General features: G+C 42.5%; 5 protein-coding genes across 5 annotated transcripts; 4 read left to right on the forward strand and 1 right to left on the reverse strand.

The window, feature by feature from the left end:
• The first annotated feature begins 7,907 nt into the window (after positions 1–7,907).
• On the forward strand, positions 7,908–28,480 carry LOC311148796 (transmembrane protein 184B-like). Its single transcript, XM_084185764.1, has 9 exons — positions 7,908–8,343; positions 13,194–13,421; positions 16,562–16,727; positions 19,532–19,622; positions 19,925–20,000; positions 21,005–21,096; positions 21,368–21,537; positions 21,692–21,898; positions 27,952–28,480. Exons 2-9 carry the CDS (start codon positions 13,194–13,196, stop codon positions 28,188–28,190), a joined length of 1,269 nt encoding a protein of 422 aa, XP_084041890.1. The 5' UTR covers positions 7,908–8,343; the 3' UTR covers positions 28,191–28,480.
• A 9,198-nt stretch (positions 28,481–37,678) lies between these two features.
• On the reverse strand, positions 37,679–64,772 carry LOC311103273 (transcription factor MafK-like). Its single transcript, XM_084144805.1, has 3 exons — positions 64,609–64,772; positions 42,231–42,308; positions 37,679–42,140 (listed from the first exon to the last, which is right to left on the reverse strand). The coding sequence occupies exons 2-3, from the start codon at positions 42,273–42,275 to the stop codon at positions 41,703–41,705; spliced, it is 483 nt and encodes a 160-aa protein (XP_084000931.1). The 5' UTR covers positions 42,276–42,308; positions 64,609–64,772; the 3' UTR covers positions 37,679–41,702.
• A 4,168-nt stretch (positions 64,773–68,940) lies between these two features.
• LOC311104566 (integrator complex subunit 1-like) lies at positions 68,941–88,760 on the forward strand. The gene is made up of 48 exons (XM_084146441.1): positions 68,941–69,045; positions 69,383–69,464; positions 69,562–69,846; positions 69,976–70,172; positions 70,262–70,399; positions 70,498–70,663; positions 70,945–71,050; positions 71,176–71,362; positions 71,566–71,711; positions 72,036–72,177; positions 73,594–73,770; positions 73,935–74,043; positions 74,116–74,236; positions 74,371–74,448; positions 74,544–74,725; positions 74,845–74,941; positions 75,064–75,155; positions 75,256–75,316; positions 75,421–75,618; positions 75,813–75,942; positions 76,043–76,222; positions 76,397–76,546; positions 76,644–76,823; positions 76,965–77,069; positions 77,293–77,460; positions 77,631–77,742; positions 77,848–78,006; positions 78,110–78,256; positions 78,441–78,539; positions 78,716–78,837; positions 79,127–79,384; positions 81,953–82,112; positions 82,326–82,457; positions 83,062–83,242; positions 83,519–83,648; positions 83,773–83,888; positions 84,018–84,105; positions 84,263–84,534; positions 85,666–85,795; positions 85,906–86,039; positions 86,216–86,408; positions 86,706–86,833; positions 86,973–87,079; positions 87,281–87,394; positions 87,491–87,561; positions 87,684–87,775; positions 88,004–88,113; positions 88,285–88,760. The coding sequence occupies exons 2-48, from the start codon at positions 69,407–69,409 to the stop codon at positions 88,398–88,400; spliced, it is 6,624 nt and encodes a 2,207-aa protein (XP_084002567.1). The 5' UTR covers positions 68,941–69,045; positions 69,383–69,406; the 3' UTR covers positions 88,401–88,760.
• Positions 88,761–94,954: 6,194 nt separating this feature from the next.
• On the forward strand, positions 94,955–96,364 carry LOC311139064 (visual system homeobox 2-like; the record flags this gene model as incomplete). Its single annotated transcript, XM_084173920.1, has 3 exons — positions 94,955–95,189; positions 95,495–95,652; positions 95,924–96,364. The coding sequence occupies 3 exons, from the start codon at positions 94,955–94,957 to the stop codon at positions 96,362–96,364; spliced, it is 834 nt and encodes a 277-aa protein (XP_084030046.1).
• A 5,548-nt stretch (positions 96,365–101,912) lies between these two features.
• Positions 101,913–114,168, forward strand: LOC311150406 (MICAL-like protein 2). Its single transcript, XM_084187873.1, has 18 exons — positions 101,913–102,154; positions 103,225–103,273; positions 105,321–105,462; positions 105,843–106,021; positions 107,185–107,318; positions 107,965–108,486; positions 108,631–108,800; positions 109,108–109,201; positions 109,668–109,867; positions 109,990–110,100; positions 110,200–110,262; positions 110,445–110,509; positions 110,676–110,799; positions 111,945–112,047; positions 112,136–112,209; positions 112,341–112,455; positions 112,629–112,675; positions 112,771–114,168. The coding sequence occupies exons 1-18, from the start codon at positions 102,012–102,014 to the stop codon at positions 112,872–112,874; spliced, it is 2,439 nt and encodes an 812-aa protein (XP_084043999.1). The 5' UTR covers positions 101,913–102,011; the 3' UTR covers positions 112,875–114,168.
• The last annotated feature ends 30,011 nt before the right edge of the window (positions 114,169–144,179 follow it).

The raw sequence follows: 144,179 nt of genomic DNA on the forward strand, positions 1-144,179 counted from the left end.
ACATTTTGACACTGCAAACTTTAATCTGCATATGAGAGAGAGAGAGAGAGAGAGAGAGAGAGAGAGAGAGAGAGAGAGAGAGAGAGAGAGAGAGAGAGAGAGAGAGAGAGAGAGAGAGAGAGAGAGAGAGAGAGAGAGAGAGAGAGAGAGAGAGAGAGAGAGAGAGAGAGAGAGAGAGAGAGAGAGAGAGAGAGAGAGAGAGAGAGAGAGAGAGAGAGAGAGAGAGAGAGAGAGAGAGAGAGAGAGATTAGTGCCGGCTAGGGCACTAGCCAAATGATGAGGTGACAACCAGGTTTTGGCAATAGGGTGCTTTTCATGTCCTCTATTAATATAATAGTGACCCTCAAAATATTAATATTATTAATGGCAACAAACAACTTCCAGTAAAAGTGAATGTTTGATATGTGTTGTTTACCATCAATATTCAGTACTTCATTAAATTGACCGGGAGGAGAGAATGGACCTCATGATATACTTAGATTGCACCTATTGACCAACAAAAATGTCTGCCGGAATAACTAAATTCTTTACTTCAATGCTGGCTGACGGGTGAATAAATACTAGCGAAAAGTAACATGCATCAGTGAGGAATCCATGTTATGCAGTAGGCCTATCAAAACATGTCAACTAATAAAAGTAGAACTCTGTTAAATATTTCATGACTTTTTATGAGTGCAGTAAAATGAATAGCCTACTCCTCTCTTCAATTAAATGATTCCTGACTCTGTCAGTAGGCCTAGTACAGTACATTATTGAATGTGAATAGCTGTTAAAAATGTCCAGCTATAGCAATTAAGAAAGACAATCACACTTTAATTACCCTGGTCTTAAATATCCTCGCTATTAAATTGAGTCATTCAATGGATTTAATATGTCAATCATGGCTATATAATCCCTGTCTCATTAGAAACCAGCTTTAAAATAAAATGAATATGAGCAAATGCAGTTGAGAAGGGGAACAAAAGAGGGCTAGGTATGTGCTGAAATTTAGGAGTTAAGACTGGGGATGAAATGTACTTTTAATTAAATCCTGCCAGAGTCAGACAATCATGCTTATCTCCCCTATGTGGGGGTGCATAAAGAGACAAAGCTCCATACACAGTTTTACAAGAGCATAAAACAGATATTAAAATGATAGTGCTTTACCTCCAGAGGTATTCATGAACAATGAATGAGCTTGGTCTTTCTTTTTAATTTGCATGATCGGCCACTCCCATGCTTTTCTCACACTGTCTTCCTGGCACACAACTAAAATCTATAATGTCCTAATTGGAAATGTTATGTACAGTATCTGTGCAGTGTGCAATTATGAATCCTTTTTTCAGCATGTCTACTGCATGAGTGCATGAATACAAATGGCTTTGCATTTTGTTAGAAGAAACATTTGGACTTAAAGGTAGACTCAGCGATATGACATAGATGCAGAAAGTAAACAGCATAGTGGTTTAATTTCCGCAATAACTAAGAATGTTGAAATGCGAGGCTCAACTTCTCCGCTGTTCTGGTCCCGTGGCTACCACACTGTAACAGTGTGAAGCAAACCCGTGCACATGCAGATACTGTGTGTGACTGTGTGAGAGCGAAGTCTTACATCTCATCTCAACATCTGCGGTGCTGCTCGTGGCAACCCCATTTCGACTCTACCTTTAAAAATAATGTAATGTCAGTTTCACTGCATCTGTTTCATTTGCCATTCAGTACCATTCATTCAGTGATACATGTAAATCAGCCTGGACTCATAGGAACATAGTAAATGTAGATCTGGACCCTCAAATTAGTAGGATATGTTACGTTTGGTATGGTTACATAAAGTTTACTTAAGGCAAAAACAAAAGGAGGTTGGTTGGTTGGTCGGATTTACATACAGAATAATACGAAATGCTGTGAGACGGGGTTGTGTGAATCTACACCACACCTTGGAATGGAGATTGGAGATCCAAATACAGCAGGGCTAGACTCATTCTGTACTTGAAAACCAGACCAAACGTTGTAGTTGTAGGCTATAAAGTAGGCAAACATCTTAATTGTTGAGGGGATTTAAACAAATGGCACTGTCATGTAGCAACAACTAATCATTAATATGCATCAACAGTAAGCTGATCTACTACGCCCCCAATATTTGCCACATCCATATGGTCTACAGTGATGACAGCTGCTCCTTCAGTCAGGAAGAGATGAGTGAAGAGAGGGGCCTGCCTTGTGCCTATGCTAGTCAAATGAAGGGAACGCAGCCCTGGTGACAAAAATGCAAGCTTTGCTACTTTTTTCAGGTGGATGCGATGCAGCGAGACTCCCCTGAAGTCTGCCAGTGCAGCACCAGGATGATGCACAAAGAGTCATCTCTATGAACATGACACAAAATGTCAAATAGACCAGGCTCAGCGGAATTGTTGTGCACTCTCCTGAGGGGCGCTCAGACTGAGGAAGAAGATAACATGAAAGCACCCCTCAGCCGGGTGTCCTTGAGTCCCGCTACCTGGGGTTTCACTTTCAGATAGCAGGCCTAGCAGAAAAAACTACCTTGATCTTTGAAAGGGAAAGGGTTCGACTCTGATGTAAATAAATTAAAACATAGGGTACGAAGGTGTATGGTGTGAGATTATCAGCATGGCTACCAAAATCTCCAAGTAGAAGTATTTTATCAAAGTTCACAAAGAATAAGAAATCAGAAAGGTCACACACAGACAGGGTTGGTTGTTAGCCTACAATTTCCATTTCAGGGGTATCTTTCTTTTTGTATGTTTAAGACAATCTTAGAAAGTTAGCTGGATAACTTTATATGCTATGTTGTCATATATTTGATGACAGACTTTGACAAGAGGGATGGTTCCCTCCCTTGTGTTCTGTAGCCTACACAACTGCACGAACGCGCACAAGACCTAGATTATACATTTGGAAAGTATCAAGACCCCTTCCCCTTTTCCAAATTTTGTTACGTTACAGCCTTATTCTAAAATGTATTAAATTATATATTTTCTAATCAATCTGCACACAAAACCCCATAATGACAAAGAGAAAACAGGTTTTTGGAAATGTTTGCAAAAAAAAAAAAAAACGTATTTACATAAGTATTCAGCCCCTTTGCTATGAGACTCGAAATTGAGCTCAGTTGCATCCTGTTTCCATTGATCATCCTTGAGATGTTTCTACAACTTGATTGGAGTCCACCTGTGGTAAATTAAATTGATTGGACATGATTTGGAAAGGCACACACCTGTCTATATAAGTTCCAAAGTTGACAGTGCATGTCAGAGCAAAAACCAAGTCATAAGGTCGAATAAATTGTCCGTAGAGCTCTGAGACAGGATTGTGTCGAGGCACAGATCTGGGTACCAAAAACAAAACATTTCTGCAGCATTGAAGGTCCCCAAGAACATAGTGGCCTCAATCATTCTTAAATGGAAGAAGTTTGGAACCACCAAGACTCTTCCTAGAGCTGGTTGCCCAGTCAAACTGAGCAATTGGGGGAGAAGGGCCTTGGTCAGGGAGGTGACCAAGAACCAGATGGTCACTTTGATATAGCTCCAGAGTTCCTCTGTGGAGATGGGAGAACCTTCCAGAAAGACAACCATCTCTGCAGCACTCCACCAATCAGGCCTTTATGGTAGAGTGGCCAGACGGAAGTCACTCCTCAGTAAAAAGCACATAACAGCCCGCTTGGAGTTTGCCAAAAGGCACCTAAAGGACTCTCAGACCATGAGAAACAAGATTCTCTGGTCTGATGAAACCAAGATTGAACTCTTTGGCCTGAATGCCAAGCGTCACGTCTGGAGGAAACCTGGCACCATCCCTACGGTGAAGCACGGTGGTGGCAGCATCAGGATTGAGTCAGGATCGAGGGAAAGATGAACGGAGCAAAGTACAGAGAGATCCTTGATGAAAATCTTCTCCAGAGCGCTCAGGACCTCAGACTGGGGCGAAGGATCGCCTTCCAACAGGACAACGACCCTAAAAACACAGCCAAGACAACGCAGGAGTGGCTTCGGGACAAGTCTCTGAATGTCCTTGAGTGGCCCAGCCAGAGCCCGGACTTGAACCCGATCGAACATCTCTGGAGAGACCTGAAAATAGCTGTGCAGTGATGCTCCCCATCCAACCTGACAGAGCTTGAGAGGATCTGCAGCGAGGAATGGGAGAAACTCCCCAAATACAGATGTGCTAAGGTTGTAGCGTCATACCCAAGAAGACTCAAGGCTGTAATCGCTGCCAAAGGCGCTGCAACAAAGAACTGAGTAAATGGTTTGAATACTTATGTAAATGTAATATATATATATATTTTTTTTTAATACATTTGCAAAAACTTCTAAAAACCAGTTTTTGCTTTGTCATTATGGTATATTGTGTGTAGATTGATTTTATTTATTTTTATAATCAATTTTACAGTAAGGTCAAGGGGTCTGAATACTTTCAGAATGCGCTGTATACAAAAGTATGTGGACACCCCTTCAAATTAGTGGATTCGGCTATTTCAGCCACACCCGTTGCTGACAGGTGTATAAAATCAAACACACAGCCATGCAATCTCCATAGACAAACATTGGCAGTAGAATGGCCTTAATGAAGAGCTCAGTGACTTTCAACGTGGCACCGTCATATGATGCGACCTTTCCAACAAGTGAATTCATCAAATTTCTGCCCTGCTAGAGCTGCCCTGGTCAAGAAGTGGTAGGCCACACAAGCTCACAGAACGGGAGTGGGACTACCGAGTTCCAAACTGCCTCTGGATGCAACGTCAGCACAAGAGCTGAGCTGTTCATGAGATGGGTTTCCATGACCGAGCAGCCGCACACAAGCCTAAGATCACCATGCGCAATGCCAAGCGTTGCCGTTGGACTCTGGAGCAGTGGAAACGCGTTCTCTGGAGTGATGCATCACGATTCACCATCTGGCAGTCCGACAGACGAATCTTGGTTTGGTGGATGGCAGGAGAACGCTACCTGCCCCAATGTATAGTGCCAACTGTAAAGTTTGGTGGAGGAGGAATAATGGTCAGGGGCTATTTTTCATGGTTGGGGCTGTGCTGCTGGATACTCCTGATATCCATCCAAATCCGATGCATTCTGAAAACTGAGCGCAAGTAGGCCTATGTCTGTCTTATTTTATGAAACATTTATGACAATGGCCACATCCCAACAGTACAACTAATTTAGCTATCAACTCAATGGATCAAATCAAAGACTCACCAAAAATTAAAAACTCTTGTTTTAGTTCCTTCCCCTCCTTTATTTTGCAGGGAGGTTGACCTAGGCTACTTTTCCTTTCCCGCCACAAGAAGAGCGTTCGAGATTACCTTCTAAACATTGTGGCTGAGTGTGTAGCCTAAAACCGAAAATAATATGCTATGTTGGTTTATTATAAATATGCCTACTTTAACACAAAAAATGTGTAAACCCACAGTTGCACCTGCGTCTCTATAGCATTTCCCGAATACAGGTCATTATCACCGTACCTTCTGTTTTCACTCCTTGTACTCCGTGTCATACGCCAGAGAGACTGCCCTTTCGGTAATTTCAATGTTCAATATTTAGCTTGACAAGGAGTGGAAACAGACTGGTACCCGGACTATAATTCATACTCCGAAGATGGAATATGCCATTGCCATACCTTTAGTTTAGACACATCCAAAATCAGTTTTATAATAATTATGATTGTGTTTACAAATGTAAAAACCAATGCACACGTGCTCAATATGGCTCATCTCAGATCTGCGCTTAGAAGCGACAGGTCCTGCTGCGTCGTTTCATTCTTCAGTGGCAGTGCGCATGTGCGAAATTTTTAGAGGGACGCTTGAGAAACTGTAACTTCAGGTGATATCCATGCTTAATTTACAGCCTTCAATAAAGGTTAGTATTAAAGTTAACGGCAAACGGATGCCAACACAAGCACACGGTGAGGAATATTTCACCACTATTTACAAAATCTATCGGTATCTGATTATTTTTACGAACTAGCGTAGCTATAGCAGCATGCTATCGATGTGTCAGTGTAGCCTCGGCATACCCTAGTTCTGCTAGCCGATAGGAAATGCAACAGCAGCGGGGCGAGACTTTGGCTCTTCAGCCTGCGTTAGCCTAGTAGAAGGTTATCGAACCTAAAACATGTCTGAGATTCTGGTTGTTGTAATAAAGAGCTTATCAAACTGTAGGCTTTGCCTTCCGAATTATAGCTTGGTCAAAATGTTCTTGTACTTTCATTATGCAATATTTTGACTTCATGCAAGCGATATGTTTGAGAATAATCTTTGAAAATGTTTATTTTGCAATAGAATAATAATGTGCCGTAATGTTTACTTTTATCATTGTGTTGCTTACATGTCTTTTTGTTTCAGGACAGAAAGAAAACCATGTCAACTCAGCCTCTCATCAGATCGAAGCAGACAGAGAAATCAATCAATGGAATATCCACACAGGTTGTTTGCACAGAATTCAGCAACTACATATTTATAGTTCTCACACAGTATGGAAAGATTGGCACTTTAGTATCAGTCACACCTGACTCCAGATCAGGTGATATCAGCACTCCCATGTTCACCACCAAAGTATTGCTGGGAAAAGAAGAGGTAAGCAGCTAGACACCACTAGAATTGTTCATAATATTAGTAACATTGTATTGCTGTAGGTGGCTGGCTACACTCTTCCTCACACACTGTCTTGTTTTATTTCTCTCTGCAGGCATTGACACACGTCTGTGCCAAAAACTTGGCAACATTTGTGTCACAAGAGGCAGGCAACAGGCCTGTTCTACTGGGGTTGGCACTCAAGGACAGTTCCATAGAAGCAATAAAGGCCATGAAAGATGTCATCAAAAGTTGTCAAGTCTGGTAACTACTGGTTCAGGGATGGAGAAACAGAATGGCCTACCTGGAAAGACAATTTCAAAAAAAAAAGAGGCTTAATGCACTTAACAACTATGTTTTGCTCTGAATGTTTTTCCATCCTTTTAAAACTGTTATTTTGTTATCTGTTGTTACATTGTAGCATGAACTGTAAATGTGGGAATAAATATGTCATATAAATGTGAAGTTTATGCATTATAAATGCCCATGGAATTTTGGGGATTGAGTGAAAGCCAGTAGCCACAAACTGATTCGGTTTGAGACAACCATCTTTATTTTAAAGCCACACTGAATACCATCAGAGTGCATAACTAACACAAATGTAAAGAAAGGAGCAAATACATCCCATTCCCATAAATTTTCACATGCAATATAGCATTTAATTTATTGCTATGATATAGGGCCAATGAGATACAGTGGGGGTCTGTAATAAAGCCCCTTGTGGAGAAAAACTCATTCTGATTGGCTGGGCCTGACTCCCCAGTGGGTGGGCCTATGCCCTCCAAGGCCCACCCATGGCTGCACCCCTGTCCAGTCATGTGAAATCCATAAATTAGAGCCTACTACATTTATTTAAATGGACTGATTTACATTCCTTATATGAACTGTAACTCAGTAAAGTCTTTGAAATTGTTGCATATTGCGTTTATATTTTTGTTCAGTATATATAAAATGTTTATTTGGCCATATAATTTATACTTACACAATTTATTTGACTTGGTTGACTTATTTCAATGTTTGTACTAGGCCTCACTTATTACACACACACAACTAGATTGACATGCAAAAGGTGTATAGGCTACTAGGCCTATAGTTATGTCACATGACGATGACTACATCTAGGATCACATTTCGACGTGCTTCTACAGTCCATGCTCCACCTGAGTGTTTACCTGGGGTGTATTCATTACGTCTGCCAACGGAAACCGTTTACCGTTTAATAATTTAACAGAAGCAAACAGAGCGAACGGAACGAAACGGGGAGGGAGCTACCTGAATTTGTCCAACTGAAACTCGTTTTCGTTGAAAAACGTTTTCCTTTGGCTTAAACGGTTTCTGTTGCGACGAAACATTTTGCAACAGAATCAGCGCAATTAATAAATCCCTGAAGTTGCAGTTTAGTGAGAAGGAGCAATAGTCCATAGAGGATATATTCGGTATTATCTGTGTCGCTTTTATTAAAACATAGGCCTACATCCTCGTTTATTCCAATAACCTACACTGTCAGTTCACCCTTCACCGGCTGTGTGGACTTCGACCTCGCATTACACCTGTCTTCACAACAAGGAAGTATAGAATCCTCCGTTCGTACCTTTTGAAAGGAAGCCATTTCTGATAGCAAGCTCACTGGTAATGGTATTCGATAACATAAGCTAAATCGTCTTTATTTCTATTAATTGTTACAGTCCAAATGTATTTTTGAGAAAGGTCACGTTTGATTTGTAGTCAATGTGGATATACCAGTAACGTTAGGTCAAGGCCATCGAGTCTACAGACAGCTAAGCAAGGTAAGTTTCAGTATTTTACCTATGTAGCCTACATAAAACGAAGTAATTACAAATATTTGTTTGGACAAAATGTGTGTAGGCTATGACTTGCCCATACAGCAGGTTGCTCAGACAGATTATAAAGGCTGTGGATGTTTTGTTCTTGATCATTCACACAGGCCTACCACAGGGATCATCAACTACTGTAGATTCAGCCGCGGGACGATTTTTTCTTGAGCGGATGGTCAGGGGCCGGAACATAATTACAAATAATTTGTAGATAACAAATTGACCACAAGACGCCTAAAATATAATCATTTCAACTCTTGCCCACATTTGTATACGATCAAATATATATCTTTATTATGCGTGGGAATACTTTGCTTAATAGAAGGAATTTTAAGTGATGTATACATTTACTTTTGATACTTAAGTATAGTTTAGCAATTACATGTATTTTAAAAACCAAATACTTTTAGACTTTTACTCAAGTAGTATTTTACTGGGTGACTTCCACTTTTACTTGAGTCATTTTCTTTTAAGGTATCTTTACTTTTACTCAAGTATGATAATTGCGTACTTTTTCCACCACTGAGCAGCCGCTGGCCAAATTATTTTATTTTCTGAGATCTGCCTTCGGAAAGTATTCAGACCACTTGACCTTTTCCACATTTTGTTACTTTACAGCCTTATTCTAAAATTGATTATAATTTTTTTTATTCCCTCATCAATCTACACATGATACCCCATAATGACAAAGCAAAAACAGGTTTTTAGAAATGTTAGTACATTTATAAAAAATTAAGTATACATAACTATTCAGACCCTTTACGCAGTACTTTACCATTACACAGTACTTTGTTGAAGCACCTTTGGCAGCGATTACAGCCTAGAGTCTTCTTGGGTATGACGCTACAAGCTTGGCACACCTGTATTTGGGGAGTTTCTCCCATTCTTCTCTGCAGATCCTCTCAAGCTCTGTCAGGTTGGATGGGGAGTGTTGCTGCACAGCTATTTTCAGGTCTCTCCAGAGATGTTTGATCGGGTTCAAGTCCGGGCTCCGGCTGGGCCGCTCAAGGACATTCAGAGACTTGTCCCGAAGCCACTCCTGCGTTGTCTTGGCTGTGTTTTTAGGGTCGTTGTCCTGTGGGGAAGGTGAACCTTCGCCCCAGTCTGAGGTCCTGAGTGCTCTGGAGCAGGTTTTCATCAAGTATCTCTCTGTACTTTGCTCCGTTCATCTTTCCCTTGATCCTAACTAGTCTCCCAGTCCCTGCCACTGAAAAACATCCCCACAGCATGATGCTGCCACCACCGTGCTTCACCGTAGGGATGGTGCCAGGTTTCCTCCAGACTTGGCGCTTGGTGTTCAGGCCAAAGAGTTCAATCTTGGTTTCATCAGACCAGAGAATCTTGTTTCTTATGGTCTGAGAGTCTTTTGGTGCCTTTTGGGAAACTCCAAGCGGGCTGTCATGTGCCACTCTACCATAAAGGCCTGATTGGTGCAGTGCTGCAGAGATGGTTGTCTTTCTGGAAGGTTCTCCCATCTCCACAGAGGAACTCTGGAGCTCTATCAGAGTGACCATCGGGTTCTTTGTCACCTCCCTGACCAAGGCCCTTCTCCCCCAATTGCGCAGTTTGGCCGGGTGGCCTGCTCTAGGAAGAGTCTTGGTGGTTCCAAACTTCTTCCATTTAAGAATGATGGAGGCCACTGTGTTCTTGGGGACCTTCAATGCTGCAGACATTTTTTGGTACCCTTCCCCAGATCTGTGCCTCAACACAATCCTGTCTCGGAGCTCTACGGACAATTCCTTTTGACCTCATGGCTTGGTTTTTGCACTGACATGCACTGTCAACTGTGGGACCTCACATAGACCGGTGTGTGCCTTTCCAAATCATGTCAAATCAATTGAATTTACCACAGGTGGACTCCAATCAAGTTGTAGAAACATCTCAAGGATGAAGAATGGAAACAGGATGCACCTGGGCTCAATTCCGAGTCTCATAGCAAAGGGTCTGAATACTTATGTAAATAAGGTATTTCTGTTTTTGTATGTTTTATAAATGTGCAAAAATTTATATAAATCTGTTTTGGCTTTGTCATTATGGGGTATTGTGTGTGGATTGATGAGGATTTTTATTTTATTTAATACATTTTAGAATAAGCCTGTAATGTAAAAAAATGTGGAAAAAGTGAAGGGGTCTGAATATTTTCCGAAGGCATTCTGTCTACACTGAACAAAAATATAAACGCAACATGCAACAATTTCAGTTTATAAAAGGAAATCAGTCAGTTGAAATAAATTCATTAGGCCCTAATCTATTGATTTCACATGACTGTGAGTACAGATGCGCATCTGTTGGTCACAGATACAGTGGGGAGGACATGTATTTGATACACTGCCGATTTTGCAGGTTTTCCTACTTACAAAGCATGTAGAGGTCTGTCATTTTTATCATAGGTACACTTAAACTGTGAGAGACGGAATCTAAAACAAAAATCTAGAAAATCACATTGTATGATTTTAAAGTAATTAATTTGCATTTTATTGCATGACATAAGTATTTGATACATCAGAAAAGCAGAACTTAATATTTGGTACAGAAACCTTTGTTTGCAATTACAGAGATCATACGTTTCCTGTAGGTCTTGACCAGGTTTGCACACACTGCAGCAGGGATTTTGGCCCACTCCTCCATACAGACCTTCTCCAGATCCTTCTGGTTTCGGGGCTGTCGCTGGGCAATACAGACTTTCAGCTCCCTCCAAAGATTTTCTATTGGGTTCAGGTCTGGAGACTGCCTAGGCCACTCCAGGACCTTGAGATGCTTCTTACGGAGCCACTCCTTAGTTGCCCTGGCTGTGTGTTTCGGGTCGTTGTCATGCTGGAAGACCCAGCCACGACCCATCTTCAATGCTCTTACTGAGGGAAGGAGGTTTTTGGCCAAGATCTCGCGATACATGGCCCCATCCATCCTCCCCTCAATATGGTGCAGTCGTCCTGTCCTCTTTGCAGAAAAGCATCCCCAAAGAATGATGTTTCCACCTCCATGCTTCACGGTTGGGATGGTGTTCTTGGGGTTGTACTCATCCTTCTTCTTCCTCCAAACACGGCGAGTGGAGTTTAGACCAAAAAGCTCTATTTTTGTCTCATCAGACCACATGACCTTCTCCCATTCCTCCTCTGGATCATCCAGATGGTCATTGGCAAACTTCAGACGGGCCTGGACATGCGCTGGCTTGAGCAGCGGGATCTTGCGTGCGCTGCAGGATTTTAATCCATGACGGCGTAGTGTGTTACTAATGGTTTTCTTTGAGACTGTGGTCCCAGCTCTCTTCAGGTCATTGACCAGGTCCTGCCGTGTAGTTCTGGGCTGATCCCTCACCTTCCTCATGATCATTGATGCCCCACGAGGTGAGATCTTGCATGGAGCCCCAGACCGAGGGTGATTGACCGTCATCTTGAACTTCTTCCATTTTCTAATAATTGCGCCAACAGTTGTTGCCTTCTCACCAAGCTGCTTGCCTATTGTCCTGTAGCCCATCCCAGCCTTGTGCAGGTCTACAATTTTATCCCTGATGTCCTTACACAGCTCTCTGGTCTTGGCCATTGTGTAGAGGTTGGAGTCTGTTTGATTGAGTGTGTGGACAGGTGTCTTTTATACAGGTAACGAGTTCAAACAGGTGCAGTTAATACAGGTAATGAGTTGAGAACAGGAGGGCTTCTTAAAGAAAAACTAACAGGTCTGTGAGAGCCGGAATTCTTACTGGTTGGTAGGTGATCAAATACTAATGTCATGCAATAAAATGCAAATTAATTACTTACAAATCATACAATGTGATTTTCTGGATTTTTGTTTTAGATTCCGTCTCTCACAGTTGAAGTGTACCTATGATAAAAATTACAGACCTCTACATGCTTTGTAAGTAGGAAAACCTGCAAAATCAGCAGTGTATCAAATACTTGTTCTCCCCACTGTACCTTCAACTCTGTGAAGCATTTATTTGGGCTGCAATCTGAGGTGCAGTTAACTCTAATTAATTTATCATCTGCAGCAGCGGTAACTCTGGGTCTTCCTTTCCTGTGGGGTCCTCATGAGAGCCAGTTTCGTCATAGCACTTGATGGTATTTGCGACTGCACTTGAAGAAACGTTCAAAGTTCTTGAAATTTTCCGTATTGACTGACCTTCATGTCTTAAAGTAATGATGGAATAGTCATTTCTCTTTGCTTATTTGAGCTGTTCTTGCCATAATATGGACTTGGTCTTTTACCAAATAGGGCTATCTTCTGTTTTACCACCCCTACCATGTTACAACACAACTGATTGGCTCTAATGCGTTAAGAAGGAAAGAAATTCCACAAATGAACTTTGTTATTTCATAGTTTTGATGTCTTCACTATTATTCTAAAATGTAGAAAATAGTGGAAATAAAGAAAAACCATTGAATGAGTAGGTGTGTCCCAACTTTTGACTGGTGTGTGTGTATATATATATATATATATATATATATATAGTGTTGTGTATATTATAATTATAATTTTTGGGGACATAAGACTGTAAAAACACTGAGCAAATCAGCTCCAAGTGATTAACATTTTGGAAATCTGTTCCAAAGTATTCCCACACATAATAGAGAGATATATGTGATCGTATACAAATGTAAGTAAGGTTTGAAATCATTTATGTGTTAGTCAGAAATTATATCTGTTTGGGCTTCTTGCGGTCAATTTGCAGTCTACAAATTATTTGTAATTATGTTCCGGCCCCCTGACCATCCGCTCAAGAAAAAATAGGCCCGCGGCTGAATCTAGTTGATCCCTGGCCTAGAGCTTCCTCATTTACCTGAACAACACTTTTTTGTTTGTTTCAGATGAACAGCTCGGCAGAGGAAATGGCGATGGACTCGGAAGGCGCCCAAAATGAGTCTCTCATACGTTTCGCATCTCCAATTCTAAACAAGTCAGACATATCCAACATGACAATAATTCAAACAGGGAATGGGACTATTGTGGCACACGATATCTTCTTGAATACAACCGCTGCTCAAGCTCTGTCAGGGATCTTTGTCTGGTCAGCACTGCTCCTCACTTGCCATCAGGTAGGTTACATTATGTCAGTTTTCTGCCTCTGTACTCATTTTGATGTGAATCTAGAAAACAAAATCAGTGCAGAGTAAAAAAGCATGGCTCCAGGCGTTGTCAGTATCACTCAGCTTCTAGGCAAACAAATGCAAATATGTAATGGGAGCTAGGAAGGTGTTGTGGGTTGTCTACCCCCTTGACAGAGGGCAAAGACTCTCACTCTCCAGTCAGACAATACATTTTGTTTTGTGTTTTTCACTTCTACATTTGATCCATTATCAGGTGTTGACCAGACCTACTTTCTCCTCACTGTCTCCATCATTGAGAGGCAAGACTGAGTGTGAAAGTTAATTGGCTCCTATCTGTAAAGTGACAGTCTGTACATAGTGTGTTATTGTTTCTTCCTTGTTACTACGTGATCCATTAGTGTTGCTGTTTGCGGGCACTTCCCTTGACCGTGACTACCACTGAAAACAACACAATGCAAACAGAGCCGACATCGATCGAAAGGCTGGTCAGAGCAGTATAATAAGGCCTAAGTACCATGAATATATTCACATTCAGTATAGGCCTACTGAAGGGTGTTTTTTTCTTCAGTTATTGCTATTTACCCTGTATCTTGCTGTAATCCTTCAGTAGAGACAATGGTGAAACTTATCATCAGACTGCCGTTTCATCAACTCCAGAGAGGGTGTACATTTGAATGGCATGCGTTATCAGCAGGGATGTGCAGGTGTTGTCGAGGTCACATTTACAGCGTCGTAATAAAAGGAGAGGATAACTTTTTGCCAGGGGCTATCAGCGGAGGACCCATGTGTTGTGTGTTTTATGCTGCTCAGCAGTGGGGAGCGAGGCGTCTCTTCTCCTATTGTGCTGATGAACCGATAAACCTGACTGCTGCTGAGAATGGGTCCATCCAACCTTTAGCAGCTGTATAGACAGGAAGCCCCCAGGGAGTCCCACTGTGTTGGCTCTGGTAGGAGATTTAGATGATTATGATATTTCTAGATAGGAATATGATGGTATTATTGTCACCTGGGTTCATGTGCTGACCTTTTCTATACGCAGGTTGCAACATTTCTGATACATTTCACATTATCATCAGCTCACACTCTATTGCTGAAAATACATCAAGCAGATGTAGGCATACCTCTGGTATAGCAAGCATACCCTTTTTTACTAGATTTAAAATGTCTTATAAAATGGAACATTTTCCTAAAGGGAGTTATACAATTTTTTTATTTGTTTTTTGTTTTTTTTCCACAACATGCAAAATTGTCCAATTGGCATTCCATGTAGTCTCCCGTTCTGTCCATCTGTTTAATTCTGAAGTTGTTTTTTTCCCCATCCACTGCCCATCGAAGCAGGCCAGACATTAACATATGTGGCCCGTGAGATAGTTGCATGAGGCAAGCATGCAGGGACATTAAAAACAGCCTTCCCGACAGGATTGGTTTTATTTAGTATACTGGTGTATCATCAGATTTTCCTCCAGAAGACTGCCTCTGGAGAGTTCTCCTCCTCTCCCATTCTGCATACTAACACTGTATGCTGGTCAATGCTGACCTTAGATGACCCAGTCTGCTTACTGTGTTGCAAGGCACCAGGTGCTACAGTACTGTGGAGTGTTACTGGTGTTCTCTGACACACTACACTGTTCAGACCTCCACTTCCCGGGGCAGCTTGTCATGGAGAGAGGAGGGTCATAATATCACACTATAGTCAGAGTGATGAGTGGTCCTCTCATTCTGTCTGGGTGTTCTGTATAGAACTGTCATGATCAGTGCACACCCCTCTCACTTTCTCACGGACACTGCTTGGTATAAACGCGATACACTCTACTCCATACTCTTTCTCATTCCAACATGGACGTTTGGTGTGTCACAGCTGTCAGGGCCAGGGGCGGGCGGTGAAGTGTTATGAGGTAGAGTTATACGCCCTTCACAGACCAACTGAAATTAGCTGGGGGATGGACTTGGGCTACTGCTCAGCTAAGGCGGGGGGGGTATTAAGTCTGAGTCAGGCTAGAGCAGAGTCATTACCCAGGGCACAGCTCTGTCTGTCTGCCTGTCAGCTCAGCATTATGGAGCCTGGAGGACCGCAGTCTTTCTACCAGCTATTCAGGAGGAATGAAGGACATCAGTCTGCAGCCTGCTTCACTTCACTTCTCAGGAGAGCCACATGCATCACGCCCTGGCACTGGCCAGCCTCTAATGTGCCACCTCTAATGGCCATTTAATCATGTTGCATGAGTCTGTGTGAGTGGAGCTGAAGTCAAGAAATGCCAGGGTGCACCACTTGAAATGGATCAAACTGTAATACTCAACTCTGACCATTGCTCGTGTACTGTATATGATGGATGGCTAGATTATGAGCTTTTAGTTTCCATTGGCATTTGCCCCTGAAAATATGTAGTTGATTATGTGCTTCACAAACTTAACTATTTCATGGATGCTCTGAACTTTCCTTCACCCCAAGGCCTTGACTCCAATTCTGAAAAATGTTGGTTCCTAGAATAGGGAATCATGCCACACCATTTAGCATTCACATACTGCATTATGTTTTAAAATAATTCAGTGAAATTGAAGAGTTTAATCAAATTCAACCGTCTGCGACACGAGTTTTGAAGCAGTGCACCCCTCAACTTCTTTCTGTTCTCTCTCCCAAGTGTAAAAACGTCCCAGTAACAGATCTGCAGCAGAGTAGATCCTATAACACAGACATTCACTTTTCAGTCAAGCTTTTGCCTTGATCAGCGGAAATTCATTCCGCTCACCTTGTTACCCCAATTATGCAGTGTTATCATTCTGGGTTTTCATTTTGACCCTCCTATATCCTTTTTCTTACCTCTCGACCCCCAATCTACAGACACTGCCCTTTTTTATATATTTTAGTCAATGCTGTAATGCTGTCCTTCTAAAGCCTGTTGGGCCCTGTGTGATAGCCAAATCGTGCCCTGAGAGGGTTCCAAAGAAGTACCCTTTATTCATAAGAACCCATCTCTTTGAAGCACTGGCCCCTAATACTGCCTGTCAGGTTTAGCTCAGTTATTCATAATTGTTGGTCTGGGGGCTGAAACTGGGATTTGAATACCTCAATGCATTTTTGCCAAGTCAGTGCTCTTGTTTGTTTATAAATTGTTTATTTCCTTTTCCAGATCTACATACACCTGAGGTCCTACACGGTCCCTAACGAGCAGCGCTACATCATTCGCATTCTTTTCATCGTGCCAATCTATGCCTTTGACTCCTGGCTCAGCCTGCTCTTCATCAGCAACGACCAGTACTATGTCTACTTTGACTCCATCCGAGACTGTTATGAAGGTACGGTAAACAAACCACCCCACCCTTCTCCTCCCCCTCACTGTTGCCTCATTTCTCAGCCAGCGCCCTGACAGCGGTTTCCTCTATAAGCACCTGTACAGGCAGCAGCAGTCAGACTCCGGGCGGGTTCTGTCTGGCCAGTAATGACAGTTAGACTGGCGGTAGACCTATTATGAGTTCTGAAAAAACATTTGATGGCTATAAGGAGTGAGGCTAAAACGGACTGACCCAACCTGTTTTTCTCACCTGTCTGTGCTTCCCTATGAGTAGAGAGGCCCATTTTGTTTATGGTGTTCTGTTTCCAGGGTGTCTCTTTTCCTCTTAGGCTTAGTGGTTTTTGTATTCTATTCTTTGCAAATGGTGGAAAAGGGATGTACTTTAGTTGAGATCATTATAAATCCAAACTAAGCTAGTTAAGAGTTGTTTTTAATTCAAGCTTAATGGAAATGTTCATCTTCCTCATAGCTATTCTTCACATTGAATTATTAATGTCTCATGAATTGTACTCTGAAACACCTTTCTTTAAAAGTCATGATGTACCGAAGCAAAAAGAAAAGACTGTAGTACTTTACCAATGGCAGAGGTGAATCACATGCAGAATGGATTAAGTGTAATTTCATATATGGAGACATTTTAAACTATTAGTATTTCCCATGCATTATTGACAAGATTCATTTAGATTGTTTGAGACAAGTTTGTGATTGGTGGTGGATATTGCTCTTTAAGAACAGGTTAACCGTTTTATTGCATTGAGTCAGCATGGCCAGGGTTAAAGCACTGTGTGAAACTCTGTGCCCCTGATACTTGAGTGTACACCACCTGCATTAGCTTTTTTTAAACCCCTCCTGAAATAGCAACCAAGGCTTAGGAAGGATTTTGAGGACAGAGAACCATCCCAAGCCTCTTAGTGGTGGGGAGAAAACATTGATTGGTGAAAAATATGATTCTTGTAAAGTGAAATTCTCTCACAAAAGTATCATTTCAGTTTCCACAGCTTCTAAATTAGGACCTAAGATCTCTACAGTGCTATCATCACAATATGGCCCACAATATTACCTGCGGCACAGAGTGCTCACAGATTTACAAATTATCTTTTAAAATCCATGTTTATCAGGAATTATTTATATGGACAGAACATTCATTTTTACTGAGATTAAATAGTTGGCTCAAGTCACCTCTTAAAGCTGGAATCGGTAGCCCTTTACACTCGTACCCGTAAACGGGTTAAAAAATTGCAGATTTGGGCACTGATAAATGCCTAGATTGGAAGGCATTGACTGTACAGTAAATGCGATACATGACGTCAGAGATATGGCTCTGCACTTCACAGTGATGTATGGGTTTTGACTGACAGCTGTGCTGAACTTGAGCACCTCACACGACAAGATGTCACTCCCATCCCTCCTGCTAATTGTGGTCTGAGTGAGGGAAATGCTATAAATTAAGAGGACTCTATGTATTTTGAAAGATGAGAAGTTGAGGATGATAATAAATACCGCTGTGATGTCATACAAGCAAGCACAACACCTGTGAGTCCAAATGTGCACTTCACATTTCCATATCATAAAACTCATGTCATATACAGTATCAACGTTTATGATCACTATGTTTAATGTACAGTTACAAGATGACATGGCGTCATACCCTGGGTTGTTCTGAACAGAATGAGCTTATGTTTGTCTATTGTGAAGAAAATTCACCGTGGCACACACACCTGAATGCACTCATGACTCCTTTCTATGTGCACCAAAATTATGATCTGTTTCTCTGAATTGCATTGTGAAAGCCTAACACTGTAATATCATATTTTAGAACTTAGCTAGTCATGTTGGCAATAGAACAGGCTTTCAAATTATGTCCACCTGACCCAGATAGCGATTTATAATAGACCATTTTTGGATTGTGTAAACAACAACAGTAATTATGTGATGGCAGGGAGGCAAGGTTGTGTTCCAAACAAACCAACTACAAGTATGCTTGCTGTAGTTCCTTAACGGAACAGCTAGGAGAGCTCAAAAAAGTACCTTATAGTTGAAGACTCTTCTTTGAGTCATAAAGTGCATTGAAATGACTTAGGAACTGTGCACACTTTGGATAGTTGTGTGGCCAGTTGGAGACACCAGTTATTCCTCTCACTCAATCCCTTGTATTTTTTTGTCTTTTGTTGCACCTACCCCACATTTTCCAGGAATAGTCTTATCATGTTACTGAATGTATCCAGAGTATTTTCAGATTTCGTTATCAACAAATGCAGTGAAAAGTACAGTAAATGTAAAATGCACAAAAAATCAATAGTGTAATGTTTGGATTCAGTCTTGTCAGGTGACCTGTTGTGTCCTCACCTTTTGGTGTAATAATTTCTCCATAATCTCCAAACTGTTCCCTTTCAATTGCTACAATGGTTATGCATATGCATTTCATATTTCTTCTGAAAGAAATGTTGCCCTATCCATATAGGCCAATTCCCATGAGTGTAAAGGGTTAATGGTGGAACAACCACGCCTGTTTGTGATATTACAACATCATTGCATCGCACGATAGAACAAAATATGTACTGCACATTTTTTTTACCATGCTGCACGACACTCCTCAGCTCGGCAACATTAACCAATGGTGGTGGGGCGGCCAGTGGTGCTGTTTCCCCCTACTGTGGATTCCATCATTAAACGGACTGACCCGTGACGTTGAATTGTTGTTTTTGAAAATGACCCCACTTGCAAAACTAGTATCAGTGTTGTAAACAACATTCCATCATAATGTACAGGAATGTATGTGAGTAACTTTGTCCTTTCTCTCCATGACAGCATTTGTGATTTACAACTTCCTGAGCCTGTCCTTTGAGTACCTCGGGGGAGAGAGTGCCATCATGTCCGAGATCCGAGGGAAGTCCATTGAGTGAGTGCTCCCAGTCCCATCACCCATACCATGGTCTCATACTACATGCTATGCAAGTAGCTTTCAAAAAACCCACCCAGAATGTTTGGGATTATCAGTTTTGTATTGCAAGTCTTGCAGTCACCCAGGGTCAGGCTGTAATTTCCTTGAATTAACGTCTTGATCTTGTTTTAAGGTAGTCTGACTTCAATAATAATGCTGTCTTGTATTTTGAACACTAGAATGTCTTCGTTTTAAAAACTTTAAATCTGGTACACATTCAAAGGATACATTTGTGACCACACGTTTTCTATCATTCCCAGGTCGAGCTGTATGTATGGTACCTGCTGCTTAGGTGGAATAAGCTACTCTATTGGCTTTTTAAGATTCTGTAAACAGGTGAGTTTCCATCTCCCTCCTTCTTGCTTGGTTGATGAAAGCATTCTGAAAATATGGAAATAGGAAATTGTGATTTGTCATTTTAATGTCACCTCATTTAACTTTTTTTTATCAAGATCGCTCCTCTATTGCGAAATGACAGCCATTATAATTGGCTGTCCACTTTTTGGAGGATAAGGTTGACTGGTTAAAAAGGAAAATAAAAGCAATCTGAGAACAGGTGAAAGCAGCTTTGTAATAAACACAGAGCAATAATATGAGCTGTCAGCTTGAGACTGTCCCCATAGTGTCTTGGGGATGCAGTCTGTGCTCTGAGTCTTACACTGATGGCAATTGGATCTGAAAGGTATGTCCTCAAAACAGTGAATAGACTATGAAATGGAAAAAGATGTCCAGAAAAGGGAGCTGATAAACATTTGGCATGTTCTGGCTGGACTCCTACGTGGGGTGGTTTCAAAGCACAACCTTGCTGTTCTCTTCCTTCTGGTAGAAGAGTTGAAAGGGATAGAAATATATCTACTCTTGCTCTGTGAGACGACAAGTTGGAGGGAATGGGATCAATAACTGCATTTAGAGATTACCCTGAGTTTCAAGAGGAGAACCTCTAATCCAAAAGCACAGGCCTGTCCTGAAGTTGCTATATCATTTCACATTTAAAGGTCTGCAGGTAGCCAAAGTAAGGAAAATGACTAACCCTTAAAACTCAATAAGAGTGCACCTTAGTGTACTTTAACATTAATTAAGACAATACATTGTTTTGGCATTATGTCAATACATGCATATTTTGAAGATTTTTAACATAATATGTCATACATTGCAAATTGATAGACACACAATCTATTTCCACAAAATGTTCGTTCATTTCATAGATTACTCAGTGTTTGAAGACATACAGTTGGCTACCTTTCAAACCCAATAACCAGCATGAAGTAGTTGTCATCTGCATTGTTCCTTGTTTTGTGTCTGTGTTAATGCATGTCCCATCCTGTATTTATATCATGCAGGCCACTCTTCAGTTCTGTGTCGTCAAACCCATCATGGCCGTCGTCACCATCCTCTTGCAGGCCTTTGGCAAATATCATGATGGAGACTTTAAGTGAGCACAACCTTTCATTCCATTCCATTTCACCCATTCAACTTCCCTTCGCATGCTCGCACTACTCATTGTGTGTTTTTACATTTCACATGAAAGTAAAATACAGGGATCTATAGTATAAGATGTCAGCACATTTCTCAGTATTAGACATTGATGTTTACGATATGAGTATTGAGTAATACATGTCAATCTTGATGGAAATTGAGAAAGTGAATGTACATACTGTAGATCCCCACTAATATGACTGTATTGATCCTGTTCCCCTCTGCAGTGTGAATGGAGGATACCTCTACATCACCATCATCTACAACATCTCTGTCAGCCTGGCCCTGTACGCTCTCTTCCTCTTCTTCTTCGCTACCAGTGACCTGCTGAGGCCTTATGAACCCGTGCTCAAATTCCTCACCATCAAATCGGTCATCTTCCTGTCCTTCTGGCAGGGTACGTTGGTCCCTTTACTTACCTTGACTTAATATCAACAGTTTCAAACCCTGATGGGAGGGGGGGGGGGGGAGTCTACAAAATACATTGTAATTGTTACATTAGACTAGAGTAGCACATGAAGGTTCTGTTGTTGTCGTCTGTTGTTGTTTAGGTATGGTGCTGGCCATCCTGGAGCGCTGCGGGGTCATCCCTAATGCCCTGTTTATCGACGGCCAGGAGGTGGGGGCTGGCACCGTGGCAGCAGGCTGGCAGAATTTCATCACCTGCATCGAGATGTTCTTCGCTGCTATCGCCCTGCGCTACGCCTTCACCTGCACCGTGTACCAGGAGAAGAAGAACGAACTACCAGGAGCACACGGTAACTGCTCTTCTACACATCCATAGAGAAGGGAGGTATCTGTTGGAGCTGATGAAAGGGTCATTAGGAGGGCTGGGAATTGCCAGATACGATATTATCACCATACTTGGGTGCCGATACGATATGTATTACGATTCTATAAGTATTGCGATTCGATACTGTGATTTTTTTGCGATTCGATGTTCCAAACGTATTGCTCACTATATGTCTGCTGCAGAGGGACAAGAGAGAGGCATGAGAAAATAAGTTTTGATCAGTCATGGAAATAAAAGTGCTGAAAACAAATGGGCCCCATTTAAAAAAGAAGATGGAGAACAGGGTATGAAGGACAAATACTGGAGTTTTGGTGCAGGTACAGCAAACTAGCGCAAAAATAATATTGCGATATTGTCAAAACGATACAATATATCGTCAAAAATTATATCCCGATATGTAACTAACTATCAATATTTTTTTTTTTTCATCATTAGATGTATTGATTTATTGGTTGTTTTATTCCACAGCTAATTGTCTTCCACTCCTCTAAAGAGTAGATTAGTATTGGCATTAGGCATATACCTGCAGCTGGTAACAACACTAACATTGCTGCTCAATTTAAAGCCATGCATTATGATCATAAATGTACTTACAGTATTAGGTCATAAAAGTGTGTCACTGGCAGCTACAGGTAACTGTTGAAATAAAGGAAACACCAACATAAAGTGTCTTAATATGGTGTTAGGCCGCCAGAACTGCTTTAATGCACCTTGCCGTAGATTCTACAAGTGTCTGGAACTCTATTAGAGGGATGTCACGCCATTCTTCCATGAGAAATTCCATAATTTGGTGTTTTGCCGCTGCAGAATATCCATTAAGTGTTCAATTGGGTTGCGATCTGGTGACCACACACACACACTTTAAACCCTTTATGCTCCTTTGAGACCCCTTTTTCAAAGTCAGAGATCTCTTCTTCTAGCCATGGTAGACAAAATAATGGGATGTTAATTAATAAATTATCTCAGGAACCACACCTGTGTGGATGCACCTGCTTTCAATATACATTGTATCCCTCATTTACTCAAGTGTTTCCTTTATTTTGGAAGTTACCTGTAGGTGACAATGCAGTTTTCAGTCCCATTCCCTGGCTGTAAACAGGGAATGGGAAACACGTCAGAGAGAAATGGCCAGATTGAACAGAGCGTGTGCCAGGCAGGCCTGAGGTCTGCAGAGGAACGGTACCTCAGTCTTCAGGGTGTTCACCATTACTCATGGCTCACAGGAAAGTTGCTAGCACAGCACACTATAGGAACCACATTTCATAGCCTCTATACACTTAATCGCAGGAACTGGCGGTAGCACTCTGACGTCAATACCGTTTACATGAGCAGAAGACAAATGGAGACCGAGGGAAAAGCATTCTGCAGAGATATCAATCATCTCAGCTCATTCTCTCCTGCAACAGCAATCCTGCTGAGGCCTTGGGCTATAGTAGACAAACATGCAGAAAGAAACTGAATCGCTAAATGCTGATTTAAGTGTGAAATGTTTCCATCTCCATTTCATTTGACCGGTAAAAGTGTTCTCTTCATCTTGCCGAGTGATCAAAAGAACCTTGTGACAAAACAAATCTGTGATTTCTCCGATGTTCGGCCTTCTTCATGCTCCTGTACAAATGTATTATTCATTCACTAGAGTTGCTATTCAATTAAAACTAATGATACAGTTAGAAAGTTAAGCAGCAAATTCGATTTTTATTGTGGTCTGAACTTGTAGATGAAATGCAGCTGAAAGCCAGACTCTTCTCTGAGGAGTTTCCAAAAGTATGGTTTTGAATGTTAATTTTCCCTCTGAAAGGGATACAGTGGCTTGCGAAAGTATTCACCCCCCTTGTCATTTTTCCTATTTTGTTGCCTTACAACCTGGAATTTAAATGGTTTTTTGGGGGTTTGTATCATTTGATTTACACAACATGCCTACCACTTTGAAGATGCAAAATACTTTTTTTTGTGAAACAAACAAGAAATAAGACGACAAAACAGAACTTGAGCGTGCATAACTATTCACCCCCCCAAAGTCAATACTTTGTAGAGCCACCTTTTGCAGAAATTACAGCTGCAAGTCTCTTGGGGTATGTCTCTAAAAGCTTGGCACATCTAGCCACTGGGATTTTTGCCCATTCTTCAAGGCAAAACTGCTCCAGCTCCTTCAAGTTGGATGGATTCCGCTGGTGTACAGCAATCTTTAAGTCATACCACAGATTCTCAATTGGATTGAGGTCTGGGCTTTGACTAGACCATTCCAAGATATTTAAATGTTTCCCCTTAAACCACTCGAGTGTTGCTTTAGCAGTATGCTTAGGGTCATTGTCCTGCTTGAAGGTGAACCTCCGTCCCAGTCTCAAATCTTTGGAAGACTAAAACAGGTTTCCCTCAAGAATTTTCCTTTATTATGCGCCATCCGTCATTCCTTCAATTCTGACCAGTTTCCCAGTCCCTGCCGATGGAAAAACATCCCCCACAGCATGATGCTGCCACCACCATACTTCACTGTTGGGATGGTGTTCTCGGGGTGATGAGAGGTGTTGGGTTTGCACCAGACATAGCGTTTTCCGTGATGGCCAAAAAGCTCAATTTTAATCTCATCTGACCAGAGCACCTTCTTCCATATGTTTGGGGAGTCTCCCACATGCCTTTTGGCAAACACCAAACGTGTTTGCTTATTTTTTTCTTTAAGCAATGGCATTTTTTTGGCCACTCTTCCGTAAAGCCCAGCTCTGTGGAGTGTCTGGCTTAAAGTGGTCCTATGGACAGATACTCCAATCTCCGCTGTGGAGCTTTGCAGCTCCTTCAGGGTTATCTTTGGTGTCTTTGTTGTCTCTCTGATTAATGCTCTCCTTGCCTGGTCCGTGAGTTTTGGTGGGCGGCCCTCTCTTGGCAGGTTTGTTGTGGTGCCATATTCTTTCAATTTTTTTATAATGGATTTAATGGTGCTCCGTGGGATGTTCAAAGTTTTGTATATTTGTTTATAACCCAACCCTGATCTGTAGTTCTCCACAACTTTGTCCCCGACCTGTTTGGAGAGCTCCTTGGTCTTCATGGTGCTGCTTGCTTGGTGGTGCCCCATGCTTAGTGGTGTTGCAGACTATGGGGCCTTTCAGAACAGGTTGAAGTCGGAAGTTTACATACACTTATGTTGGAGTCATTAAAACTTGTTTTTCAACCACTCCACAAATTTCTTGTTAACAAACTAGTTTTGGCAAATCGGTTAGGACATCTATTTTGTGCATGACACAAGTAATTTCTCCAACAATTATTTAGAGACAGATTATTTCACTTATAATTCACTGTATCACAATTCCAGTGGGTCAGAAGTTTACATACACTAAGTTGACTGTGCCTTTTAAACAGCTTGGAAAATTCCAGAAAATGATGTCATGGCTGTAGAAGCTTCTGATAGGCTAATTGACATCATTTGAGTCAATTGGGGGTGTACCTGTGGATGTATTTCAAGGCCTACCTTCAAACTCAGTGCCTCTTTGCTTGATATCATGGGAAAATCAAAAGAAATCAGCCAAGACCTCAGAAAAAATAATTGTATACCTCCACAAGTCTGGTTCATCCTTGGGAGCAATTTCCAAACGCCTGAACGTACCACGTTCATCTGTACAAACAATAGTACGCAAGTATAAACACCATGGGACAACGCAGCCGTCATACCGCTCAGGAAGGAGACGCGTTCTGTCTCCTAGAGATGAACGTACTTTGGTGCGAAAAGTGCAAATCAATCCCAGAACAACAGCAAAGGACCTTGTGAAGATGCTGGAGGAGCAGGTACAAAAGTATCTATATCCACAGTAAAACGAGTCCTATATCGACATAACCTGAAAGGCCGCTCAGCAAGGAAGATGCCACTGCTCCAAAACCGCCATAAAAAAGCCAGACTACGGTTTGCAACTGCACATGGGGACAAAGATCGTACTTTTTGGAGAAATGTCCTCTGGTCTGATGAAACAAAAATATAACTGTTTGGCCATAATGACCATCGTTATGTTTGGAGGAAAAAGGGGAACGCTTGCAAGCCGAAGAACACCATCCCAACCGTGAAGCACGGGGGTGGCCGCATCATGCTGTGGGGGTGCATTGCTGCAGGAGGGACTGGTGCACTTCACAAAATCGATGGCATCATGAAGAAGGAAAATTATGTGGATATATTGAAGCAACATCTCAAGACATCAGTCAGGAAGTTAAAGCTTGGTCGCAAATGGGTCTTCCAAATGGACAATGACCCCAAGCATACTTCCAAAGTTGTGTCAAAATGGCTTAAGGACAACAAATTCAAGGTATTGGAGTGGCCATCACAAAGCCCTGACCTCAATCCTATAGAAAATGTGTGGGCAGAACTGAAAAATCGTGTGCGAGCAAGGAGGCCTACAAACCTGACTCAGTTACACCAGCTCGGTCAGGAGGAATGGGCCAAAATTCACCCAATTTATTGTGGGAAGCTTGTGGAAGGCTACCGAAAACATTTGACCCAAGTTAAACAATTTAAAGGCAACACACTAGTATTAGTATTTAGTAGCATGTAAACTTCTGACCCACTGGGAATGTGATGAAAGAAATAAAAGCCGAAATAAATCACTATTATTCAGACATTTCACATTCTTAAAATAAAGTGGTGATCCTAACTGACCTAAGACAGGGAATTTTTACTAAGATTAAATGTCAGGAATTGTGAAAAACTGAGTTTAAATGTATTTGGCTAAGGTGTATGTAAACTCCTAACTTCAACTGTATATACTGAGATCATGTGACACTTAGATTGCACACAGGTGGAATTTATTTAACTCATTATGTGACTTCTGAAGGTAATTAGTTGCACCAGATCTTATTTAGGGGCTTCATAGCAAAGGGGGTGAATACATATGCACGCACCATTTTTCCGTTATTTATTTAGTATAATTTTTTGAAACAAGTTATTTTTTTCATTTCACTTCACCATTTCATTACATGAAATCCAAATAAAAATCAATTTAAATTACAGGTTGTAATGCAACAAAATAGGAAAAGCGCCAAGGGGGATGAATACTTTTGCAAGGCACTGTATATGGTGTTGGGGCTACATTTCTTAAATGCCCCAAAGGTCATAATTCAGTGCTACAGTATGTGACTGGACTGCATAAACATCACCTGAACCGGAAGGATTCCCATTAAGACTAGTCTAGCCTTTTGATATAGCTGCTGAGAGTTGTAGAGTCACAGCCCCATCCACCCCCTCCCTGGGCTGGGAAGTGTCAGAAGGTCAGCCATGTGTGAAGGTGTTTTCAGTGCCTGTGGAGGTTTGGGAGGCTTATATACTACCAGGCTGTCCTCCTCCAACCCTGACCGAGCCCCAGCCCTAGTTGCAAAACAGGCCAGCTGTGAGGAGAAGCTCAGGAGAGCATGCCTAACCACGTCTCTGACCCTGAAGCACAGCGGAATCCTCCGCCGTGCCGCCTTCCCTCCAGAGACCTGGCCTAGTCTGCACTGGCGCTGACCCTGAAACAGAAGGTTGCTTTGGTCCTGTCTGCACCGGGGCGCTCCCGGGACGTTGGATGAGACACCCTGGTATTATAGGGTCAAGTATCAGTCTAGCCCACAGCTGGAGGAGCTCAGCCAGGGAAATGACTGGGAAGGTAGGCAGAGGAGAGGAATCATCTTCCTCACTCCCACTGAATTGCTGTAGACTCCCTGTCATTTCTCTCTATGCTCTCATCCATCAACACTGAGAATAGAGGAACACTAACAAGAGGTCATCATGTGTTGGAACACTGGGCACAAGGACTGAGCACAGGCTTAAAACCAATGAATTTGCAATAGTGAGATTCGTATCAACTGGGATTCTGGACTAGGGAGTTTTTCCTAATGAGTCTGTCAGCACCTTGTTTTCAAAAATGGATTAATTTAGTTTTCATAAGCGTAACTACTCTTGTATTTCTTATATTGTATTTTATATGGTTTGATATTCAGATCAAAGTTATGTCCTATAAACAAGTTAAATGACCATGTAAAAATGTGTCTGTTGTTATGTTCTTCTAGACAACATTGCCCCCATGCAGAGCATCTCCAGTGGTCTGAAGGAGACGATGAACCCTGGGGACATGGTCCAGGATGCCATCCACAACTTCTCCCCAGCCTACCAGCAGTACACCCAGCAGTCCACCCAGGAGGTGTTGCAGCCCAGCCAGAACAACTGCAAAGCAGGCACAGGCGGCAGCGGCAAGGGCTCCAAGAAGTCTGACAAAATCCTGCTGATTATCTCTGATGACGAATTCTAAGGAGTCGCCCACCACCACGAGTATCCATTCCTCACCACGCCCAGGGAAACACTGGCACAGCATATCCCACATTCAGAACTGGCATCTGTCTGTGTGGTTAATTTTCATCTTCTTTCATTTCATTTTTTAAGATGAACTCTTTACTTCAGTCCTGGTTTTAAAGTAACTGTCCAGTGTTTCCAGATTTCTATTAAATATGATCTATATATACAGTGGGGAGAACAAGTATTTGATACACTGCCGATTTTGCAGGTTTTCCTACTTACAAAGCATGTAGAGGTCTGTAATTTTTATCATAGGTACACTTCAACTGTGAGAGACGGAATCTAAAACAAAAATCCAGAAAATCACATTGTATGATTTTTAAGTAATTAATTTGCACTTTATTGCATGACATAAGTATTTGATCACCTACCAACCAGTAAGACTTCCGGCTCTCACAGACCTGTTCGTTTTTCTTTAAGAAGCGCTCCTGTTCTCTACTCATTACCTGTATTAACTGCACCTGTTTGAACTCGTTACCTATATAAAAGACACCTGTCCACACACTCAATCAAACAGACTCCAACCTCTCCACAATGTCCAAGACCAGAGAGCTGTGTAAGGACATCAGGGATAAAATTGTAGACCTGCACAAGGCTGGGATGGGCTACAGGACAATAGGCAAGCAGCTTGGTGAGAAGGCAACAACTGTTGGCGCAATTATTAGACAATGGAAGAAGTTCAAGATGACGGTCAATCACCCTCGGTCTGGGGCTCCATGCAAGATCTCACCTCGTGGGACATCAATTATCATGAGGAAGGTGAGGGATCAGCCCAGAACTACACGGCAGGACCTGGTCAATGACCTGAAGAGAGCTGGGACCACAGTCTCAAAGAAAACCATTAGTAACACACTACGCCGTCATGGATTAAAATCCTGCAGCGCACGCAAGGTCCCCCTGCTCAAGCCAGTGCATGTCCAGGCCCGTCTGAAGTTTGCCAATGACCATCTGGATGATCCAGAGGAGGAATGGGAGAAGGTAATGTGGTCTGATGAGACAAAATAGAGCTTTTTGGTCTAAACTCCACTCGCCTTGTTTGGAGGAAGAAGAAGGATGAGTACAACCCCAAGAACACCGTCCGAACCGTGAAGCATGGAGGTGGAAACATCATTCTTTGGGGATGCTTTTCTGCAAAGGGGACAGGACGACTGCACCGTATTGAGGGGAGGATGGATGGGGCCATGTATCGCGAGATCTTGGCCAACAACCTCCTTCCCTCAGTAAGAGCATTGAAGATTGGTCGTGGCTGGGTCTTCCAGCATGACAACGACCCGAAACACACAGCCAGGGCAACTAAGGAGTGGCTCCGTAAGAAGCATCTCAAGGTCCTGGAGTGGCCTAGCCAGTAGCCAGTCTCCAGACCTGAACCCAATAGAAAATCTTTGGAGGGAGCTGGAAGTCCGTATTGCCCAGCGACAGCCCCGAAACCTGAAGGATCTGGAGAAGGTCTGTATGGAGGAGTGGGCCAAAATCCCTGCTGCAGTGTGTGCAAACCTGGTCAAGACCTACAGGAAACGTATGATCTCTGTAATTGCAAACAAAGATTTCTGTACCAAATATTAAGTTCTGCTTTTCTGATGTATCAAATACTTATGTCATGCAATAACATGCAAATTAATTACTTAAAAATCATACAATGTGATTTTCTGGATTTTTGTTTTAGATTCCGTCTCTCACAGTTTAAGTGTACCTATCATAAAAATGACAGACCTCTACATGCTTTGTAAGTAGGAAAACCTGCAAAATTGGCAGTGTATCAAATACTTGTTCTCCCCACTGTAATTAATTACAAAATTATTGAAATAGTTTTCCTTCCAAAAAATTTTAGGTATGCAGTTTTTCTGTGTTGGAATGGTGTCGGCATACCCCAACAATAGAATGATGAGGTAAAAATATGAATGCGAGTAGATGGCTGATTGGCCAGCTCATCCTCCTCAGGAGGATGACATCATCCTCTATGAGGAAATGGCAAGCATGTTTTAAATGGTCTGTTTGACATACAAGTTTGAAGTGTTTTTCTCCAATTTGATGCTTTCGCCACAACATTATTTGGGTACGAGTTAAGAGTATGAACTTTTAAAAGTGAGATTTTCACTGGACAGTTACTTTAATGAATAATTCCTGCAGGTAAGATCAAGAAGTGGACAGAATTAAGATTTTAATAATCCTATGTGATGAGATGATTTTTGTTTCTGCCTCGCTGGTCATGATGCTATGGGAAAATAGCGTGTCTGCTGAACCGTTTCAGACAAGGCAGGAAGTGATGCAATTTTTTTTTGTCATTTCCCTGATCATAGCAGTGACTGAGCTCTTCTCTGGCCGCTGAAGTATGTACTCCGCTCTCTCTGATTCATGTGAGTTTCAAATAGGAGCTGATTAATGTACGACTTCAGGAGGGAACCCAGGAATCGGGCCCGTCATGGCTGGCTCTGACACTTCAAGGACCATCTCTTGCATTTGCGTGTTTGAAGTATTTGCTCAGCAGTCCTCTGTTGGGACTCCCAACGAACTGAATTATTTTTTCAAAGACACAACTGACTATGGAGCAGGAACTTCAAACTCTAGACTTTGGCGCTTTGAAATCCTTTGTATCTAACATGCCACATAAAATTGGAGGATAAGGCCAGCTCCCACCACCGTGGAGGGTTGTGGTATTCTCATTAATTTTCTCAGCATGGATTTGAGTGTATAATTCAGCAGAGCTCTACAATGTTAACCTTAAAAAAAAAACAGCTGCAATATTGTAAATAGTTTGAGTAGAACCTTTTTATAGTTTCTGATGTTTCTATTATTGTTCAATTCACTGAAGATAACAATAGTTTGATTGGTTTAAATGTTAAATTATGTAGTGTAATTTGGTCTCAAGGTTCTCATTTTTAAGACATGTCTGCTGTTATGTTTAGCTTAATGACAAAGTTTAAATTGCTATATTGTAAATAAGATATGTAGTATTAACAATGTGTTTTCAGTGATTTCTGCAGATCAGTTTGATATTTCATGATATTAAAGTTGGTTTTTTGTCATTTGAAAAGATTATATATCTTTTGTTTCTGTTTGTGGCAAATTGTGATAGTGGGACACCCATCTACCCTATAATTTTGAACTGCGTTTTAAATTAGGGAAATTAAGTGCAGTGTAATCACTTTTTCCATACCTTCATGTGCCAATTATTGCTGCCTTACTGGGAAAGCAGAAACTAATGTAGAGTTGTGTATAAAGTGATCACTGAGATGTAGTGTAACTATAGTGTCTATTACTGAATCCTGGTTTATTTGGTTGCTTGTCACATTTTGCACTAGTGTAAAATAAACTATTAAAGAGATGTTCCGGAACTTTGACGTAGTGTAAGTATTTTTTAAACCTCCCACTTTGGGCTGGATGTGTAGGTCATATATGCAAGAAAAAAGGAATGTCCGCAACTCCGGTCAATCTGACGAAGATCCCACTCTGATTGAAACTTTGTCTTTATTGTGCATCAGATTAAATCACCATGGAAGCATACCAGAGTTGTGGACATTCCTTTTGTCTTTGATATGTTCTTCTGTCCTGCACCTGATAAGTTGGATGTGCATATTTATTTTATTTTTTTCTATAGTTCATATGCATAATGAACAAAAATATAAACGCAACAATTTCAAAGATTTTAGGCCCACCCACTTGGCATCCAGGCCCATCCACTGGGGAGCCAGGCCCAGCCAATCAGAATGAGTTTTTACCCACAAAAGGGCTTCATAACAGACAGAAATACTCCTCAGCACCCCCACCCCCACTCAGACGATCCCACAGGTTAAGAAGCCGGATGTGGAGGTCCTGGGCTGGCGTGTTTACACGTGGTCTGCGGTTGTGAGGCCGGTTGGGAGCACTGCCAAATTCTCTAAAACGACACTGGAGGCAGCTTATGGTAGAGACATGAACATTCAATTCTCTGGCAACAGCTCTGGTGGACATTCCTGCAGTCAGCATGCCATTTGCACGCTCTCTCAAAACTTGAGTCATCTGTGGCATTGTGATGTGTGACAAAACTGCACGTTTTAAAGTGGCCTTTTATTGTCCCCAGCACAAGGTGCACCTGTGTAATGATATGCTGTTTAATCAGCTTGATATGCCACACCTGTCAGGTTAATGGATTATCTGGGCAAAGGAGAAATGCTCACTAACAGGGATGTAAACTAATTTGTGCACCAAATTTGAGAGAAATAAGCTTTTTGTGCATGTGGAAAATTTCTGGGATTATTTATTTCAGCTCATGAAACATGGGACCAACACTTTACATGTTGTTTTCATACAGTGCATTTGGAAAGTATTCAGACCCCTTGACTTTTTCCACATTTTGTTACGTTACAGCCTTATTTTAAAATGGATTAAATCATTTTATTTCTCATCAATCTACACACGCAATACCCCATAATGACAAAGCTAAATGTATATTTTTTTTCTCAAATTTATACAAAATACAAAACTGATATCACATTTACATAAGTATTCAGGCCCTTTATCCAGTACTTTGTTGAACCAACTTTGGAAGCGATTACAGCCTCGAATCTTCTTGGGTATGACGCTACAAGCTTGGCACACCTGTATTTGGGGAGTTTCTCCCATTCTTCTCTGCAGATCCCCTCAAGCTCTGTCAGGTTGGATGGGGAGCGTTGCTGCACAGCTATTTTCAGGTCTGTCCAGAGATGTTTGATCGGGTTCAAGTCCGGGCTCTGGCTGGGCCGCTCAAGGACATTCAGAGACTTGTCCCGAAGCCACTCCTGCGTTGTCTTGGCTGTGTGCTTAGGGTCATTGTCCTGTTGGAAGGCAAACCTTCACCCCAGTCTGAGGTCCTGAGCGCTCTGGAGCAGGTTTTCATCAAGGATCTCTCTGTACTTTGCTCCGTTCATCTTTCCCTCGATCCTGACTAGTCTCCCAGTCCCTGCCGCTGAAAAACATCCCCACAGCATGATGCTGCCACCGCCATGCTTCACCGTAGGGATGGTGCCTTGTTTCCTCCAGACGTGACGCTTGGCATTCATGCCAAAGAGTTCAATCTTAGTTTCATCAGACCAGAGAATCTTGATTCTCGTGGTCTGAGAGTCCTTTAGGTGCCTTTTGGCAAACTCCAAGCGGGCTGTCATGTGCCTTTTACTGAGGAGTGGCTTCCGTCTGGCCACTACCATAAAGGATTAATTGGTGGTGCTGCAGATATGGTTGTCTTTCTGGAAGGTTCTCCCATCTCCACAGAGGAACTCTGAAGGTCAACTCCCTGACCAAGGCCCTCGATTGCTCAGTTTGGCCGGGTGGCCAGCTCTAGGAAGAGTCTTGGTGGTTCCAAACTTCTTCCATTTAAGAATGATGGAGGCCACTGTGTTCTTGGGGACCTTCAACGCTGCAGAAATGTTTTGGTACCCTTCCCCAGATCTGTGCCTCAAAACAATCCTGTCTCGGAGCTCTACGGACAATTCCTTTGACCTCATGGCTTGGTTTTTGCTCTGACATGCACTGTCAACCTTGTATAGACAGGTGTGTGCCTTTCCAAATCATGTCCAGTCAGTTGAATTTACCACAGGTGGACTCCAATCAAGTTGTAGAAACATCTCTAGGATGATCAATGGAAACAGGATGCACCTGAGCTCAATTTCGAGGGTTAGGGTTAGACCTGTTTTCTTAAACCTGTTTTCAATTTGTCATTATGGGGTATTGTGTGTAGATTGAGGATTGTTTTACATTTCATCCATTTTAGAATAAAGCTGTAATGTAACAAAATGTGGAAAAGGGGAAGAAGTCTGAATACTTTCCGAATGCACTGTATTTTTGTTCAGTGTATGAGCAGAATTACGTCTTACCTTAATTAGAACTACTGGCTAAAAAGTATGCAAATCTATTTATTTTTTTGTGATAGGGCAACATTTTTATTTCTGCTTAAATAGACATACTCAAACATAATTATTTTTTAGACACCCGTATAGCAGATGTTTTGGCGGTGTCAGAGGTGGAACTGCATTGGCGGCGTCAAATCGGTGAGAATTTGCCCTTGCAATCATTGTCATGAAGCCACACCCGCCCCACTCACATTAGAAGTTCAGAATGAGAAAATGTAGGCTATATAGAAATAATTACACTCAAATTGAAAAATCATTAAATAATGAGGATTTCTATGAAGGTGCAGATTCCATCTCATATTCCAGAGTTCAAACATGTAATCAAGGCCCCATGGGATTTCTGTTAATGTAGCCAATGGCAATTTCTGCTTTAGGTATAATGCCGGGAGCCACTTGTGGATTTGAAAGCTCTAACACAGTTCCGCCTCCGACACCGCCAAAACAACCGCTCTGCAGATGTTGGCTAAAGCAGATCTGATTGAATCGATTTCTTTGACTGGATAGGCCAGAAAATGTGACGAGTCACTCCCTATGCAAATGTCTTGTCTGAAAAGAGAGTGGAAGCAGAGAGCAGACAGATGGGGCTTTCTGGCACTATCAGGTACGGGACCCTACAGCATTCATAGAGCGCTTTGTACATCAAAATGGCAGTCGGAACCGGTCCAGATCCGCTCAAAGTCCCCCATATAGGAGACTTTGAGTAGTGTGCCTTTTTTAAAATTCTGCAACATGATGTCCCACCATACCTCACTGTATACTAAAGGGTGATTTCTCATTTAACCAGTACAAAAAAATACCATAATTTCAGGAAATCTAATCTATAGAATGGTCCTTTGGGGGATGGATTATTGACATTTATATCTAAAGGCGTAATTGACATACAGTTGAAGTCAGAAGATTACATACACCTTAGCCAAATACATTTAAACTCAGTTTTTCACAATTCCTGACATTTAATCCTAGTAAAAATTCCCTGTTTTAGGTCAGTTAGGATGACCACTTTATTTTAAGAATGTGAAATGTCAGAATAATAGTAGAGAGAATGATTTATTTCAGCTTTTATTTCTTTCATCGCATTCCCAGTGGGTCAGAAGTTCACATACACTCAATTAGTATTTGGTATGATTGCCTTTAAATTGTTTAACTTGGGTCAAACGTTTTGGGTAGCCTTCCTGGTGTAACTGAGTCAAGTTTGTAGGCCTCCTTGATCGCACACGCTTTTTCAGTTCTGCCCACACATTTTCTATAGGATTGAGGTCAGGGCTTTGTGATGGCCACTCCAATACCTTGAATTTGTTGTCCTTAAGCCATTTTGACACAACTTTGGAAGTATGCTTGGGGTCATTGTCCATTTGGAAGACCCATTTGCGACCAAGCTTTAACTTCCTGACTGATGTCTTGAGATGTTGCTTCAATATATCCACATAATTTTCCTTCCTCTTGAAGCCATGTATTTTGTGAAGTGCACCAGTCCCTCCTGCAGCAAAGCACCCCCACAGCATGATGCTGCCACTCCCGTGCTTCACGGTTGGGATGGTGTTCTTCGGCTTGCAAGGTACCCCCTTTATCCTCCAAACACAACAATGGTCATTATGGCCAAACAGTTCTATTTTTGTTTCATCAAAAGTACGATCTTTGTCCCCATGTGCAGTTGCAAACCGTAGTCTGGCTTTTTTATGGCGGTTTTGGAGCAGTGGCATCTTCCTTGCTGAGCGGCCTTTCAGGTTATGTCGATATAGGACTCGTTTTACTGTGGATATAGATACTTTTGTACCTGTTTCCTCCAGCATCTTCACAAGATCCTTTGCTGTTGTTCTGGGATTGATTTGCACTTTTTGCACCAAAGTACGTTCACCAAAGTACGTTCATCCAATTGACCTCAACTAGCCGGTGCCCCCGCACATTGACTCTGCAACGGTACCCCCCTGTATATATAGCCTCCCTACTGTCACTTTATTTTACTTCTGCTCTTTTTTTTCTCAACACTTTTTTCGTTGTTTTATTTTTACTTTTTTTGTTTAAAATAAATGCACTGTTGGTTAAGGGCTGTAAGTAAGCATTTCACTGTAATGTCTGCACCTGTTGTATTCGGCGCATGTGACCAATAAAATTTGATTTGATTTGATCTCTAGGAGACGCATCTCCTTCCTGAGTGGTATGACGGCTGCATGGTCCCATGGTGTTTATACTTGCGTACTATTGTTTGTACAGATGAACGTGATACCTTCAGGCGTTTGGAAATTGCTCCCAAGGATGAACCAGACTTGTGGAGGTCTACAATATTTTTTCTGAGGTCTTGGCTGATTTCTTTTGATTTTCCCATGATGTCAAGCAAAGAGGCACTGAGTTTGAAGGTAGGCCTTGAAATACATCCACAGGTACACCTCCAGCTTCTAAAGCCATGACATCATTTTCTGGAATTTTCCAAGCTGTTTAAAGGCAGTCAACTTAGTGTATGTAAACTTCTGACCCACTGGAATTGTGATACAGTGAATTACAAATGAAATAATCTGTCTGTAAACAATTGTTGGAAAAATTACTTGTCATGCACAAAGTAGATGTCCTAACCGACTTGTCAAAACTATAGTTTGTTAACAAGAAATTTGTGGAGTGGTTGAAAAACAAGTTTTAATGACTCCAACCTAAGTGTATTTAAACTTCCGACTTCAACTGTATAATACCAACTCCATAAAGCAAATATTGTCATATGAAGCTTTACTGCTTGCTCTGAAATATGGCTATTATTTGGATTTTTTCTTACATTAATTTATGAATATTGAAAAATCTAAACATGAATATAGAAAATATACAACTATTTATTTGGCAAATATTTAAATATATTGTTGAACATAATATACTTTACGGGCATATCAATGTTCCAGAGTGGGATCTCTGCTAGTTTTAAAGTTATGGCCCTTTTTATACAGAGAAATTGGTACAGTAGGCAGTGTAACCAAACAGCCCTCCTTTTTCTTGTATCATTGCACATCCTGAAAATCACCAACAGAAGGCGACCATTTTTTGTCCATTTTCAAATTCACACAGTTGGTAAAGCTTACAACGCTTACTGAAATTGAGCGAAATATGACAGCGATTTCTACATTGGCCACTTGACCCTATTTCCACTAGATAACACAGCCACAAAGTCAAAACAGCTTTCCCATTTTGACAACAGATGCTGCTCCGGAGGGCGAAATCAATAGGCGAATATCACAGCCAATCACAACACTGGTGGGTAAGTAATAATGTGAAACACTATCGTTCCACTATTACTCCATTTATATTACGGACATTTTCAGAAATTACAATGCAAAAATTCAAAAAAAAGAAAATCCGATGTGTTGCACCTTTAAAGGAGGCCTGAGTACGGCCAACATGTTATAAATATGCCAACATTGATTAGTTATTTCTCTATTATGCTTTGATACAAACGTCAAATATTTGCCAACAATCCTTCCCCCAAAGGACCTTTCTATGGATTAAAGTTTGTGAAAATCCCCCAAAATCATGGTATTTTTTTGTCCTGGTTTCGTGAGGAATCACCCTATAGTATTTGAAATCATTCAAGGAGTTAAACAGACAATTGTTTTTAATGAGAAAAAAGCTTTATTTAAAAGTACAAAAACAGACACAGCAGACGTCTATTTACAGGAATAATTTACCTCATTTTCAATCAAAACAGAAACAAAGAAAAATTATTTTATTTGTACATGGTGGTATGTCATTAACGCAAAACGTAAATACATGAATGTAAATAAAATAATTTAGATGTTGGAAATACAAAACGGAAAATCTATCAAATAAATACTGAAGTTCAAATAAAATACATACTAGTAGCAGAGTAATGAAAGGTCACGAATGGTACAGATTCTCTTCAAAGTTAATGCTGCCTCATTCTCCTCATTTACATTCACCATCGGCTAGAAAGCAGTATAGAACTATCATCATGCCTCATTAACTACCACAAATCTAGTGTTTCTGTGGCTGTACATTAAAACTTGAGATCCCATTCATGGTGAAAGTCCACACGATAACCTTTTTTTATAGTTAACATACAATTGCATGATACAAGGTGGAAGATGGTGAGTGAAAGTATAACATCCATTGTATTACACCTGTTCTTTTTTCACACACCCCCTAGTTTACTCATTTGAATGTTGACATATACAAAGTCATAATTTGGAGCAGCATACTTTATATGTCATGGAACTTTTCTATGAATTTGTAAGTACATCTGCTGAACATACATGTTACATTTCCTATGTGTGTTTACGGTAAATAGCTTGTAGGACTGACAGAGCAAATATAATATAGGAAAGATGTGTAGGCCTACATGAAACATACTGTAGATATACTCAGGTGAAGAATATACAATAATTTAACCTCACCAGCCTAAAAGGCCACATATAGCAACATTTACAAGATTAAAATGTAAAAGTACCCACTTAGTTCAGAAACCATCTACCCAATTTCCTTACCATTGCATTATAATGGATCATATCGGAGAAGATGCAATCACCCATGGCATAAATACATCTTATCTACATTGCCCTCTAGTTGCTAGAAGTGTCATTACAGTGCCCTGTGCATATGAATTTGCCATCTACAATGTTCAATCAAACTCTAGGAGCAAAGTTCTTTATTTCTACATAGAGAATACTGAGGGATAACACAGCCACCTGCTGTGCAGGAAGAGCATAACTGCTAGTGCTTCCATTCTCAATATTTAGCTGGCAGAGCTATGGTAGATGTGCATGAACCTTTAGTGAGTTTCAATACAACTAGGGAGGAAAATGCAGTTTGGGGTACATAGAAATTCATCTACTTTGTTGGATGTTTATTTTGACACAAAAATAATATTGTAGACAGTACTGTGGCTTTGTTTAGAACATAATTGAATTAAATTGAAAGCAATAACTGTAACAGATAAGTCTTATACATGTATATCCAATTGACTGCAAAAGTCTCAAACAATTTGGTCAGTAATAATGTGCTTTTTCACAGCATTTACAAAAGACCACCAGCAGAGGTCAGTGTAAAGCTCAGAAAAGGGTGCTAAGTGTTTTCACTTCCTCAACTTTCATTTCATAACTTGCATTCTGCTGTATATTCCGTTCCAAATTGTAATACTTGTATCTGTTTCATAGCTGTCACAAAAGCATCATCAACTCAAACTTCAAAAGTCTTGGAGTTTAGCAATGTGATACAAACATAACTTCCTTATAATAGCATGTGGGCATATGGCAATTAGCTACCAAAGTAAGTATTTCCTATCAAAATATACCCAATCCACCTACTCTAAAAGTCATGACTAAACACAGACAGCCTAATTTGCAAACTAGCTCAGGGTAGTTTGCAGGTAATAATTATGAACTGACCTTAAAAGACACAAACACAACTATAAAGTCAGCAGAATAGATTCATTATGATATAATTGATGCTACAGATAATAATTGAACTATCCTGCTGAGATAGGCCAGTAAATAAGAATAATTTTACATCAGAGGACAATTACAAGATCACACCACTCTCAGGTATTTAATATCCCTATAATAAAGCCACAATTATAGATAAATACACACATGTATATATAAAAACTACTAAATAAACAACTAAATATCAGGAAGAAAACATGGGAATTAAAGTGTAACATATAAACCAAATGAAAACACAAAATGAGAATGATAAGAGCACAGCAATGGCCCTGCCTGAAATAGCAGAGGGCCATGCAGCAGCAAAGTCCCCCTTAGTGCTCTTTACAACTAAGAAACAGGAGACGAGGAAAAGTCATGTCCACTGGGGTAAGAGAAAACCTTGACAATAGCCAACTCTAGACTTCACTCATGACTAACTTTGATAAGTGCTGAAATGCAAAAACTGTAGATTCTAGATAATTATCTAGAACTGAAACTCATAACCTTCAAAAAGCATACTAAACCTGTGCTTCTTTATGTTGGGTAACATTTTAAGCTAATGTGTCATTGGATTTGGTCATAACACCATTCCTAGAGTTTTATGCCGGGATTCCTCTTACCCAAGAGTCTGTGTCGAAAGCATTTATGTTCAATGTATACCGTTTCAGAGTTACCAACACCGGCAGCAGCACTTTCAGATGACCCAACAGTAGGAATGATTTCTAAGAGGACGGAGTTCTCAATGTAAAGTGACAGGAGGCAGTTGAGAGCTTCAATTTTCCTTCTCTTGCATTGAAACTAAAATAGAGGCTCTAGCTTAAGTCTGTAATATACAGGAACTTATTTAATTGCATTTCATTTGTCAAGACAGCTCCCATCATCACTACATCCAATATGGATTACCTACCATGAAATATGGCATTGCGTGGAGAGGAAAGTTCAGAGGCAAAATATCATAGGTAAGTGCTTGTCTTCATAACATAAAATAAATGCCACCCTTGGCAATAGTTATAAACTGGCTGCAACTTTAGCAATTTTGGGATAGACCACAAACTATGATCAGAGTCATTCAATCTCCCATTGCTAAAGTAATACCAGAATGGACTGCGGTATTTCCCAAAATGATGCTTCAGGTGTCCTATGATTTTAGATTTATTTTTGCAGCTGTGTGATTTTTTACATTTGCAAAGCAAGTGATTTTGGTACTTTTACATCATGATCTAACAGTTTCATAGTAAGTGCCATTCAATGATCTGCCGTTTGTCTGACGTAGCCTGATTTGTTGTTTACCTGTACTGTATGATTTAGTTCCTCACAGCTGTAAGGAGGACAACCCATTAATATGTATGTATTATTTTATGTAGGCTATGCTATATACCTGCAAGTCTAATCTACAGTCTAAAGCAGATAAAAGTTTTCCTATGTCAAAAGGGCCTGGTTCATCCAGCTAAACATGCTTGGTCAGTTATCAAATATATATTGTTTTTTAACGGTTTTCAAGCTGCCCTTGAAATTGGAAATCTTAAAATATTGAACATATTGTATGAGAGTGTGACAAAAAAAATGGAATATTACAGAGATCATTCCTAGATCAGTTTAAGGCAAAAGCATCAATGTCTCAATTTTCATTGAGACATTAGTATATGCTTTCATATACAGAAGAAAGAAGGCTTTTAGGCTTAGATCAGCATTTTTTTGTTGTTGTTATTTTAAATATTCATAATGTATCAATATGGTAATTATTACAATAATATATTATTTTTTACTCTGTAAATGCAAGATACCACAGGCATCAGAACTGTCTCAGACCAGTGCTGCCATCGCGGGGTATAATATCAAGTACGCACTCACACTGTAGTATGAGCTGATCTCTGCCGTCAGTCAAGGAAGGAGGGTAAGGAGGCCCAATGCCCTGCCGGTGCTGGGGAGGTTGTAGCACAGTGCACAGACAATGTAGATTATGTACAGTATGTGAGTGAGAGTGAGAGTGAGAGAGAGAGAGAGAGAGAGAGAGTAGTGAATGACTGCAGCATCATGTTATCATCACACAGAGCATGTGGCCACTAGACTTCCCTCAGCCTAATTACTGAGCTTCCTCAGCATGGGTCGGGTGCCATTGGTTTCAGGCTGGATCGGGTCGGAACCGGTAAGGACCAGGCGGGACGGGGAGATGAGAGCCCAGTCCTGTCAGCACTAGGAAGGGGCTGAGAAGGAGGTTGGGCTGGAGTTGCGGTTGTTGGTAGACTTGATGATGGTGATGACGCTGGTGGTGGCCACCTTGCCTGTGGAGAGGGGCCCGCGGGTGACAGTCCGGGCGAAGCACTGCAGGGCCTCATACTTTGCGCGCAGGGCGTCCAGTTCCAGCCTCATGCTGGCGTTCTCCCGGGCCAGCTTGTCTACCTCGTGCTGGAGCTCCTGCTTCTGCCTCTCCAGCTCCTCCTTCTGGGTGACCCGCTTGATGCGGCAGCTGGCGGCGTAGCCGCGGTTCTTCAGGGTCCTCCGCCGCTGCTTCAGTCGCACCAAGTCCTCTTTGGTCAGCCCGCGCAGGTGTGTGTTGAGCTCGCGCACCGACATGGCCACCAGCTCGTCATCACTGAGGGTCGGGGCATTCTCACCCACCTCCTTCTTAACCTGCAACAGAGACAGCCGTTGATGAGACTCTGGCCCTTTCCTGAACACATAATTCACATTTAAAGATACAGTGTACGAATGCAAACTTACCTTTAAAGCCTTGTTTGCTTTAAACTGAGTCGTCATACCCTGCATGCATAAACTGGTCAGAATCCCACAGACGTCACACTGCAAAACAAAGAAAGGAAAATGATTGTGATTGAAATAAAAAATGTTATTCAAATATATTTGTATACATAATATAGTGTATTCATTGTGAAATGAAATTGTGGGTTATGAGTGTAGCCAAGTTCAGAAACAGCTATCCTAAGAAGCCACTCCCCTTTCTCAAGAAATCTATTGAAGAGATCCCACAACAACATTCCTGAGTTAGTTACATCATCTGTAATCAGCTCAGTAGATTCTCTAGTAACAGAGACTGCCAGCAGAGGTCAGCATCACACTGAAATATGATAATGAATACACAGACTGTTGGGTAAACCGGTTTACTGCTGTAGGGAGGGCCCTCACAACGTAGTTCACTAGACCATAGCAAGACCGCAAGAATAGAAACAGGTCAGCTCTCACCACACAGCTTTGTCTGAGCCCTCTGCTTAGAAACTGGGCATGGGCTATTTTGGTCAAAGCTGTTTTTAGAATGGCCTATCTGAACACTACACTACAGTGAAACGCATACCTTTGAGACTGCCGCCATGGCCAAAAAGAGAGAGCGAGACTGCTGTGCGCCTGACTGTAAATAAAAGCCCACAGTCTCCCAAGGCTCCATTTCAGCACCCTGACTTGCTCCCTAGGTGACGGCTGCCATGGAAACACCCTTCAAATGGGTGTGGTAGTGTAGTCAAATGGCCAGCCAAAGGGTAAACAAGTCTCATTCATAACCCTGTCATATACATGGTAGACATTACAAGGGCAGGTCAGTTTGAAGAACTTTAAAGTGAGGATCACCAAAAGTATAGGCAGCATGTGTACAATACGTTTCATAAACTCTGAACATTGGCTCCTATTTTTCATTTCCCTCAGACCTAATGCATAGTCTCTTCCATTTAGATACAGTACTATTCAACCTAACATGGCCTACATTGACCCATATGAGGCTCCTCTTTATAACACAGAACATATGCCTATGTCAACAGTAAAACTACCCAACAAACAAGCTTACATTTATTGCCATACTGAACTTTACAGTCCTGTAGATATGTGGGAAATTCCTGAAGATAGTGTGTCACAGAGGAATAGTTTCCCTTACAATCATGGGTGTATTTTTGCCAGGAGACAATGTACTCAATTTTGTTTAAGACTTGTCTGCTTGTCTGGCTTCTATTACACTGGGCTTTCCTGAGCTGCTCCATGCCCTTATTTAACACTGCTGGATATATTTAGCTCACTGTGCTGCTGACACAAAATTCTGCCAGCAAACAATTTAGGTGAACATGTGATACCTCATTAAGAGGCCAAATATTCCGTCCGGCACTTTGAGCTGCACTTTCTCGAACAAAGATACAACAACCCAAAGGTTGAGGTTTTAATTACTATTCCTTTCGGGAAATTAATCTCATGTCCCTGGAAATAAATATAGATAGCTGATCACAGCAGTTTCTGATAGCTGTTGCTGGGTTGACCTTGTGTTGAAGAGCTGGAGTGGTTGCACATCTACAACAGAAATACTGTTGCATCGCAAGTCTTAGTAAGAGCTCCTAAATTGAAAGGGGCAGAATGCCAAATGATTGGTCTGATAATGGAAAGTTCACTGGCTTTGGCACTAAAGCTGAACATATGGTGATCACTAATACGTTCTTAGTCATCCATCCGTTTTGTCTTTTTGTAAAACCACACCGGAGGTACAGCCTATGCCTGGCCGCAGGTTTCGGTAATGAAGGGATACATGAATGTGGAGAGAACACTTACACAATCCTAACTTGGAAAATAAACCGATAGATTCTGTTTTGTGTGGATTTAAGAACCACATGAACACATGTTTGGTGAACCCTCACGTCTGAAACTTGTTTTGGCCATCACCTTTGAACTTAATTTAAAATTCACTTGGGTTTTCAACTTAAATTATAGGAAAAGTAGTTGTGCAAAGCATACAGAACTGCCTTATTTTGGCACATGTATGCAACTTTGAATCAAGCCAAAAACGTAAGACAGCGTTCCAGCAAGTTGGCTGAAAGAGCCTGTTTTGAACTGTTGCATCAGAGGGGAGACCCTGGGTAATATTCCTTGCGACCCGAGAATCATGAAATGGGATAGAAAAAGGCCTCCCTCGCCATACATAACCTCAAGCTTTACAGCTCAGAGGCCACATTGTTTCCTTCAAATTCCTTCTGCATGTGCTCCTCTGTTTTTTGCAAATAGCACTAGGTCGAGCTCTCAAGGTCCCACTTCGCTGCGTTCCTTCTTCCAGAGAGAAAAGGGCAGTAATGTCCCAAGGCAAAAGCCCTGTTTTGATCATCTTTCAGGATGAGCAACAGGCACATTTTACAATTCAGCACTGCTTTTGACTGTGCACATTTGACAGTCCTCCAGAAAACTATTTCAATACTCATCTTTTTGAGTGCTTCTACTCGTGTCTGAGAAGACCTCAAAGTAAAGCCATAGAAGGTGGCTGAAGTGTGGATAACAAAATCACAATCCTGACTGAGCACACACACACACACAAAGGAAAGAGGCCCCAAGTTTCATTTGGGCGGATAGATGCATTCAGAATATGTCCTGTGTAATGCACCCATCTCTGGGAGGGGGGCTTAGTCTACGCAGATGTAAAGACATCGCTGTAAAATTTTCCAAATGTGTCTCATATCTAAGTCTAACAGCCAGAATGAATCAAGTGTTGACGACTAACAGGGATACAGAGTAGGACTATCCAGAACCAAATAACTTAGTTAGACAACACTTCAGTTCTCATGATGAGAGAGGGAGCATTTACACACCATCTAAACAGATGGAGAATATAAACTATTTGCTGGCCACAGGAAAGGCCTGATGATTTCAGCACCATATTTCATCAGCTCACGTAGTCCAGATCATGAGGAAATTACTCATTGTATCAAAGCACACAAGTCCAACTGACAACATTACTGTAGGCTCCGGTTGCAGCCCACTGCTAATAATCACGGTTCTCTGCCCAATTAAACTCTGTTGGAAAAAGTTAACATAACCTTTGTCATAGTTTGTTGTTTAGTCATTCAGTGTAATTGACATCAATGACTGACTCAAAGCTTGAGCCAAGAACTAGGGCTATTCCTTTGCTAAAATACTCTAAACTGAGTTGTCCTTTTACTTAGGTGCATATTAAAATCAGCACCACAGTACCAGCCCAGGCAGTAACCATTATTAATAGACGAATAGCTGCCTATTTGAGCACAGATTGTGACCTGCCTAGAAAAACAAACCAATAAACTGCAGGCCTGTTATGGTATTAGTCCAGGGACAATGTGTGAAATGTGACTCCATTTTGTTTTTGTCATTCAGACATCTGCTCAAATTCAAGTCTGTGTGCTTGGGTTATGACAGGTACTGCTCTGGGGCCCAACCTTTCACTAGAATAAACAGCACATCAAAGAGCTGAGTGCTCAGGTCCTAGTGATAGATGACGTGTTGGCTTGTCTTGGCTGCTTGTTTTCCGTCTCTTTTCTAATTGTTTTGTAGTGTGGGTTCGGTGGACAGACATGCTACGTTCCTCTGAGAGAGGAGAGCGTGCTGGATGGAGCTCCTCTCTGCTCAGAATGTCTCCTCTGTTTTCTCAGGGAGGTGGGGAGGAGAGAGCCTTCCTCCAGACTATGCTGTGGTCATGCACTCTGCTCTGCTCTCCACTCCAACACAGCACATTTGGAGGGATGTTATGTAAAGGAAATGGAGAACATAGCCGAGCCATGAGTCATGCTGTTTACTGGTAAGAACTAGGACGAGCGGCAGGGAATCACACCCTCCCAAACTGACGTTTCCTGGAAAAAAGTACAGGAAACGGCTGGCATAACCGCCGGAACCTTTTTGCGGAAAGGGAGGAGAGGTAGATATCTGAGCGAAGCGACATTCCAACTGGGGACATAGGGATTCAAAAGAATGTCAAGTATGCACACAACAAGGACAAACCTGTCCAGTTATTACCAAACTAAAGCCATTACATAGTATGGAATGAATAGCAATGAAAAAAATTACTATTACATTTTCCAACTTCAAATAACAAAGGCGTTCAGGGCTTGTTAATGCAAGACTTGAGATTACATCAGCAGGAGAAAAACAGAAAATCCAATCCTGGCTCTCCATTAAGTTGTTAATATTCTTATTCAGTCTGAGTACTCAAGTTCAGCCACCCAAGTTCTCAGATGTAAAATTGAGAAAGTTCAGGCCATTTCTCCTTGTTTGCTATATACCACCTAATACCATAATCACAAAAACAAAGCACTTTAATCCCTCCACACCCCAGACCACAGTGTGGTGAGATCATTGGTCTGAGATCCAGGAATTCATCCAGAGAAGCAGGAATGGGCTGGGTGCAGATCCTGGTGGTTGGTACACACGTGTGGAGAGATGCCAATGTATATCCCTCCATGCTTCAGTGTAAACTTGTTAATGGGACTGTTAAACTGTACATGTAATACAGTACTGTCAATAGTTTGGTTGTCTGTCATGCCTGTGTAATTCCAATGACACGGTCTTTGTCTCTAGAAATAAAGTATCAGAACACATAGTAAGGAAATTAAGTTGAACGTTTCAGTTAAAAGGAAGTTTGCACAAAAATATCTGACTTGGGTTTCCTTTTGAGTCATACCTTTTCACTAACCACAGTAATTTCACAACACACTGCAAAACCCACAAAGCGTACTGTGGGGTTTCTTCCACCCCCTGAACACTCAATGCTATGCAAACTGTGAGCATCATTAACCATTATGAGTATGTATACATCATATTGTCATGCTGAAATATTGGGTAGGGAAGTGAAAGAGCTGAAGATGATAGACCCTCGCTCTCCTCCTCATCACATTGGAAACCAAGCCACATGTTAACCTCATGACAGAGCATGGATATGATGCACTTGGTGTGGGGAGGTCACCACCACATATACCTCATCAACAGTGACTCAGTGCAGAGCCAGCCTCTTAGACGAGGCTTCAAGGCCCCCATACAGTGTGGAAAGTTTTGGATGAGAAAGGACTCCTCTCATATTTTCCACATAAATCACAATGACAGTAATGATCAAATGTCCAAGAATTTGATCCCAGTCTGGAGACATGCAGTCAGCACCACAATATGAAATTGATTAGGATTTTTTTGTTGTTGTTTATTCTATAAAGCTGAGCAACGGGACAGAGGCAGAGAAAAAAGTCAGCGTAGCAACAAGCTTTTTTTGTGTGTGTGTCATCTAAAGATGATTGCTTTGACAGCAGGCCCGTAGATTCAATTTCATATTGACCTGTGACAGTGTCTGTGGCTTCCAAAAGAGATTCTGCGGAACCAGGGAAGACTATGGCACACTCTCTGTCAAACCAGGGTATAGGATAAAGAGCAAAATCACTGATACAGCACTAACAATTTGTCTTTGGGAATGTCTACAGTAGTATTCAATAGGACACAGCACCACACTGATACATTGCCTTCAGAAAGTATTCATACCCCTTGACTTATTCCACATTTTGTCGTCTTACAGCCTGATTGCCAAAGTGAAAACATGTTTTTAGAAAAGTTTGCAAATTAATTGAAAATGAAATATCTCATACATAAGTATTCACACCCCTGAGTCAATACTTTGTAAAAGCACCTTTGGCAGCGATTCCAGCTGTGAGTCTTTCTGGGTAAGTCTCACACTTCAGGTTTTAATGCTCAAATCAGTTTTGTTTTTAACAGCAAGAATCAAGTGACCAAATCGGATGTGTGTTCAGACAGCAGTCATTTGCTGACATGGCTACACCGTACGTACATACCCCAACCAGAAGCCATGGATTACAGGAAACATCCGCACTGAGCTAAAGGGTAGAGCTGCCGCTTTCAAGGAACGGGACTCTAACCCGGACGCTTATAAGAAATCCCGCTATGACCTCCGACGAACCATCAAACAGGCAAAGAGTCAATACAGGACTAAGATTGAATCATACTACACTGGCTCTGACGCTCGTCGGATGTGGCAGGGCTTGAAAACTATTACAGACTACAAAGGGAAGCAAGCCGCGAGCTGCCCAGTGACACAAGCCTACCAGACGAGCTAAACCACTTCTATGCTCGCTTCGAGGCAAGCAACACTGAAGCATGCATGAGAGCACCAGCTGTTCCGGATGACTATGTGATCACGCTCTCCGTAGCCGATGTGAGTAAGACTTTTAAGCAGGTCAACATTCACAAGGCCGCAGGGCCAGACGGATTACCAGGACGTGTACTCCGAGCATGTGCTGACCAACTGGCAAGTGTCTTCACTGACATTTTCAACATGTCCCTGACTGAGTCTGTAATACCAACATGTTTCAAGCAGACCACCATAGTCCCCGTGCCCAAGAACTCTAAGATAACCTGCCTAAATGACTACCGACCCGTAGCACTGACGTCTGTAGCCATGAAGTGCTTTGAAAGACTGGTCATGGCTCACATCAACAGCATAATCCCAGAAACCCTAGACCCACTCCAATTTGCATACCGCCCCAACAGATCCACAGATGATGGAATCTCTATTGCACTCCACACTGTCCTTTCCCACCTGGACAAGAGGAACACCTACGTGAGAATGCTATTCATTGACTACAGCTCAGCATTCAACACCATAGTGCCCTCTAAGCTCATCACTAAGCTAAGGATCCTGGGACTAAACACCTCCCTCTGCAACTGGATCCTGGACTTCCTGACGGGCCGCCCCCAGGTGGTAAGGGTAGGTAACAACACATCTGCCACACTGATCCTCAACACGGGGGCCCCTCAGGGGTGCGTGCTCAGTCCCCTCCTGTACTCTCTGTTCACCCATGACTGCATGGCCAGGCACGACTCCAACACCATCATTAAGTTTGCCGACGACACAACAGTGGTAGGCCTGATCACCGACAACGATGAGACAGCCTATAGGGAGGAGGTCAGAGATCTGGCCGTGTGGTGCCAGGACAACAACCTCTCCCTCAACGTGACCAAGACAAAGGAGATGATTGTGGACTACAGTAAAAAAAAAAGAGGACTGAGCACGCCCCCATTCTCATCGACGGGGCTGTAGTGGAACAGGTTGAGAGCTTCAAGTTCCTTGGTGTCCACATCACCAACGAACTATCATGGTCCAAACACACCAAGACAGTCGTGAAGAGGGCACGACAAAGCCTATTCCCCCTCAGGAGACTAAAAAGATTTGGCATGGGTCCTCAGATCCACAAAAAATTCTACAGCTGCACCATCGAGAGCATCCTGACTGGTTGCATCACCGCCTGGTATGGCAACTGCTTGGCCTCTGACCGCAAGGCACTACAGAGGGTAGTGCGTACGGCCCAGTACATCACTGGGGCAAAGCTTCCTGCCATCCAGGACCTCTATACCAGGCGGTGTCAGAAGAAGGCCCTCAAAATTGTCAAAGACTCCAGCCACCCTAGTCATAGACTGTTCTCTCTGCTACCGCACGGCAAGCGGTACCGGAGTGCCAAGTCTAGGTCCAAAAGACTTCTCAACAGCTTCTACCCCCAAGCCATAAGACTCCTGAACAGCTAATCATGGCTACCCGGACTATTTGCACTGCCCCCCCCCACCCCCATCCTTTTTACGCTGCTGCTACTCTGTTAAGTATTTATGCATAGTCACTTTAACTCTACCCACATGTACATATTACCTCAACTACCTCAACTAGCCGGTGCCCCCGCACATTGACTCTGCAACGGTACCCCCCTGTATATATAGCCTCCCTACTGTCACTTTATTTTACTTCTGCTCTTTTTTTCTCAACACTTTTTTTGTTGTTGTTTTATTCTTACTTTTTTTTGTTTAAAATAAATGCACTGTTGGTTAAGGGCTGTAAGTAAGCATTTCACTGTAATGTCTGCACCTGTTGTATTCGGCGCATGTGACCAATACAATTTGATTTGATTAGTTGTCATAGTACCGACGGGTGTGTGCACAGTGGTGTAGGCTGATTGGTGGTGGTTCTTCCTATCACTCTGAAATTATGTAGTAAGCTAAGGTGACAAAAGCCTGCCATGGATGTTTCCCAGTTGCTTGAATGTTAAAAGTGTAAGAACACTTTTAAAGCCTCAAAGGATAGGATGACCCAACGTTCAAAACAAGTCCTTTTTGGCTAGCCAAGGCAGTCAACTAGCTAGGTAGCCGTTTAGCTTTCTAGTATATTCACTAATTTGTTTGTAAACAATTAACAAGCTAATTAGCTACCACATGTTCTTGTCAAACTGTCAATAGAGTAGCTAGCAAGCAACAAGATATGACTGTTCAGACAAGTCACAACGCCAGGAATCAGATTTGCATCGGACTTCAAACCACCTACGAAAGTGGTTTGAAAAACAGCTTTTTGGCTGTTTAGCCTGCCTGAAAAATAACAGATTTGAATCGGATATGCATATAAATAGGATTTGAGTCACTTCAAACTGCCAATGTGAACACGGCTTAAGAGTTTTCCACACCCGGATTGTGCAAAATTTTCCCATTATTCTATTCAAAATGCTTCAAGCTCTGGCAAATTGCTAGACAACCATTTCCAGGTCAAGTAGATTTAAGTCAAAACTAACTCGGCCACTCAGGAACATTCACTGTCTTCTTGGTAAGCAACTCCAGTGTAGATTTGGCCCTGTGTTTTAGCGGAGTTAGGAAGGACGCCTGTGTCTTTGTAGTGACTGGGTGTATTGATAAATCATCAAAAGTGTAATTAATAACTTGCTCAAAGGGATATTCAATGTCTACTTTCTTTATTTTTACCCATCTACAAATGGGTGCCATACAAATTCGAAAACCTCCCTGGTCTTGTATGTGTGAGGTACAGCGATTAGGTAGTCATTCTAAAATCATGTTAAACACTATAGAGTACCACAGTATGAGTCATAATACACATTAAACCTAGCGGTCAAACAGGGAAATGGTTCCAATAATTTTTCCACCCATCATTTTTCCCATAGGGGATTTTAGAAACACTTAAAATAAAGGTCTGTGTTTCGTTAAGGCTTATCGTGGCGTGCCATTTTTGATAACCATGTAAATCTCTCTAGGACAAGGTGACCTATCAATATACAGTCGTGGTCCAACATTTTGAGAATGACACAAGTATTGGTCTTCACAAAGTTCACTGCTTCAGTGTTATGAGATAGTTATGTCAGATGTTACTATGGTATACTGAAGTATAATTACAAGCATTCCATAAGTGTCAAAGGCTTTTATTGACAATGACATTAAGCAAAGAGTCAATATTTGCAGTGTTGACCCTTCTTTTTCAAGACCTCTGCAATCCGCCCTGGCATGCTGTCAATTAACTTCTGGCCCACATCCTGACTGATGGCATCCCATTCTTGCATTATCAATGCTTGGAGTTTGTCAGAATTTGTGGGGTTTTGTTTGTCCACCCGCCTCGAGGATCGACCACAAGTTCTCAATGGGAATAAGGTCTGGGGAGTTTCTTGGCCATGGACCCAAAAGTTCGATGTTTTGTTCTCCGAGCCGCTTAGTTATCACTTTTTGCCTTATGGCAAGGTGCTCCTTCATGCTGGAAAAGGCATTGGTCGTCACCAAACTGTTCTTGGATGGTTGGGAGAAGTTGCTCTCGGAGGATGTGTTGGTACCATTATTTATTCATGGCTGTGTTCTTAGGCAAAATTGTGAGTGAGCCCACTCCCTTGGCTGAGAAGCAACCCCCACACATGAATGGTCTCAGGATGCTTTACTGTTGGCATGACACAGGACTGATGGTAGCGCTCACCTTGTCTTCTCCGGACAAGGTGTTTTCCGGATGCCACAAACAATCAGAAAGGGGATTCATCAGAGAAAATGACTTTACCCCAGTCCTCAGCAGTCCAATCCCTGTACCTTTTGCAGAATATCAGTCTGTCCCTGATGTTTTTCCTGGAGAGAAGTGGCTTCTTTGCTGCCCTTCTTGACACCAGGCCATCCTCCAAAAGTCTTCGCCTCACTGTGCGTGCAGATGCACTCACACCTGCCTGCTGCCATTCCTGAGCAAGCTCTGTACTGGTGGTGCCCCAATTCCGCAGCTGAAACAACTTTAGGAGACGGTTTGGTTTATTTAGGTGCAATCTTACGAGCAGCAATATCCTTGCCTGTGAAGCCCTTTTTGTGCAAAAATCAGTTAATTCCAGGTTGTAAGGCAACAAAATAGGAAAAATGTCAAGGGGGGTGAATACTTTCGCAAGCCACTGTATTTGTCCCTCAAAAATGAAATGCTAATTAGCTGCTAATGTGGCTATCATACAGAACTACAAATGCCATGCTCTGGATGAGACTGCCAAATTGAGACAAAGGAAATAATCTCTGCCAAAATGTCATTAAATTGACAATTTTTTTGAACTGTCTTGGGCAAATAAAAAATTTACACAATAGCTGTTAGCAAAGGTGTCAGCAAAAGATGACTTACAGGAGAATGCAGGGATTTGTAGTCTTGCATTATGTCTACTTTTTTGCTAATTCGCATTTTCGAATCTGAGAGTAAATAGAACCGAATTTACAGTTGAATTCGGAAGTTAACATACACTTTGGTTGGAGTCATTAAAACTCGTTTTTTCAACCACTCCACACATTTCTTGTTAACAAACTATAGTTTTGGCAAGTCAGTTAGGACATCTACTGTTGTTTACATACAGATTATTTCAATTATAATTCACTATCACAATTCCAGTGGGTCACAAGTGTACATACACTAAGTTGACTGTGCCTTTAAACAGCTTGGAAAATTCCAGAAAATGATGTCATGCTTTAGAAGCTTCTGATGGGCTAATTGACATCATTTCATCACTGTCAAACACACCCTAAAACACTTTAGTGAGCAGGCCTTCCTAATTGACCTGGCCCAGGTATCCTGGAGGGATATCGATCTCATTCCGTCAGTAGTGGATGTCTGGTTGTTCTTTAAAAGTGCTTTCCTCTCAATCTTAAATAAGCATGCCCCATTCAGAAAATTCAGAACTAAAAACAGATATAGCCCCTGGTTCTCCTCAGACTTGACTGCCCTTGACCAGCCAAAAACATCCTGTAGCGTACTGCATTGGCATCGAATAGCCCCCGCGATATGCAACTTTTCAGGGAAGTTAGGAACCAATATACACAAGCAGTTAGGAAAGCAAAGGCTAGCTTTTTCAAACAGAAATGTGCATCCTGTAGCACTAACTCCAAAAGGTTTTGGGACACTAAAGTCCATGGAGAATAAGAGCACCTCCTCCCAGCTGCCCACTGCACTGAGGCTAGGAAACACTATCACCACCGATAAATCTACAATAATCGAGAATTTCAACAAGCATTTTGCTACGGCTGGCCATGCTTTACACCTGGCTACCACTACCCCGGCCACCAGCTCTGCACCCTCCACTGCAACTTGACCATGCCCCCCCCCCCCCTTCACACAAATCCAGACAGCTGATGTTCTGAAAGAGCTGCAAAATCTGGACCCCTACAAATCATCTGGGCTAGACAATCTGAACCCTTTCTTTCTAAAAATAGCCGCCGAAATTGTCGCAACCCCTATTACTAGCCTGTTCAACCTCTCTTTCGTAACGTCTGAGATCCCCAGAGATTGGAAAGCTGCCGCGGTCATCCCCCTCTTCAAAAGGGGGTGACACTCTAGATCCAAACTGTTACAGACCTATATCCATCCTGCCCTGCCTTTCGAAAGTTTTTGAAAGCGAAGTTAACAAACAGATCACCGACTATTTCAAATCCCACCGTACCTTCTCCGCTATGCAATCCGGTTTCCGAGCTGGTCATGGGTGCACCTCAGCCACGCTCAAGGTCCTAAACGATATTATAACCGCAATTGATAAGACAGTACTGTGCAGCCGTCTTCATCGACCTGGCCAAGGCTTTGTCAACCACCGCATTCTTATTTGCAGATTTAATAGCCTTGGTTTCTCAAATGACTGCCTCGCCTGGTTCACAAACTACTTCTCAGATAGAGTTCAATGTGTCAAATCGGAGGGCCTGTTGTCTGGACCTATGGCAGTCTCTATGGGGGTGCCATAGGGTTCAATTCTTGGGCAGACTCTTTTCTCCATGTATATCAATGATGTTGCTCTTGCTGCTGGTGACTCTCAGATCCACCTCTACGCAGACGACACCATTTTGTATACATCTGGCCCTTCATTGGACACTGTACAAACCTCCAAATGAGCTTCAATGCCATACAACACTCCTTCCGTAGCCTCCTACTGCTCTTAAACACTGGTAAAACTAAATGCATGCTCGTCAATCGAAAACTGCTGGCACCCGCCCACCCGACTAGAATCACTACTCTCGACGGGTCTGACCTAGAGTATGTGGACAACTACAAATACCTAGGTGTCTGGTTAGACTGTAAACTCTCCTTCCAGACTCACATTAAGCATCTCCAATCCAAAGTTAAATCTAGAATTGGCTTCATATTTCGCAACAAAGCCTCCTTCACTCATGCTGCCAAACATGCCCTCGTAAAACTGACTATCCTTCCGATCCTTGACTTCGGCGATGTCATTTACAAAATAGCCTCCAACACTCTACTCAGCAAATTGGATGTAGTCTATCACAGTGCCATCCATTTTGTCACCAAAGCCCCATATACTACCCACCACTGTGACCTGTACACTCGTTGGCTGGTCCTCACTACATATTCGTCGCCAAACCCGCTGGCTCCAGGCCATCTATAATCACTGTTAGGCAAATCTCCACCTTATCTTAGCTCATTGGTCACCATAGCAACACCCACCTGTAGTATGTGCTCCAGCAGGTATATCTCACTGGTCATCCCCAATGCCAACACCTCCTTTGGCCGCCATTCCTTCCAGTTCTCTGCTGCCAATGACTGGAACGAACTGCAAAAATCTCCCTCACTAACTTTAAGCATCAGTTGTCAGAGCACCTTACCGATCACTGCACCTGTACACAGCCCTTCTGAAATTGTTATTTATTTTGCTCATTTGCACCCAAGTATCTCTATTTGCACATCATCTCTTGCAAGCAACCCCCTTTTTCCTCCAAACATAACAATGGTCATTATGGCCAAACAGTTCTATTTTTGTTTCATCAGACCAGAGGACATTTCTCCAAAAAGTACGATCTTTGTCCTCATGTGCAGTTGCAAACCGTAGTCTGGCTTTTTTATGACGGTTTTGGAGCAGTGTCAAATACCAATTGTAATTATTTTGCACTATGGCCTCCATGTGCTCGCCAGAATTAGCCTGACTGCCATTACCGAGATGAGATCCTCAGACCCCTTGTGAGACCATATGCTGGTGCGGTTGGCCCTGGGTTCCTCCTAATGCAAGACAATGCTAGACCTCATGTGGCTGGAGTGTGTCAGCAGTTCCTGCAAGAGGAAGGCATTGATGCTATGGACTGGCCCGCCCATTCCCCAGACCTGAATCCAATTGAGCACATCTGGGACATCATGTCTCGCTCCATCCACCAACGCCACGTTGCACCACAGACTGTCCAGGAGTTGGCGGATGCTTTAGTCCAGGTCTGGGAGGAGATCCCTCAGGACACCATCCGCCACCTCATCAGGAGCATGCCCAGGCGTTGTAGGGAGGTCATACAGGCACGTGGAGGCCACACACACTACTGAGCCTCATTTTGACTTGTTTTAAGGACATTACATCAAAGTTGGATCAGCCTGTAGTGTGGTTTTCCACTTTAATGTTGAGGGTGACTCCAAATCCAGACCTCCATGGGTTGATAAATTTGATTTCCATTGATAATTTGTGTGATTTTGTTGTCAGCACATTCAACTATGTAAAGAAAAAAGTATTTAATAAGATTATTTCATTCATTCAGATCTAGGATGTGTTATTTTAGTGTTCCCTTTATTTTTTTAGAGCAGTATATATAAAAAAAAATTCTGTGGTATTTTTGACTTTGTTTTGTTTTTACCCCATATGTAACTCTGTTGTTTTTATCGCACTGCTTTGCTTTATCTTGGCCAGGTCACAGTTGTAAATGAGAACTTGTTCTCAACTGGTTTACCTGGTTAAATAAAAAATTCAGTCAATTGGAGGTGCACCTGTGGATGTATTTCAAGGTCTACCTTCAAACTCAGTGCCTCTTTGCTTGACATCATGGGAAAATCTAAATAAATCAGCCAAGACCTCAGAAAAATGTTTTGTAGACCTCCACAAGTCTGGTTCATCCTTGGGAGCAATTTCCAAATGCCTGAAGGTACCACGTTCATCTGTACAAACAATAGTACGCAAGTATAAACACCATGGGACCACGCAGCCGTCATACCGCTCAGGAAGGAGACGCGTTCTGTCACCTAGAGATAAACGTACTTTGGTGCAAAAAGTGCAAATCAATCCCAGAACAACAGCAAAGGACCTTGTGAAGATGCTGGAGGAAAACAAACAAAAATATATATCCACAGTAAAACGAGTCCTATATCAACATAACCTGAAAGGCCGCTCAGCAAGGAAGATGCCACTGCTCCAAAACCATCATAAAAAAGCCAGACTACGGTTTGCAACTGCACATGAGGACAAAGATCGTACTTTTTGGAGAAATGTCTGATGAAACAAAAATAGAACTGTTTGGCCATAATGACCATCGTTATGTTTGTAGGAAAAAGGGGGTTGCTTGCAAGCCGAAGAACACCATCCCAACCGTGAAGCACGGGGGTGGCAGCATCATGCTGTGGGGGTGCTTTGCTGAAGGAGGGACTGGTGCACTTCACAAAATAGATGGCATCATGAGGAAGGAAAATTATGTGGATATATTGAAGCAACATCTCAAGACATCAGTCAGGAAGTTAAAGCTTGGTCGCAAATGGGTCTTCCAAATGGACAATGATCCCAAGCATACTTCCAAAGTTGTGGCAAAATGGCTTGAGGACAAAAGTCAAGGTATTGGAGTGGCCATCACAAAGCCCTGACCTCAATCCTATAGAACATGTGTGGGCAGAACTGAAAAAGCGTGTGCGAGCAAGGAGGCTTACAAACCTGATTCAGTTATACCAGCTCTGTTAGGAGGAATGGGCCAAAATTCACCCAACTTATTGTGGGAAGCTTGTGGAAGGCTACCGGAAACGTTTGACCCAAGTTAAACAATTTAAAGGCAACGCTACGAAATACTAATTGAGTGTATGTAAACTTCTGACCCACTGGGAATGTGATGAAAGAAATAAAAGCTGAAATAAATCACTCTACTATTATTCAGACATTTCACATTCTTAAAATAAAGTGGTGATCCTAACTGACATAAAACAGGGAATTTTTACTAGGATTAAATGTCAGGAATTGTGAAGAACTGATTTTAAATATATTTGGCTAAGGTGTATGTAAACTTCCGACTTCAACTGTATTGATCACCTTGTCAGAGAGAGATTTACATGGTTATCAAAACGTCACGCCAGGGTAAACCTTCACAAAACAAAGCCTTTATTTTTACTAGAATGGCGCTGGAGGAGATGGCTGCCATTTTACGGGCTCCTAACCAATTGTGCTATTATGTGTGTTTTTTTGCATTTTTGTAACCTAATTTGTAAATAATGTTTCTGCCACCGTCTCTTATGACCGAAAAGAGCTTCTGGATATCAGGACAGCGATTACTCAACTCGTACTGGACGAAGATTTTTTTCTTTAAAGAGTCGGACGCGAAGGATTTTCCCGACAAGGCCCAAATCCCTGTCATTCGCATGAGAAACAGACGGAGATATCGGGGACGTAGGTCGGGGTGCCTTGTAAGGATCCAACGGCGAGTGGGTAATCTGCCTCTACCATCAGTCCTATTAGCCAACGTACAATCATTGGATAACAAAATAGACAAACTACGATCACGGACATCCTATCAACGGGACATTAAAAACTGTAATATCTTATGTTTCACTGAGTCGTGGCTGAATAACGACATGGATAACATACAGCTGGAGGGATATACGCTGCATTGGCAAGATAGAACAGCTGCCTCCGGCAAGACAACGGGTGGCGGTCTGTGTATATTTGTAAACAACAGCTGATGCACGAAATCTAATACTAAGGAAGTCTCGAGGTTTTGCTCGCCTGAGGTAGAGTATCTCATGATAAGCTGTAGACAAAACGATTTACCAAGAGACTTTATCTATATTTTTCATAGCTGTCTATTTACCACCACAAACCGATGCTGGCACTGACCGCACCTAATGAGCTGTATAAGGCCATAAGCAAACAGGAAAATGCTTATCCAGAGGCGGAGCCACTACTGGCCGGGGACTTTAATGCAGGGAAACTTAAATCCGTGTTACCCAATTTCTACCAGCATGTTAAATGTGCAACCAGAGGGAGAAAAAAAAAACTCTAGACCACCTTTACTCCACACAAAGATGCATACAAAGCTCTCCCTCGCCCTCCATTTGGCAAATCTGACCATAAGTCTATCCTCCTAATTCCTGCTTATAAGCTAAAACTAAAGCAGGAAGCACCAGTGACTCGGTTAATAAAAAAAAGTGGTCAGATGACGCAGATGCTAAGCTACAGGACTGTTTTGCTAGCACAGACTGGAATATGTTCCGGGATTCTTCCGATGGCATTGAGGAGTACACCACATCAGTCACTGGCTTCATCAATAAGTGCATTGATGACGTTGTCCCCACAGTGACCGTACGTACATACCCCAACCAGAAGCCATGGATTAACAGGCAACATCCGCACTGAACTAAAGGGTAGAGCTGCCGCTTTCAAGGAGCGGGACTCTAACCAGGACTCATAAGAAATCCAGCTATGCCCTCCGACGAACCATCAAACAGGCATTGCGTCAATACAGGACTAAGATTGAATAGTACTACACAGGCTACGACGGATGTGGCAGGGTTCGCAAACTATTACATACTACAAAGGGAAGCACAGCCGCAAGCTGCCCAGTGACACAAGCCTACCAGACGAGCTAAATTACTTCTATGCTCGCTCCGAGGCAAGTAACATTGAAGCATGCATGAGAGGATCAGCTTTTCCTGATGACTGTGTGATCACGCTCTCCGTAGCCGATGTGAGTAAGACCTTCAAACAGGTCAACATTTAACATGTTCCTGACTGTCTGTAATACCAACATGTTTCAAGCAGACTACCATAGTCCCTGTGCCCAAGAACACTAAGGTAACCTGCCTAAATGACTACCGACCCGTAGCACTCACATCTGAAGCCATGAAGTGCTTTGAAAGGCTGGCCATTATCCCAGAAACCCTAGACTCACTCCAATTTGCATACCGCCCCAACAGATGATGCAATCTCTATTACACTCCACATTGCCCTTTCCCACCTGGACAAAAGGAACAACTACGTGAGAATGCTATTCATTGACTACAGCTCAGTGTTCAACACCATAGTGCCCTCAAAGCTCATCACTAAGCAAAAGACCCTGGGACTACACACCTCCCTCTGCAACTGGATCCTGTACTTCCTGACGGGCTGCCCCCAGGTGGTAAGGGTAGGTAACAACACATCTGCCACGCTGATCCTCAACAAGGGGGGCCCCTCAGGGGTGCATGCTCTGTCCCCTCCTGTACTCCCTGTTCACCCATGACTGCATGGCCAGGCACGACTCCAACACCTTCATTAAGTTTGCCGACGACACAACAGTGGTTGGCCTGATCACCGACAATGATGAGACAGCCTATAGGGAGGTCGCCAGAAACCTGGCCGTGTGGTGACAAGATAACAACCTCTCCCTCAACGTGATCAAGACAAAGGAGATGATTCTGGACTACAGGAAAAAGAGGACCGAGCATGACCCCATTCGCGTCGACGGGGCTGTAGTGGAGCAGGTTGAGAGCTTCAAGTTCCTTGGTGTCCACATCACCAACAAACTATCATGGTCCAAACACACCAAGACAGTTGTGAAGAGGGCATGATAAAGCCTATCCCCCCTCAAAAGACTGAAAATATTTGGCATGGGTCCTCAGATCCTCAATAAGTTATACAGTTGCACCATAGAGAGCATCCTGACTGGTGGCGTCACTGCCTGGTATGGCAACTGCTCGGCCTCCGACCGCAAAGCATTACAGAGGGTAGTGCGTACGGCCCAGTACATCTCTGGGGCCAAGCTTTCTGCCACCAGGACCTCTATACCAGCCGGTGTCAGAGGAAGGCCTTACAAACTGTCAAAGACTCCAGCCACCCTAGTCATAGACTGTTCTCTCTGCTACTACGCGTCAAGCGGTACCGGAACACCAAGTCTAGGTCCAAAAGGCTTCTTAACAGCTTCTATCCCCAAGCAATAAGACTCCTGAACAGCTAATCAAATTGCTACCCGGACTATTTGCATTGTTCCCCCCCCACCCCACCTTTTACACTGCTACTACTGTTTATTATCTATGCATAGTCACTTTAACTCTACTTACACTACCGTTCAAAAGTTTGGGGACACTTAGAAATGTCCTTGTTTTCGAAAGAAAAGCAATATTTTTTTGTCCATTAAAATAACATAAAATTGATCAGAAACACAGTGTAGACATTGTTAATGTTGTAAATGGCTATTGTAGCTGGAAACGGCTGATTTTTAATGGAATATCTACAGTTGAAGTCGGAAGTTTACATACACCTTAACCAAATACATTTAAACTCAGTTTTTCACAATTCCTGACATTTAATCCTAGTAAACATTCCGTCTTAGGTCAGTTAGGATGACCACTTTATTTTAAGAATGTGAAATGTCAGAATAATAGTAGAGAGAAGGATTTATTTCAGCTTTTATTTCTTTCATCACATTCCCAGTGGGTCAGAAGTTTACATACACACAATTAGTATTTGGTAGCATTGTCTTTAAATTGTTTAACTTGGGTCAAACGTTTTGGGTAGCCTTCCACAAGCTTCCCACAATAAGTTGGGTGAATTTAGGCCCATTCCTCCTGACAGAACTGGTGTAACTGAGTCGTGTTTGTAGGCGTCCTTGCTCGCACACGCTTTTTCAGTTCTGCCCACACATTTTCTATAGGATTGAGGTCAGGGCTTTGTGATGGCCACTCCAATACCTTGACTTTGTTGTCCTTAAGCCATTTTGCCACAACTTTGGAAGTATGCTTGGGGTCATTGTCCATTTGGAAGACCCATTTGCGACCAAGCTTTAACTTCCTGACTGATGTCTTGAGATGTTGCTTCATTATATCCACATAAATTTCCTTCCTCATGATGCCATCTATTTTGTGAAGTGCACCAGTCCCTCCTGCAGTAAAGCACCCCCACAGCACGATGCTGCCACCCTCGTGCTTCACGGTTGGGATGGTGTTCTTCGGCTTGCAAGCAACCCCCTTTTTCCTACAAACATAACGATGGTCATTATGGCCAAACAGTTCTATTTTTGTTTCATCAGACATTTCTCCAAAAAGTACGATCTTTGTCCCCATGTGCATTTGCAAACCGTAGTCTGGCTTTTTTATGGCGGTTTTGGAGCAGTGGCTTCTTCCTTGCTGAGCGGCCTTTCAGGTTATGTTGATATAGGATTTGTTTTACTGTGGATATAGATACTTTTGTACCCGTTTCCTCCAACATCTTCACAAGGTCCTTTGCTGTCGTTCTGTGATTGTTTTGCACTTTTCGTACCAAAGTACGTTCATCTCTAGGAGACAGAACGCGTCTCCTTCCTGAGCGGTATGACGGCTGCGTGGTCCCATGGTGTTTATACTTGCGTACTATTGTTTGTACAGATGAACGTGGTACCTTCAGGCATTTGGAAATTGCTCCCAAGGATGAACCAGACTTGTGGAGGTCTACAAAACATTTCTGAGGTCTTGGCTGATTTATTTTGATTTTCCCATGATGTCAAGCAAAGAGGCACGGAGTTTGAAGTTAGGCCTTGAAATACATCCACAGGTACACCTCCAATTGACTGACATTTTTTTCCCCCACCTTTATTTAACCAGGTAAGCCAGTTGAGAGGTCTGGCTGATGTCAAGCAAAGCAGCACAGAGTTTGAAGGTACACCTCCAATTGACTCAAATGATGTCAATTAGCCTATCAGAAGCTTCTAAAGCCATTACATCATTTTCTGGAATTTTCCAAGCTGTTTAAATGCACAGTCAACTTAGTGTATGTAAACTTCTGACCCACTGGAATTGTGATAGTGAATTATAAGTGAAATAATCTGTCTGTAAACAATTGTTGGAAAAATTACATGTATCATGCACAAAGTATGTAGATATTCTATTTAAAAAATCAGCTGTTTCCAGCTACAATAGCCATTTACAACATTAACAATGTCTACACTGTATTTCTGATCAATTTTATGTTCTTTTAAAAATGGACAAAAAAAGTGCCTTTCTTTCGAAAACAAGGACATTTCTAAGTGACCCCAAACGTTTGAACGTAGTGTACATGTACATTTTACCTCAACTAACATGTGCCCCCGCACATTGACTCTGTACCGGTACCTCCTGTATATAGCCTCGCTACTGTTATTTTACTGCTGCTCTTCAATTATTTTTTATTTGTATTTTTTAGTTTATCAATTTTTTACTTAACACTTACTTTTCTTAAAACTGCATTGTTGGTTAAGGGCTTGTAAGCATTTCACTGTAAGGTCTACACTTGTTGTATTCGGCGCATGTGACAAATAAAATGTGATTTGATTTATTTTAAGTGTTTCTAATATCCCCTATGGGAAAAATGAATGGTGGAAAAACGATTGAAACCATTTCCATGTTTGGCCGCTAGGTTTTATGACACGTCCACTGTGGGGCTCTATTATTGCACAGTCAATGCAACTTATGCAAATTTTTACTCCTGAACTTACACTACATGGCCAAAAGTATGAGGAAACCCTTTCAAAATAGTGGATTCTGCAATTTCAGCCACACCCGTTTCTGACAGGTGTATAAAATCGAGCAAACAGCCATGCAATCTCCATAAACAAACATTGGCAGTAGAATGGCCCGTACTGAAGAGCTCAGTGACTTTCAATGTGGCACCGTCATAGGATCCCACCTTTCCAACAAGTCAGTTCGTAAAATGTCTGCCCTGCTAGAGCTGCCCCGGTCAACTGTAAGCGCTGTTATTGTGAAGTGGAAACGTCAAGGGGAAGGCCCTCTCCTGTTTCAGCATGACAATGCCCCATTGCACAGAGCGAGGTCCATACAGAAATGGTTTGTCGAGATCGGTGTAGAAGAACTTGACTGGCCTGCAGAGCACTGACCTCAACCCCATCGAACACCTTTGGGATGAATTGGAACGCTGACTGCGAGCCAGGCCTAATCGCACAACATCAGTGCCCGACCTCACTAATACCTGTGGCTGAATGGAAGCAAGCCTTCCCAGAAGAGTGGAGACTGTTATAGCAGCAAAGGGGGACCAACTCCATACTAATGCCCATGATTTTGGAATGAGATGTTCGACGAGCAGATGTCCACATACTTTTGGCCTGCCATGACAAAGGGGTTGAATACTTATTGACTGAAGACGTTTCAGCTTTTCATTTTTTATAATTTGTAAAAAATAAAAAAATTCCACTTTGACATTGTGTAGTAGGCCAGTGGCATCTCAATTTTTTTATTTTTTATTCAGGCTCTAACAACAAGATGTGGAAAAAGTCAAGGGTGTGAATAATTTCTGAAGGCACTGTACAGTACAAATTCTATATAAACTGAATATAAGCCTAACTTCTATTGTATATACTACATGTAAGGAAAAGAAACTGACATACTTGCTGAAAATTACAGTAGCCCACACACTTAAAGGACTTGATATAGGAAAACAAGCAAATCGTAGAATTGTTAATGTCTGAAACAGAGGCAACGTTTCATAACTTGGCTCAATCTTCATAGTTTTTGTCCCCTTTACTATCCTCCTGGTGGTCTATCCCAACACCGTGCCCTTTGTCCCAGATTTCTAAAATCCAGACCACGTGTTGTTTCCTTACATCGTAAATATAAAAGTAGGCTACGGTACGCTATGTGGACAACGATATGGATACAGTAAATAATTGAAGTTCAGAAAATATTAAATTTAGTTATTATAAGAGGCAGAAGTAAAAAAAAATATTATCCTTCAAAATATTACGATGGGTAAATGGAATAAAAAATAAATAAAAACAATTCAGAAAAACACGATTTGTTAAAATTGTTGCATTTTAACAACTTCAAGAGTGAAAAAAGTGCATTCCTGGCGTTACGCTACTCCAACACGTGTCCATATTGCAGAAAGATAATTGTAAATAACCATAAAAGTTTGTAAGCAGTTTCAAATTGTTAAGATAGGCCTAAATAAAAATGTACCAAGTATGTTGATAACATGTAAATTAAAATGCTTTGTTAAGCCTGATCTTACTTGTTGATACATGCGTAAAATCTAATCTGTCACCGTGATAGCATCAGCAATTTTAGAGAGGAATGTCAAAACATCGCCAAGAAAAGGGCTCGTACGCTCACCTTATGAACGCGGAATATTCTCCGTCCGGAATGCGTAAAGCTTGTGAAGTTGCCGTCCTATACGGGTTGAAGTTACTTGTCGCAATTCGGTAAGGCGTCCAGCAGTCGAACCGAATTGTATCCTCTTACTAAATTAACTACAAAACAACAACAATGTATCAACATTCCACTCCGTGCTTCCGCAAGCATTTACGTCACCAATTCCTCGTGACCCGCCCCCTCCATTCATGAAAATAACTTTCTGCTGACGTGAGCGAGGCGGGAAACTATGGGAAGCTAGAAATAGACGGTAGACGCAGCTGGCGAATACTTTTGGGAAAATTAGCGAGATAATGTGTAGATTAAATCATTAACTAATGATGGTTATCCAACTATAAATAGTCTGTTAATACTTCAAACAATGTCAGCACGTTTTAGCTTTTTAAAGGCCGATTCAATAATTCCATGCGCAACTGATTGCACAATGTTCGTTCTTCTAATGACAAAATAAATGACTATTAGAGAATCCCCATCCCGTTACATCATTTTACATTACAATATTATAATTGAGGTCATCTGACCTTTTAATGTCTATGCAGCTGACCCAAAAGTTACTGGTTAATAGAAGGAACAGCGCCATCTGTCCTTACAATGTCCTGTCCTTCCAACATTTCTTTTGAGTTTTGGATTTATTATAGGCTACATCATGTTTAAAGGCTCTGAGCCCAACTATAAGCTTACTTATCCCACCTTCTCACTAACCACTTACATTACTGGCCACAAGACCATACTCATGCAAGACAACCTATAGCAGGGTTCTTCAATTCTGGTCCTGGAGGGCCGAAACACTTCTGTTTTTTATTTCTACCTGGTAGTTAATTGCACTCACCTGGTGTCCCAGGTCTGAATTAGCCCCTTATTAGAAGGAGAGGATGAAAAACAGAGGTGTTTCCGCCCTCCAGGACCAGAATTGAAGAACCCTGACATATAGTCTGAGAAGCCTGACTGACATTCTCTTAGGGGAAATACTTCAGAAAAAAAAACATGACAATATTCTGCCAAAAATAATTTACTATTTTTAATACTGCATGTTTAAAATGTGTAAGTACTTGATACACATTTGCAGCCTAACTCAGGGGCTCACCTCATTGAACATCCTCAAACTGACCACAGAATTGACGAGCAGTGCTGAGTAGCTTTAAGGCTAAGGACTAATTGGCTTCAACAGTATTCACCTGCTTCAGGTTGCCACATCAATTTAGATGCACCAATAGAAGCATTGAAACAATGAACACGCATTGGCTGCATTTGCACAGGCATTCCAGTTCTGCTCTTTTGCCCAATTATTGGCAAAGGATCTGATCTGATTGTTCAAAAGACCAGTTAGTGGCAAAAGATCAGAATTGGGCTGCCTGTTTAAACGCAACCATAGACTGCGCTGCAGGGGTTTGAGAATGGAAAAGGTCAAATGTATATGGAAGGGTTGTAAATTATTGAATGATATTCATATAATAATCAACTTGCTCCTTACAGTATGCATTAATACATTGGTTCAAATCAGGATGTCTTTAGTGAGGACCACTCCATTACACTGTAAATAAAAAGAGGGAAAATTCCCACTGATTTCCTGCCCAAGGAACTGACTAACTCCCATGGAGTTCACCCACTGTAGCTGGGCATAGAGCCAGGCAGGTTGGTGTATGGTTGTATTTCTGTGGTTCACCATTGCCATGGTGACTCAACACATGAGAGTTTTCCTCATGAGAGGCATATGGACTAAGTTGGACATTTATGTGCTGGGATCTCTCATGCAGAGTACATTTAAAGTTGAAAGCAAATGCGGCTTATGAGATGAGTAATTACTCAAGTTTGTGTTATGGGTGGTTCTCATTCTAAAGCAATGCCTAAACCTTCTTTATTAGAGCACATCTTGTCAACAGAATTAACATCCGGTTATGTTCGCAATAGTTTATATGCGTCTGTAATCCCCCCTGAGCATTCACGTAATTAAAAATCGAATATAATTGAATGTGCACTGAGGTATGGGATTGTTTGGCTTGGTGTATAGTTGGGCTATCTGCAATTAATTAGAATTCAGCGTAGAGTTGGATTGCTCATGTGGCGATTTATTAGACAAATGTGTCCCCCAGATGTTCCACTCCAGCAGTGTCGAAGCCTTTACATGAGGCAGGACTTGTCTGTTCATGTCTTTGTTTTGACTATATCAATATTATACAGTAGTGTACTGGGAGATGAAACAATAAAGATCAGAGGAGGTGTTAGCTTTTATGCCCACGATCTATGATGCTGAGCTCAGATAACATTATCTGAAACAAAGAGCCCCCCTACTGTTTACAGAGGGTTGGAACATGAACCTCCAGTACCCCAACAGACTGACGATGAACATATAAATATGCCATTTAGCAGACGCTTTTATCCAAAGCGACTTACAGTCATGCGTGCATACATTTTTTTTGTGTATGGGTGGTCGCGGGGATCGAACCCACTACCTTGGCGTTACAAGCGCCGTGCTCTACCAGCTGAGCTACAGAGGACCACGACTTCACTAACTTATTCAGTCTAGTTATTAGCAGGGTTGGGGAGTAACTGTTTACATATAATCAGTTACATGTAATCTGATTACAAAAAAAATAAAATAATAATCAGTTACATTACCAGCAAAAATATAGTATTTAGATGACAGATATTTCTGAAAAACTAGATGATTACTTCTTGGATTTCTTTTAAATTCAGAAATGATGTTTGCGAAAAAAATATATATTATGACACCTTTCTGTTTTCTCAATGACATTCAATTTAGCATTGAAAAAAGCTGCAAGTTTCAGTTTGTTCCACCTGAACGACTGTGACCACAAGTCAGAGACCACTATGATTACACACCAAATGCGCTAGATGGATCATTTTGTCGTCTTCTAATGCCTCTTAAAGAGAAAGTAATCCAAACGTAACTGAAAGTAATCAGATTAGGTTACTGAGTTTGGGTAATCCAAAAGTTAAATTACTGATTACAATTTTGGACAGGTAACTAGTAACTAACGGATTACATTTAGAAAGTAACCTACCCAACCCTGGGTACTAAGTAAAACAAATTAAAAGGTTACAGCTTGCAATTGTCACTGTATTATGTCTACAACATTGACTTGAGCTTCCTGAGGTGCGTACAAAATGGTAGATTCTGTTTTGGGTGGATTTCTCTTTAAAAACATTGACTCATAGTTGCCCATGAGTGGTTTCTGAAGAAACAGAATACTCACAAATTGTTTTTGCAGTTTTGTGGACTTACCATGTGACACAGGATTTATATTTGGAAGACTATTAAGCATTCCTCTGACTTCTCCAAAATATGTTTCATATGAAAAATACTTTATGTAACACGTTGTCAGGTTACAGGGCTATGGAAACGTGGTGAAGCAGTTTGTTTGTCTTAGTAGTCTGCTATGAAAGACTGGTATTCAGCAATATTGTCTCTGAATAAGATGTAGGCTAGTTGGTTGCTATTAGAGAAAGTGTCAAACATGTCTGATGTAAAAGAATGGAGAATACTGTAGCATTGTCGAAAGTAAGATAAATGGCTCCTCTTTTGGTTTGGGAATAGGACCACTATGTTATGCACTATAATTGGCTATGTCATCAGAAAAATGGAATGTGTATCATGAAAGGAGAGCACAATTGCCATGCCGTTTTTCAACGGTAACCAGATACAAGAACTAAAGCATTTTCACTAACAAGGCAAGATTACAAACACATGTTTTTTGTCAATGTGTGCTTTATGGTGTGCCTTTCTGTTTTATTTTGTCTGTCATGAGCAGTAATGTCTGTTTCCATGCTTGACATCATTGTGAGGATTCTTGGAAACCTTATTCCTTTTCCAAAACTTTTAAGCAAATAGTAACACCCATTGCCAGACATTATTACACTTGGCCTACTTGTGAAACCTGGGAAATTACATTATAGGATAGATACATTTACATTTTAGTATACGCTCTTATCCAGAGCGACTTACAGTTAGTGAGTGCATACATTTTTTTTTTTTTTTCATACTGCCCCCCCCGTGGGAAACGAACCCACAACCCTGGCGTTGCAAGCGCCGTGGTCTACCAACTGAGCTACACGGGGCCCCGTCTACAATTACAATGGGAACATTACTCATACATGATTTTAATGAAAAATATCTACATTAATTTTGATTAATAACTAAATGCAGATGTTTCTATCCTGAATAGCCTAGTGGCCTTATCTTCATTTGGTTTGAGGTCTGCACAGCATGAGCACATTTTTGATGTTCTTCAACGCTCACTCTTTCAGGGGCGGAACTTCCGTTCGGGAAAACAACATGGACGTGAAGACGACTCTATTTCTTTTTTATATTCAATAGTTTGCAATTGCAATAGTCAGTCATAAGTACCCATGCATATTGGAAACGAACTAACACGTAAGGTTGTTCATCTAACTAGCTTTTTGCCGATGTAATTGCTTGTAGCTAGCTACTAGCTAACTCACATACCGGTAACCGTAACTAGCTAGCCGCTGTCTATAATGGATCGCAATAACATTAGATAGCTAGCTAGTAGCTACTACTTAGCCCTTTCAGTTTGACAAATGCCAAAGGTTTTAGGCACTTTTCGGGAATAAATTCGTTATCGTGATGTGAATATGCTTTACAAATAGGCAGCCTCGATGTTGAAATGAGAAAATTATTTACCGACCAGTTTCCAGGTAGCTATGCTAGCTACCTACCTGTGTGTCTCATGTTGAAATCTCTGATCTCACACAGTACATGATCTGGCAGTGAGCATACATGATGAATCGTCCCAAGCCTACAGCGATCAGGCGTCCTAGTGCTGCAAAACCCTCAGGTATGTACAGTATCTAGCTATGTGTACCCACTTCATCAAACCTTTGTCAAACATACAATAATATTATAAGTGTTTCTCTTCCAAATGTTGCCAATAGGTCACCCTCCTCCAGGAGATTTCATAGCATTGGGGTCAAAGAGTGGCGGAGAGTCCAAAGCACCTGCAGTTCTCCTTAAGCCAGCGTCCACCTTACCCACTGACCGCAAACGAGAGACTTCCTCGTCACTTCCTTCCTCCTCTGGCCTGTCCGGCCTCGTGAAGCGCCCCAAGCTCTCCTCTACCCCTCCTGTCAGCGCCCTGGGACGACTGGCTGATGTGGCAGCAGTGGACAAAAGGGCTATATCGCCTTCGATCAAGGAGCCCTCAGTGGTGCCCATAGAAGGTAGGAAACAGTATCAATTCAAATATGTTTTCCAGAGGAATAGGTAGTGGTTAAATCCCAGGATTGTGAATCCTGATTCTGTGATGCGCTGTGGCTGTGCATATTACTAACACAATGGTTTTCTTACAGTCCCCCCAGCAGTGCTCCTGGATGAGATTGAGAATGCAGAGCAGGATGGAAATGATGATCGCATTGAAGGGGTGCTCTGTGGAGCTGTCAAACAGCTGAAGATGAACCGGGCCAAACCTGACATAACACTGTACCTCAGCCTCATGTTCCTGGCCAAGATTAAGCCCAATGTCTTTGCCACTGAAGGCATTATTGAGGTGAGATTTGAAACCCAACATTTTACAATCAGTTCCATACAATTGTTATACAGATTGGTTCATGACTTTCTCTATCTGTGTGTGGACAGGCCTTGTGCAGTCTTCTTCGCCGGGATGCCTCCATCAACTTCAAAGCCAAGGGCAACAGTCTGGTGTCTGTGCTAGCCTGCAACCTGCTGATGGCAGCCTATGAGGAGGATGAGAACTGGCCAGAGATCTTTGTCAAAGTGAGAACCACTCATCATTCCTGTTGGATTTCTGTTTGTATTCTAGCTACATTGTTACCACTGTTGTGCCCCCTTTAACATGTTCTTGTTCTTTTCAGGTGTACATTGAGGACTCTTTGGGGGAGCGAATTTGGGTGGACAGTTCCCATTGTAAGAATTTTGTGGACAACATCCAGACTGCCTTCAGTACCAAAATGCCCCCAAAGAGTATGCTGCTGCAGTTGCAGACTGACACTGGCCGCTCCGGTGGGGATATCAGTGCAGGTATAGTACTGTATGTATGCACCTACCGGTTTGTTCAGGTGTGAATCCTGTGACATTGGATTTGACTCTTAATTATTACTATGTAATTTAACATAGGGCGGCAGGTAACCTAGTGGTTGAGAGCGTTGGGCCAGTAACCGAAAGGTCACTGGTTCGAATCCACAAGCAGACTAGGTGAAAAGTCAGTCTGTGCCCTTGAGCAAGGCACTTAACCATAATTGCGCCTCTAAGTCGCTCTGGGTAAGAGCGTCTGCTTAATGACTACAATGTAAACTTTCCAGGGAGCAGTCCTCACCCCTCCACCCCAGATGAGGATGACAGCCAGACTGAATTGCTGATTGCTGAGGAGAAACTTAGCCCTGAAGATGATGGACAAGTTATGCCAAGGTACGGTAGTACCTAGTTTAGGCATAGGCTACTACACATAGCAGTAATATATTGATTGTCTGTCTACTTCTACTTAGACTGATCAGTTCATTGAACAGTTTGCGTTCATTCACTCTTCATCTCAGGTACGAGGAGCTGTCTGAGAGTGTGGAGGACTATGTTCTAGATGTCCTGAAGGACCAGTTGAACCGCAGGCAGCCCATGGACAATGTATCCCGTAACCTGCTGCGTCTGCTCACTGCCACCTGTGGCTACAAGGAGGTGCGGCTTATGGCTGTGCAGAGGCTGGAGATGTGGCTGCAGAACCCAAAGGTGACAGGAGGAGTAACAATCAGCTACACACATCACCTTCACTAGTTAACAGGAATCATCATTTAATTGGCAATAGTGGTCTAAAGTGGGCATAAGAGCCATCACCTTCCAGCTCAATAGAGTTGTACATCACCCTCAAATCTAACATGTAAATGCAGCTGTTTGAATGAAATTATGTATAATGAAGACTTTTGACTCTGCAGCTGACCCGTCCAGCTCAGGACCTTCTCATGTCTCTCTGTATGAACTGCAACTCCCATGGAGCGGACGACATGGAGGTGATCTCCAACCTCATCAAGATCCGCCTGAAACCTAAAGTCATCCTCAATCACTACATGCTCTGTGTCAGGTCTGCAGGTCCTCTCTTATGGCGATATCATTATTTAGTTTGGATAGTCCCCTACACATGGTTTATAGATGTTCAACTAACTTGTTCAACTAAGTACCCAGGTGCCTCAACCAGAACCCTTACCCTAACCTTAGCTTCATGTCCACATCCTGGTTCAACCCTAACCTCAACCCTAACCCTGGAAAGTTGTTGCATATCAACATAGTTGATGTGTTCAATGTTGTTAGTTTGAACATCTATAGGGGACCATTTATATTTCAAATGCTTTCATGCAGAACGCTTTATTCATACACTTAACTGTGCTGTCTGGCCTTTGATTACCAGGGAGCTACTGAATGCACACAGAGACAACCTGGGAACTATGGTGAAGCTGGTGATCTTCAACGAGCTGTCCAATGCCAGGAACCCCAACAACATGCAAGTCCTTCACACACTGCTCCAGCACAGCCCAGAGCAGGCCCCTAAGGTGAGGGAGTATTCCATGCTGACGTGACAACACACCTGCGGAAAATGTAAAATGTGTTACTAGTAGTTACTGAGGGGAAAGTAAATATATGTGGTTCACAGGGCTCGACATTAAGGCTTGTCCACTTGTCCGGGGCAAGTAAAAAAAAAAATGTCAGACAACCAGAATATAGAGTTCAGTTGTCCAAATGGACAAGTAAAAAAAATCACAATATCAAACGATTGACATTCTGAGTAAATTGCCTATATTCCTATTTGCTATAGCCTATTTCAATAAATATGTTATATTTACACAAAGCAAGAGAACAATGTAGACAGAGCTAACACCTCGATCACACCTGCAGTGTCATTGCGCAAAATGGTACGCAGCATCTGTATATGTGTGCAACAAAAGTTCAACATTCACCTTCTGCTACCATTTCTGTTAAGCCGTCTACACATACAGTTTCACGCATACGTTCGATAAATCCAACGTATGCACCACACAGAACGCACTGCAACTGCCTCTACAACGCAATGCTGCAGGGCAAACGCAGCGTTCCATTGGAAATTAATGTATTTCTGGTGTACCAAAATGCAATGCCTGTGATCGAGGCGTAAGAGTATCACTAAAGCAGCGCAAAATATCCGGTCAGAATGTTGTTTTTTCTCTCTCTCGAATATCGGATGATCTGGGCCAATAGCCAAAGTCTATTTATTTAGAGGATACTCCGGTGTCTTATTGTTATAGAAGCCCACATTCTCTATTTTATCTTTCATTTGATATTAATATGACTTGGCCTATTAAGCCACTCTCAGTTTAATGCATGCTAGATTTCTCCTGCCGTGCTATTTCATGATCAAACAATGAATTAATCTAATGGAGTTCTAGGCTATCTCAAAGTTTGAAGTTTTTTTTGAATAACCTCAAGGCATGGGATGCCTAAGGTAATAATGAGAGATAAACAATAGCAAGATATAAAAATCGAATGAGAAATTTGAACAAACCTTACAGTTGAGCAAAGAATTATAAGACAGAAATGATGCATGCATGCGAGGTCGGGAAAAAAAGACCCACCTTGCTGTTGCGAACCAACTAATTGAAATATCATAAAGCATTAAGACCAATTAAAGTTATGAAGACTATTTTCCAAACTATTCTAATAAAGTGTTTAATGTCCTAAAGTTGCAGCTTTTAAATGGGAATAATTGGGGACAAGTGACTTCAGCTTTCGGACAAGTAAAACATTTTATGTCAAGCCCGAGTTCAGAAATGGACCAGGATGAGCTTTATTGGCTTTGGATTGAAGTACACGTTTTTATTCTTGGAGTGATCATATTTTAACTTTATTATTTAGTAACTGAAACACAAGAAGGAGATGATGTTTGGAAACCGCTCGTCTTAAAGCTGTTCACTCTCTTCTGATCCTCTCTTTAGTTCCTGGCCATGGTGTTCCAAGACCTGCTAACCAATAAGGATGATTACCTGCGTGCCTCACGAGCCTTGCTGAGAGAGATCATCAAACAGACCAAGCACGAGATCAACTTCCAGTCCTTCTGCCTGGGTCTGATGCAGGAAAGGAAGGAGGCCACCTACGTCGACATGGAGTTCAAAGTGAGCTCATAAACGCTATATTACTCCCACCCTGTCTCAGTCTCCTGTACCATGAAATAACTCTCCCCCTACCTAGTTACATACCCTTCTATGCCTCTTCACATATGAATAACTTATATGCGTTCTGTGGATCTGAGCTCATGCTCTCTGTCTATTTTCCACAGGAACGCTTTGTGATCCAGGTGACAGACCTGCTCACGTGCTCCATGATGCTGGGCATCACAGCTCAGGTCAAGGAGGCTGGCGTTGCATGGGACAAAGGAGAGAAGAAGAGTAAGTTCTTGTAGTTACTTCTTTGCTTGTCGTCAATGTGGACATTTTGAACATCCTTTTTGTCTGTTTCAGATCTGGATGGTCTGAGATCCTTTCAGAATAATATAGCTGCCATTCAGAGGGATGCTGTGTGGTGGCTTCACACTGTTGTTCCCACTATTGCCAAAGTGCCATCCAAGGACTATATACACTGGTATGTGTTTGGGAGTTTTCATGCCACTTTGATTGTTAAAAAAAGATAAACATAGGAGGAGCTAATAAACATCCTACAATAGTTACTTAAGATAATTATTCTACCCAAAATATACTTGTGTTTCTTTTCCCCAGTCTTCACAAGGTGCTTTTCACGGAGCAACCAGAGACCTACTACAAGTGGGATAACTGGCCTCCTGAGAGCGACAGAAAGTGAGCATCTCTTCCGAACCTTTGTTTTAGATTTGTTTTATTCATGTCTCTGTCCCTGCTCCGTTGACATCACTTAAATATTTTGCCTCCGCCAGCTTCTTCCTGCGGCTGTGCTCTGAAGTGCCTCTGCTGGAGGACACTCTGATGCGTATCCTGGTCATCGGACTGTCCCGAGACCTGCCCCTGGGCCCGGCCGACGCTATGGAGCTGGCGGACCACCTGGTGAAGAGGGCAGCCGGAGTCCAGTCCGATGGTACAACATCTGCAACAGCAATGGGTAAGTGGAGTTTACTTCATCAACATTTTCATGAAAAGAGATGACGTTGAGGGAACTTTGTTTATTTGGCATTACCTAAAGAGGGATATTGAGCTTGTTTGCCGGTTTTGCTTTTGTAGATCTGGATGTGTTGAGAGTGGAGAGGATCCAACTGATTGATGCAGTGCTGAACCTGTGCACCTACCACCACCCAGAGAACATTCAGCTGCCTGCAGGGTACGTTGCTCTCTTTTTTTAGTATGATTAATGAACTTGCCAGTCAGCTGGCAGTCGATGTTCATGTCGTTTTCTTAAAACAAATTATATTTCTGTAAATAACACGTTGGATGTTTTTCAAGGTATACTCCTCCGAACCTGGCGATAGCCACACTCTACTGGAAGGCGTGGCTCCTGCTACTTGTGGTGGCGGCTTTCAATCCACAGAAAATAGGTATGGGTCTCAACCAGGTTTCCCTACAAATCATCAATGTATATATTAGAATATTAGCCACAGGTTTTCCCTTTTGTTATAATCATTTATTTTTCTTCAGGCTTGGCTGCCTGGGATGGCTATCCCACACTGAAAATGCTCATGGAGATGGTCATGACAAAGTAAGTAACAAATATGAAACATTTATCAGTTTAAACCCAACACATACCAGACTAGCTACTCAACGAACCTTATCTTTCTTCACCCACTTTTCCCTGCTTGGCAGTAACTACTCCTACCCTCCATGCACGGTGGCTGATGAGGAGACCAAGACCGAGATGATCAACAGGGAGCTGCAGGTGTCCCAGAGAGAGAAGCAAGAGATCCTGGCCTTCGAGAGCCACCTGGCAGCTGCCTCCACCAAGCAGACCATTACAGAGAGCAACAGCCTGCTGCTGTCCCAGCTCACCAGTCTGGACCCACAGTAAGACTCCTGCTTCATACCTGCACCTTGTAGACCACTTTTAGGGACAGTTCCCAGACCCAGATTAAGTGTAGTCCTAGACCAAAAAAAGCATGCTCAAATCTCCATTGAATGGGCTTTTTAGTCCATGACTAGGCTTAATCTGGGTCTGGGAAACTGACTCATTTTCAGTCATGTGGTAATCCTACTTCTAGGGGTCCCCCTCGCAAACCCCCTCCCGCAGTCCAGGAGCAGGTGAAGAGCCTTAACCAGTCCCTTCGCCTGGGTCACCTACTCTGCCGCTCTCGCAACCCTGACTTCCTGCTCAACATCATCCAGAGACAGGTAAACGAGAGCACATCCTCTCTCACCGCTCTTCCTTCTCCAATAGAAAGTATTCTCTCTGGAAGGAACTCTTAACAACTGTGTTCGATGTTTTCCCCAGGCCTCCTCTCAGTCAATGCCCTGGCTGGCTGACCTGGTGCAGTCAAGTGAGGGGTCCTTGGACGTGCTGCCCGTGCAGTGCCTGTGTGAATTCCTGCTTCACGATGCTGCAGATGACAACTTGCCCATCGAGGATGACGAGGAAGGAGAGAGCAAAGAGCAGAGAGCCAAGAAAAGACAAGTATGCTGCCGTTTCTTAACAGCTACCATATTTCTGTTTGTTTTGAATAGCTTTTGTGGTCAGAGAAATCACTGACTCCAGCATCTCAAAGGATAAACTTGTCATGTTTTATTTCATTATTTCATCCACACAAACCAACAAATGTCATTTTTCTGTTCTCTCTCACTACACCAGAGACAACAGAAGCAGAGGCAGCTCCTTGGACGGCTGCAGGATCTGCTGTTGGGTCCTAAAGCTGACGAACAGACCACATGTGAGGTGTTGGACTACTTCCTGCGCCGCCTCAGCTCTTCTCAAGTGGCATCAAGAGTCCTGGCTATGAAGGTACATTATAAGAGACAGGACACACACTAATATGAGTGTTTCATTGATTTACTGAGGAGATGTATTCACCTACTTTGGTTGTTCTGCTGTTGTTCAGGGTCTGTCTCTGGTGCTGACTGAGGGGGGTCTGAAGGATGGAGAGGAGAGGGACCAGCCCATGGAGGAGGACTCAAGAGATGCTGAGCTGCTGCCAGGGTACCAGTGGCTCCTGCAGGACCTCCCCAAGCTGCCCCTGTTCGACAGCGTCCGGGGCATGACCTCCACCGCTCTGCAGCAAGTCAGTGGGGATCTGGTCTAGACCATTCATACCAATGTGAACCGTATTTGGCCTCATTTTCAAGTTGTAGTTGACACAAAGTGAGTTTTCTTGCTGAAGGGATGTGGTAAGAATGTGTGATGTGTTTCTGTTCTTCCCCAGGCCATCCACATGGAGACAGACCCACAGACCATCAGCGCCTACCTCATCTACCTGTCCCAGCATTCACCAGTGGAGGAGCAGGCATCTCACAACGACCTCGCTCTGGTAGCCATGACACCTCTTATCCTCAGTCATACCTCCTATTATTTACCTGGGTTGTGTGTTCAGTAGAGCACCCCGTAGCAAAACATTTTGCAAGAAGAACTAAAGTCTGTGTTCTTATTGAACAAGTTCAGGTAGTTTCAAAATGTTTTCTCCCCCACTGAACAACACCCTGTATTGCCTTCATAGTTAGATACTGAGATGGGTTTGATTTGTGATCCTGTAGGATGTGGCCCATCTGATTGTCGAGCGCTCCACCATCATGAACAGCCTGTTCTCCAAGCACTCCTGCCGGCCCGAGTCAGACGCTGTGCTCTCAGCCCTCATCTCCATCTTCTCCAGCTACATCAGGAGGATGAGGAAGACCAAGGAGGGAGAGGACCTCTACAGCTGGGTGAGGATTGGATCATTACTGGGAGGGGGTGGGGCTAACCTTACATTTTCTGCATCTAACTGGAAGATGGTTTCATATTGGTAGACCCTTATCAATCATTTCAACTAGAGGTGCTTGCTGTCAATACAGTTGTCACTGAAATTACATTACTCCTTTGACCCTTTCTATAGTCAGAATCTCAGGACCAGGTGTTTCTGCGTTGGACCACAGGGGAGACAGCCACCATGCATATTCTGGTGGTCCATGCCATGGTCATTCTGCTGACACTGGGGCCACCCAAAGGTATGTATCTCTGAATACCACAGTTGTTGTTACAAGCATGGCCTATCTACTGTACCTCATTATCAGTTTCAGTATATAGAATGATTAATGTGTCTTTGTTCTCAGAGGAGAGTGACTTCTTCAACCTCCTGGACATCTGGTTCCCCGACAAGAAACCCCTCCCCACCGCCTTCTTGGTGGACACATCCGAGGAGGCCCTGCTGCTTCCTGATTGGTTGAAGCTGAGGATGATCCGGTCAGAGGTCGCACGATTGGTGGATGCAGGTACAAGTCCAAACACATTAAATACATGCAGTTAGAAGTATATGGTGTAAAATACTACCGTAAATAATGATGGTATTTCTGATACTATGTCTGTCCTCTGCAGCGCTGCAGGATCTGGAGCCCCAGCAGCTGCTGCTGTTTGTCCAGTCGTTTGGCATCCCCGTGTCCAGTATGAGTAAACTGCTGCAGTACCTGGACCAGGCCGTGTCCCACGACTCACAGACACTGGAACAGAACATCATGGACAAGAGTGAGAGCGCTTGACCACTAACTATCCTACTACACTATATCTATTCCACGTGGATAATGTTTGCCTCAGTTATTTAGCTAGTGCTCATATAATTTATTCCTGATGATTCTGTGTCTAAGTCTGACTATTTAGTGTTGTCGGTATATTCTCTATTCCTGATGTTTCTGTATGTCCTGTGCTACAGACTACATGGCTCATCTGGTGGAGGTGCAGCATGAGCGAGGTGCCACAGGGGGGCACACTTTCCACGGGTTGCTCAGCTCCTCTCTCCCTCCTCGCAGAGGTCAGTCAGTCTCTTACTACTCCGTGATTACATATTAATATGCTATTTATGTTTTCTAATGCCTCTCTGTGGTACCTTTCTTATAAAAGTTTTGGAACAGCCCAGTAAAAACACCGTTTTGGTATTTTGGGTCCATACCTGTCAATAACTGAAGACTATGATGTTTAACCTTACAGATAGTACTGAGGTGAACAGGGCCAAAGTTACTGTGGAAACTCCTAGTTGCTCCTTGAAGATGAGAGCCAATCAGATCCCAGTGATTGGGCCTGAGGATGACCTCACCGGCATGTTGCTTCAGGTAGGAATGTATATCTGCCTGGAGATTGATGACACATTAATACCTGTCTGAAGTCAAGTTTATGGAGCCAATCATTTTATTATCTCTGATTTCACCAACCATTTTCTTGTAGTTTGTCTGATAAAACAGACATCAAGGCTTTTTAATCATACCTGCACAAGTAGCCTACAGTGAAATGATTGATTATCCTAGCTGACAGAGTTGTTTGTGGTTATTAATGTAGTCCGATCTACCACCTGTTCTCAGAGTGCTGACTGAGGGTCTAATACTTCTGGCTTTGTCTTCACAGATGTTCCCTCTGAAGGTGGACCACCGCAGGCCCAGCACCCCTCCCCGGCCCCTCTCCCTGGCCCTGCAGCAGGCTCTGGCCCAAGAGCTGGTGCGTGCCAGACAGGGGGGGCACCCCCAGCAGGGTGGGGTGGCAGTGCGTCTCCTACAGGCCCTGGCTGCCCTGCTCAGCTCTGCCCACGTTGGGGCCCTCGTCATGGCCATGAACCGCAGCCACGCCCTGTCCTGCCCCATACTGCGCCAGCTGCACCTCTACCAGGTATGATTGATGTACTCTGCTGTCCTTCTAAACAGTGCAACAGTGCTGCATCTCTCGCTCTCTCTTTGTCGCTCTCTCTCGCTGTCGCTCTCTGTCTCGCTCTCTGTCTGTCGCCTATATATATACAGTTGAAGTCTGAAGTTTACATACACCTTAGCCAAATACATTTAAACTCAGTTTTTCACAATTCCTGACATTTAATCTTAGTAAATATTCCCTGTTTTAGGTCAGTTAGGATCACCACTTTATTTTAAGAATGTGAAATGTCAGAATAATAGTAGAGAGAATGATTTCTTTCAGCTTTTATTTCTTTCATCATATTCCCAGTGGGTAAGAAGTTTGCATACACTCAATTAGTATTTGGTAGCATTGCTTTAAATAGTTTAACTTGGGTCAAACGTTTCGGGTAGCCTTCCACAAGCTTCCCACAATAAGTTGGGTGAATTTTGGCCCATTCCTCCTGACAAGAGCTGGTGTAACTGAGTCAGGTTTGTAGGCCTGCTTGCTCGCACACGCTTTTCCAGTTCTGCCCACACATTTTCTATTGGATTGAGGTCAGGGCTTTGTGATGGCCACTCCAATACCTTGACTTTGTTGTCCTTAAGCCATTTTGCCACAACTTTGGAAGTATGCATTGTCCATTTGGAAGACCCATTTGCGACCAAGCTTTAACTTCCTGACTGATGTCTTAAGATGTTGCTTCAATATATCCACATAATTTCCCTTCCTCATGATGCCATCTATTTTGTGAAGTGCACCAGTCCCTCCTGCAGCAAAGCACCCCCACAGCATGATGCTGCCACCCCCATGCTTCACGGTTGGGATGGTGTTCTTCGGCTTCGGTTTCCCCCTTTTTCCTCCAAACATAACGATGGTCATTATGGCCAAACAGTTCTATTTTTGTTTCATCAGACCAGAGGACATTTCTCCAAAAAGTACGATCTTTGTCCCAATGTGCAGTTGCAAACCGTAGTCATGCTTTTTTTTGGCAGTTTTGGAGCAGTGGCTTCTTCCTTGCTGAGCGGCCTTTCAGGTTATGTCTATATAGGACTTATTTTACTGTGGATATAGATACTTTTGTACCTGTTTCCTCCAGGATCTTCACAAGGTCCTTTGCTGTTGTTCTGGGATTGATTTGCACTTTTCGCACCAAATTACTTTAATCTCTAGGAGACATAACGCGTCTCCTTCCTGAGCGGTATGACGGCTGCGTGGTCCCATGGTGTTTATACTTGCGTACTATTGTTTGTACAAATGAACGTGGTACCTTCAGGCGTTTGGAAATTGCTCCCAAGGATGAACCAGACTTGTGGAGGTCTACAATTTTTTTTCTGAGGTCTTGGCTGATGTCAAGCAAAGCAGCACGGAGTTTGAAGGTACACCTCCAATTGACTCAAATTATGTCAATTAGCCTATCAGAAGCTTCTAAAGCCATGATGACATTTTCTGGAATTGTCCAAGCTGTTTAAAGGCACAGTCAACTTAGTGTATGCAAACTTCTGACCCACTGGAATTGTGATACAATGAAATAATCTGTCTGTAAACAATTGTTGGAAAAATGACTTGTGTCATGCACAAAGTAGATGTCGTGGTCCTCTGTAGCTCAGCTGGTAGAGCACAGCGCTTGTAACGCCAAGGTAGTGGGTTCGATCCCCGGGACCACCCATACGCAAAAATGTATGCACGCATGACTGTAAGTCGCTTTGGATAAAAGCGTCTGCTAAATGGCTTATTATTATTATTATTATTATGTCCTAACCGACTTGCCAAAACTATAGTTTGTTAATAAGAAATGTGTGGATTGGTTGAAAAAAAAAGTGTATGTAAACTTCCGACTTCAACTGTGTGTATATATATATGCAGTGGTGTAAAGTACTTAAGTAAAAATACTTTCAAGTACTACTTAAGTAGTTTTTTGGGGTATCTTTACTTTACTATTTATATTTTTGCCAACTTTTACTTTTACTTCACTACATTCCTAAAGAAAATTATGTACTTTTTACTCCATACATTTTCCCTGACACCCAAAAGTATTCGTTACATTTTGACAGGAAAATTGTCAAATTCACACACTTATCAAGAGAACATCCCTGGTCATCCCTACTGCCTCTGATCTGGCGGACTCACTACACACAAATGCTTCGTTTGTAAATTATGTTGGAGTTTGCCCCTGGCTAACCGTCAATAAAAAAATTAAACTGGTTTGCTTAATATAAGGAATTTGAAATGGTTTATACTTTTACTTTTGATTCTTAAATATATTTTAGAAACTCCATTTACTTTTGATACTTAAATATATTTAAAACCAAATACTTTTAGACATTTACTCAATGTTTTACTGGGTGACATTCACTTTTACAAGAGTCATTTTCTATGAAGGTATCTTTACTTTTGCTGAAGTATGAACATTGAGTACTTTTCCACCACTGTATGTGTGTGTCTGTTTGTTTTTCATCAGTCATCACTGAATATATGGATGTTTGCCATTACACCAAACAGATGTGACTCTATTGAGTTGATTTAACATGTATTTCTCACCTTCTCTTGGTCTTCATCTCTTCTACTCAGCGTCTGGTGTCGCAGGACGTGGCCTTCTCCTCTCTCTTCTTCAAGGCTGTCATGGAGATGATGACATGGTTGGAGAACTCGGCCGTGGACGCGGGGCCGCTACGTGCCCTGCTCAAGTCCTTCGCTGGACAGTATTCCCAGAAGCACCGGCTCACTGATGGTGGGTGCTCCTTATGTTCTTGGCTGCATCCTAAATGATACCCTATTGCCCATATACAGTATGTATTGCTCTTCTTTTGATGCCGGTCAGAAGTATTGCACTATATAGGGAATGGGGTGTCATTTCACACTTGGGCCTAGTCACAGTTAGAGTAATCTACGGTATCTCAACCTTAACGATGTGATGATAACTAAGTGTGCCTTTCCTCTGCAGTTCGTACAGGCTTCCTCCACCTGGCTGAGGCCCTGGTTTATCGGAGGGACTCTGAGGTGGCCGTGAGAGCCATAATCGCCACACTGAAGGCAGGGGAGAGATGTAACGCAGAGCCAGAACTGATAGGCAAAGGTATGGTACTTTAGTGCTTCGTTCACTCTATTGTGGGAAAATATGTCTCTTTTCAGGCTGAAATGACACTTTCACAACTCTCTCTCAGGCTAGAACATCAACTATCCTCACTATTTCTGCCCCAGTCTGGATGTGGTGGCTGATGTTACGCAATTTCCCCACATCAGTTTTTTTCATTGCCTCCTGTGTGTCTCTGTTTTTCCTTTGTTGACCTGTTCCTTATGAGTTTTTATAAGCTCTTCTCTGAAACCAAACCAGACCAGCGGCTTCCAGCTTGTTTATGTCCAATATGGGCTCAGGTCTCCATCAAGCCCAGATGAAGGATGTTTTGACATTAAACTGGTTGCGGCCAAGCTGGTGATCTAGGTTACGCAAAAATGCAATAATGGTAGTTGGTAGTTCATAGTTCTGGTGTGTGGTATTGGCTTGCCCCCACAATGTTTATTTTTCTCCTTTGAATCACAAGATTTTTCCTGAGCTCAGCGTCATGGCCAGGTTTTTTTTTTTTTACTTCTGAATGTTCCACCGTAGCTGCGGGAATGTTGCAACCATCACATCACATGTAATCTCATAACACTCAGTACTGTTTGTTTGTTGTTCCCAGTGTTACAGGGGCTAGTGGAGGGGAAGTCTCCCTATTTGGAGGAACTGCTGTCCTTGCTAATGACTATTGGAACAGAGACGGGGACCGGCTCTACCACCGCAGGCCCTGTTGCCATGGTGATGGCACTGCTTCTCCAGGAGACTGAAGAGCAAGCCGTGAAAATAGAGGTGGATGTAAACAAGTAAGCATGTCAAGTCTATCACGCTCAAATCATTTTGTCCCTTTGACTTACTCAAACAACAACAAACAAATCTGGTTAAGTGTGGCATTGATCTCATAGAAAACAGCAAACATACATTTTGTTTGTCTGTTTATGGCTTTATGTGTTTTGTAATGCCCTAGAAATGTTACTATTGTATGTTTAATAATCAGTACTTTGTTTGACTGAGGGATTCTATAGATTCATCATTCATGTAGCCCGACCTTGAGCCTGTCAATCTATTCACTTCCCTTTCAGCAGCAGCTCCGAGGTGACAAAGACCGGGTCCAGCTCAGGGCTGCTTGTTGATTGGCTGGGACTTCTTGACCCTGAGGTCACATCTGTGTGTCCAGACCTTCAGCGGAAGCTGCTTTTTGCTCTCAACAAGGTAATCTCAGCAAATATCAGTGTGTGTGTGTGTGTGTGTGTGTGTGTGTGTGTGTGTGTGTGTGTGTGTGTGTGTGTGTGTGTGTGTGTGTGTACTTCACCACCTTTCATGTGGTTTATTCCAGGGTAAAGGAACTCCCTCCTACAGACCATACCTTCTGGCGTTGCTGACCCATCAGTCCAACTGGAAAACTCTTCATCAGTGCATCAGTGCTCTTCTCAGCAAGCAGCAAGACCAGCGGTCAGTCAGCATATCAAACTCAAATCATTACCTTCAGCAGTAGTATTCACACTGAGATGATAGTGTTGCCCAAATAGTGAAAGTTGTATTGTAATGTTCTGTAATGGTGTTGCATATGCTGTTCTCCAGACTGGACCCATCTTCTGCTCTGGACTTCCTGTGGGCCTGCAGTCACATCCCTCGTATCTGGCAAGGCCGGGACCAGAAGACTCCACAGGTAGTATAGTACACCAGTCTAGCCCTCAAATAATGACCTCAATTAATCCAGTCACATGACACAAACCAGAGAACATTGTTGCTCCTCAGCCTGACTGCTTCCAATACTTCTCTTGTTCACCCTCTCTCCCTCTCTCTTTCTCTCGCTCTTTCTCCAGAAACAGACAGATTTGTTTGTCCTGCGGTTGAACCCGGAGGAGCTTATCAGTCTGGTGGACCTCATCATGTCAGAGTCTGAGCTGAACAGCCGCGGTGACTCCTCACCCACTGCCAACGCCCCCGGCAACGCCAAGAGCACCCTGGACCACACCTCCTGCTCCCTCATCCAGTCACGGCTGCCCCTGCTCCAAAGCTGTTGCCATGGCGACCTGGAGAGAGTGAAGAAAGTATCGGAATACCTCATCAACTGCACAAAGAAATGGGGAGACAGGTATGGGTGGGGTGTTGGCTCTCGGACTGACATGCTTAGTCAGGCTTGTCCAATGTGAATTTTATAGTATTTACAGGGTGATCTGTTGCCATGTGATCTACTCTAGACAGAGATGATCTCTCTCTCTCTCAATACCCCATATGTTCCTTCAGCAACAGCAGACATGACACTCCATAACATTTTGGTCCCATAAGGTTCACTAAAGTGCCCACAGTTCATTTAGTTAGACATATTTTTCACCCTCCCTAATTAGCCCCAGTATTGAACTTGGTCTTTGGCCTCTTTAAACCGAGCTGATAAACTTGGAGCCATATCACTAGATAACCCCTGGACGGAACAGATGAAATTCACAGACTGAATGTTCTGTCAGACACAATGCTGTGTGGACCAGGGGAAAGGCGATAATTAGGTCTATTGGTGTGAAATTAAAATGACCAGAAGTCGTGTGTTCTGTGATCTCTTTAAAAGCTCAGTGTATTATAATAAAGCCAAGAGGATTAGGGCTGCAGCTCTAAACTTGCTGCCTGTGTTGTGGATTCCTGCTCAGACTTAGCTGTCTGTCAGAGATCAGGGTGCAACTCCTCTTTGTGGAAGCCAAACCTTCTTTCATGAGTCTGCCTCTGGTTATTAAACCAATTTTAATGGGGAAACTCTGGCCAAGGTCAAGCAGCAAAATTATCTTTCCAATTACAATATTTTTAAGCACAGCTAAGCTGTCTTGTACAAATAGTTGTGACTGAAAACATAGATTGCTTAAAACCCGTCTTACAAAGCAGACTGTTTGGCCTTGTGTGGGATAAACATTTCCCTGTGTGCTAGGCATTCTCCTCACAGTCTCCTCTTTTAAAGCTCATCGCTAGATTAGCTGGTGTTTACTCCAATTACATGATGGTTGTTGAAGAGACAGAGTGGAATCTGACTCTTGGTCAAGGTTGTTGCTGTTTATGGAAAACACTGGCAGTGATGACCAGTGAACATAAATCCTGTTGATTCGTAGACGGTCTGACATGTATGAGCCAACTAACTAGGCCCACATCAGACGAGGATTGTAGTAGGAGACCATTGTCACTGTCTGCTGTGTAGAAACTGTTGTCTGATGTTCGCTAACTAACTCCATTGTGTGTTCCTTAGTGTGATGAGTAAGCGGTGCCAGAACCTCCTGCTCCAGCTCTACCTGCACTTCCCAGAGGTCATCCAGCACGTGACCTTACCTGACGCCACTCTGAGCGGCGAGGGGGCCGCCGACGGCACCACATGCAAGGTAGACTAGACCTTCAGCGGGCAGTCTCCTTACTGTTTCTCAAAGTCATTGACTAACACAGAAGCCGTTATAGAAGTCTTAATGACTGATGTGTGATCCTTCCCTCTCAGCGCGACGTCCTGGTTCACCGTCTGGTCACGTTGCTAGGCGATACAGGAGACACCAAGTCGGCTGAGAACCGGATGTCAGACGCTAACCTGGCCTGCAGGAAGCTGGCTGTGTCCCACCCTGTCCTCCTCCTCAGGTGAACACCATCTTCATTACAAACTTCATGTTGGACATATGAATTCATGCACCTCTTATGGTAGATTGTAGCTTCATGGCTACATTAGCTGATGGTGATTTATTGGTTCTCACCTTTGCTGTAGTGAGGTGGAACATCTGGAGAATGATCACAGCTTACCTTTCTTGGGTTTCCAGACACTTGCCGATGATCGGAGCACTTCTCCACGGACGCATCCACCTCAACTTCCAGGAGTTCCGGAGCCAGAACCACCTGACGTTCTTCAGCAACGTGCTGGCCATCCTGGAGCTGCTGCAGCCGTTAGTGTTCCACAGTGAACACCAGAGGGCGCTGCAGGACTGCCTGCTCTCTTTCATGAAGATCCTGCAGGTGAGGGGATGAACACAGAACGCACTCAAAGATCAGCCTCAGAGGCTTTTACAGGTGGTTTGGTGATATTTGCTTGTGTTTTTCTTTTTAGCGTTTCAGAGGTATTTGACTTCTCATAGGTGGGGAACGAATACATTGTTGTCACTGTTACAGCTGTGGTTGGCTGGATATATTGACTAGATCTAATGTGTTTTCATAGAACAGTAGTATTTCCACAAGGTCAACTGCTTTGTGCATTAAAATAAAGCTCATATTGATCATGGAGTTAATCATGTTTGTTGTCCATATTCCTTGCAGAACCTCAGGAGACCTCGTATGCATCCGTTGGCCGTCTTCAGTAAATTTGTGCAGTTCATTCAGAAGTACATTACCCACGATGCAGCAGCAGCCATTCCCTATCTACAGAAGCATTCCGATATCCTGCAGTAAGTTATTGAGCTGGGTTTTTCAAAATTATTATTGTGACTTTAGGATTGGCAACACAATTGCTTAAATGTTAGTTGTTATTTCATGTTGTGTGGAGCAGCGAAGGAGTGACTTTTGTTTCTCTGTTTGTCCCACTAGGGGGCTCTCGTCAGAGCACCCTGACCTGCTGCTCAAGTCCCTGCTAGCTGGCCTCACCCTGCCTGTGAAGACTGGCTCCTCTGACAGCTCTGCTGAGGACAGAGATGGTAAGCTTATCCGCTTGTGAAAACTTTGCCTTGAATGAAAAAACATAAGAGAATCAGAACACATCAACAATTTGGCAAATGAAAGAAAATATAATCAATGAATTACATATTTTGACAGATACATACCCATTTTAGCGAGAAGGTTGATTTGTATCAACAGCTGTGGTGTTTTTGACATGTCTCTGTGTTTCCTCCTATCAGATGAGTCGTCCTCTGGTTCCCTGCCCATGGTCAGTATCTCAGCCTCCGTTCCACTGACTGCAGCTGACATGACCAAGTACCTGAAGAAGATCTCCAGGGGAGAAGCCATAGAAGGTCATTCATGTATTACATACTCTCATGTCAGTTTAACACGTAACTTCAGGGATTTTGCTGAACTTTACCAACATGTTACTACCCGCTGTGTTTCAGATGTTCTGGAAGTTCTGACCGAGGTGGAGGACAAGTCCAAGAGGAATCCTGAGATCATTCAGCACTTCACTGTAAGTTCACCTTCTAATAACAGACCTTTATTATGAACGAATAATCCCCCAACACAGACTCTGCTTTGCACCACTATGTACAGTATAAATAAACAGGTTTTCATTGCCTTCCCTGCCCTCAGAATGACCTGCAGAGACTGATGAGTTCTACTGAGGAGTTGTGTCGTAACATGGCCTTCAGCCTGGCCCTGCGCTGCATCCAGAACAACCCATGGTAAGACTAGCCTGCTGACACCTCTAGGATTTCTCTGCTGATTTATGTAGGAATCTAGAGAAAGAGCTCCAGTTGTCTGGCTGGATATGAATTTATTGATGAGGTCTAGGAATGTTTGGCTGCAAATGTTTCTGTAGTGGTACCTGTAAGGTGTTGCCTCATCTTAAAATAATGTTTCTTTAAAGTTACGTGTCCTAAGTAAGATGGGTTTTTTTTCCGGTGCTGCAGCACGGCAGCAGACTTCCTGCCCACCTTCATGTACTGTATGGGCAGTGGGAACTTTGACGTGGTGCAGACAGCGCTTAGGAACCTGCCAGAATACGTGCTGCTCTGTCAAGGTATGATTGTCCTATCTTCTCAGCACTACACAGCTTCTGTGCTTGGTCCTTATTATGGGTCTAAACTCACAAGTTGGAAAGTGAACTGTTCTGTGTTTCAAGCTGTATAAGGATTCATGCTCAAAGCAAACAATTTTTTTTGGTTTTGTTTCATTGTGCTTTTCTCCTCAGAGCATGCAGACATCTTACTCCACAAGGCCTTCTTGGTGGGGATCTATGGGCAGATTGACACCAGCTCTATGATCTCTGAGTCCATGAAGGTCCTGCACATGGAGGCAACAACGTGATGACCCGGAGGTACAAGTCCTTCTCCTCTGACGGGAGGCAGTGTCACCATAATGTTTTTGTATTGTGGAGTAAGACTCAAGTCATACACAACTGCCCTGTGCTTTTTTATCAGTTTGGTCAATTTATCAGGATTTATGGATTTAGACAAACTGATTATTTGATTCAAAGGTAATATCGAAGTGTTCAGTAGATGGTGATAGTGATTCTTGTAAAAAAAAAGAAAAAAACATTTTTTTCACTCATACTGGTTTTGCAATGGTAGTGCTTATTTTGAGTGCTTCTATTCTTTTTGAAATAATGAATACTGGCTATCAACCACTGTCATAAATTGAATAAAATAAATATTATTTTTGAAATGATGGATTTCTGTCTCTCAAATATATTAGGAATAACATTACATAAAACCAGGGTGCCAAATTATGTCTTTTTTTCTGTTGCTTCTAATCCCAGAGAGTTCATACCATAATGGTGTCAGTTGCATGTTTAAGAATTTAAATGTGGGAAGTCATTTACCAGCTGAAATTGTGTAGCATAATCTTTGGAATTTCACCAGAAACTAATTATTGCTTTTGTGCATCAACATTTCACTACCTCAAACAAGAGAAACGAAGCAACTGTTAATGGAGCAAGACCCTGGTGCCTTCATATTTCATTCCATGCATTCTCCGAGCCTGATCATGTTTGAAATGGCTGTCATAGTTATGCAGTCTTTGCACTGGGGTGTAGAAGACAAATTAAAGGCATGCAATGAACGCTGTGATGGAAACCAATTTGCCATGAAAGTGTGAGTTGTTTTTCCCAGTGCCACAGAAACCCTCTCGATGGAGTCAAAGGGGTAGGCGAAACAACGTGCAGGTAACCCAGCTAAGTGTTCCTTCCTCGCCCATTTATGGGAAATTAACCAAGGCAGTAATTGTTCAATCACACAGACCAAAGCGCTCTTTGAAGGCTGCATGTGGGCAGGCTGTTTTGGCCAACACTGAAATGTACTTTGCTGGTGTTGGATTACATGGTGGGACATGGAGTGGAAGCAGTTGTTTAGTTATGGGAGAATCCTATGTGAAGGTGGAACATGCCCACACTGGTGGGTCAGGGGACGCTTTTGTCCATTGGGGCTGACAGCCACTCTACATACTGTACACATGGGCCTGATGAAAGCAGCCTCCTTCAATGAGGTCCACATATGTCCAATGATCTGCTCCCCACTATCCTTTTAACATGTCATAATTGATGGGAAGCTAGGGGTGGAAATGTCTTAAAATGTGCAAGTGATTCTGCCACCGTTATGGTTTTCACCATCATACGTGCTGCTGTGCATAATCAATTGGATACAAATTGGAATTAAAAAGGCTTGTCTCTTGGACTGGTTGACTAATTGTCCAAGTATGTTTCTTATTGCATGTACTGCAAACTATTGTACTACAATTTGTTCACAAAAAAGCCTTGTATTATTTTGTATGTGTATGAAAACATGTCACCTCACGTTTGTATTGTGTGTATTTATTTGTATCTCTATACTTTCCCAATTTTGTTAGAGTTAAAAAGCAATACATTTCTATGTACTGCAATTATTCTTGCCCTAATTATACTTGTCTGTGCTCTCCTCCCACTGTTTGTTTTTTGGTTGATGTGTTAATTGCACCTTAAGGTGTTATATAGCACACAGTGAGTTGAAAGTTGTGTTTGTGGTTATCCAGCAACAAATGCCGTAGCTGCCTGGGCTCTTGGTGAGGCGCCAGCATCCCATTGGCTTGGTGGCAGTGAGGCAGAACAGAGATGAGTGACAGCCAGTGAGGAGGAGGAGGTGGAAAGAGGGGGCTGTCATTAACTAGCCTGATGGGCCACTGACATGCTAACAACCTCTGCCTTGATTCATCATCACATCAGACTAGCGTTTGATGCCCTCAGAAGCAGCTGGTGCTGTGGTCTGTACTAAAACCCTCTCAATGTGCCATGCTCCGAGTTAAGCTTCATGAACTCCCTTATATCAATCATCTTTACTGCTGCACATGAGGTATTTTGTAACTAAGCCCTATCATGGCTTTATGAAAAGTCACAGATTGTAAACCCATAAAGATGAGTTTGAAGAGTTGTTTTAATGTGTAATATGTTGATTTGCTAGTTCATGTGAAAGTGGACAGTGCAGGAGGGTGGAAGGTGGGGGTGAGTCCTTGTCTCTCACTCGCCCCTGGGAGGGGCCCCGATGTGCCTCTACCTGCCCCTGCACACCTGTCTTCCTCTCCTTAGATCATCTCGTCTTCCTCCACGCATGAGTTGCACTCGGCCGGTGTGGAAAAAATGTGGACCGGCTCTCGCCTCTCTTTTTCCCTAGCACTTTGAAGCCTAAAGTGTGATTGCTCTTGGATCGTGGCCGCTTTCCCTTGAACGTTTTGTCATGAAAAGCATGCTTGGCTCTCAGCTTTATCCCATAGCCAGTGATCCAGCACTAAACCAATCAGCCTGCTCTCTGCCGGATACTCTTAGCAACCAGAGAGAGTGAGGCATCGAGCAGATAGGGGCTTCCTCTGCTCTAAAACACATGTCCCTTTGTCTTCCCTGGATGTGACAAACACATCCATCATAATAATTTAATAAAAGACGGAATTCAATTGTATTGCCATGCTTTGATCAGTAAGAGTAAGTGCAAACACAAGCAACCAATGATCAGATAACCTTGTTGTGATTTCATGTGAGATGTTTGACAATTTGCAATTAATCAGAAATAAATGAGTGAGGGAGTTGGAGTTTAGGTAGACCCCTGTCTGAAAAATCTGTCTAATCATCTGAAAAGTCATTAACAACAGAGACAGTTAAGTGACAACCCTTAAGCTTCACTTATGCTCTCATTAAAAGTTGATCCTATCAGTGCTCATTGCTGCTATTTCAGACTGCAAATTACACCAGCCATATGCACATTCCCATGACACTAACGAACATCATCCATCTTCACAAGACATTTGGCAGAACTTTAGTCTGATGTTTTGAAGTGTCACTAATGGATGAGTATTAATGATATTGTGCATTGTTACCAATTTCTGTCATCTAAGGTCCTGTACTAACACATCCACAGTTAAATCTGATAGTTTCAAAGGTCTTTAAAAAGAACATTGAAGGCTTTTGATATGTATCATACATGTATTGCCTAACACTGCACTAACCTAAATAGCTTCTCTTTATTTTGTTCTTATACTGCAGAGTATTGGTATTTCTCATTCCCACATTCCATAAATTGCTTCTCTTGCCCTCTTTGGAACTATCCCTTTCCATTTACATCTGTAAGCCATAAATACGAGCTCAAACAAGTCCATTTCAAACTAAAGCCAGTAATGGAAAAAGAGGCACAACAACGTTGGTGGGTTTTTTAAATCCATGGAGAATGTGCATTTTGCCCCCCAATGTTGAAGGCCCACTAATGATGCTGTGATTTTTATTTAAGTCTGCTGTGGATTTCAGGGGCTGCTATGTGATCCAGGGACCTGGGAATACCTGAGAGACCAATAAGACTGGTGTGAGCCACTGCCATTGTTATCCTAATGCCTCCTTCAATTATCTACAAGCAGCTCATTTGTACACGAGCCCCTTACTGATGGCTAAACCACCCCTGCTGTTTCTTCACCAATTTCTCCCCTGATTAGCTGGATCAGTGGGCATTAGAGAAACCCGGGACAGACCAAACACAGCAGGAGGGGTGGGATCTACTTTCAGACATCCCAGAAATCCCTCTGTCTACCCGTGTGCCAAGGACAAATGGAACGGAGATGGCCATTCAGTATTTCAGTCCCACCCCACACACAATGTTTATTTAGCCACCCTTCAAACTAGACACTTTTAATCTATTTTCCTTTTTGCTTTAGAAATGGCAAAGCCAAGAAATGACTGGAGAAATGGCAAAGCCAAGAAATTACTGGTGGCTGCTGGATTAGAGTGAACATTGATGCCCCATTGTCGCACGCATACACACGCACCAATGAACATGCTCACAGATTCAGCTTAACATAGAGATTGTCCAGGTATTTCTGATGTTTGCCTATTGACCTCTTTATACCTGTGCGTAGGCTTTATTTTGTGTTTGAACAGGTGTGGATGAAAGCCCCACTGCAGAGGAGAGAGAGGTGCTGTCCTCTGACTAGACAGTGATTCACCTTCCCCTGGTGTTGGGAGCATTGCTTTGGCCAGATGTCTCCTGCTGATGTTCTGGAACTGATCAAAGGTATACAGTTCAAACCGCCAGTTAGTGGTGACAACCATGACAGTGGCGTGTTCTAGCCGCCGTCTGATCCGATAAGCAGTTAGCGGGGTGTGTTAGGTGACATGTATCTCCGGATTAATTGACACACCTGTGTTTCATTCACATCATAGACAGTCAGTGCTCATCATGATCAACTCATCAGAGATCCTTCAACACCGGGGCCACAGCTGGACCGCTTGGGAAAGGTGTGGATGATCTCTAAGAGTATGTACAGGAACGTGAGTTGACTATGTGAGAGAAAGAGTGTGTGTGTGTGTGAGAGAGAGTGTGTGTGAAGGTGTGAGATCTAATTATTGTGTATAAGGTTTGTAGTGGATAAGCGTAGTGGATACGTGCTCTTATGTGAGAGAATGTGCTCTCTCTGTCACGGTCTGATGGAGTACAGTCCTGTATTACCTTCCTTCCAGCGTGTGTGGAGATTTACTTTGAGGCCCCGTACTAAACTGTAATTTGGGACAGTTTACTTGATGACATGAAAGAGGGATTGAGTAACACTTTAACTTATTACAGAGGAACAAAACCTGCTTGCATCTGTTTATAACACTGGTAATACCTGTTTATAGGTTTATTTGAATTGATTTAAATTGATTTAAACTTGGAAAATCCCATTGAACCCAAGGCCCCTTTTACAAGGGAGCCCTGCACACAATCATACCAATTCACCATATTTACAATTCCATCGCTTGCGGTTATCATTATTTCCATTAAATCCCTATCGATTTAAATCTCTATGTCAATGTAATTGTTATAGTCTTTATGTTAGGATTGTGTATATTACCCAGAGAGAATGAGGAGACGTTTTAATAAATATATAAAAACATGAAATAGGTGAAAATTCCAGTTGAAGCTTAGCTGTGAAAGTTATCTGTTTTCAAAGACCAAGGAGCCCTGACCCACAGCCATTGTCAGTGAACTCTGTCTTCAACCGAAGACCAAACAATACCTTCTATTTGAACAGGTGATCCTATTCTCGATTGAAGACTAGTAGAGATGGGACCACTTGAGTCATTTAATGACAGCATTTCCATTGTTTTTGTTGAACGTTTCATTTGAAAGATTAGACCTAGCTATTAGGAAAGCATTTCTTTTTAATTGTATAAACTTTTGGAGTGTATAATGACTTCATTTAGAGTATCTAACATCCAAAACGAACATCAGATCAAGAAATAAGTGTTAGGTAAATATTTTAGATCCAGCTAATTGTCATCATTCAACGTCATGTCAATTAGGTGGTGTAATTAGCGTGAACCTGTTTACCTTGGCAACAGTGGCTCTGTGTATGGCACCTCTGAGCTTGTTTTGATCATCTCCGAAGGGCTGTACCAGTTTATGTCATCGGAATCGTTTCTTCTTATTCTGCTTGACAACTATTAATTGAAAGACAAGAGATATTCTCAAATATTTGTGGTGTACGTGTTCAACTGAACGTTCAAGCTTTTGTTTTTTTAATGTCATTTCCACACCTTGATGTCTGATCCATCACTTTGATAGACATTTCAGAACCTAAAAGGTGTCTTAACTTGTCCAAAGTAAACCTCAGACACCAAATCCATGCAGAGTGCAACATGAAATGAGGGGTGGAAGCTGCTTCTATAATATAAGTTGAATGCAAAACGTTGTATGGGATTGGTGTGTTGAAGAGGATAAAGTGTACATTGTGATTTTAAATGGACTTTGATTGAATGATACCATGGTGTGAAAATCTACCTGGAGATGGGTCAGATTCACATTCCTATCTCCATTTCTTTGAAGCCCAGCCCTCTCTCTCTCACACCCAGGAGTCAGTCTTGGCCCACTGTGAGTCATGTGACTGCTGAGGGAGGAGGGGGAACAGCAGGATAGGAGAGAACCTCACCAGACTAAGGTGAGACCCCCTTTACCTGCTGAGTGCAGTCCTCTCTTGCCTCCCCACCCATCACCTGCATCTCACCTGTGCTCTGCCTGAGTCTCCATGTCAACCTTCATCTTAGGCAGCCTTCTGGATTGAGAGTCAATGTATGGCTGATGACTGCAATTCATCCCTCAGAATTGATGGTTGAAGATTCTGTGAGTTCTTTCATTCTGGACCTGGTGATGTACTTCTCATTAACAGCCCTATTTGATTTCACTGTGGTAAAGAAGCCTCAAGACTTGACTCTGCTCCATCTTGAGCCAACCTCAACAAGAATGTTTACTCTGATGTTGTGAAATAACTCCTGAGATACGTCCCATTGTTTTGGTATCAGTGTTTGGGGATCAGACTGTCCCCTTTATACCAGTGGATGGACACTTAAGACTCTGGACTCCTCTAAGAGCTTTTGGATAATGTTTAGCCCTGGGCAGTTGGTCTCCACTCTTCTACCTGCTGTCTTCCACTCGTCTGCAGCACACTTCTTCCCTGTGTTCCCCACCAGACTGGGCTCCCCTCCACAGCTCCTGATCCCTGGGCCCCTGATCAGCTATGAGTCCCTGCGGAGTTACTTGCAACCAGAGCCCTGCAAGGAGGCTCTGTTCCTGGCCACACAGGCAGCTGGGATGGGGCAGTTCACAGACAGCATGGGTGAGTTCCAACCAACAGTCTGCATTAGCACATGGATATTTACATTCATGTGTGACAATTTATTACAGATACGTGTTGGCTTATTGATTGTTGGAATGTATTTTCTCATAGACTCACTGAGCACCATCTGATGGCAGAGTAAATGTTTACAAAAGATTTTCTAACAGCTCGTAACTAACAATCAATTATCAAGCACGGTTAAAGAGGGCCTAATGAACGTCGGCGCTAATGATCCAATCTAGAGCCATTAGTTCCTTGTCAACCGTTGGCGATTGTGTAATTGGCGGTTGTGCCGTGCTTTCCAGATGAACAGAGGCCAGTGAAGCAGCGTCGTGCGCGGGCCAACTACAGCAGCTGGCAGCTGGAGGAGCTGGAGAAGACCTTTGAGACCACCCACTACCCTGACGTCTTCATGAGGGAAGCCCTAGCCCTCAGACTGGACCTCATCGAGGCCAGAGTGCAGGTATGGTCCCAACACCTTCTTCCTTCCAAACCATACACTTTTCACTAATGCATGAACTCTGATTTCTAGAAGCCATCTATGTTTCTATCAGCTTTCATGCCACAATGCTACTGTATTTTAAATATATATAAAAATATTATTTGTTTATGAATACACAAAAAAACTGTTAAATCTAGTGGATACTGAAACATTTTTCAAAATGAATGTTTTGCATTGTAAGGGATTTCACTCTCTCTTTTTCTAAATATTACATTTGTTCTATTTTCACCAGGTGTGGTTTCAGAACCGCCGTGCTAAGATGCGGAGACAGCTGAAGTTGCAGGGCCAGCTAGGAGAGCCATTTCCCAGGAAGGACAATGCTGAGGACACAACAACAGACAAACCCAACAAGAGCTTACCAGAGCAAGAGAGCTCTGACGGCAAGCACTGGGAGAGGAGGCAGGAGAAAGGAAACTATCCCTGGAATACACTACCTCGTTCTGCTGTTGTGACCACCCCCATACAGAGTACGATTCAGGGGCCAGCAGGAGAATGGGAGGGGATGGAGGGGCCCAGTCCAGAAGAGTTCCGCTCCTGTAGCATTGCCAAGCTGCGGGCCAAGGCCAGGGAGCACGAGGCTGAGATCCACAGCACTGTGACCAGGTCAGGAGGAGGAGAGACAGCGGCACTGCAGACACAAACACAGAGCACTGACGACGGAGAGAGCAACTGATATGGTTCTTTCTCTCTGCATGGCTTTTGCAAACAGGTCCCTAAGACCTCATCATGGCTGAGGCAACTTGCCTAAATACCCCATCCTGGGTGTTATTCTGTTATTCAATAAGGATTTAAACTAAGATTTACAAAAGGTGCTAATTTTTTGTTTAATATTATATAAATCTATTAAGTGTTTTGAAATGCCATTATTTGTCTGTACTGGACATCCTTTTCTATTTACAATCACGCTAAATGTGTATTTGAAATGCTCAGACTAGCAAGAGGTGAATGCTTTCCAAAATATATAGTATATCCATAGCAACATCTTGACATATTATCCTTCATGTTTCTTTACACTTTGGCTGAACGATTTCAGTTCTATCTTGAACTCCTGTGGGAAGCAGTGTTACTTTTAAAAAAACACATAAAACAAAGATTACATTGTTATCCTTTTACATTCCCTACTGAGGTGGATAATTTTATTTGTATTTTATTTCACCTTTATTTATCCAGGTGAGTCAATTAAGAACAAATTCTTAATTTAATATATTCATGGTTTTTCACACCTAAATAAATCTGTACATAATACATGTAAAACTCAGATATGCAGTTCTGACCTTCATCCAATACCTCTGGATGTGAAATGTTATTTAGGTATAGGGTCTTTAGATATTCTGCTGCATTACTGGTGACTAAATGCTCTTACATTAGCCATCAGATTAGGGTAAAATTAAAAGAGGAAACGCTCTGATGACTTCTCAGTGATCTCATCGATGACAAGCCCAACCCTGGCCGGGGCTATCCTGTTACCTTCACTGCTGAACGAGAAGCAGGATGTCTGCATGCTGCCACAGGCCCTCAGGCCCTCGCAGGAAACAATGGAAGTGGCTGAAACATGACTGCCCCCAATGACAGGAACGCTTTCTGAAGATTACGAGGCAAATACATGTTGTTGTTTCCTGCGAAAGATAAACTTTTGAAAACAATGCTGTCATTTAAATACATCAGATAGGCTACCACTGTTTGTATATTTTATCAGTATTGTCGAAATGTATATCAAGAGGACTCAAATATTGTATCGTCTTGAGTTATACTGTATATCGATGTTTTAAAAAAAGTACAGTAGGCTAAGACATATTTACACGATGGGACTATAAGAATAGCCTGTATCATCATTATCAGTACATTTCCAGAGGTGGCACTATTTGTCCTACTAAACTGTATTATGTTGATTTTCAGAGCATGGAAAGCGCAGCTGTTCCAAGTCTAATGGATTTTCAGCCTCCCAGTCAGAGCACTTCCTTTGGGCTTAGACGTTGGCCTTTTTTGTATGGTCAATCTCCTGTACGACATGAACAGCCTTTAGTTCTGTGGAAGAAACATGGGAAATGACACCACTTGGCCAAGGTCACTGCAAATTCCAATGCAGAATCTGGGAATATGAATAGGGAGTTGGAAGGAATGAAATGAAAGGAGAATGTAAATCTTGAGAGCAGGGCCGGCCCTAGCCTTTTGGGGGCCCTCTTGACAGCGGAGAGAAACAAGTTTTAAAGTTAATTTCCTGCAATTCTACATATTTTGTCATGAGGCTGATTATTTTTTAAGCAATTTAAAATATATTTCATGCAATTCTAATCATGGGGTGGAGAGAAAAATGTGCAGTTTTACAGTTTATTTACTGGAATTTGACATATTTTGCCATGACATATGCCATGTTAATATGATAACTGATTTAGAGTGACTAACAAAATCAATGGGGGCCCCCTGGAGGTAAGGGCCCCTGCACACATGCCCTTCGTGTCGGGTCGGTAATTAATTTGTCCATGACTACTACAAGTTTAGATAGCTGGGTAGACTAACTTACCAATCTAAAAAAATGCTAACTGACAAGAGCTAATTGAGCGACTGACATAGCAAGAGGAAAACTGCACATGCACAACCAATTTTCGACATTGCACCTTGTGTATTCTATTATTCTAAAGCTCAACATTAAGTTGAGTCCCCGACTCAGTTTTTTGGGGGATGGGAGCCCCCTAAAGGCCGTGGGGTGACCGCCTATGTCACTTATGCCCGCCTATGTCACTTATGCCCATAGCCGGCCCTGCTTGAGTGTTAGCTTGAGTCTCCTGTATGTTTTCAAAAGTCTCTCTGTAGTCTAACAGTGCCCCCCTCTGGTAATGAACTCTCTTCTCCATTCATGGGCCTTTCATCGATTAGATTTTGCTCACACCTTGCATCCTCTCTCCTCCGTCCTCTCTTGCCTCCTTTGAAAAAGGAAAAGGTTAATCGAGGACAGTCGGCGAGGAGAGTGAATGTGGATGGAAATGCGCTTACTTGAAATGATATGGTCCTTCTCCACTCAAAATAAGTGTAAAGTGATCAAAACAAATTAAGTTAGTTGTGCAAGACATTTTATAGATAAAACAAACAATAAGTAGCATATTGTTTTTAAACGTGTGCATGTTTTTCTCCTCTGACAAAACAAAAGCTGATTCAAAGGGGGTGTGGAAGATTTCAAAACTCTTCCGCAGTAGGATACACATGAATATCCTCGATGAAAGTTTGTTATCGAGGAGGGGAGGACACTCTTTCGTCTGCCTACTAATGACTTGACACACTCCTTGACCACTTATTGGTTTCCGAGTCATGGAGGAGAGAGGACGGAGAGAGGACGCAGGACAGTCTTTTGGCCAAACGAGAAAAAACAATATGTATTATTATTACTGTCCTGTCCTGTCCTTTTATTCAGTCAATATTGTATATTCATTGTCAGCAGCATATTGCCAGTGTGCATTTGCTTCAGTAATAATTAAACTATCCATATCTTTATATTCTGTAGATTTCAAGGTCTGGTAACACTTATTTTGCTCTTATGTTAAAACAATTAATATATATAAAAAACATGTTAATACGATGTTTTAGTGTAATTACAGTGTTACTACACATAATAACAACTGTAAAGTGTTTCCCAAGGTCTTTGTTTTATTTTTTGGTATGTTGTTCCTACTTTGTATTAGGCTACTTGTATTATTTACACCAAGTAAATGTTTTTTTGCTGTTTGTAACTATAACAATGTCCATCTAATACAGTGAGGGAAAAAAGTATTTGATCCCCTGCTGATTTTGTACGTTTGCTCACTGACAAAGAAATGATCAGTCTATAATTTTAATGGTAGGTTTATTTGAACAGTGAGAGACAGAATAACAACAACAAAATCCAGAAAAACGCATGTCAAAAATGTTATAAATTGATTTGCATTTTAATGAGGGAAATAAGTATTTGATCCCCTCTCAATCAGAAAGATTTCTGACTTAGTACTTGGTGGCAAAACCCTTGTTAGCAATCACAGAAGTCAGACGTTTCTTGTAGTTGGCCACCAGGTTTGCACACATCTCAGGAGGGATTTTGTCCCACTCCTCTTTGCAGATCTTCTCCAAGTCATTAAGGTTTCGAGCCTGACGTTTGGCAACTCGAACCTTCAGCTCCCTCCACAGATTTTCTATGGGATTAAGGTCTGGAGACTGGCTAGGCCACTCCAGGACCTTAATGTGCTTTTCTTGAGCCACTCATTTGTTGCCTTGGCCGTGTGTTTTGGGTCATTGTCATGCTGGAATACCCATCCACGACCCATTTTCAATGCCCTGGCTGAGGGAAGGAGGTTCTCACCCAAGATTTGAGGATACATGGCCCCATCCATCATCCCTTTGATGCGGTGAAGTTGTCCTGTTCCCTTAGCAGAAAAACACCTCCAAAGCATAATGTTTACACCTCCATGTTTGATGGTGGGGATGATGTTCTTGGGGTCATAGGCAGCATTCCTCCTCCTCCAAACACGGCGAGTTGAGTTGATGCCAAAGAGCTCGATTTTGGTCTCATCTGACCACAACACTTTCACCCAGTTCTCCTCTGAATCATTCAGATGTTCATTGGCAAACTTCAGACGGGCCTGTATATGTGCTTTCTTGAGCAGGGGGACCTTGCGGGCGCTGCAGGATTTCAGTCCTTCACGGCGTAATGTGTTACCAATTGTTTTCTTGGTGACTATGGTCCCAGCTGCCTTGAGATCATTGACAAGATCCTTCCGTGTAGTTCTGGGCTGATTCCTCACCGTTCTCATGATCATTGCAACTCCACGAGGTGAGATCTTGCATGGAGCCCCAGGCTGAGGGAGATTGACAGTTATTTTGTGTTTCTTCCATTTGCGAATAATCGCACCAACTGTTGTCACCTTCTCACCAAGCTGCTTGGCGATGGTCTTGTATCCCATTCCAGCCTTGTGTAGGTCTACAATCTTGTCCCTGACATCCTTGGAGAGCTCTTTGGTCTTGGCCATGGTGGAGAGTTTGGAATCTGATTGATTGATTGCTTCTGCGGACAGGTGTCTTTTATACAGGTAACAAGCTGAGATTAGGAGCACTCCCTTTAAGAGTATGTTCCTAATCTCAGCTCGTTACCTGTATAAAAGACACCTGGGAGCCAGAAATCTTTCTGATTGAGAGGGGGTCAAATACTTATTTCCCTAATTAAAATGCAAATCAATTTATAACATTTTTGACATGCGTTTTTCTGGATTTTTTTGTTGTTATTCTGTCTCTCACTGTTCAAATAAACCTACCATTAAAATTATAGACTGATAATTTCTTTGTCAGTGGGCAAACGTACAAAATCAGCAGGGGAACAAATACTTTTTTCCCTCACTGTATATTTGTAGGCTATGCATCTAGTTCAGGTTGTCGAGTTCTCTGTGAGGGTCAGTTTCTCCTATGTTGGGTCATACTCAAATTTCAGACACACTCAAGTTGTTCTTTTGTCCAATCTCAATTAGAGAGTATCCGTCAGTCACTCCATCTTCATTTGGGCCCATCTCATTTGGGTCAAATTTGAAACCACCATTGGTGACCCAAAATGGGTCAGTGGGTCTGGATTCTGGGTTAATTCATTTCATGGAGACTTTAAGCCTTTTTTGAGTTTGCAACATGTAACTTAAAGTATGTATCATTGGTTTTTCCAATGAAAATGTCCCATATGCAAATGAGCAAACAAGGGCTCAGCAGAATCCTTTGTATTCATAGCCTAATTGAGTTGCTCATTAAGGCTTCAACACTAATGTCTGCTCATTAGTGCGTTAATGTAGGACTATAGACTATTTTGTCCATGAAAACTATTGATATTAAAACCACACAGACTTCAACAATAGTGTAAACATTGATTATGTATATATATTTTATACCAATGATTACCTCTCTGAAACAGGCTATTCAGGACATAATGCAAATGAATATTTGATAACCGGACAGAGACTAAAAGGACCGATTAATTGTCAACACTGTGATTATTGAAAAGTGCAATTATGTCACCAGTGGTGTAAAATGATCATTAACAGCGGTAATTAGGCTACTGAACCAAAGCCTCGCCCCCTTGCGTCACGCCAATATACGTTTTAATGTGGTGCAATGGTAGCCTATCAGTCGCGAGCATCAGCTGATGATTGAACACTGGACAGTTTGAGCTGGCTTTTCTTTCTCGGTAATCGGTATCTTTCTTTCTAGTACCTGCACATCCCCTCAAATAAGAAATAACACCCACTGGTTGCATACTTCTCTTTGGTTTATATTTTTTTCCGGAAGTCAATTATTTGACAGGACAACGCGCTCCGGGAAGGATGGCTGCCATCAAGGCGCTTCAACAGTGGTGCAAACTTCAGTGCAATGGGTACCGAGATGTGGCTATCATCAACATGACAACTTCTTTTAGGGACGGGTTGGCGTTCTGTGCGCTTATCCATAAGTACAGACCGGACTTAATGTAAGCATTTTAATGACTTAACAAGAAAGAAATAATAATAATAATAATAATAATAATAATAATAATAATAATAATAATAATAATAATATATTGATTTGGTTGAAGAATTTATGTTCAATGTTATGGTGAATAAGGTACAACAAATCATTAGCAGCTACAAACAATCAATACGTGAAACACTTCAGTGGGTATTCACTGTTAAAACCACAGTTAGAACTGAATTTTGAATCATATGATGATTAGCCTACCTCGGCGTTTCCCAAACTCGGTGCACCGAGTTAGGGAAACCTTGGCCTACTGTCAACGTAACTTATCATAACCAAACAGTTCATGTTTTTGTCTTTTACTTTGTCTTCTACTTTGCAAACACATCTTGTAGTTTAGGCTATAGCTTCAAATCATGATTTAGAAAAGGAATGTTCTCATGTAGGCCTAATGTAATCCCTTGAGCACTACATACAATAGCAAATAGCGATCGTTCTACTATTTATTTTGAATGAAAGTATTCCCAGTGGCTTCCTGTCTGCTTAACAATGGTGGCGAGAATCCCCTTCCCAAGCATCCCTTTGCCAGATTTAGCCAGAGGCTTGACAACAGATGAGGCTAGATTAGCATAGGCAAATATCCATATGAATATAAGTGAATTTTGAACTACGAGTAAGAAATATTTTGTTTTTTTAAATCATAGTTTCATAGAGATATTCATGTGATCCTTTATTTTTAAATCAATACATTGCATAATGTCACATGAATGGAAATAAAATGTGCCCTAGTCAATCTTAAATTTTTACCGTGTTTCCAGGATAAATCAAACATCATTCTTGTTTACCAAGAAAACACATTTTGATTTTATGTACTCAATGTCTAAAACAGAAAGTAACCTCACAGCATAACCATTCCCACAAGCTTTCTTGCTGTACTAGTGCACTAGAATATTGTTTTTTATGTATCCCAGAAACCTGGTTATTTTCCTTGAACAGGGCAGTTAGTCACCCAAATTCACATGAGAATAACCTTTTTATCAACGTGCCACAATGTGAATGATTCATTTCCCTGTGTTCCATATTCAGAGACTACGACTCCCTGAATAAAGAGGATGTTTTTGACAACAACAACTTGGTAAGATTTACTGTCTATTTATGCATATAACATCAGCACTGTTCGAGGTTGTAAATTGACATGACCTTACTGAACTGTTTGGCCATCTTATCAGGAAGTCACAGTTGGTTTGTGTTTGAGGGGATTGCATTGTTAGAAATGCATCAAGTCCTTTGTGGTAACATTTAGGCCTATTCTTTATTAGCGAAGTCTCCAAAGGACTGGAATTGTGCACCAGTCAATTCATGGTTATTTTTTATATATCCCTCAGAAGTGTTTCTATAGAACTGGGGCAAACAAGTTTTGCTCTGAAGGGTGATGTTAATTGCAACTTTATGGCTCACCATAAATGTGACCTATTGCTTGTAGCATGCATAGTATGTACACGCAGTGGCCAAATGCAGAACAACGTCTTTCCCTGTTGATAACTGGACAACATGTATTCCTAAGTGATTCCTAAGATTTCAGGTTATTCATATACCAATTGTAGTTTGGGAAACCATCTCTGCTAGTGGTGCTATACAAGATCTGTCTCATGTTGCTGTTTTATTGTGAGGAGAATGTCATGTGCGAGTTGTATGGAACGTGTCAAGTCAGTAAGTCTTACACTGCCTAACAATTCACTCGATAGTGACTTTGGCTCATTACTATATGTGGCTTTGGCTAGTTACTCATTTCTATTGATACTACTTCGACAGGTGCCAGCTTAAATATTAACACCTGAAGAACATCAGACATTATGGTTGACTTGGTTGTATTTCACTTGATTTTAACTCTTTTGTGAAGATATTTGAGGTTTTTCCGTTCACCGGACTGTCTCAGTTGACAATGTTTTATGTTCCTGGTATGAAGGAAATAGGGGGGAAGTGTGTGAGGACTGTTGTGATAAGAATGAGTCAAACAGCAGCGCAGTTGGGACTTGTCCATAATTAGGAATTCTCTCTGTGCTGGTTTCCTCTGTTTTTGAGTATTATAGACCTCATAGTGTGCTATGCACTCCAGGATCTGTTGCAAAACACTAGCTGCTAGTCGTGCCGATCCCCCACAGTGTCTGTTAAGAACCTGAGAACCAGAAGAGGCTCGCTGGAGTATTCATTATGAATGAGGCTTACTGTTATCCGTGGGCCACTTGATCCGCACGATAAAGTTCTGTTTACAAATGTTAGACAGTATGGTGGGACACTACACTGCTGGGGGGTTTGCATAAGAAGAATGTGTTTTAAGCCACAGTTGGGCCTTTGAAGAGAACAGTTTTGGTAACTAGTCTATTTGACCAACCGAATAGTCCAAACAACCATGTTGTGTAGCTACCTCCTTTTTAGTCTGAGGTAATCCCATACACAGTGACAGTAGTCCTCTGTATTTCATGACAAGGAGGTCCCAGGTCCCAGAGGTTTCTCTCAGTGGTGGGTCTATCTATCATTACAAACTCAAATATGCAGTTGTCTTGTCCAGACTCTGTTTCGTTACGGTACAGCAACAATGGCCAATTCCGTTACTGTTATACAGAGAATCTCACAAATGCAGAAATTGTTTGGCCTTTCTCCTCCTGCTCCAACACGAACGGATATGCCGTTCTGCAAGGCTGTACTTTAACATTTTAATGAGCACATCCAGGTTGATCCTAAACAATGTCCCGTTCTCCTACTCCCTCTGTGTTCCCAGGGCTGAGCGTGCACAGGAAATGTGCTATTCATTTTTCACCCCCTGTCCAGACCTCCACAGCATGGGGCCACAAACAGCTGCTGGCTGGACTTTTCTATTTTCTATTTCTGAAGAGACCATTCTGTCTGGCTTACGTTTACAGTTAAATTAAGTAGCTGCTATGTATATTAAGAAACCCTCAAGAACATTGGGAAAGTGTTATTCAAATGATGTAAGATTTTTCCTTAGTATTACCTCTGCTTTGTAAATGTTCAAAATTTTTTCTTTTTAAACTTTTTTACAAACCATTGTTATCAGTGTTCTGCTTGCTAGGGGGTACTCCAATACATCTGGCCCCTCTAATTGTTTGCTCTCTATGGGTTTAGGGTTGGTTAATAAAACAAGTGTTTATTTTTACCTTCAGGCTTTCCGGGTTGCGGAGGACAAGCTGGGGATCGCTGCTCTGCTGGATGCAGAGGACATGGTGGCCCTGAGGATCCCAGACCGACTGAGCGTCCTCACCTACGTCTCCCAGTACTACAACTACTTCCACGGACGCAACCCTAGTAAGACTGTCTGTCTTGAGGCAGCTTTGTTACATTGGAGCACTGGTCTATACGCTGCACTATAAGTGTTAAGTTTCCTTTCCTGGTGAGGTGTACAGTTAAGGTGATTGTGGGAAGTACACAGGTGTCATGTAGGGTTAAATTGGGTGAAAATATTACTTCAAACCTGTTTAGTCTAATGTGCCTGTCCTTTACAATCAGTAGTAAATTTAAAGCTTGGCAAATATTTTATTTTTATGCTTATTGGTTTATAAGATATTCTATATCCAAACTATTTCAGTTTCACATGCACCTCTACTGAGCTATTGGTTCAGGTATTGTAGACTAGAGTATTGTGGCTCAACGCTCTAATTTCTGATGGCCAATGTTCTTTTTTCCAGTTGGAGGGGTGGGTGCTGTGAAAAGACCAGCAGAGGGCTCCAAGGAGGAGCCGTCTGGAAAGAAGAATCTCCCGGTGGTGGCCAAAACCATAGTGTCTAGAACGGCCATAGAGAATCGACCACCTTGCTCCTCTCTCATGGCGAAAACCTCCCCCAAATCAACCAGAGCTGCTGTCCAGGTTATAGGAGTACAAATGTCTCTTTAATGTCTAATTTTTTTAAATCAGATGTTTGACTGTCATACATTTTGGTGAACTACTGAATATACACTATATATACAAAAGTATGTGGACACCCCTTCAAATGAGTGGATTCGGCTATTTCAGCCACACCTGTTGCTGACAGGTGTCTAAAATCAAGCACACCGCCATGCAATCTCCATATTCAAACATTGCAGTAGAATGGCCTTAATGCAGCGCTCAGTGACTTTCAACGTGGCACCGTCATAGGATGCCACCTTTCCAACAAGTCAGTTCGTAAAATGTCTGCCCTGCTAGAGCTGCCCCGGTCAACTGTAAGTGCTGTTATTGTGACGTGGAAACGTCTAGGAGCAACAACGGCTCAGCCTCGACGTGGTAGTCCACACAAGCTCACAGAACGGGACTGCCGAGTGCTGTAGCGCGTAAAAATCACCTGTCCTCGGTTGCAACACTCATGACCGAGTTCCAAACTGCCTCTGGAAGCAACGTCAGCACAAGAACTGTTCATCGGGAGCTTCATGAAATGGGTTTCCATGGCCGAGCAGCCACACACAAGCTTAAGATCACAATGCCAAGCGTTGGCTAGAGTGGTGTAAAGCTCACCGCCATTGGGCTCTGGAGCAGTGGAAACACGTTCTCTGGAGTGATGAATCACGCTTCACCATTTGGCAGTCCGACAGATGAATCTGGGTTTGGCCAGGAGAATGCTACCTGCCCCAATGCGTAGTGCCAACTGTAAAGTTTGGTGGAGGAATAATGGTCTGGGGCTGTTTTTCATGGTTTGGCCTAGGCCCCTTAGTTCCAGTGAATGGAAATCTTAACGCTGGTTTGTCAAGATCGGTGTGCAAGAACTTGACTGGCCTGCACATAGCCCAGACCTTAACCCCATCTAACACCTTTGGGATGAATTGGAACGCCAACTGCGAGCCAGACATAATCGCCCAACATCAGTGCCCGAACTCACTAATGCTGTTGTGGCTGAATGGAAGCAAGTTCCTGCAGCAATGCTCCAACATGTAGTGGAATGCCTTCCCAGAAGAGTGGAGGCTGTTATAGTAGCAAAGGGTTTGACAAACCGGTGTCCTCAAACGTTTGGTCATGTAGTGTATCTCTAAAACATCTATTTTCTCTCTCCTCCACAGAAGACAGAGGTTTTGGTGGAGAGCTCCAATAAGACAGGCACTCTGAGCAGTAAATGTGTTGTGTGCAAATGCCACGTTCATCTGGTCCAACGGCACTTCATCGAGGGGAAGCTTTACCACAGGAGCTGCTTCAAGTAAATGTTCACTTTAAACATAGAAATCAGCTCCATCATTATGGTTAAAACGTGTTGAGTACAGTTGGCAAATAGAAATCCAATATGGATGGTGTTAAGAGATGGATGGGAGGTGTTGAATGGAGCTGAAGGATGGGACTAATAACTAATGTAAAGCATACTGTGCCCATAATAAGTATGTAGGTTGTATGTTGGGAGCTTTTGTGAAAGAGCACAGTTAAAAAGATATGGCATATAGAAGCAAACCGGATGGACGTCATGAAAATGATCGGCGAGGTTGAGGGTAGAGGAAGTTCAGGAGTAAAAACAAACAAAATAGAATTATTGCAAAATTGACTGTGTCCATAAAATGTATATAGTATGTATAAGCTGGAAGTAGAGGCCTAAGCGTTGTTGTTTACTCCAATTAGTGGTGGGGTTGGAAAGTAATAAAGGGAAATATATTTTTAAAAAGGATGTGTATATATAGATAGCTAGATCTCTCTCACACACATTTATTTATATATATATATATATGGGATTGGAAGTGATGCAGACAATTACATTGATGGAAGTTACAATCTATCTGCAATATTAAAGCTGATCTACCCCCTAAAAAATAATCAAATAAAATGCGTTGACACCTTTACGTTGCACCTTTCACCAGGTGCAGTGAATGCTCCAATGTCCTCCTGGCTGGGGCCTATAAACCAGGGAAGGAGCCAGGTAGCTTCATCTGTAATGACCACCAGAACACCAAGAATGGCTGCAACAAGCCTCCCTCCTCTGGGGCTGTCATCCAAACCGGATCCCCAAGCGCCAACGTTGAATCCAAAAGTGACACCAGCAGAGTCCAGTCTGTCTCCCGCCCCACCTCTGTGCCTTCGACCCCCGTCAAGGTGGTCTTGAAGCCCGTGGAGACCACCACCACCCCAGCTCCCCAACCATGGACCAGCTCGGCCCGGAGAACCCAGGCAGCACGGCATAGGTTCTTCCAGTCATCTACCTCAGCCCCAGAGGCCCCCCCCAGCAGCCATAAGCCCCCAGCCCCCTCAGGACTGCCGAGGGTGCCCCTGAGTACTGAGGAAGAGAAGAACCGAGCCAGGGCTGTCATTACCAAGAAACTAGTTGAGGCTAACTGCAACAACAATAACACCAGATACTTTGTTATCCGACCAACAGAAAGGAGGTAAGAAAAGAAGGCCTATGGGTTTACCTACATTATTTTATTCTTGTTCAAGTGTGCATGGCCACAGTTCATCTCATTTTGTGGATGTCAGCTAATACTGTATGTACATTTCCCAACCTAATGCTGAAAGTATTGTCTCCCCAGGTTTGGAGACTTGCCAAGCTCCGCTGACCTCCCCAGCTGGAAGCAGGCTAACTGTGGGCCAGGCACAGCAGGACAACAAGCAGCCCAACCCTTCACCAGCAATAAGGAATTGCTGAACACTGTCAAAAAAGCCAGTGCCGGACCAACAACTGTATCCTCCACCACCAAAGGCAGGCTTTTTCAATTCCACTTATTTTTGAGAACTTTTTAAAATCAAGTTCAGGTTCTTTCTATAGGTCATATGGAACAAGAGAAACTTCAAAAGCTGGAACGCTTTCTATTACCTTGTTGTTAAGACAAGGATGTAGCCATGAACAGCATTTCCATCCAGTTTAAGAGCATTAAGATAAGCTGCTAGTGCATTAGCAGTCTTCACTATCAGCCATTTTTTGTTATTTGGTCATCCCAGCTTGTTTAGCCCTTTTTTTAATTGTAGAATTTGATAAGGAGCTTGAATCATGCACTCTTCTTTCTAAGTGTATATCTCTTTGGCTGTAAATGCAGACCGTGCAGAGGCTCCTGTTAACTGGCGATCAAAGCTCAAGCCTGTTAAAAATGGACCAGGACTGAAGTAAGTCTGGACTGCTCATCAGTTATCTGTTAATCAACCTCTTTCTAATCCTGTACATCCACACAAAGGGAAGGCAGGTATTGTCACCCGGGTGAGAGATTCAGTTATATATCTGGAGAGCTAACCAGTTGGGCATCTCATGTATCCACTCCTCCAGCCTGCGGATTCATCCTGCCTCGCCCTGCTCAGTTATGGCTGACTGGCTCAAATTGCAGCCACTCTCCTCCCCCATCCTCACAAGTCCAAAGGAGTGCTATGGCTGAAATGAACCGTAGTGCAACACTAACTAGTTTCCCAGAGTTCCCCCTGATGACCCCTCCACTGTTTTCTCACCTCCCATTATTCCTAAATATATAAGGTGAGGCTGAATGTTCTGTCTGAACTTACTGTATGTTCAATCCAAAATGGTTGATTTCAGGGAGAGTCCAATATTTTCCTGCCCCTTACATGCACCCTCTTTCTCCAGTGACTCTGAGGACCGAGCGATCGTTGTTGAGCAACCCAAACCTGAAGCCATCTCGAAGTCTTTCGCTACTAGTATCATCGTCAACATCAGCTCTACCTCTCCTCGGACTCCCCCAGCAGCCTTCAACCCTCTTCCACCTGGCCCTTTGTCTCACAGAGCTCCATCTCCCAGGCAGCCCCGTCATGGCTCTGGAGGCTTGGGTACATGCTTTTGATTATCCTCTATAGTTGGCAGAGTAGTGATTACTGTCACGTAAATGATTTGAGTTAACATTTTCGATGACTTGTTGGGGTTTTAAATGATATCGTGCTTCACCTTCTAGGTACTAGAAATTTGAATTATTCTACTACTCTGTCGTCCACTCCTCCCCTGGTTCCTGTCTGGCACAGGGTCCCAACTTCAAGTCAGCCTCACCACAGCTCTGCAGGATCGGGTAAAGACTAGAACTCCACTCAGTGATTGCATCGCAACAATGTATTTGGAGTCTATATATTGCAGTTTATTAATCGGTTACATTTTGTTTGCTTTTTAGCCTCAAAGAATGGCAGTTATTCTCCCCCTATGTCTCCTAAACAGCCTCACCAGGGCTCCACAGGTTAGACTGGGCTTTTCACTTTCTATCACCATTACCAGACATTCTTTCTCAACCATTGATGTTTAAAAAAAAAAAAATGTATGTCTTAATTTCTGAAAAAAACAAGCTAAGTCTCATGTGACAATGACTCCCTGACTGTCAGCCATTAAATATGTAATAATCCTATTTTATCTACCTCTTAGGCTCTAAAAATGGAAATTATTTGTCACCCACAAACACTTCCAGGTCTGAAATTAGGTTACCCTTGGTAAGTTGACAGTTCTGTCTCATACATAAGCTCTATTTATCAGAGGCAGTAACGATCCTATGTGAAATTATCTAATGTTCTTATGAAATTTCCAGTTCATAGTTAGATAATTACACAGGATTAGCAATTCGTAGTTACACAATGGGTTTTTCTTTGTTTTGTTCAGTGTAAGTCACATCACATCCCCATGGATCAGATAGTGAAGGAGCTGCGTGAGATTGACGACTGCCTGGGTGACTTGGAGAGGAAGGGAGTGGAGATGGAGAAGAGGCTTCGCAGCTGTGAGGAAGGTACTTTCCAAGGAAATTCTCTTTACTCCCTGTGTCCCTCCCTCCTTTGTTGATGTTGACTAATAGCGATTTGTTCATTTGCCAAAGCATGTGGGAGAGTGGTGTCCTGTGCATACTGTCTCGCTTTGACATTTTTGTTAAGTTGTTGGTTTTGGGATTGGTCTGGCTTTTGAAGGACATAAACAACAAGTGATTCTGCACACAGTTATGATACTAAAGTTATGTTAAAGAAGACTGACCATGTTTCAACCCTAACTGGGTCTTTTTCAGGACAGGATTTTGAAGGACACCATGGGAGACTCTCAATTGTGTCCTCTCTCCTCGCCGCCGCCTCAACCCATTGGATGAGAAAGCCAGTGGTCCCACCCCTCTGACCTTCTTCTCCAATGGGTTTTGAGAAGGAGAGAGGATGCGAGGAGTATGCAATTGAGATTCTCCCTCTGCATCAGTTTATTTCCAAATAGACCAGCCTTTATGATTAGATATTTATTAATGTACTTCAATTGAAATGGCCCAGTCCCTCCACTATTCTCAGTGTTGAGTTGTACTCTGATGGTGAGCCTGTTATCCCTGCTAGCCCACCTGGGACTTTACACAGGAATCCAAACCCACACAGCCTGGAGGGGAGAGGTGTGACTGGTGAACAGGTTCCATTTCCCTCCATGGCCAAATGAGGCGAGAGGCGGGCACTGCCCACATGAGGGCACCTTCTCCCTCTGATACTATCCATCCCCTTTGAGCGATTGAGAGGTGGTGCTGAACAGCCCAAGAGACTGGCTGTGGCTACAGACAGAGCAGGGGGAATAGGGTGCCTGATTGCTCTGCTCAAGGTCACCATCTGGGCACAGTTATATTAATATTATCATCTGGTTCACTGCTTTACTCACTCCTTACATGCACCTGGCTGTCCTGCTGATAGAAGGCAGGGTGAGTTAATGGGACACTCTTCTCTCTGTCCCAGGCCAGTTTGTACTATTGGCTGTGGCTGGTGTGTGTTTGTATACACACAGCCCTTAGGCACTGACAAAGGCTCAATGTGCATGTTGGACTGGAACAATGTGATTCATTTTGTTAATTCAGTCTTGCACAAATGTCATTTATTTTATGTATTGCCAATGAACTTCCTTGACACTGGCCTTTTGCAGAGGGCGAGGGGGACATTTTGATGGACCCTCTGATGGTTGACTGGTTCAACCTGATCCGAAAGAAGCAGACATGCATTAGGAGGGAGTCGGAGCTTGTGTACATGTGAGTACTTGTCAAGTTAAATGTTGCCCAAAAGTATATACACTTCCGGATTTACAATGGCTTAAAAATCACTTATTGCATTTGTCAGAGCTAAGACTCAAGACCTGGAGGAGCAGCAGCCTGGGGTGGAGGGTGAGCTGCGCAGACTGTTGGAGAAACCAGGTAGGAGGCACAAGGCTCACACACAGCATCTCAACTGTTCACTTTACATCCCCCTAACAGATCAGCAGCTACCATTTTGTAGTGTAGTGCTCCTATGTCTAACACCGGTCTGTTTATCCCTGGTATCACAGATCATCTGAAGTCTACTTCGGAGCGTCGGCGAGAGGACAGGCTGATGGAGAGGTTGATGGAGATTGTGAACGGTAGAAACGCCATCGTAGAAGGACTGGATGAGGACAGGCTCAGGTAGGGAAAAAGTGCAACTTTGTTGCTTGTACAATTTGATGTGAGTTGTGACCCAGTTTTTGAAATGTGTGGAGCATTTCAATATCTGCAATGGTCTCAAGTGGTGACGGGAGTGTCACTGAGATCAAGCTGGATGTCTAAGTTGAAAAACCACAACATGTTCTCCATTTTAGGGAAGATGTAGAGGATCAGCAATTGAATGAAATGATGCAGACTCTTGGTGAGTATTTAAAGTGGTTGATTTAAAATGCCCCTGTTTTTAAACCCTGGGACGTGCCTTGCTTAATGTAATTTCCTCTTTGTTCTGGTGGACAGGACTTAAAAAATCCAAAATCAAGAGGAAGTCCTCCTTCAAAATGCTGTTCAGACGAAAAAGTAGTAAAAAGTTCACAGTGAGTGATCAGGGGACTGTGTTATAATTGTTCCATCCTGCTCTGGGGGTTGCAGTATGTGTTGTCGTGTCTGGGATGTTTTAAATTGGGTTTCTTTTCAAGAGGTGATACGGAGTGTGTGTGTATACATCAACTTGTGTTCATGGTGGTATTGGAGTTCAGCTAATAAGTAACAAGATTATGTTGCTGAGCCTGAAGGTCAAAGACCAACATTCAGCTACATATCAGATCGAGTTGGTGTTTTGTCGCAAAGGTTTGTTTAGAAAGGCTTTTTGTTTGAAAAGATTCCAGGCTTTTACTCTTCATTTAGTGTTCAGTTGTTGTTCTTGAGACTGGTCTCATGACACTTGACTGATCATAATCTGATGTTTTGTTCCTTGTGGTGTATATCTAAGATGTCACAATTTTAACTTATGGTTTGCTTGTTTTTTTTCACTCACTGTTTTTCCTCACATCTAGGTTGGGATTGTTGTGAAGGTGTTCGAGAGTCACTGTTAAAATGAGTCAAATGCAAAATAATGTAACTGGTATTGTTGCACCGTATAATGGTAAAGGGAAATACATATCACTGATTTAAGTTGTTAGTATCAAAATAATAGAAATTGCCTTAATGCGTGCTGATTTTTTTATTTATTATTATTTTTTGCTTCAGTAGGTCTAATTTTAATACAGATGTATTTATTTGATTATGCTTCCAAAAAGGATGTTATTAGTAACCAAACATTGAATAACATTTTGAGTGGAATCTGTCTGTAGACCGGGTGACGTGGTGAGCAGCATGTTCTACGCTGCCACATTTTTAAAGGCTGTATTTCTCCTGTTGTGCTGTAGGTGGCACCATGGTTTTACAGTGTGTTTTATATATATAGGAACCAGGCATGAACCTGAATCCCAATTTGCCACAGTACAGGCAGTTAATTTCTTTGCTAATTTTATAAAAGCTGCAAAATGTTCCAACTCTGCTGATGCAATAACATTGTGAAAGATTACGTAGAACAGTAGCTTATAGGCCAGGAAAAGGCTTATAAACTAGTGGTTATGTTGAGCTTTTTATCTTAAACCTGGTTCAATTAAACATAATTATATACTAATGTATGTACTGAAGCATTGTTTTATGCCTGGTTCATTTATTGCAATGTTTTAAGTAAAACAATTGTTGGCATTTGGAGTCATCTGTGAAAATACTGTTTGAGGTATGCACAGGTCCCAATGTCTCGTGACTTTTAAAAAATTGGAAGGGATGTTAAATGAATGTGTACATAAAGTGTATTTATATTTTTAATTGGAATGAGTTTGCTGTCCAATAAATAATTTGAACATCCTTGGTTTTGAAAGCACTAATATGTAACTTTGTAAGGTCTTGTAGAATGTAATGGTAGGCCTTTTTTACTTCAAAATATCATGGCAGATAATTGCTTAGTTTCAATTAACATGTTCCTTGATCAACTGTAGGGGATGTGTTTGATTACTACAGAGTTCTTCACAGGTCAGACTTTTCATTAGGAACTGAACAATCTAAACCTATCCTTTTTGATTTCTATCTCATATAAGCATAAAGTTACAGCCTGATTTTATGATACAGACCACAGTCCTTATCCACATGATGTTCTGGAGCAGCTAGGCCGGGACACTACTTCAGTATCAAAGCACAGCAGTGATCATTCAGAGCTACATACTTCTCTTCATCTTTTAATGTGGGTTTTAGGGAAGGCATCAAGAATTTGCTCACGTCAATATATTTGCAGCTACTTATAAACAACATATCCTCAATTGAAGATGCATGAAATTGTGATCATGAACTTGGAACAGCATCTTTCTAGCTGAGAGGAAGTGGGGATGATATTGGTGCAGTACACCATGCGTGATGTGGGTGACAGTCAAGACAGAATACGTGTGATATTAGAGTTAATTAAAGCTTTGCGCCCCATCTACTGCAAATGCTTGCGCTTCTGCAATTAAGAATCAAAGGCGAGGGCTTAGTGTCAGGGGGGTGTCTAATACATGGTTTTAACAGGAATGGGACCTGATTTGCCAGGCTCCTAGCGACAAGCATTAACAACTGCCTCAAATTAGAGGGACATTAATATTCATAAGTAAAACAATTCGTCCTGTGAATGTGATGAAATGAAATCCTTTGAGGTGAGCTCTTGTGTCCACGCTGCCGCCGTCCATCAAAATATGCCATTACTGATTGAGTGGTTAATCTTTATGAAAGGGTGGAAAAATGTGTTGTACTGGCTCTGACAAATTATATATTTTTTGTTATACTGACTTATTCAGGGTTTTACATTCAATTAATTGAAATTTAGTTTTTACAAGGAATGGTACCATACTCTACAGGCACCAAATGTGTTCTTACCAGTAGATCTCAATGTGGAGGATAGGAACGTATTATTGCCTAAAAGAACATTGTATTGCATCCCTATGCATGTTTTACAATCAAATACACTACCATCTATAGTATAATCATTTCTATTTGATAGTTTTAGCCATAATTGCTATAGTAACAAGGCACCAGTAAGCAATTTGAGGGCCTATGGGTTAAAACCCTCTCTGTATAAAATGTGTGTGTGTGTTGTACTCATTCAGAGTGCCAGAGTCTCTGCCACTAGCCTGTAATTATGATCCTCGAGGTAATTTTATCAGGCTCATTAGCTCTGATGAGTAAACGAGAAGCGTGCCTCTAATTTATTGGCCATCCAGGCTGGAGACTTAATTCTCATCAGAGAGATCATAATATTTGTACAGAGACAGACATGTTCTATGAGTTGCTAGGCTGTAAGACCAACACTAAGTGAAAGGGGAAGACTTTATGACTTCTAATCATACAGTAGTTCCAGCCCTTTTAGTGGACTGACAGACACTATACACAATTGAGTATGTGCTAAAACCAGGGTCTAACCCTCATCACATTAATTTGATCTTAAAGCATTATTTCAAATGCAAGTTATTGGTTGTGTAGTCATTAAATTGTAAATGCATGTAGAAAATTAGATTCTCAATATGGCAAACTGAATCGCATTGTTTTGTTCATTGCTTGCCTTCAATGGAGACAATACATTTTCTGTGTCAGAATGTTTTTTTTTTTTAGAGGGCCGAGGTAAATATGCTCACAATTACAGTGTGTAGAAATGTGCATTGAGGAGGAATTATGCATGCTGGCTAGTGGAAATGAAATATATAAAGTGCATGACTGGTAGACTTGACAAGTGCAGCTTTCATCCATCTCAAATGAATAATTTTCACTTCCCTTAAACATCCCTAATCCAACCATGTTATCAGTGGGCATGCAGGATTCTGCCTGACTTTCTGCTCAACGCCACAGCAACTTTTAACTTAACAGAGATTCTGCAATGCAGTTGCTTTACCACAGGGTCTTATAAAACTCTCACACTTATCCTTTTCTTGCTGGTTTTGTGGATCAGTAAAATTCCCCTCCCGACACAATATACATAACGTAAGTCTTAATAGATGCCAGAATGTCTCACTCTCACCAGCCTATGTGCTGGCTCAGTGGATGACTGACTTCTCTGTGTTTTACCTGTGATTCACATTTGGCTGAAAACCCAGAGAGGATGGTTTCCAAAGAAACCTAGGAACATAATCTGGCCTTTGGTCCTTTTGATATCAGAAAGTGTGCTAATCATAAGTGAGAGGCCTCTGTGGACATATTTGGCATTTCAGATGTTCAGTAAAGGGATTTAAAGTGATTTAATGTTAAATTATAGCTATGCAAGAACAGCTTGGTTGGTGTAATATTATAGTAATACCCCCATATGAAGATAGTGATGTCTTCTCCACAATATTTAATTTCTTTGAATTATGCTGTTGTATTCCAGTATCTAAATACTACGATAAACAATTCAATGAGTAATTGCTGTTTACAATGCAAAGTCCTGTTTGATACCCTCTAATATGAAGGGTTACGGTGCAGTCTACCTTTTTTCAATATCCACTTTCACAGAACCCTCAGTTTACGATAAGAATATTAACCTCATCAATTTCAGGTAACTTTCAACGCTTTAACATCTTGTCTTAAAGACCTACATGTTAGCAGGAGTATCAGCCCTGGCATTTAGTGACATTTTAAGCCTTTTAACAGAATCGAGACGGATTTGCAGTTTCCTCCAAAGGAAAATAATTTTCTACCCTTCATTTTTTTAGAAATTGTGGGCAGAGGGATTAAGTGAAACAAACATGTAGTAAAAATAGAAGTCTTGTAAATTATTTTTGTAGATATTTGTATTATGTTGCTACAGTAATTATTGCTGTCAGATGCAATTACTGTATTTTGGTAATAGTTATTTTCCACTGCCTTTTCCATCAATGCAACATCGACAGTGTTTCTGTGTAACTGTGCACTCTTTACAGTATGGTAAAATATGTTCCCTTCAAACTACTGGATGTATTCTGGACAGTGCTCCAATTGTGGACAGTGCATTGTGGGAAGTTCACCTTGCTTTCAAACAACAACACACTTTCCTCACTCAAAACTGTTTAAAACATAATGGATACAGTAGTTCGTTTCTCAGACAGCCTATGCTTGGCAGACAGTTTAGAACATAAAAGCTCCTCCTGAGTTTCACATGAGTCTGTGGAGTGTCTCTGCTTGAAGGCTGCTGTGTAGTGGAGAGAGTGGACTCTGTTCTCTCTCTGTGGGCAGACGGCTTTGATGCAATGCCTGTCTTATCTCTCGCCTGGCAAGGTTAATGAAGTGGTGGCGTTTTCGGAAGGAAGTCGGAATGAGATGAGTAGCAAAGACCAGAGGAAGCTCCGAGATGAAACGTACGACTCTGAGCGGCTATAAGTGGCAATTTTGGTGAATTACTTAGACAATAAGAGGGAGGTTGTCATCCTCTTAAACACAACGGAAGTGGGTATCAGCGAATGGTCGATTGGATCTTTAAGCCCAGTTCATGTGAAATTACATTAGCATTTAGGCTCTGGTTGTAATATGATCTGTCACATCTCCCATATAAGCCCATGTTGGTGTTGCCATGCGTCGTTTTAGTAAAGGTAGTTGTATTCAACTTACATTTTTTAAATTTTAGTCAATTAGCAGACACTTATCCAGAGCGACTTATAGTTAGTGAGTGCATACATTTTTTATTTTTCATACTTGCACAGTAGTTCTAAGCAAGTGTAACAGAGTTGCTTTGAGACACTAAGTTTCTCTGCCCCCTGAAAAGAAACCTTAGCTACATATTAAGACAGGCTTTGGACCCGTTTCCATATGACATTGTCTCGGCTTAGGTACATTTGAAACCCAATTATGGTTTGTCAGGTGCACCAGGTCCCACTTAACTAAAGGGATGGCTCATTTTATTTATGAAAACTCACTTGGAGCCTGGCTCTTGGGTGCAGCTTAAACAAAGGCCAGCAATGGCACCCTAATACGACTATAATAACAGGTGATGTACTGCTAATGCTTTGTAGCCTTCAGCTTTTTGGTTTTTAATATTCCAATTTCCTTTTGCATCTATAACAGCTAATAGGTAAACAGGAATGAATCAGAGAAATGAAGCAGGTCTACATGCCAATGAATTAGCATATAGATGAGTTCATCTTATACAAATAGTGCTCTTTTACCCAGACCTCCCTGCGCTGTGCAAAAGATCATACACTATATCTAAAGTATGCGAGGAGAAAATGTAAATTAATCCATTTCGATCTAATAAGAAAATTATTTTTATGTTTAACCCTCATGCTCCATTGTCCAGAATTATTGAGATTGCAGTGAAATCATTCCCAGATTCAACTGAATTGTTTCAACAGGAACACACTGACACTGACACAGAGAGGACGTAAAGTAGCTGTGCATATCAAGTAGTCTGAGTATTCTAATCATGAATATGTGATGGACTGGAAATGTTGTTTTACATAATCACAAATGTTATTTTACAGAACTTTCATGAAAGGAGCATTATTGACCATAACGTGTTGCATTTCACCCTCATAATTGTAATCCCGTAAATAAATCAGTGGTCATGAATCACAGCTATTTGTTACATAGCTCTTGTTAATATGCTAAAAGAAGCTTATCGAATTGGGTCAGCTAATTAAGCAATTAGCTTATTGCAGCTCTGTGGTGACACTGTACTAATCTATTGTATTGTGAGCACAGATATGCCCAAAACTGAGAGGTAGACATGGCTCTCTCTCTGTCGGGCTTGGCTCTCTTCTCCTTTCCTCTCACTCACAGGATAATGTTTGAAGTCAGTCTTATTCTGAAAGTAGATATTGAGGATGTCTGTGTTCACTAATACTCCCAATTCTCATGCAAATCCCTGGAATTGAATAGGTTGTTTATTGTCTGGTTGTTTATATCGAGACATTTATGCACTGTTGTCGAAGTGTTTGCTCTCTGCGTTTGTAGCTGTGTTAACACACATGAAATCCCCGACAGATTAGACTTTGATAGCGTAAAAGCCATGATGAAATATTTGTGGGTTTAGTTGAGCCTCTTCACATGGCTTTTTAACAGCCGTCTGATGCTGGCACACTTAAGCATGACTTTGGAGCATTAAACCCAAACTACGTTGTATGGTTATTGTACGCTTTCATTTATCTAACATGTTGAGGATGTGCATGAAGGAGAGCCTGCTTTGGGCCCATTAGAAAAAGCTGTTGACTCTCCCTCACGCTCCAACACTGCATTATGCACTGTAACCACATCAACTACATTTTCTCTTAACTTAGAGGGTATGAAATCTTGGTCTGTTTCCATGCTATTCAAATGTGAAATCAGAACAGAAATAACCAATCATCTACCAATCAAGAGGTACAGCTGTTTTAGTAACTGCATCAGCTACTTTCATTAAACTAACTTCCCACTGTTAAATTAACTGCAATGGGCCTTTCAATTTTTTTTTTTTATTATAGCACTGGGGGGAACACATTCCAAGACTGGTTATGCCACACAGCTCACTCCAACCCACTAAATTAACCCACTGTAACAACCTAACACAGGAAGGCGGTGTCTGAGGATGGCCCAAAAAATTGCCAAAGACTCCAGCCACCCCAGCCATGGACTGTTCTCTCTGCTACCCTTCGGCAGGCGATACCTTAGCATCGGGTCTCAAACCAACAGACTCCGAGACAGCTTCTATCCCAAGCAATAAGACTCTTGAACAGCTGACAATGACTGCCCACCCTCACCCACAGACTATCTGCACTGACTCTATGCACACTCGCTGGTCTCTACACACACATACTCACCTACAATGACACTCTTGCGCACACGATCACATCACCATTCACACACCCACCAACCACTAACACTGCTGCTATATTGATGACTGTTTTGGGTTCAGCAGCTAAGCTGGTGCAACCCTATTGTATTTCTTGGCGTTTATTATTATTATTATTATTATTATTCCAGGTTCTTCCCCCAAGGAAAATAACATGCAAATTCCTTTGAGATGGTAAGGCTTAGGACAGCCCAACTTGACATGATGGTAAAGGCCCATGGGCCACACCCTCTTATGTCATGCCAATTGGCCACATGGTGGCGCGATAACAAGCGATTTGAAAATGCAAACTTTGAAAGCTCACACCCCTCACCCTGTTTGCACTAGAGTCCTGAAATTCGATATGCATGTCCCTCTCCTCACAAGGAACAAATTTGCCTCAAGGACCCATAACGTCTGCCATGATGGATTTTCCGGCATTTAGAATTTTGTGAAGAACAACGCTACTCCTCTGGCAGCGAATGAGCGATCTGCACTAAACTTGATATCTGGCATCTTTGGACCAAGGTCTCTCAACTCACTATTTTCCAGGCTAGTATGTCAAACAACATGGCCGCTACTGACCAATAACCATTCACGTGGGTGTGGTCTGGCACATAAATCAGTCACGGATATCCGTATTTTAACACAACTTGGTACACACGTTGCAAACACTGTCAAGACTCAACATATGCAAGTACCTTCGTATCGACCACACGGTGACGCTGTAACGGGCACATTTTTATATCTCTCGATCTGTTTGACTCAGAGTGATGACATTTGACACACATGCTCAAGGATATGAGTCTAGCTAAGGTTGAGGTTGGCCACATTGTGGTGCTGTTGGACAGGAAAAACCATTCAAGCAAGCCATTGGCTCATAGCGGCCATATTGTTTCAGCTAGAGTCTTAGAATATAGTGCGTTTTGAAGATGTGCATCCATAGATGCTACAGTATATACCAAATTTGGTGCTGATCGGTCCAGCGGTTCTGGAGAAGACGTTTAAAGTAGACAACATCATTGAAAATGGTCAAATACATCAAAGCATATTATATTGCATGATCAGTTTGATATTAAGCTCTGATTTGGCAAGCATGGTAAACATTACAAAAGTAGCTCATCCTAGGGCAATGTGCCCAATTTGTGCCCAATGGTGGCACAGTGGGCACACAGCTGAACCCCGGCAATGATGCTTTGTGATGGGCCGCCCCCAGGTGGTGAGGGCAGGCAACAACACATCCGCCATGCTGACCCTAAGCACGGGGCCCCTCAGGGGTGCATGCTTAGTTCCCTCCTGTACTCCCTGACTGACTGGCTGCATCACCGCTTGGTATGGCAACTGCTTGGCATCAGACCGCAAGGTGCTACAGAAGGTAGTACGTCCCCTGTAGCTCAGTTGGTAGAGCACGGCGCTTGCAACGCCAGGGTTGTGGGTTCGTTTCCCACGGGGGGCCAGTATGAAAATGTATGCACTCACTAACTGTAAGTCGCTCTGGATAAGAGTGTCTGCTAAATGACTAAAATGTAAAATGTACGGCCAGTACATCACTGGGGCCGAGCTCCCTGCCGTCTATGACCTCTATACCAGGCAGTGTCAGAGGAAGGCCCTAAAAATGGTCAAAGACTTCAGCCACCCAAAGTCATGGACTGTTCTCTCTGATACTGCATGGCCAGTCTGGAACTAACAAGACCCTGAACAGCTTCTACCCCCAATCCATAATAATGCTAAATAGTTTGTCTGGGTAGGTATTGGTTAACTATTTAACTATCTGCATTGGCCCTTTTTGCACTAACTCTTGACTAATCACATACGCTGTTGCTGTTTATCTATCCTGTTCATCTATCCTGTTGCCATATAGGTATCCCTACCTATATGTACACTCTGTATCTACCTGAATTAAATCATACCCCTGCACATCAACTCGGTACTGGTACCCTGTGTATATATCATTGTTCATTGTGTATTTATTCCTGGTGTTACTATCTTGTATTCTACTATTATTATTAGTAGTATTACATTTTGTTATTATATTCTGCATTGTTGGGAAAGAGCTTGCAAGTAAGCATTTCACTGTACTGTTTTACACCTGCTGTATCCTGTGCACGTGACAAATACACTTTGAAACTTGAAACTCACTAACACTACCCTACTTAGCATAGCTAAACCTACCAATCTACATCGATCACTATTACTATTAGACAAACTTTTACACAGTCAATGTACTACTACTACTACTATTACTACTACTAATACCAAGGTTATTATAGTTTTATGTTTTATATTATTTATATTAGTTTAAAGATTTATTTTTGAAATTCAGTTTAATTTCAGTAAGTTTTCAGATCTGATTTATTCGTTTTTATTTAGTTTGAGTTTCATAAAGAAAATCTATTTAATTTTTTATATGATTTAGCTTCAGTTTCAGTGTTTGTGACAGAAAGTAGCGTGGAAGGTTAGGAGCCATTTACGTGTTGTGTAGTTTGAGTGTTTTTTGGGATGTCACTTCTTGCCACTGTGGGGCAGTAATGCATAAGGAGATGGGTCAGGTCATACAGTGTGGTTTGGTCAGGTTTAAAGGTAGACTCAGCAAGATGAAATAGAAGCACCAAGTAAACAGTAGTAGTGGGTGAATTTCCTCAACAACCAGGAGCGTTGAAGCGCGAGGCTAAATACTAGATACTAGATACTCTGTGTGACTGTGTGAGAGCAAAGTCTTGCATTGCAATGGGTACGTTCCTCTGCTCAAACATTGCTGACGCCTGCCAGATCTTACAACACCTGGATAGGTACTTTACTTATCAGCTAACCACATCATGGTCGCGTTCCCCTGCTCAGACGTTGCATGGATCAACCAATTGTTTTGTGTCACGTCATCGACTATGCAGTCAGGCATAAGACTGCTATACCATATGTGGTTAGCTGACACATATAATACCTATCTAGGTGTTGTAGGATCTGGCATGCGTCAGCAATGTCTGAGAAGAGGAACACGACCTACATGTTATAGCACTCTGGTGCTCGACTGCACAGTCAATGGCGTGGTACGCAATCATTGGTTGATGCATGCAACGTCTGAGCAGGGGAACACAACCAATATCTGCGGTGCTGCTTGTGGCAACGGCATCTTGCTGAGTCTACCTTTAAATTAAAGTCAATCTCAATGTTTACCTGCCAGATTCAGAAGCTTGAAAACCCCATTAGAAAAACATTTTAGAGAACAAAACTAAAACTGAACATAATTCAGGTTTCTATTTGATTTCAGTTAATTTTAGAGTCAAACATAATAGTGTCAGTGTAATTTTAGTTTTTCAAACAGGTTTGTTAGTTATTTGAATTCAGTTTACTAAATTGTTTTTTTATGATACGTTTTAGTTTCAATGTTAGTTTACTATTATAACCTTGACTACTACTACTATTATTTCCAATACTGCTGCAGTCACTACTTCTGTTACTATCCCACCAAAGGCTACTATCCCACTACTATAATATGCCATTTAGCAGAAGCTTTTATCCAAAGCGACTTACAGTCATGTGTGCATACATTTTTACGTATGGGTGGTCCCGGGGATCGAACCCACTACCCTAGCGTTACAAGCGCCATGTTCTACCAATTGAGCTACAGAGGACCACTATTTACAATACAGTCAGTACTACACTAGCCTACATTTTTCAACACTAGCCTCTAACAATTTAAACTTCCTCCACTAACATAAACATACTTTTAGACAGCAGAACCAAGTCACACAATTTTACTACATGTAAAATGACCTTTCTAGTTCAACCCCATACTACTGTAGCTCGGCTAACATATCCGTGCTAACCCACAGCACTCTTATTCAGGGGCTATGTTGTCATGGGCTAAATTTGGCCCATGGGCTGAAAACATATTGGGTAAAATGTGCAACTACTCAATGGAAGCTTGATAGCAATTCTATGGCCTGGTCTGTCTCGCAAAATATTTACATAATATTAACTGTGAGTGGTTATGTTAGACAAAACTAAAGAATGCCCCATATTACAGAATGCTATATGATAAAATTGAAAACAATAAAGTCTGTAAATGCATTGTTAATTGGTCAAAACGTCAATCATTTAAACCAATCATCCAGGACGAGCTCCCAAATATCATCCCAGATGAGCCATCAAATATTAACCTACATTATACCGGTAACTGCCAGAATAAAGGAAACACCAACATAAAGTGTCTAATAGGACGTTGGGCCACCACGAGCCGCCAGAACAGCTTCAATACGCCTTGGCATAAATTGGAGGGATGCGACACCATTCTTCCATGAGAAATTCCATAATTTGGTGTTTTGTTGATGGGGGTGGAAAGCGCTGTCTCAGGCGCCGCTCAGGAATCTTCAATAAGTGTTCAAATGGGTTGGAATCTGGTGACACACACATACACAGCATATGTTTTACTATCCTTGTGGGGACCTAAAATGGATTTCCATTCAAAATCCTATTTTCCTTAACCCTAACTCCTAACCCTAATTGTAACACTAACCCTAAACCTAACTTCTAAGCTTAAAATAGCCTTTGTCTTCGTGGGGACATGGGAAATGTCCCCATGCGGGATAATTTTTCTTGTTTTACTATCCTTGTGGGACTTTTGAGAATTTTTGGTACCTACAAGGATAGTAATACACACACACACACACACACACACACACACACACACACACACACACACACACACACACACACTTTAAACCCCATATGCTCCTTTGAGACCCCTTTTTCAAAGTCACTGAGATCTCTTCTAGCCATGGTAGCCATTTTTATACATGACCCTAAGTATAATTGCTTAATTAACTCATGAACCACACCTGTGTCACCTACGTGAGAATGCTATTCATTGACTACAGCTCAGTGTTCAACACCATAGTGCCCTCAAAGCTCATCATTAAGCTAAGGACCCTGGGACTAAACACCTCCCTCTGCACTGGATCCTGGACTTCCTGACGGGCCGCCCCCAGATGGTAAGGGTAGGTAACAACACATCTGCCATGCTGATCCTCAACACGGGGGCTCCTCAGGGGTGCGTGCTCTGTCCCCTCCTGTACTCCCTGTTCACCCATGACTGCATGGCCAGGCACGACTCCAACACCTTCATTAAGTTTGCCGACGACACAACAGTGGTAGGCCTGATCACCGACAATGATGAGACAGCCTATAGGGAGGAGTTCAGAGACCTGGCCGTGTGGTGCCAGGATAACAACCTCTCCCTCAAAGTGATCAAGACAAAGGAGATGATTCTGGACTACAGGAAAAAGAGGACCGAGCGTGACCCCATTCGCATTGACGGGGCTGTAGTGGAGCAGGTTGAGAGCTTCAAGTTCCTTGGTGTCCACATCACCAACAAACTATCATGGTCCAAACACACCAAGACAGTCGTGAAGAAGGCATTACAAAGCCTATTCCCCCTCAGGAGACTGAAAAGATTTGGCATGGGTCCTCAGATCCTCAAAAAAGTTATACAGCTGCACCATCGAGAGCATCCTGACTGGTTCCATCACTGCCTGGTATGGCAACTGCTCGGCCTCCGACCGCAAGGCAAGAGGGTAGTGCGTACGGCCCAGTACATCACTGGGGCCAAGCTTCCTGCCATCCAGGACCTCTATACCAGGAGGTGTCAGAGGAAGGCCCTAAAAATAGTCAAAGACTCCAGCCAACCTAGTCATAGACTGTTCTCTCTGCTACCGCACGGCAAGCGGTACCGGAGCGCCAAGTCTAGGTCCAAAAGGCTTCTTAACAGCTTCTACCCTCAAGCCATAAGACTCCTGAACAGCTAATCAAATGGCTACCCGTCTTGTTACCACCCCCCCCCCCCCCCCCCCACCCCCTCTTTAACGCTGCTGCTACTCTCTGTTTATTATCTATGCATAGTCACTTTAACTCTACCTACATGTACATATTACCTCAATTACCTCGACTAACCTGTGCCCCCGCACATTGACTCTGTACCGGTACCCCCTGTATATAGCCTCGCTACTGTTATTTTACTGCTGCTCTTTAATGATTTGTTCTTTTTATTTTTTACTTATCTATTTTTTACTTCACACTTATTTTTCTTAAAACTGCATTGCTGGTTATGGCCTTGTAAGTAAGCATTTCACTGTAAGGTATACACCTGTTGTATTCGGCGCATGTGACAAAAAACATTTGATTGGATTTGATTGGATTTGTTTGGAAGCACCTGCTTTCAATATCATTTACATTTACATTTACGTCATTTAGCAGACGCTCTTATCCAGAGCGACTTACAAATAGGTGCATTCACCTTATAGCCAGTGGGATAACTGGATAACGGGGGTGGGGGGGGCGAGATCATGGAACAGGCAGTCCTTCCCCGGGAGGAAGAGCAGCTCCGTCTTGCCAAGGTTCAGCTTGAGGTGGTGATCCGTCATCCATACTGATATGTCTGCCAGACATGCAGAGATGCGATTCGCCACCTGGTTATCAGAAGGGGGAAAGGAGAAGATTAGTTGTGTGTCGTCAGCGTAGCAATGATAGGAGAGGTCATGTGAGGATATGACAGAGCCAAGTGACTTGGTGTATAGCGAGAATAGGAGAGGGCCTAGAACTGAGCCCTGGGGGACACCAGTGGTGAGAGCACGTGGTGCGGAGACAGCTTCTCGCCACGCCACTTGGTAGGAGCGACCGGTCAGGTAGGACGCAATCCAAGAGTGAGCCGCGCCGGAGATGCCCAGCTCGGAGAGGGTGGAGAGGAGGATCTGATGGTTCACAGTATCAAAGGCAGCAGACAGGTCTAGAAGGACAAGAGCAGAGGAGAGAGAGTTAGCTTTAGCAGTGCGGAGAGCCTCCGTGACACAGAGAAGAGCAGTCTCAGTTGAATGACCAGTCTTGAAACCTGACTGGTTTGGATCAAGAAGGTCATTCTGAGAGAGATAGCAAGAGAGTTGGCTAAAGACGGCACGCTCAATAGTTTTGGAGAGAAAAGAAAGAAGGGATACTGGTCTGTAGTTGTTGACATCAGAGGGATCGAGTGTTGGTTTTTTGAGAAGGGGTGCAACTCTCGCTCTCTTGAAGACGGAAGGGACATAGCCAGCGGTCAAGGATGAGTTGATCAGCGAGGTGAGGTAAGGGAGAAGGTCACCGGAGATGGTCTGGAGAAGAGAGGAGGGGATAGGGTCAAGCGGGCAGGTTGTTGGGCGGCCTGCCGTCACAAGTCGCAAGATTTTACCTGGAGAGAGAGGGGAGAAAGAAGTCAAAGCATAGGGTAGGGCAGTGTGAGCAGGACCCGCAGTGTCATTTGACTTAACAAACGAGGATCGGATGTCGTCAACCTTCTTTTCAAAATGGTTGACGAAGTCATCCACAGAGAGGGAGGATGGGGGGGGGGGGATTCAGCAGGGAGGAGAATGTGGCAAAGAGCTTCCTAGGGTTAGAGGCAGATGCTTGGAATTTAGAGTGGTAGAAAGTGGCCTTAGCAGCAGAAACAGATGAAGAAAATGTAGAGAGGAGGGAGTGAAAAGATGCCAGGTCCGCAGGGAGTCTAGTTTTATTCCATTTCCGCTCAGCTGCCCGGAGCTCTGTTCTGTGAGCTCGCAATGAGTCATCAAGCCACGGAGCTGGAGGGGAGGACCGAGCCGGCCGGGAGGATAGGGGACATAGAGAGTCAAAGGATGCAGAAAGGGAGGAGAGGAGGGTTGAGGAGGCAGAATCAGGAGATTGGAGGGAGAAGGATTGAGCAGAGGGAAGAGATGATAGGATGGAAGAGGAGAGAGTAGCGGGAGAGAGAGAGTGAAGGTTGCGACGGCGCATTACCATCTGTGTAGGGGCAGAGGGAGTAGTGTTGGAGGAGAGGGAGAGATAAAAGGATACAAAGTAGTGGTCGGAGACATGGAGGGGAGTTGCAGTGAGATTTGTAGAAGAACAGCATCTAGTAAAGATGAGGTCAAGCGTATTGCCTGCCTTGTGAGTAGGGGGGGACGGTGAGAGGGTGAGGTCAAAAGAGAAAAGGAGTGGAAAGAAGGAGGCAGAGAGAAATGAGTCAAATGTAGACGTAGGGAGGTTGAAATCCCCCAGAACTGTGAGGGGTGAGCCATCCTCAGGAAAGGACCTTATCAAGGCGTCAAGCTCATTGATGAACTCTCCAAGGGAACCTGGAGGGTGATAGATGACAAGGATATTAAGCTTAAATGGGCTAGTGACTGTGACAGCATGGAATTCAAATGAGGAGATAGACAGATGGGTCAGGGGAAAAATTGAGAATGTCCACTTGGGAGAGATGAGGATTCCTGTGCCACCACCCCGCTGACCAGATGCTCTCGGGGTATGCGAGAACACATGGTCAGACGAGGAGAGAGCAGTAGGAGTAGCAGTGTTTTCAGTGGTAATCCATGTTTTCGTCAGCGCCAAGAAGTCGAGGGACTGGAGGGTAGCATAGGCTGAGATGAACTCTGCCTTGTTGGCAGCAGAACGGCAGTTCCAGAGGCTGCCTGAGACCTGGAACTCCACGTGGGTGGTGTGTGCAGGGACCACCAGGTTAGAGAGGCAGCAGCCACGCGGTGTGAGGCGTTTGTGTAGCCTGTGCGGAGAGGAGAGAACAGGGATAGGCAGAGGCATAGTTGACAGGCTGCAGCAGATGGCTACAATAATGCAGAGGAGATTGGAATGAAATGAACTAAACATCTGGGAAAGGAGAGAGCGGGGCCTCCCTCACCACAACTCCCAAGTATAACTCTTCCGACTTCCACCTCAGAAACTATAATTGTTGTAAACTACAGCGGTTCAATGTTTTCTAGGAATAGACTAACTTAGTTTATTCAGCTAGCTAACTAGGTGCAATATTATTCCGTGAAAATCGTCCGGGCACTTATTCAGCCAGTTAGTTAGCTAGAATAGTTAGCAAACTAGCTAGCCATTGCTTTCAGACAAAGAATAACCCCTCCTTTCACGGCACGAACACACAGAGAGAGCCAAACTAACGTTAACTAGTCACCCATGTCCCAAATTCCTTGAACGACTCGGGCTATCAATATGTAAAAAACAAAACACAAATGTAGGTTATGACTTACCCCTAGCAGCTACTGTTAGCGTGCCAAGTGCAAAGCTAGCCACTGAATTGACTCAGCCAGCTCGCGTCTGTTCGCTCGGTCGTTCCAGCTATTGTTTACTAGTAGCTATCCAGGTAGCAACAAGCTAGCTAAATTTCAAGCACAGTAGCCACTTGCTACCTAACGTTAACGGTTCAGACAATGAGGTTAGAAAACAGCTGAATGGTAGGCAAATATTGTATGTAATTATTGTAGGCAGCCAGCTGGCATAATTACAGGCACTCTCAGGCGTGAAACAACTATACCGTTGCTAATAGCTACTCGCCAGCTACTCCAGGTGGTGGGTTAGCTAGCTAGCTTCGTGCTACACCAGGCACAGGCGAATACAATACTAACCTACAATAATTACATACAACAACCCACGATAACTACCTACAATACCTAACTACAATCTAAATACATAGTTTAAGCCTTACTCGACAAAGCCCAAGCTATGTATAAAGCCAAGCTTACCCGACGCCAAGCTTACCCAACAACCATACATACATTGCCTTCAAATCAAATCAAATGTTATTCGCCACATGCGCCGAATACAACAGGTGTAGACATTACAGTGAAATGCTTACTTACAAGCCCTTAGCCAACAATGCAAAGTAAAACAAATAAAAAAAGTGTTAAGCAAAAAAAAATTAAGCAAATAACTAAAGAGCAGCAGTAAAATAAAATAACAGTAGGGAGGCTATATACAGGGGGGTACCGGTGCAGAGTCAATGTGCGGGGGCACCGGCTAGTCGAGGTAATTGAGGTAATATGTACATGTGGGTACTGTTAAAGTGACTATGCATAAATAATAAACAGAGTAGCAGCAGAGTGAAAAAGGGGGGCGGGGTGGCGGATGGGGGGGCAGTGCAAATTGTCCGGGTAGCCATGATTAGCTGTTCAGGAGTCTTATGGCTTGGGGGTAGAAGCTGTTGAGAAGCCTTTTGGACCTAGAACTGGCGCTCCGGTACCGCTTGCCGTGCGGTAGCAGGGAGAACAGTCTATGACTAGGGAGGCTGGAGTCTTTGACAATTTTGAGGGCCTTCCTCTGACACCGCCTAGTATAGAGGTCCTGGTGGCAGGAAGCTTGGCCCCAGTGATGTACTGGGCCATACGCACTACCCTCTGTAATGCCTTGCGGTCGGAGGCCGAGCAGTTGCCATACCAGGCGGTGATGCAACCAGTCAGGATGCTCTCGATGGTGCAGCTGTAGAACTTTTTGAGGATCTGAGGATCCATGCCAAATGTTTTCAGTCTCTTGAGGGGGAATAGGCTTTGTTGTGCCCTGTCTTGGTGTGTTTGGACCATGATAGTTAGTTGGTGATGTGGACACCAAGGAACTTGAATCTCTCAACCTGTTCCACTACAGCCCCATCGATGAGAATGGGGGCGTGCTCAGTCCTCTTTTTTTTCCCTGTAGTCCACAATAATCTCCTTTGTCTTGATCACGTTGAGGGAGAGGTTCTTATCCTGGCACCACACAGCCAGGTCTCTGACCTCCTCCCTATAGGCTGTCTCATCATTGTCGGTGATCAGGCCTACCACTGTTGTGTCGTCGGCAAACTTAATGAAGGTGTTGAAGTCGTGCCTGGCCATGCAGTCATGGGTGAACAGGGAGTACAGGAGGGGACAGAGCACGCACACCTGAGGGGCCCCCGTGTTGAGGATCAGCGTGGCAGATGTGTTGTTACCTACCCTTACCACCTGTTGTTACCTACCCTTACCACGAGGCAAGCCACCTGAGAGCCATGACCAGCCTTTCAAAGTACTTCAAGGCTACAGACGTGAGCGCTACGGGTCGGTAGTCATTTAGGCAGGTTATCTTAGTGTCCTTGGGCACAGGGACTATGGTGGTCTGCTTGAAACATGTTGGTATTACAGACTCAGTCAGGGACATGTTGAAAATGTCAGTGAAGACACTTGCCAGTTGGTCAGCACATGCTCGGAGTACACGTCCTGGTAATCCATCTGGCCCTGCGGCCTTGTGAATGTTGACCTGCTTAAAAGTCTTACTCACATCGGCTACGGAGAGCGTGATCACATAGTCATCCAGAACAGCTGGTGCTCTCATGCATGCTTCAGTGTGGCTTGCCTCGAAGCGAGCATAGAAGTGATTTAGCTCGTCTGGTAGGCTTGTGTCACTGGGCAGCTCGCGGCTGTGCTTCCCTTTGTAGTCTGTAATAGTTTTCAAGCCCTGCCACATCCGACGAGCGTCAGAGCCGGTGTAGTACGATTCAAGCTTAGTCCTGTATTGACTCTTTGCCTGTTTGATGGTTCGTCGGAGGGCATAGCAGGATTTCTTATAAGCGTCCGGGTTAGAGACCCGCTCCTTGAAAGCGGCAGCACAAGCCTTTAGCTCAGTGCGGATGTTGCCTGTAATCCATGGCTTCTGGTTGGGGTATGTACGTACGGTCACTGTGGGGACGACGTCATCGATGCACTTATTGATGAAGCCAGTGACTGATGTGGCGTACTCCTCAATGCTATCTGAAGAATCCCGGAACATATTCCAGTCTGTGCTAGCAAAACAGTCCTGTAGCTTAGCATCTGCGTCGTCTGTCCACTTTTTTATTAACGAGTCACTGGTGCTTCCTGCTTTAGTTTCTGCTTATAAGCAGGAATCAGGAGGATAGAGTTATGGTCAGATTTGCCAAATGGAGGGCGAGGGAGAGCTTTGTATGCGTCTCTGTGTGTGGAGTAAAGGACTAGAGTTTTTTTTCCTCTGGTTGCACATTTAACATGCTGGTAGAAATTAGGTAGAACGGATTTAAGTTTCCCTGCATTAAAGTCCCCGGCCACTAGGAGCGCTGCCTCTGGATGAGCGTTTTCCTGTTTACTTATGGCCATATACAGCTCATTGAGTGCAGTCTTAGTGCCAGCATTGGTTTGTGGTGGTATATAGACAGCTACGAAAAATATAGAAGAAAACTCTCTTGGTAAATAGTGTGGTCTACAGCTTATCATGAGAAACCTTGAGACTTCCTTAGTATTATATTTTTTGCACCAGCTGTTGTTTACAAATATACACAGACCGCCACCCCTTGTCTTACCGGAGTCAGCCATTCTATCCTGACGATGTAGCGTATATCCCGCCAGCTGTATGTTATCAATGTCGTCGTTCAGCCACGACTCGGTGAAACGTAAGATATTACAGTTTTTTATGTCCCGTTGGTAGGATAACCGTAATCTTAGGTCGTCTACCTTATTATCAAATGATTGAACATTGGCTAATAGGATTGATGGAAGAGGCAGTTTACTCGCTCGCCATCGGATCCTTACAAGGCCCCCTGATCTACAGTGGGGAAAAAAAGTATTTAGTCAGCCACCAATTGTGCAAGTTCTCCCACTTAAAAAGATGAGAGAGGCCTGTAATTTTCATCATAGGTACACGTCAACTATGACAGACAAAACGAGAAAAAAATAATCCAGAGAATCACATTGTAGGATTTTTTATGAATTTATTTGCAAATTATGGTGGAAAATAAGTATTTGGTCAATAACAAAAGTTTCTCAATACTTTGTTATATACCCTTTGTTGGCAATGACACAGGTCAAACGTTTTCTGTAAGTCTTCACAAGGTTTTCACACACTTGCTGGAATTTTGGCACATTCCTCCATGCAGATCTCCTCTAGAGCAGTGATGTTTTGGGGCTGTCGCTGGGCAACACAGACTTTCAACTCCCTCCAAAGATTTTCTATGGGGTTGAGATCTGGAGACTGGCTAGGCCACTCCAGGACCTTGAAATGCTTCTTACGAAGCCACTCCTTCGTTGCCCGGGCGGTGTGTTTGGGATCATTGTCATGCTGAAAGACCCAGCCACGTTTCATCTTCAATGGCCTTGCTGATGGAAGGAGGTTTTCACTCAAAATCTCACGATACATGGCCCCATTCATTCTTTCCTTTACACGGATCAGTCGTCCTGGTCCCTTTGCAGAAAAACAGCCCCAAAGCATGATGTTTCCACCCCCATGCTTCACAGTAGGTATGGTGTTCTTTGGATGCAACTCAGCATTCTTTGTCCTCCAAACACGACGAGTTTAGTTTTTACCAAAAAGTTATATTTTGGTTTCATCTGACCATATGACATTCTCCCAATCCTCTTCTGGATCATCCAAATGCACTCTAGCAAACTTCAGACGGGCCTGGACATGTACTGGCTTAAGTAGGGGGACACGTCTGGCACTGCAGGATTTGAGTCCCTGGTGGCGTAGTGTGTTACTGATGGTAGGCTTTATTACTTTGGTCCCAGCTCTCTGCAGGTCATTCACTAGGTCCCCCCATGTGGTTCTGGGATTTTTGCTCACCGTTCTTGTGATCATTTTGACTCCACAGGGTGAGATCTTCCGTGGAGCCCCAGATCGAGGGAGATTATCAGTAGTCTTGTATGTCTTCCATTTCCTAATAATTGCTCCCACAGTTGATTTCTTCAAACCAAGCTGCTTACCTATTGCAGATTCAGTCTTCCCAGCCTGGTGCAGGTCTACAATTTTGTTTCTGGTGTCCTTTGACAGCTCTTTGGTCTTGGCCATAGTGGAGTTTGGAGTGTGACTGTTTGAGGTTGTGGACAGGTGTCTTTTATACTGATAACAAGTTCAAACAGGTGCCATTAATACACGTAACGAGTGGAGGACAGAGGAGCCTCTTAAAGAAGAAGTTACAGGTCTGTGAGATTCAGAAATCTTGCTTCATCATAGGTACACGTCAACTATGACAGACAAATTGAGAGAAAAAAAATCCAGAAAATCACATTGTAGGATTTTTAATGAATTTATTTGCAATAAATCCAGAAATCTTGCTTGTTTGTAGGTGACCAAATACTTATTTTCCACCATAATTTGCAAATAAATTCATAAAAAATCCTACAATGTGATTTTCTGGATTTTTTTTCTCAATTTGTCTGTCATAGTTGACGTGTACCTATGATGAAAATTACAGGCCTCTCTCATCTTTTTAAGTGGGAGAACTTGCACAATTGGTGGCTGACTAAATACTTTTTTCCCCCACTGTACGTCCATGATATCTCTGTCTCTTTCTCATGCGAATTACAGGGATTTGGGCCTTGTCGGGTGTCTGTAGGATATCCTTTGCGTCCGACTCGTTGAACAAAAAATCTTTGTCCAATACGAGGTGAGTAATTGCTGTCCTGATATCCAGAAGCTCTTTTTGGTCATAACAGACGGTGGCAGAAACATTATGTACAGAATAAATTACAAATAACGCCAAAAAATTGGTTAGAGGGCTGTAAAACGGCAGCCATCTTCTCCGGCACCATTTGGAGTGTGCCAATATACTTTGTATCCCTCATTTACTCAAGTGTTTCCTTTATTTAGGCAGTTACCTGTATGTTTTTGCTGACATTCAAGTTGCTAAAATTCATTCTATATCTCATTGGTATGCTTTTTTGTGCCCATCAGTTTGCATTATTAAAAAATGCATGCACCCTTGCAATCTCAGATGTATGGGACTTGTGGCTCTGAATGCTTGTCGGTCATCTTTACTGACAGTGCGCAAGTAACAGTCTACTGACAAATTCATATCTGCATCTCATTTCTTCACATCATGGAGGAGTCAAATGTTGGGACTGTGAGTGTTGAGAAATGCCAAAAATGTCTATGGGAAGTTTCCTTTTGGAATGTCTATACATCTCAGTGAAGCCCCCTTATCGAATATACTTATCTAGAGATCTATTAGGTGAGATCTTTAGTTTACAGAACACAAAAAGGCTTGATGCTAAACATTTACTATATTACCCAATGCTAACGTTTCTTCTATGCATTGTTCAGTTAAACTGGAGCCCATATTTGACTCAGTGGCATGGTCTCAGACCTGGAGATGGTGGCCAGCATTGAGTGGTGGTGGCAGAGTAAAGCCACTGGCTCCTGAAGGAATGCATTGCTCTTAGGTGACATTTCTCACACACTGTGCCATAATCTCCAATTTGAATATGAGAAAGCGTTTGCCACACAAGCATGGTAATGCCTAAAGTATGATCCACTTACTCCTAAATGCAGAACTGAGTCAAATATGACTGACTTCTCCACGACTCGAAAGCATTGATTTGACATGGCAAAGCACCCCAGACTCTGGTGGATACAGCACACTTAAACACGACTTAAAATACTTTTGGTTTGGGTGGAAAATCAGCTATATAGCATTTCAGACATAGGAGTCCGAGGTATGGTGGTTACAAGCATGATATTAGGCCTGGAGCTTTGCCTGTCTTCTTTTTATGCATTCTGTGGTTTTCTATTAAGAAGAAGAATCTCAGTCTGTCTGGCAGCGCATTCACATCATTCAAAAACAAATGTGATCCAGATTTTAACCATTTAAATGTAATATTTATTATCGATTGTGTAGGAGATAGCTACAATTGTTCGATATCCATGCTTTTCTTCCATGTTCAGCTGAATGGTCCAAATTGCTGAAATAAAGAAACGATAGTTTGCAATTTATGAAGGGAATCAGGATATCATTTCCTGAAAGTATGCCAGATTATTTCCCTGCAGGGAATCATTGGTACTTGTGGGACGGTGCTCTACAAGTCTCAAATAATGTCGCTAGAGGAATATTGAAAAGATTACTACTTTGCTACACTTAACCCTTACACAAAGCTAGTGCACAGATGGTCACGGGACTTCCCAAAATAGCCTACATGTTGTAGTTGGTCTATTTAATAATCCATTTGCCAAGTAAGACGGGCGGAGGTGCTCAGGTCTATAAAAGGTTAATAAGCCTCAGCTGCAGTGTGGTTATCCTGGGTAAATGTCACTTAGATGCGGGCCACCGTGGGTCAAGATCTCCCCCCAGATCTAAATGTAATCACATGGCCGTCGTCTGGCCCCAGCCTCACCCTCATTAGTGCTTGGCTTGTGCTGGAGTGTGATCTGCTTCAGCCCTGGCACTCCCCTTTACCCCTGCCTCTCCCCTACCCCAGGCACATGACCAGCTAGCAACTAAATAGCTGGAAAGTCATGCTTAAAGCTGCCCAGAAATAAGGTCTTGGTTGAACAACTAAGGTTTTCAGTGTAACAGTAGGGGGTTGTACCAGGGGGAACCACAGTGAGCTGACTTGCTATCATGTGATCTGATCTGCTGGGCAGGCTGTGAGCTGTCACCTGACAGAGCACTGTGCCACCTGCCAGGCCTGTCCCCCAAATAATGGCAGACTGACCAGTGATCCACACAGTCATCTCATCTTAATTATCTCCTCTGTGTTTAATTAACTACCCCCGCTAGCAGCCAACAATGCAGCTTTAGATTAGTCCAAATCATAAGCAACTCGTGCAGAATGTGTCATTGTCAGACTACTTCATCTCATATCGTGGGTTGGCTCCTCTGACATTTAAGTAGAGCGAATTGATCGTTGGACCAATATAAATATTGTTTAGTAGTCTAAGGCAATTAAAATGTATGACCTATATCATAATCACTCCAGGCTGTGCGGTTGCATGTGATTACAGTTTTTGCATGGCCATATTATTTGTGAGAACACTTAAGGGAGAATACTTGACACATGCACTATGTGAATGCGTTGTATGTGTGTTTCCCCTTATTCTACTCTGCTGAAGAGATGTTACGGTGCACAGGGTCCATATGGACCCAGAATACTGAATTATTTCAATCTGAATATTAATATGAATTATACACAAAATGGGTAATAATTCTCGTGCCCTACAGAAATGATTAACATAATTCTGATAAATGACCAGATGGCAGAATGTGTGAATTGAGTTAGATTTATCTTAATTAATATCTTGAACCTACTTGGAGAAAGGTAAATGGCTCCACCGGGGCCAGGGATGTGTCTCTGCCTGTGTCTCTGTGTTTGTGTATGTGTGTGTATATATCTTTCTCCTGGCCTGCCATGTAGTGGCAGCCCGAGGATATTAAGCTGCTCTCCAGGTATGCATCAAACCTAGGCAGCCTGCTGATAACACAGGCACTCACAGGCACTCACACTAACATGCATACGCACAAGCACACTTTTCCCATATCCAATCCAATATAGAGTTTGTGCTGCTCCATATGCAGCAGGAGTACATGTGTTTTTGTAGAATGTATGCATTATGTTTAGAACAGAGGAGAATCAATTGACTCAGTTTCTTTCTTTTTCACATTTTACCTTAAACTGAGGGGATCTATTTGTGGCCATGACAACTTTCTTCTCTGTTTTACAATGAACACATCTCAGCTCTAATTTCCCAGCTTTATTGCTATTGAAAAATAAAGTATACATTTATTTTACGTGGTCACAAATGAAGCCAATTAAAATGTTAATCATGACAAGTAGAAAAGGGACAAAGGAATCCAAATAAATTGATGTATTGACGTTTCTTTAATTAATTTATCAGGGTTCCTACTGTGTTGCATAATTATGCTTAAGTGTTTAATTACATATTTTGATGGGATCCTCAATTACTCTGGCTTAATAAAATATCATTAGCCTGTCTCCCAGGTTCTAAGCTGTAGAGACACTTATTAGTCTATCTATTTAAATAAAATATTAGATTACCGACTGGCTAGGATATTTGGCAGGTATCCAGGCCTCAATCTACAGTAAATCTCTTAACCTGGAAGCCGCTCCTCACATCAAAGTTTGACATAGCAGCTAACAAACAATGTGAAATGTACATATTAATTAGTGTCAGGGAATCAGAAGCAGTGATGAATTCAAATGACTACTGGCCCCTCTCTCCAGTGTCTCCCCAGCCCGTCCCCTACCAGTCTGTAGTCACACTGCCGCCATGCGGAGAATAGAGTCCTCATAACAATGGAAAATGCCAAGACCCAAAGGGCACCTAGACCTCCATCACAGACTGGATCTCTTTTATTACCTGGTGAGTGCAAATATTCTATACCCTTTCACTATCCTGTATCTGTACAAAGTGCTTTACAGTGTTGTGACGCCTACAGTATGCAAGAGACCAAAACTAGTCTGCACAGATAGTCTGAGAAAAATGTATTTCATTTGTCCATTTTGACTTATACTGGAAAACCGTGAGTGAGCCACCATACTGTAGCCATTACACAATGCAATTATTATATGTGAGAAATCACTAAAGGTTATCATTCCATTGAAGCTGAAGTGTCAGGCTCACAGTAGAGTTTCACACAGCATGGGTCCATCCACACACACACACGATGTGTTTAAGCTCTGTCTTCTTCAGGCCATTCGTTACCACATCTCCGTGTATCTGAACATGTTTCACATCTTCCACCACAGGAACGAGAATCCTTGGCAATGGCTCTGAGGCATAAGCCTATAATTAGAAGGCAGCTCAATTGGGTAGCAGGTAATTTACCTTTAGGGGGAGACGGCTAATTATTGTCTTTGAAAACCTAATTTAGCGTCAAACACTTCAGGTGTCTTTCCCCCTCTTTTTAGCAAAGGGAAAGGTATCCTGGAGCAGTCTTGGGTTGGGGCGGAGGATCCATCCCCGTGTCTCCTGTCTCTGGCGATTTCTAAAGAGAAACTACGAGCCGTGTCGCTGTGCAGAAACAGAACAAAACAGAACAAAGCGTTTTTGTTGTCCTTTTGTCTATCTCTGCAGGTTCTACTAGAGGAAGGCATCACTCTCTGCAGGTGCATGAGGTTTCTTCTAGAGTGGAAGGCACCACTCTTAGGCCCTCTGTTAAATGCTCCTAGCAGGTGAACCTGTTCCTGGCAGATGGTGTTTGTGTGAGTGATGCCCGTTCCCAGCAGAGGCAGGCCCAGGGAAATGATCATGGAGCACAGTCTCTGCAGAGAAGCCCCATCTAACCTGGTGGCTCTGCTGTGGCCTACACCTGCTGAAGGATGGCGTTTACACCACCGTCCCTGGGCTCCACCGCCAAGTGGGGTGTTAATCACAGCTCACAGCTCACCCTGCTCACACACATTTTTTTAAACAAGTAAATAACTGAATACACAACTGCAGGGTCTCTGCCACTATGGACACACTGTACTGTTATCATTTTCCCTGTAAGGCAGCGGAACTTATTTTGTTAAACTATATATATATATCAAAGCACAATGTAGCCTACTGTGTGTGGTTTGAAATGGCAGAACATTTAAACTAATTCCACTCAATTATAATGTGTCCTTTCACAGACATGCTTTATCTATTGGATGGAGCAAACGTGAGAAAGTCATCACAAATGAACATTTGAGAGTACAGGCCTGGGTTCTATTTAAATCTATGACCTATACAACCTCTTAGCAAACAAAAACATGACTCGTTAGGAAAATTATATCACGTTACTCCAAGCACAGTAGTCAAGCGAAGCCATATTCAAGCCCTTTTATGGCTCATCCATACAAACTATCACAGGTGTATGAAATGATTTACTGGCTGATGCTACTCTTCACTAGAGCTATAGAAAATATCACTTTATGAGAGTGTTTTCCCAGGCCTTTTGACTAACCAGTGCTAACTGGAGTGGAGCAGTGTCCAGTGTCGTTGTCGGACTAGATTGGAGGTCAGTAACAGGTCCACTGTTGAAATATGTAGACCGAGTTAATAGCCTGTAACTTCCCCGTCCTATTGGAAACCAGTGAGCTGCTTACACTAAAACTGGGGATTAGGACACAGCCGCCCAAGTCACTGCCAATTCAGATGGCTCGGAGACCCTGGGCAAAGCAGTTTGATCTGGCGAGCTGTCATCGATTCACACAGCTTCCAGCTGGAGCACAGGAACCCCATTGAAGCACGGCATGGAACTCTCTCCATCTTGGCACATCTTGGCTGGCTCAATCCCCCGCAGGCCATTAGGGACAAAATATGTTTTGTTTTTCTATTTTCTATTTTTTTCTCCTCCCGAAGAAAAATACAGTCTGTCTTCATGCTATAACAGCCATTACTTAATTGTGCCGGATTTTCCGAGCAGAGTGTTGCTTTAATTAAGCAGCTAATTGCAATGTAGCTCTTGATTAGCTTTGGGGGATGGGAATGTTCAGACAGGCTGATATGTTATGCACACTTCAGAATCATTTACAGAAATTGAAGCTAATTTTGCTCTCTGTGTCTATTGCTGCATTAATTTAATTTGGGTTGCTTTTAGCTCATTAACACTTCTAATTAATACGTTGACATCACTATTAAGATGTCTCTTTGAAATTGGCGTCTCCTGATAATCAGGATGGAAGAGGCTGATGGATCGAGTGAGAAGCAGACTGTAGGGAGACAGAGACGGAGAGAGAGAGAGAGAGAGAACTCCTCCAGACTGAAGGAGAGGAGAGGAAGATGGTGGCCTGGTTTCATAATCTCAGCTAGTTTATCATGGTGGACACTAATAGGGTTTTGTGGGTAAATTGGAAATGAAAGGAATGTTGATTGTTTTATATTGGATAGAGGTTACAGTTAATGTGCATGTGCATGTGTAGTACGTGTGCATGTGTGTGTGTTGCTCTTGAAGACTGGTGAGGGCTGGGACATCAGGGCCAGATGCCGCACACAGCTGAAGATCACGCCTGACTAACTATGTGTTTGGGTTTGTCACTTTAATGAGGAGGATTTAGTGACTATGGGTTAGTAATCCTCAGTGTGAAGCCTCATCACACCACCATCAGTTTAGCCAACTTTCACCACCACACACTGCAATCTCCTAGAGCTGGCTGGATGATTTTACTGATAGGATCTTCTTTATTAAACATAAACCAATAATGTAATTTACATTTCTTAGCTTATTATGTATTTCAGTCAGCCTGTCTGTTATTTGGATTTCTGAAACATTCATTGTACTTTAATTTCCTAACTTTACAATGGGTGGCAAGTATGACTATACATTCTTATAAAAGGTTTAATTGAAATGACAAAAAATGACATGTATCCTTCTACAAAGCATTCATTTAATGTGTGGCAATGGGATAATGACTGAAAGAGGAAATTATCTACAGAGGAGTAGTCAAGATACTGGTTCCAAACAAAGATTCTCGCTCATTGGGCAAGTTTCAGTCAAAATAATGGCTCTCCAATTGACTTTCTCTCACTTTGTCTTCCATTAGGGCCTGCAAGTCAAGAAATTAGCATTGATGCAAAAAGGATTCAGTTATTTGACAGGCAAATCAATGGTAAACCTTGTTTGTTTTTTTCAGTGAAGTGCTTCGTTTGCTGGTAGTATTCTCCCACTGAAGGGAAAGCCTTCTGTTTAGTACTTCATTAAAAGTCTCTCTAATAGGAGCCACTGGGGAGCGGATCCCTGCGTCACATGTAGAAGCGATCAACATCTGCATCAATTAACCCCTTCCTCCCCAGGGACCCATTAGAATGAGGAACACCCTTTAAAATTGCATATGGTTCAGATTAGGCTCTGCAATGGTGAGTGGGAGTGATAGTATGGGATTTTTTGTTTTACTTATAGATTGGTGTATATGAGACATCTCAAATGTCTTGGCTTTGTTTAGAAGCTTTACATCTGTGCTTGGAATACACTCGGGTTAACAGTTATAATAAACAAAGCCGTCAGCAGCTAATGTATAGTTAACCTTGTTGATATAAGGTATTGAAAAGAACATGAACATGGTACAGTATATTATATCCTGAAAAGAACATACATATTATGAAATAAACAAATAGAGACATAAATTGTTCTCAATACATCAATATATGTGAAGTAGTTTCTCATCTTTTAATATTTATATTGTTTTTAATTTACTGACTATTGTCTAGTGTTGTTGCATGGAGTCCTGTTGGCTGTAGGCGAGATGTGAAATCTTGAGAGAGCTTGCATAGGATTAATGGATCCCGTTTACAGATCCTCTGTTTCCCTCATCACTAGGGGGAATCAAAGATGGGCTCAATTAAATCATATTTTCAAGAAGCAGCAACAGTAGAGACCCCAGTAATCAGTATTGGCAAGATGCAAGAGAAACACTTGTGTTTAAGACCTATTACCAGCTAAACACTGTGCCCAAACAATCTGAAGGGATGTTATTAAGATTGTAAATACCACTAGGCTATATCTTAGATCCTTAGGGACCAAGAATTTTGAAAGCAAGATGTAGCACTGACTCTGGCTCAATAGTGCTGCAGTTAGACCATTTACGGAAATATGATATTTAGAAATATAGGAGACCATGTGAGACCTTTCACATGACAAGAAAAAAGATAAATCAGCCCATTACATGAAACGCATTCATTTTGTTAATTTGTAATGCTGTAATTCAATCAGAATGAATATTTGAGACATAATGTAATTAACATGAAGCCATTTTCATTTAATGGCCTCAGAAGTGATTATGTTAGCTTACAATTTGAATTATGAGAATTATTATTTCTGTTGTAAGTGATTTTGTGTGAGGAGAATCCACTTAATTAGATGCACATTCACGTATTTTAAGCACAATCTTCATAATATAGATGTTGAACTCTAACATTACATTTACATTTACGTCATTTAGCAGACGCTCTTATCCAGAGCGACTTACAGTTAGTGAGTGCATACATTATTTTTTTAATTTTTCATACTGGCCCCCTTTGGGAATCAAACCCACAACCCTGGTGTTGAAAACGCTATGCTCTACCAACTGAGCTACATCCCTGATGATTTGTGTTACCAAGTTTTCCTTCTCAGTCAAGATACTTTCAATAAATCAAGTAATATAATACATCCTAGGACATGTCATACTTTAGTCAGTGTAGGATTAACAAGAATCATCTGCTAACAGTGTTGTGAATTTCAATATCAATCTGGAAATGTAATTTGTGAGCAGTGTGCTGTTTATGGTTGAATTGGGACACAGCTTTAAAAATATTAAACAAGATAAGCTGCAAAGCAGAGGCCCGTCTGCAGCATGACATGAGCCAGCACTGTTTATCCTTCGATAAGCAATGACAACTGAGCTCTGATGCATTTAACAAACCCCTAACCAAATCAAGAGTAATAAAATCATTCATTTTGGTTAATGGGGATATTAACAGCAGCAGTAGTGTTTGAGCACAAACAAGAACAACAACATTAATAATTGCAACTCTCTGGCGCTTGACTGATGTAAGCTTTTAATAATTAACAAGTCTTTGTCTTATTCCCTGGAGGGCACACTCCTATTATCCAACTAAGTTACAAACGGGTAATTACGCTGCCACTGGATGGTCAAAACAATCTCCTGGCCCAAACTTTAAGACACAATTTCAATCAATCCAGCTTACATACGACATCCGCCTCAGTTAACGGGAAGACATGGCATTTCCACTTATTTATTTTAAAAATGTTCTCTTCTCATTAGAGGATTACTCCTCTTACCTCTTGTGTTTACATATTAGTGCTAATCCAATTGAGTCAACAAGGGCACTTAGTACTGGCTAAGAACTGAGTCTGGGGGACTTAACATGGGAGGGAGTGGCTATTCATTTACTTCTTCCCATTTTTAGGCTTGAAGGGGGAAATAGTTTTTGGAACATATGTTATGACAAATCAAGCATTGAGAGCATTTAGTCTTGTCTAAGATTGAGCTCAGCTGCAGTGAGTGAGGGTACCGGTGTGAGGCGAGCACAGTTCCAGAACCTTCCTACAGAGGGAGCCCCTGGTTCTAAGTCTGTCCAGGAGGACCAACTTGTCCTGCTATACAAGACACATGTCCAGGGACATGAGAGAGGTGGTGCATGACAAACAAACATCCAAAACAGTCTCTTCAAACATAATATCTACAAATGATTATAATAGGAACTATAAGCACAAAGATGTTTAGTCGGGCTGTTGACGAGCAGCGGTTGCCGCGGTAATTAGAGAGGTTGATCCCTTGGCTCTTCCCTGACCCTTTCTCCTCACCGTCATCCCCATGACATCAGTCATGATCTTTGACCTCAGGGGCACGCCCTGTCAGCTGAAACTAATTATGGTTTGATCACTTGTGACTGTTACAACAACCAATAAAGCAACAGTCACACAGGAGATGCAGTTTTAATAGGCCTATGGTAGTAAATTGGCAAAAAAAGCAAATAATTGGGTAAGAAAAGGACACATGAAGACAAAAGGAAGCTTCACTATATGTTTTATAAAGTGAAGTCTTTATAATTATGCTGCACATTATACACAAATCTAACGCTGTACATTTCC

Source organism: Coregonus lavaretus (assembly GCF_964263955.1).
Source record: "Coregonus lavaretus genome assembly, chromosome: 2".
NCBI classification, from domain to species: Eukaryota; Metazoa; Chordata; class Actinopteri; order Salmoniformes; family Salmonidae; genus Coregonus; species Coregonus lavaretus.

What these genes read in the sequence shown, in the direction of transcription:
- LOC311148796 (XM_084185764.1), top strand. Translation starts at nt 13,194, where the DNA reads ATGAACAGCTCGGCAGAGGAAATGGCGATGGACTCGGAAGGCGCCCAA. An exon ending in CATCCGAGACTGTTATGAAG is followed by an intron (nt 16,728 to 19,531) that starts GTACGGTAAACA and finishes TCTCCATGACAG; the next exon opens with CATTTGTGATTTACAACTTC. An exon ending in CGAACTACCAGGAGCACACG is followed by an intron (nt 21,899 to 27,951) that starts GTAACTGCTCTT and finishes ATGTTCTTCTAG; the next exon opens with ACAACATTGCCCCCATGCAG.
- LOC311103273 (XM_084144805.1), bottom strand. Translation starts at nt 42,275, where the DNA reads ATGCAGGGTATGACGACTCAGTTTAAAGCAAACAAGGCTTTAAAG. An exon ending in AAGCAAACAAGGCTTTAAAG is followed by an intron (nt 42,141 to 42,230) that starts GTAAGTTTGCAT and finishes TCTCTGTTGCAG; the next exon opens with GTTAAGAAGGAGGTGGGTGA.
- LOC311104566 (XM_084146441.1), top strand. Translation starts at nt 69,407, where the DNA reads ATGATGAATCGTCCCAAGCCTACAGCGATCAGGCGTCCTAGTGCTGCA. An exon ending in ACAGAACATCATGGACAAGA is followed by an intron (nt 78,257 to 78,440) that starts GTGAGAGCGCTT and finishes CCTGTGCTACAG; the next exon opens with ACTACATGGCTCATCTGGTG. An exon ending in AAGCATTCCGATATCCTGCA is followed by an intron (nt 86,834 to 86,972) that starts GTAAGTTATTGA and finishes TTGTCCCACTAG; the next exon opens with GGGGCTCTCGTCAGAGCACC.
- LOC311150406 (XM_084187873.1), top strand. Translation starts at nt 102,012, where the DNA reads ATGGCTGCCATCAAGGCGCTTCAACAGTGGTGCAAACTTCAGTGCAAT. An exon ending in CTGAAATTAGGTTACCCTTG is followed by an intron (nt 110,510 to 110,675) that starts GTAAGTTGACAG and finishes TGTTTTGTTCAG; the next exon opens with TGTAAGTCACATCACATCCC. An exon ending in TGAAATGATGCAGACTCTTG is followed by an intron (nt 112,676 to 112,770) that starts GTGAGTATTTAA and finishes TCTGGTGGACAG; the next exon opens with GACTTAAAAAATCCAAAATC.